Genomic DNA, 144179 nt, shown 5'->3' with positions numbered 1-144179 from the left:
ACAAAAGACTGCTTTCTGGTCGGGCGGTGGTGGTGCACACCTTTGATCCCAGCATTCGGGAAGCAGAGCCAGGTGGATCTCTGTGAGTTCGAGGCCAGCCTGGTCTACCAAGTGAGTTCCAGGAAAGACGCAAAGCTACACAGAGAAACCCTGTCTCGAAAAACCAAAAAAAAAAAAAAAAAAAAAAAGAACTGCTTTCTGTCAACCAGCAAGTGGGTCCTCACCAGACACCACATTTTCTAGAGCCTCAATATCAGACTTTGACTCCAGAACTGAGGAAAATGTATATCTGCTGCTTCTCAGTCGTCTGAGTCCCTTTGTTAAACAGCCGGAATGGAGGAAGATGCCTGCCTGCCCTGCCCTTTGCCACAGCCGGTCTCCCCATCAGAGTCATCGGGTTGCCACTATTCTGTTTCAGTGTGAATGAGAATTACTGTTACCTAGACTGTCTTAAACCAGTTTATCCCTCTTTTCTTCGCAATACTGACTGTATCTAAGTCCAGAACCTGTCTAGGGTTCTATAAATCCAGGTGTCAATTTTTTGCTTGGGTGTTTATGTCTTGGTGTACATCTGTTAATTTAATGTCATTTCAAGAGCAGTATATTATGTATCTAATGCTATATAACAAATACCCCCAAAATTGGGGGTTAAAGCAACAATACAAACATGAAGGTCACAGGGCGGCGGCGGCGGCGGCGGCGGCGGCGGCGGCGGCGGCGGCACACGCCTTTAATCCCAGGACTTGGAAAGCAGAGGCAGATGGATCTCTGTGAGTTCGAGGCCAGCCTGGTCTAGAGAGAGAGAGAGTTCCAGGACAGCCAGGGATACACAGAGAAACCCTGTCTCAAAAAGAAAGCAAAAAGATGAAGGTCCTTGGGGACTGTTTAACAAACACTTGGTTACATCACTATTCCCCAGCCAGCTTTTCACTTGTCACCTGTGGAAAAAACTACCAACGAAAATTAGTGTGATAGATACTATCATGAAATAACTGGAAAGCTTATGGCAACTTGAAATTACATTTGTGTCCACTTCACTTTTAATTAACAATTAAATTATATTCAGCGCTTTAATTTTGACAGAAAATTTAAGTAGGAAGAATATGTTCCTGCTTAACTTCTTCTCAATGCCCTTTCTCAAATCGGTATCTTGTATCAGTGTGTTAGGCTTGTTAAAACTAGTGAGGCAACAGTACCACATCATCATTAACCAAAGTCCATAATTTACATAAAGATTCAGTGCTTACTTACACTGTGCATTCTATGGGTTTTGACAGTGTCACACAGAACAATCCTGCATCCTTAAACAAACCCTTGCTCCACTTACTCTTCAGTCTCCCTTTCTCTCTGACCCCCAGCAACCTCAGATCTTTTCAATGTCACCACAGTTTTATATTGTCCAGAAAATTATGTATCTGGAATCATACAGTTTGAAATATTTTCAAATAGACTTATTTCACCTATCAATATGGATTTATGTTTCCTCCATGTCTTCTCTTAGCGTAACTCAATTCTTTTAATTCTGAATAATTATCCTTTGAATCTATGTGTCTTAGTTTAGGGTGACTATTGCTGTGAAGAGACACCATGACCATGGCAACTCTTATAAAGGAAACATTTCATTGTGGTGTCTTGCTTACAGTTCAGAGGTTCAGTCAATCATGGCAGGGAATGTGGCAGTATGCAGGTAGGCATGATGCTAGAGAAATAGCCAAGTGGCTTACATCCTTCAGTCCACAGGAAGTTGACTGTCACACTGAGTGAAGCTTGAGAAAAGACCGCCCTGCACAGTGACACACTTGCAACAGAAGGTGTGGCCCAAATTAAAGGTGTAATCTCCAGCCTCAAGGTCTGGATCAAAGACCTGTGTCATTCAGCCTCCTCCAACAAGACCATACTTCCTCCAACGAGGTCATATCTTCTAAAATGCCACTTTCTATGAACTTACGGGGGCCAAATACATTAAACTACCACAGTATGTATGGTAGGATGCATTACTCTTCATTTATTGAAACAATGGTTTCCAATTGAGGCACTTACAAATAAAATCATTTAAACATCCGTGTTTGGTTTTCATTTTGGTTTGCTCGTGTTTACTTTCCTTGGCTAGGGATCCAATCCAGAGCCTTGTTCACACTAGGAAAAACATCTCACCGCCAAGCTGGGCCCTCATCCCACCATGTGCAGTTTTTATGGGAATACATACTTTGTTATTCCAGCATCTGCAGGTTTACACTGTCGGAATTTTCTGTGTTTCTGTGGTTTTTCTCCCAATATGCTTCATTTTTTTTCCTTTTCCACCTCTTAAAGAAAAAACTTTGATCTTGATTTTTGCTAGCCTGGATTCTCATTACATCAACATTAAATATTAATTGCAGCAAAGTTCCCTCAAAACTGATAGATATTTTACAATTTGTTTGTGATTTTCAAAGTCTCTTAAATTTCTAAGAACAAGGTCATGTCCACAGAGAGGTAGAATATGTGTTATAAAGAAGTTTTCTAATAATAAAACTAAAGAAGTTTTCCATAATGCAATCAAAAAGTATCTTAAGTTTGTTTTGTTTGATGTCTTAAATGTGCATTTGTAATTTCTATTTTTACTCTTAACTGAACACTTCATTAAGTAAAACTTCTAGCATAAGCACGTCTCAATTTCTGCATATTCCTTTGAGAACAGAATGAAAATTATGATTCCTTAAGGGCAACTCTACAACTGTCACATTCAATTCGTGTCTTTTACGCCATTCTGGAGGCCCTAAATATACACACTGCAATAAAGCAAGCTGCTCTTTGTAGGAACACATATTTTTTGCTTTCGTTCAAGACAGCTGGAATGGACAGCTGTACTTTATTGGCTAGCAACTGTGTCTAACCCCTCTTTCTGTTTGAGGGACTTCCCCACTGTTTTGGTGAGAGGTACACCCTCCTTTTCTCCCTGGAGGAGCCAAGGGACAACTTCTGGGGCTTCACAGCTTGGACATTCTGGGTGTGAACATGTGATCTGAGGTCAGCCAGTAATCATTTTTCTAGAACTTTCTCTACCAGGTGACACAAAGATAAAGAATTGATTTTTAATTCACAGCTGTGGGAAATTGTTTTCCACAGCAGTGAGGAGCAAGCTTTAAAAGATGTGAGCTGTGTCCTACATCAAAGGTGGCTAGGTCCTTCTAGGCTGTTTCTGCTAAAGTCTTGACTGTCTGGAGCCAACTCAGTTTCTGTTATTCAAGTCTTATTTCACACTTCTTGTGCAGGCACCCAAAGAAGACAGTGCATTGGATTCCCTGGAACTGGAGTGAAGGGTAGTTCTGAGGCACCCCATGTGGGTGGTGGAAACTGAACTCAGGTCCTCTCCAAGAGCAGTACCAACTCTTAGCCACTGAATTGTATCTCTATCCCCAGTTTATTTATTTTTATTTTTATATGTCTTTTTGTATTGTGTATATGTATTGTGTGCACTCATGCCCATATAGACCAGAAAAGGGAATCAGATCCCCAGGGACCAGAATTATACATGGATGTGAAATGCCATGTGGCTGCTAGGAACTGAACCCAGGTCCTCTGAAAGAATAGCAAGTACTCTTAACCACTGAGCCATCTCTCCAGCCAGCCCCTGTTGAAGTTAATTTAAATAGGAATTCTAACAGAACATAATCAGGAATTTAAGATTTATCATAAATGTTTGGTTGCTAATCCATCATGACTTTTTAGATCTGATATAAACCACAAATACTAGTTACTGAGATGTCTTTATAAAATAATTTTTTTTCTGAAAGTAAACTTTTCCCTACCAATGACCCTTTCAGGTGTCTTGGCATTTCCTTTCCTTACTCCCACATAGGTGCTCATACATAAAAAGTTAAGAAGCTAGAGAGATGGCTCAGTTATTAAAAACACTTGCTGCTCTTCCTGAGTACACAAGTTCAGTTCTCAGCAGCTCTAAACTGTCCATAACTCTAGCTCCAGGTAACCTGATATCCTGTTCTTGCTTCTGAGGGCAGGGCACCAGCACATACATGGCATACACACAGAGGGAAATACATGCATACATGTAACATAAATAATGATCTTTGAAAATTTTAGACATTTAGCTCAGAATATGTGACCGAACATGTTTGTTTGTCTTCCTGAGCCTGAGTTACGTCATTTAATATATTTTCTAGTTCCATCCACTTCTCCTGAAATTTTGCATAATACTATGTTTCTTAATAAAATTCTATTGTAACATGAATCCTAAATGGTCATAAGACCATTTATAATAATATACAATCTTGGAGCCAGATATTGGGGTAAATGCTGAAAGATCAGAGAGACAAATGAACAAGGCAATAGAGAAACTTCTCACCACTACCAAATCCTCAGGCTGAATGGAAGGTGAGATCCTATCTCCAGGAATCCTCTGACTGCAAGCCTCTGAGTCCTCAGCTGAAAGAGTCTCTAGTTCCTGTCTCCTTGTGCCTTATATGCTTTTCTCCGCCCAGCCATTTCACTTCCTTCCTAGTGCTGAGATTAATGGTGTGTGTGCTTTCCCAAATACTGGTAGCAAAGGATTAAAGGTGTGTGACTCCCAAATACTGGGAATAAAGGTGTATGCCACTGCCTGGCTCTGTTTCTCTCCCAGACTGAATCAATCTCATGTAGTCCAGTGTGGCTTTGAAATCACAGAGATCTAGATGGGACTCTGCCTCCTGAGTGCTAGAATTAAAGCTATGTGGTACCATTGCCTGGCTTCTATGTTTAATCTTGCAGCTGGCTCTGTCCTCTGATTCTCAGGCAAGCTTTATTTGATACACAATATATCACCACAATCCATTGTACATATGTATGGCATTTTATCATCTATTCACACACTGATGAACATCTAAACTGATTTAATTTCCTTGCTATTATGAATAGAGCAGTAATAAATGTAGATACACAAGTATCCATGTGATAAGATATAGGTTCCTTTAGGTAAATGCCCAGAAGTGGGACAGCTGGTCATATGTTAGTTCTATTTTTAGCTTTTGGAGAAACCTCCACACTTAGTTCCATAATGGCTGCACTAGTTTAAACTCCCACAGACAGTGAATACGTGTTCTTCTTTCTCCAAACACTCATGAGCATTTGTTGAGATTAGTTTTTTTTTTTTTTTATGACAGCCATTTTGACTAGGGTGAGATGGAATATCAGAGAAATTTTAATTTGCATTCCTCTAACGGTCAAGGATGATGAGCACTTTAAAAATATTTATTGGATATTTGTACTCTCCCTTGATAATTTTCTGACCCAGGTCTTGAAGTGGTTTGGATGAGAATGGTCTCCAAAGGTTCATACACTTGAATGTTTAGTCCACAGTTGGTGGAACTGTTAGGGAAGGATTAGGAGGTGTGGCCCTATTGGAGGAGGTATGTCACTGGGGTGGACTTTGAGGTTTCAAAAGACTCCCACCCTTCCACCTTTTTCTGCTTCTTGCTTGTGGATCCAAATGTAAGCTCTCAATTGTTCTTTCTGTCACGCCTTTGCTCTGTAATCATGGACTCTAATTCTCTGAAACAATAAAACTAAAATTAGATATATTGTTTTATAAGTTTCCTTGGTCATGGTGTCTTATTCAGTAATATAAAAGTAACTAGGACAGTGCCTTAGTCCTTTTAAAATTGTATTTTACTTTATTTGAGATGTCTCACTGTTCAGCTCTGGCTAGCCTGAAATTCACTTTGTATACAGGCTGCCCTTGAACTCAGAGAGATCTGTCTTCCTCTGACTCCTGAATATTGTGATTAATGGTGAATGCCACCACACTCAATCCTCATACATTACTTATAATCCTTTATTAGATTATAGTTGGCAAAGATTCTCTCCCATTCTATAGTGCAGCAGTTCTCAACCTGAGGTTGTGACAACCGTTTCACAGAGGTAGCTTATCAGATATCGTGTATAACAGATATTTACATTATGATTCATAACAATAGTGAAATTACAGTTATGAAGTAGCAACAAAAATAATTTTATGGTTGGGGGTCACCACAACATGAGGAACTGCTTAAAGGTCACAGCATCAGCAAGGGTGAGAACCACTGCTATGGTGTGTATTCACTCAATTAAGAGTTTGATTTATTTCCAGGTATGATGGTACATTCTTGTCATCTCAGCACTTGGAGAAAGGAGACAGGAAGACTAGAAGTTGAAGGTGATCCTTAGCCACATAGTGAGTTGAAGACCAGCCTGGGTTACAAGAAATCCTGCTTCAAAATAAAAATTGAGGGGCTGGAGAGATATCTCAGCAGTTAATAGCACTGTTGCTCCTGTGGAAGATCTAAGTTAAGTTCCCAGCACCCGCTAGGTAGTTCACAGCCAACTGTAACTCCTTTGCCCAAGGATCCAATACCTTCTTCTGACCTCTGTGGGTACCAGGCACTAATGTGGTACAGATACAGACATACAGCAAAACACTTACATACATCACTTTTTAAATCTAAATTTATTCTCTTGATATAAATATTGACTTAAAATAAGTTTTTTTTATTTTAGCAAGACAATTATGTTTACTGCCATATCATGCTTTTAGCTACTTAGAAAATTGAAATTTATTTTGAAGGCTATTTTTTTCAAACTTTAAATGTTACACTGTTGTGGAATATCATTTTAAGATGTCTTACATTTGTTTATGCTGTGGAATATTTGTTTTCATGATGCAAAGATGTGCTGCATTCTTTTATGTTGCATTTGTTTAACTATATGAAGTTGTGTCACTTTGTATGTCTAAAACACCTGATTGGTCTAATAAATAGCTGAGTGGCCAATAGTAAGGCAGCAGAAAGGGTAGGTGAGGCTGGCAGGCAGAGAGAATAAATAGGAAGAGAAATCTGGGAAGAGATATGAAGGAGTGAGAAAAGAAGAGGCCAGCCACACAGCCAGACATGGAATAAGAAGGAAAGAAAAAAATATACAGAAATAGAGAAAGGTAAATGCCTAGAGCCAAAAGGTAGATGGGAAATTTTAAGTTAAGAAAAGCTGGCAAGACACAAGCTGGGCATTCATAAGAAAGAATAAGACATTGTATGTATTTATTTGGGAGCTGGGTGGTGGGCCCCCCAGCAGAGTAAAACAGCAAAAGACAACCAACAACATTACACATCTAAATTTGAAAAGACTATCCATTCTTCAAGACTGGTATAGCTAACTTTCTGGATGTTCAAAAGCCATACTTAGCAGTCAAGACCAATTAGAATAAAGGCACTTTTTAAAAGGATAGTCAATATTGTGACCCCTGGCCCAGATTGGTCAAATCCCATGAATGATGGGACACCTCTTAAAAGTCCCTATAACTCTGGTGAGTTCCATGTCCTTGATCAGAGGGGCCATGGAGATCCCAGAAATTGGACTTTAACCAATGTACATTCTACAAAGAGGAGAGTCATTGATGATGGTGATGTTATTGATGCTCCTAGAGGAAGTCACATGTTCAGCAAAACCTTGGTCCATGCCAGCAAATGGCACAACTGATGGAGGTAAACTAAAGGAGAAATATAATGTGATAAAGCCACAGGAGTCTGGTTAAGGAGTACTAGGGAAATTTATTAGGGCAAACTGAGGAAGTACGTTCACGGATGCAAAACAGAGTAGGCAGCTAAAGTTGTCTTCTGATCTGACTGGAGCAAATCCACCTGGCAGTTTGACCACACCAGGCAGCAGGCAGTGGGGAGAAGGGGCCCACAACCCTTCTCCCTTCACCCCCCCCCTTTTTTTTTTTTGATTTTTTGAGACAGGGTTTCTCTGTAGCTTTGAAGGCTGTCCTGGAACTCGCTTTGTAGACCAGGCTGGCCTCGAACTCACAGAGATCCGCCTGCCTCTGCCTCCCAAGTGCTGGGATTAAAGGCGTGCACCACCACCACTCGGCCTCTCTTTCCTTTTTTTTTTTTGTGTGGAGCTGAGGATTGAACCCAGGGCCTTGTGCTTGCTAGGCAAGTGCTCTAGCACTGAGCTAAATGCCCAACCTCTCTTTCCTTTTAAGAGGTCATGTACTGAGCCTGTATGATAATGAGTATTCAGAGATGGGTAATTCCTGGGGGACACTCACCAACCTAAGACAGAATGCCTGTGTGGCCTGGACAGAAAGGTGACCTGCTGACATCCCATGCAACCTAAGTCAGAAGCTCATTTTTTTAGTAAAAGGGGGGGACCTGTAGGTCCCTAGCCCCTGATTTGGGTAATTGTTGCCTTGCTTGCTGACCTTGACCTTGATATCCTCCCTATGCTAATTCCCTGTGAGATTCTACCCTCCTGAATGCTTAAAGGAAGCTCCTTGTCTGTGTATCCAGTATATTGGGTGTTAACAGCTTAGATGCAAGATTGTAAAGCATCAGGAGCTGGGGGGCAGGAGGGATTTAGCTCAATGGTAGAGTGCTTGCCTAGCAAGCGCAAGGCCCCAGGGTTTGATCCTCAGCTTAAAAAAAAAAAAATCAGAAGCGAACTTTTGCCCTCAAGGGTTCTCCCACTGTGCTGTAAGCCTGTATTTAAGACCTCCTCCCTCCTTCAATAAATGGCATTTGGCATTCAAAAGAAGAAGAAGAAGAAGAGGAGGAGGAGGAGGAGGAGGAGGAGGAGGAGGAGGAGGAGGAAGAGGAAGAAGAAGAAGAAGAAGAAGAAGAAGAAGAAGAAGAAGAAGAAGAAGAAGAAGAAGAAAAGATCAAGATCATGATAGGGAAACTCACAGAGACAGCTGACCGGTGCTAGTTGGACTGACAGCTTGGGAACCTGCATGGGACTGAACTAGGTCCCCTGAATATGAATGACAGTTGTGTGGCTTGATCTGTTTGTGGGGTCCCTGGTAGCAGGACCAGGACTTATCCCAGGTGCATGAAATAGCTTCTTGGAGCCCATTCCCTATGGTGGGATACCTTGCTCAGCCTTGATACAATGGGGAGGGGCTAGGCTCTCCTTCAACTTGGTATGCCAGACTTTGTTGACTACCATGGGAGGCCTTACTCACTCTGAAGAGTGGATGGGGGTAGAGTGGGAGGGAGGGGGGGAGGCGGGAGAAGGGGAGGGAGGGGGAACTGGGGTTGGTATGTAAAATGAAAAAAAATTTAATAAATAAAAATATTTTTTTTAAAAAAAGAGGTCATGTACAACCACAAGAAACACAGCCTCCTTCTGTCCCTATAGCCCAAGGCCATGGGTGAAGCAAATACCAATACATTTCCCCTTTTCGTCTAAATAAGGTTCTAAACTTAATGCAAACTATATACAATAAGAATGATTATGAAGTATTTTCCAGGGAAAACAAAGAACTACAACCAACAAGAACATCAAACAGAAAGACATGCTAAATGTCCAGAAATGTCCAGATCATAGGCAAATGGCAAATTACCAAGATTACTGCAATTAGCTGTCCTATTCTGAAGATTCTGACTGTAGTACTTAATATGTTGTAGCTAAGATATGAGAAGATTGTAACTGTAACTATCTAGTCTTCACCTCCATCAAAGACCTGAGAAGGAAAATAATAATACCTGAGAAAATGGAAAATGCAAGCAAGTAATTTCCGAAATTCTTGTGAGACTAGACAGAGATAGCTGGCATCCTGGACAGTCAACTGAAGTTTCTCAGCACCGTTGGGACATCCAATCTGGCTACAGGCCTAGAATATCTAACAGACCATTTTTCAGAAGCAGGAATTTTGAAACACCATCTTACCCTGTCTTGACAGAGTTCAATTGTTGCTTTTCCTTGTGTCCTGCTCATCTGGAAAGGACAGCATGCTTACTGTCAGCAGTCAAGGCAAGGACAGTTCTTTGCCCACCAGGCCATTTTGTGCAAAGAAGAAGACAAATTTCCAAAGGACATGTCTTAGAGGCCTAACATTCTCTCTGGAACAGATAGATCAGTGCTGCCAGGAGCAATCATGTCTCATGTCAACAGAATTCTAAGTTATCAAAACATTCAAATGGCATATTCTCTAGGTCTATGAAGTGTTTGAAGATTACCTATCCAAATGATGTATGTTTCTGTAAATCTGGAGAACCTAACTAACATAACTATAGAAATGACAAGCATGGGTCACTATAGTTCTGTAAGTCTTATCTACATAAATAACCTAAGGACTAAGGATATATATTAACAATATATAAAAAGACAATGACCTCAAAATTGTGACAATACACAAAATATCTTAAACAGAGGCAGAAATATATAGTGCAATATGCAATATGATAATAATATTCTTAATATATATCAATATACAAAATATCCTAAACAGAAGTAGAATATACAGTATGACAAATATAATTTTACATTTGTATCAATATATAAATTATTTCAAATAGGACTAGAAATATATGTACAATACAACAAATATAGTTTTGTATTTGTATCAATATACAAATGATCTTAAATAGGAATATGAGAATAATTTATATTTGTATCAAATATACAAGAATCCATATCAGTGCAAATTATCCAAGGCTAATAGTGTGCTAAATCAGTTTACTAGTAGATATAATAATCTACCTTAAGATACTATACCTAACCATGCCCCTTTTTCTTTTCTAAAGGAGAATATTCAGTCTAAATTTTATTGTTCCACCCCCAATGCTATAACCATCCATCCATAACACTGAGAAAAATGAAACCTTTGAGAGAGGGGTGTTGTTTTCTTAGAATTGATTCTTACTGTTTAGTGGGTGACAGTATCTCTGTGGGGTCCTATAAGAAAGCTTAGATAGTTAGGTCTCAATAGGGCTAGCCATAGAGTATACAGCCAGACTCAGAGTAATGAGTAAGATTGTCTGAGATTCTGGCTAGAAGTGTAGTATGATGGACATCTCATCTTGGAACTGTCCTGAAGAATTATCAGTCCAAAGACGATCATTGAGTAATGCTCATGAATACCATGGCATCATACCGGACTGGATAGAGTTGTTGTGGGGCCCCATCTTCCTTCTGGAGATTTCAGAGATTGCTATTGGAAAGAGGTTTTTTTTTTTTTTTTACTATAGAAAACTTGGGGAGATGTAGTGAGTGGTTGTTTTTGCCATGCCAAAGGTGCAGGTACCTAGCAGCTACTTGCTGCCTCACTAGGGGTGGTGCTTCAGGGCAAGGCACAACCAACCACCACTATAATAATATTCCACAACATTCCATTGAACTGGAAACTCAGAATTTCCCTTGGCTACTTTGGACTTCTGATGGAGTTTGTTGTCTCTTGGCAGGATTTCTCTTCCCTCTCGAACCAAAACCTATATTAGTCAGGGTTTTCTAGAGTAAGAGAACTTATAGAATACACACACACACACACACACACACACACACACACACACACACACAGGAGAGAGAGACAGAGACACAGAGACAGAGACAGAGACACAGAGACACAGAGGAGATTTATTAGAATGGCTTGCAGGCTGTGGTCTAGCTAGTCCAACAATGGCTTTCTACCAATGGTCCAAGAATCCAATAGTTCAGGCCATAGGCAGGATATCTCAGCTGGTCTTCAGTTTACACCAGAATTCAAAAGAAGTAGGCTCTAATGCCAGTGAAGGAAATTCATTCTTTTTTTGTTCGTTTTGTTTTTGTTTTTATTTTTGTTTTTGACACAGGGTTTCTCTGTGTAGCTTTGCACCTTTCCTGGAACTCACTCTGTAGTCCAGGCTAGCCTCGAACTCACAGAGATCCGCCTGGCTCTGCCTCCTGAGTGCTGGGATTAAAGGCGTGCACCACCACCACCCAGCAGGAAATTCATTCTTTAAGTATTGTTCCTCTATGGAACCCTAACTAATATAAATAACATGACTATTATAAGAGGGTAACTATTCTGTGGTGGGTATTGTGTTCCCTGAAATATTGTGTGTTCCCTGAAATAAACATATCTGGGGTCAGAGAACAGACAGTCACTAGAACAGAGCCAGAAATGGTGGCTAGAAAATGGGAAGAGTAAGCCATAACAGAAGTTGGGCGGTGGTGGTACACACCTTTAATCCCAGCACTTGGGAGACAGAGCTAGCCAGATCTCTGAGTTCAAGGCCACTTTAGAAACAGCTAAGCATGGTGACCACGCCTTTAATCCCAGGGAGTGGGGGCAGAAAGAAAAAGGTATATAAGGTGTGAGGACCAGGAACTAAAGAGGAAAAAGCATGTAGTTAGTTTAAGCTTTGGAGCAACACAGTTCAGCTGAGATTCATGTGGAGGAGGACTCAGAAGCTTCCAGCCTGAGGAAACAAGATCACCTGAGGAACTAGCAAGGTGAGATAGCTGTGGCTTGTTCTGCTTCTCTGATCTTCCAGCATTCACCCCAATAACTGGCCTCGGGTTTGAGTTTTATTAATAAGACTCTTTAAGATTCATGTTACACTATTCTAGTTTCCTTTCCATTGTGACAAATACCATAACCAGAAGCAACTCACGAGGAAGAAGGGGTTTATTCTAGCTTTCAAGTTATAGCCTATCACCAAGGAAAGTTAGGGCAGGAACCCAGCTGGGAGCCTGGAACAGAAACCTTATTGGAAGACTGTTTGCTGGCTTGCTCACAGGCTCATGTTTAGCTAGCTTCCTTATATAGCCCAGCACTACCTGCCTTGGGATAGTGCCACACATAGTTATCTTCCTCCTGCACTATTTACTAATCAAGATAACACACATCCCTACTCCAAGACATGCTCACAGGCCTATAGTGGATGTCTGTTCTATCTATGACCTTGGAGTAAAGCCCCTAGAGACATAGCAGGTAACTGTTCTACCTATAACCTTGGAGTACCAGCCCCTGGGGCATGGTGGCAGGGCTACCCTTACAACCAGAGAGGCATGCAGAGCCCTTGCTTCTCTCCCTCATGGGCTTGGATGGTGCAGACTACTCAAATGGCAGAACAGCGTGGGACAGACAGTACCTTAGCCTTCCAGGACCCTGCGATGATTCTCCTATTCTGTTTAGTGAGTTTTCTTTCCTAATAAATTCCTTTTACCCTTTAAGCAGACTTCTGTAGACTTCTTGTTATACCTGGCACCCACGTGTGGGTGGGCTGTCCCCATGGCCCTTATCCATACAGGCTAGCTTATACCCTCACCTGCTATTGGCATCTCACATCCTGTCCTTGGAGGCCAGCAATCACTGCTCTGCCAGATACACACCTTGGCCCCTTCCAACCTGTGCCTGTGTTCTGTGGTCCAGAGCTAGCTTTACATGACTGAGCCCTCCACTGGAGTGGCAACAGACCCCTACTGGGGCTGCAGCAGATTTGTGAAGGAGCAGAAAAAAACTCCATTTTAAGAAAGAACTCCATTTTAGACAATACTTGACTGGGAGCTGAACTTGATTACAGGAAAAAACCACAAAATTTCAAAAACAACCACAAATGGCCCAGGGCCCCAGAGGGGTCACCAATCAGAATACTTGGTAAACAACTCCCTGAGCCACAGATGTCCTTGTTTCTAGGCTCCAGATGTCTTTGTGGTATCTGCTAGCCACTGATGGACATTCCTTTAGGTCTGAGCCAATAAATTCAAAGATTGCATACTCTTACCCAATCCTGAAATGCTAAGGCTTGTAATTCACTGCTTGCAGTTTTTCCCTTTAAAAACCCCTTACCCCAATAGCTCAGGGCCATTCTCCTCCACCTGCTATGTTGGAGTGCTGGACAATCTGAGCTCAAGCTTGTAATCAATAAACCCCTGTGTGTTTACATCAGATATCAGCTCTAAGGTGGTCTCGTTCAGGGATATTGCCACACAGGCCCAACATCTGGGGGCTTGTCTGGGATCCCTCATGACTCCCAGACCCCAACCTGAGGGATTCCTGACTGGCTGGTAAGTCTTTGTATTTCTATTTGTCTCTGTCCGTGTAATTTTGTACTTTCATTTTCTGTGGCATGTCAAGCCTGTAGTGTGATCCAGTAATGGTCAGTTCTTGTGGTAGCCAGTGGACACACTGGAGGACTGAGATCACAGGGATCCAGAAGATGTTCTGGACCCTGGAGAAGGGGATGTGGAAACCCTTGAGGTCTGTCTAGTCAAGGACCAAGAGCCTCAAGTCTGGACATTTTTTAGCATAATTGAGCCTGGAGGTTCACTCCCTTCAGAGGACATCAAGCCATCACTGTTTTTGGATCTTTGTTGGTTGTCTTGTTGGTGCAGAGTTTTTTTGTTTATTTGTGTGTGTGTGTGTGTGTGTGTGTGTGTGTGTGTGTGTGTGTGTGTGGTGTGTGTGTGCATGGGTCTTGTGTGTAGTGTGTTAATTGTCCTTATTGTAGACTTGACTGTGACAGATGCTATGGGACCGTCCCCCTCTTCACCCATAGACCTTTGTCTAGCCCATTGGAAGGACATGAGATTCACTGCTCACAATCAAGGGGTTGAAATTTACAAAGGGAAGTTTGTCACTTTTGCAGTACAGAATGTCCCACTTTTGCTGTTAATTGCCCTCCACAGCAAACTTTTGATGCTGGCCCAATGGGGGCCATTTTCTGAGAACCCTCAGGACCTGATTAAACTTCTTGAAACTATTCTCTTTACATACCAGCCCACTTGGGGTGATTGCCAGTAGCTTTTACAGGTCCCATTCACTATGAAAGAGGGGAATTGAGCTCAATTAGAGGCCTGGAGATTGGTTCTGAATCCCACTGGGGAACCTACCACTAACCAGGCCATCAGAGATGGCAGATTCCCCCTACCCTGCCCTGAATGGGACCACAATTCAGCTGATGGTAAGAGGAGTCTTTCAGTCTATTGTCAATCTCTTTCCACAGGTCTCAAAGCAGCCACACACCAGCCTGCAAATTTGAGCAAGGTTTATGATGTTAGGGCCTCGATGAAAGCCCAGCTCCATTTCTGGAGCAACTACAGGAGGCTTTCAGATCACTGTATGATCCAGAGTCACCAGAAAACATGGCTGCCATGACTTTAGCCTTTATTAATCAGGTGGCCCCAGACATTAAAAGGAAACTGTAGAACTTGGAGTGCCTAGGAGAGAAAAGCATTAGAGATTTAGTTACAGTGGCTGAGAAAGTATATAATGGAAGAGAAAATGAAGAGGAAAAAGAGAAAACACATCAGAACCAGCATCTGGCTCGTGTTTTACTAGCCACAACTGCTGATCCAGATGAATGCAGAAAGAGATCACAGCTACTGGTGGCCAGAGAGGAAGAAAGACCAACAGGTAACAGAGGGCCCCAGCTGGGGAGAAGTCAGTGTGCTTATTGTAAGAAGGGCGGGCACTGGGCAAAGGAATGCCCCGAGAAGGTGATGAAGGGAGACACTAAAGTCCTTAACCAGAGGGATATGGATAGTGATTAGGGGAGATGAAATTCAGCCCCCCTCCCAAAACCTAGATTAACCCTAAAAGTAGAGGAAAAAATGATTGATTTCATGGTGGATATAGGAGCTCATAATTCAGTGTTACTGAAAGCTGATGGACCTATGACAGACAAGTAGACTTGGGTGCAAGGGGCCCTAGGGGCTAAGCCCTACTCATGAGCTACACAAAGAATGGTAGACTTAGAAATGGGCTGGATAACCCACTTATTTCCAGTAATCCCAGAATGTCCATATTTGATGTTGGGCTATGACCTACTGATTAAAATAAGAGCCCAGATACATTTTTCTAATGAAGGAGCTAAACTGCTCAATGAAGATGGGAGACCTATTCATGTATTAGTGACTAGTGACATGACTGAAGAATATAGACTATACCTAATGGTCACTGAGTCTGACTCTTAACTGAAGGCTTTAGGAGTTCCCATTGGCCTGGGCCACAAAAGGGTGGATGGGGCTGGTGGTGTATTGCCCCCTCATTGATGTGAAAATCAAGCTGGGGGGAAGATCCAGTCAAAGTCTACCAGTACTCCATGCCCCTGGAAGCCAAGAAGGGCATTACCCTACACATTAAGTGCCTACTAGACTTGGGAATGCTTTGGCTTGTGCAATTGGCCTGGAACACACCCTTGCTCTTCTTAAAAAGCCTCATATTAATGATTATAGGCCAGTCCAGGACTTGAGAGAGATCAATAAAAGGGTGGTTGATATTTATCAGATGATGTCAAACCCAAACACTCTACTCAGCTCCCTACCTGCTGATCAGCAGTGGTATACAGTTTTAGACCTACAGGATGCCATCTTCAGTCTGCATCTAGCCCCCCAAGAGTCAACAGTACTTCGCCTTTGAGTGGCACAACCCAGAAATCAGGATCAGTGGCTAGCTGACATAGACTAGGTTATCACAAGGATTTAAAAATTCCCCCACCATCTTCAATGAGGCCTTACATGAAGACCTGGGTGAATACCAAGTACAGATCTCCAAGGTTAGTCTCTTACAGCCTGTGGATGACAAACTAATTGCAGCCACTGACTGGGAAAGCTGCCTGAAAGGGACTAAATGGATGCTCCATGCCCTGGGAGTCTTGAGCTGTTGAGCCTCAGCCAACAAAGCCCAACTCTGTCAACAGCAGGTAACTTACTTGGGGTACATCCAGCAGTGGTTCTCAGATGTATAGAAGTAGATGGTGATTAAGATCCTGACTCCTACCACAGCCAAACAAGTGAGAGAGTTCCTAGGCACATGGGTTTTTGCCACTTGTGGATGCCAGGTTTTGCTGAATTGGCTAAACCCTTATGAGTCCACTAAGGAGGGACAAAGCTTTCAATGGACTCAACATCATCAATAGTTTTGATAAGCTCAAGCAAAGCCTACTTTCGGCTCCATCATTGGGCCTGTCAGATATGACTAAGCCTTTCCACTTATTTGTGGATAAGCACAAAGGAATAGTCAAAGGTGTCCTAACCCAAACCTTGGGTCCCTGGAAACAGTTTGTAGCCTATCTGTCCAAAAATCTGGACCCTGCTGCAGCTGGATGCCTCCCCCCCATGCCTCCACATAATAACAGCTGTGGCTCTACCAGTCAAAGATGCTGACAAATTGATTTTGGGACAAAACCTCACCATAACTACCCCTCACGTTTTAGAGGGAGTTCTCAAGCAACCCCTGATAGCTCGTTGAGTAATGCCAGAATGACTCACTATTAGGCCCTGTTGCTCAACCCTGCCAGAATAACATTCCAGGTGCCCACACCCCCAAACCTGGCCACTCTACTACCTGACCCAGACCTGAAAGCACCCCTACATGACTGTTCCAGAATCTTGGCTCAGGTACATTGTGTCCAACCCAATCTGAAGGACACCCACCTGCCTGATGTGGAAGTTACCTGGTCCACCAATGGAAGCAGCTTTGTGCAGAATGGACAGAGTTACACAGGGGTGGCAGTTACCCCCTCAGAGGAGGTATTCTGGGCTGAACCAATGCCAACAGGCACCTCAACTCAGATGGTAGATTTAGTGGCCCTGACAAAGGCCCTGGAATGGGACTGGGGCACAAAGTTAACATCTGCACTGACACCTGCTGTGCATTTGCCACCACCCATGTACACAGGGCAATATATAAAGAAAGGAGGCTGTTGACTGCAAAGGGAAAGACTATCAAAAATAGGAAAGAAATCCTGGCCCTTCTCAAGGCCCTGTGGAAGCCCCAAAAGGTGGCCTTTATACATTGCCCAGGGCACCAAAGGGGAAATGAGCCCATCCTCAAGGGCAATCATTTGGCAGATAAGACTGCCTGGGAGGTGGCACTGCAGATCAACCCAATCCTGACTCTGGTCCTAGTAGATCCAGGGGCCCCTGACCTACCTGAGGCTCCAAAATATACCAAAGAAGACCTTTCCTAGATAAAGTTCCATCCCATGGTGCAATGCCTAGAAGGATGATGATGATTGGTAGACAACAAGGTTATTTTGGGACAAAAGATGCTTCAAAAGATTCACCATGTCTCCCATATGGGGACCCGCAAAATTCAAGACCTACTGAGGCATTCTGGAGTTAAAGTCAGGGATGGACACCAAAAGGTCATAGACATTGTTTCTGAATGTAAAGCCTGTCAACTAACCAACACTGTTGCTAATTCAAAGAATCCTGGAACAAGTCTTTGAGGAAAGAAATCCAGATCCTACTGGGAGATAGACTTTACTGAAATAAAACCTGGCAAGTATGGATATAAATATATGTTAGTATTTATAGATACTTTATCAAGATAGATAGAAGCATTTCCCACCAAACATTAAACAACACAGGTGGTGGCCAAGAAGCTTCTGGAAGACTTCTTGTTCAGGTATGGATTTCCTGCTATGATAGGGTCAGACAATGGACTGCCTTTTGTGTACCAGGTGAGTCAGAATTTAGGCCATTGTGCTTAAAGACCTGAGTTCAGGACAGATGTAGCACATGAACAGAACTCTAAAGGAGACCCTCTCCAAATTAGCCCTAGAGACTAGCATGGACTGGGTGGCTATTCTCCTCTTCGCTTTATACAGGGTTAGAAACTCTATCAGATGGGACTTAAACCTTTTGAAATTATGTTTGGCACCTCATCCCCTATTATTATTCCCAGCCTGCAAACAGATCTCTTGGTGGAACTGGATGGTCAAGATCTCCTTGAAGCCATTAGGGAGTCCAGTGGTCACACAAGCATGTTTGGCTAAAGCTTAGGGCCCTTTATTAGTCTGGTTCCCTCCCAAACCCCACAGGGTCTGGCCAGGGGACTGGGTCTATGTCATAAGGCATTGCCAAGGGACAATAGAACCCAGGTGGAAGGGGCCCTTTGTTATTCTGCTGACTACACCCATTACCATTAAGGTGGATAGTATAGCAGCCTGTATCCACTTATAAATGCTGAGAGCCAGGAAGTCATAGTTCAGTTGTTTAAGATGGTTCCATTGGGTTCTCCAATATCACTGTAGACCTTTGTCAATTTTACCCTCCTCATGATCTAGATGCAGCTTGGGTCCCTCCCATGCATTTTTCCACTCTGGATTTGCAATGCAAGGAACTGCATTTCTATGTGTACCCAGAACATGCAGCCAGTAGTGTCTGGAAGACCAGCCTAAAACGTGTGTGTGTGTGTGTGTTGTGTGTGTGTGTGTATGTGTGTGTGTGTGGCGGGGGATAACTACTATTGTGCCAAGTGGACCTGCATGTCCACTAGGCATTATGATGGACATACCTCCCCTTAAAACAGATTACATTTCCCTAAAGTGCCTCCCCTACTAGTGTGTCAATATTTAGCATTTCCTGCATGGGGCTGCCAGGAATGCTGGTGCAACCCTGTACAACCTTCACTTCAGAGGGACAATAGAAAGAGGTGAGTTGGACCAGGGGAAAATGTGGGGAATTAGGGATTATGACAAAGCTTGGTTTTTTGGATGGGCACTGGACCCAGGGGCTTTATTCACCATGAGACTCCTCACCAGGAGGATTCAATCTATGGCAGTGGGTCCCAATTAAGTGATCAAACCTAAGCCCAAACCTGCTCTTGTTCCTGGGCCCAAGCCTACTTCTCTCTAAACCTCAACCTCTATGCTTCTTATTGCCTCTGGCACCACCACCTTGGAGGCGAGCCCACTTGAAGTAGACCAGCTCCTTGATTTGGTGCATTGATTGTTCCTCGTTTTGAACTCCACTAAGCCAGACTTAACTTCCTCCTGCTGGCTCTGTTATGATACTGCTTCCCTGTGCTATGATGGTATCATAGTTCTGGGTAATTACACTAAGGTTTCTGACCACAACCGGTACCATTGGCAGTCTAAAGCCTCATTGAGCCTCCAACGGGTTTCCGGCCAAGGCCTCCGTATTGAGGTAGTTCCTGAAGAACAGTAGGCCCTCTGCAATCAGACCCTTGCTCATACCAGCTTGTCATGGTCAAAATACTTAAACCTTCACAACAATACTTGGTGGGCATGCTTGTCTGGGCTGACACCATATACCCATGTCTAAGTTCTCAATCACACTAAGGGCTTTTGTGTCCTGGTAAGACTAGTCCCCAAGTTGATCTATCACATGGAAGATAAATTGTTCAACAAGTTAGAAGCCCCAACCTTGAGGTGAATAACCACTCTCACCTTAAGCATCTTATTGGGGACCAGCCTAGCAGGAGCTGGAACAAGAGCAGCTTTCCTAATTACCAAAACCAACATCTCAGCCTAGATGCCACCAGAGATATAAACATAGAGCAGTTAGAGAACTCTATCTCTCTCCTGTAGGAGTTCCTAACATCATTGGCAGAGGTTGTCCTACAAAAGAGAAGAGGTCTAGACCTGATCTTTCTTCAACAGGGAGGGCGCTATGCTACCTTAGGAGAAGAATGCTGTTCCTATATAGACCATTCAGGAGTAAGAAAGGACTCAATGGCCAAAGTGAGGGAAGGGCTAGCAAAGCATAAGAGGGAGTGAGAAGCAAACCCGGGATGGTTCGAGTCATGGTTTAATGCCTCTCCCGGGCTGACTACTCTAATTTCTACTTTATTGGGCCTTATCCTCATATTACTACTGCTCCTAACCTTTGGTCCTTGCAGCTTGACCAGGCTGGTACAAATTATGAAAGAGAGAATTGAGGCTATTCAGCTGATGGTCACCAGGTCCAGTTACTAGCTGGTAGCAACAAATATTCTTGGGGGAAAGCCTATTATCAGACCCTGTTTGAAAGAGCCATGAGAGTATGGATGGAATTAGAGCAGAATTGAGACCCATGATTGGGCTCTTGTAGGTCCTAGAAAGAGGAGAGAATGAAAGAGTAGAACAAACTCCATTTTAAGAAAGAACTCTATTTTAGACAGGACTTGACTGGGGGCTGGACTTGACTACAGGAAAAAAATCACAAAATTTCAAAAACAAACACAAATGGCCCAGGGCCCCATCCAATGCATTCAAAGGTTGCACATCCTTACCCAATCCTGAAACGCCAAGGCTTGTAACTCGCTGCTTGCAGTTTTTCCCTTTAAAAAACCCTTACCCCGATAGCTCAGGGTCATTCTCCTCTACCCCCTGCTGCATTAGAGTGCTGGACGAGGGTCTCCGCTCGAGCTTGTAATCAATAAACCTCTGTGTGTTTACATCAGATATTGGCTCTATAGTGGTCTTGTTGGGGGGTCTTGTGATGCAGGCACAGCGATTTGCACTCTCTACTTTGAGCTAAGGTGGTTAATCCTTTCTACATGGGTGCCAGGACCTGCAAGCCACCAGGTACCAGCACTAACCCCTGCATGGCGGCTCATGCTGCTATGTATCAGGTCAGGGTTTGAGGCTAATCGCCAGACTCCTCGCCTGCCCACCCACACCTCGAACTGCACATATAGCCTAACCCAGCTCTTTATTTACAAAAAAAGGGGAATCAGTGCTTTCCTGCTTCAGCCCAGGCAAATTTCGCAAGGCAAGATTGGAGAACCAAATTTACCAGCACTCTCCATAGGTGCACTGAGGCCAGTCTAGGTGCTTGACCCTACTCAGGTGACTGCTGTGTTCCTACATGGGCCGAGGCAGCCCACTAGTGACCATGTTGCACTTGGTTGTGCCAACAGGTGACTCTTTTGTTTTGTTTTTGTTTTTGTTTTTGAGACAGGGTTTCTCTGTGTAGCTTTGCGCCTTTCCTGGAACTCACTCTGTAGACCAGGCTGGCCTCGAACTCTCAGAGATCCGCCTGCCTCTGCCTCCCGAGTGCTGGGATTAAAGGCGGTCGCCAACAACTCCTTTCTTTTTAAACTAGTTCCGCATAACGGCTTAAGCCTTACAGGTCAAACACCTTTGGAGCAGTGCTGTAGGACCTGCTTTAGTGCTACACTTGTGACACTTGCTGGCCGAACGTTGGTACCACAGCCAAAAACCATCAAATGATCCAGCCATTCACCTTACCTGATTAATTAAGTGCTTAGGACATCTGGACACTTATGACAATCTCTCAAGGATCTTATCAGAGGCAAATTACTTGATAATTTTATACCTTAAACTGACTAATAAATAAACAAAATGAAAAAAATTTCTTTACAAAATTTAAGTAGTTCTTATGCCATACCAGATAATATAACCATTCAGGAATTTAAAAACTTCTTTGTTTATGCTATGAATGAAATTTTACAAGACATATACAACCTTCCTGAGATGTATACAATTTTTGCCATAATGGCAATTAGCATAGTAATTCATATCATATCATTAAAAAACTGGTTTAATAACAGCACCAAATATGAGACATTAATGGGACTGATACAGACTTTGCAAAGTGGTAATGAGAACTTAAACCAAAGTATTCATTCTTTGGAATCTGCTAATTTACCACATGAACTTCAGTCCACTAATAATTGCTGTGGATATCGCTCTGTGTAAATAAAGTTCTGATTGGCCAGTGGCCAGGCAGGAAGTATAGGCAGGACAAGAGAGAAGAGAATTCTGGGAAGTAGGAGGTTGGAGAGAGACACTGCCAGCCGCCGCCATGAGAAGCAACATGTAAAGACACTGGTAAGCCACAAGCCATGTGGCAAAGTATAGACTAACAGAAATGGGTTAATTTAAGATAGAAGAAGTAGATAACAAGAAGCCTGCCATGGCAATACAATTTGTAAGCAATATAAGTTTCTATGTGTTTACTTGTTTGGGTCTGAGCAACTGTGGGACTGGCGGGTAAGAGAGATTTGTCCTGACTGTGGGCCAGGCAGGAAAACTCTAACTACAAATAATGAATTGACAATCAGATTTAATTCTACTGAAAATAAATGTGAAAAATTATGGTACAGAACATTAAGCCTGCAAGGCAATCTTAATGCCATATAGATATATCTAAGGAGGAACACTCATCATTAATCAATAGAATGAAATCTTTGGAATCATATATTTATGATGAACATAAAAATGTTTTGATTCATGAAGTCACTGGAATCATTTATGGTACAGTTAGTACAGAATTTAGAAAAAGCTGTGGTTAATTGATTTCAAGCTTTACAGGACTCTGTTAGAACTGATAATAAAAGTGCTAACGTGCAGAAGGAAGAGGTTAGAGAGGTTATAATATCACCAGTGCTTTACACAGTTAGAGATGATTTACCAAAAGTCACAAGTTCCCATCCTATGGTATATCATATTATCATTTGTGAAAAGCCAGCAACTGATAAATATCCTGAAGGATATGTAGAATATAAATGGGATTCTATACATATGAGAGATTTAAAGAACATCAGGGAAGCTGTGGTTATCTATGGCATACATTCAACATATGTGAAACAGATGTTAAATACATGGTGTTCTAGAAATAGTATCACACCAAATAACTGGAATCAGTTAATGTCAGCCATGTTAGAATATAGCCAGCAGTTACATGAAAAAGCTGGTCAAGAGAGGATGCTTAGTGCCTTGAGCAGCAAGTAAGATTAGAGGTTTTAAGATCTCCCAAGATCAAATTCTTGGTGAGGGCTGTTTAGCTGATATAGATGCAGAATCTACTTTTGATGGGCATACATTATCCATTTGCCATACAGCAGCCTTAAATACTTGGGAAAATATTCCAGAATGAGGGAAACCAACTGAGCTATATATGAAGGAATTCTTGGGTCAAAAGAACCATTTACTGATTTTTCACAAAGATTGACCAAAGTTGTAAACAAGATAATATCAGATCCAGAAGATAGATGAATACTAATTCAATCTTTGGTTTTTGATAATGCTAATAGAGAATGCAAACATATACTTGCACTTTTTTTCTTTCTTTTTTTTTATTATTGTATTTGTGTTTTAATTTTACACACCAGCCATGGGTTCTCCTGTCCTCCCCCCTCCCGCTCCCACCTCCACCTTCCCCCCATCCACTCCCCTCTATTCCCATCTCCTCCAGGGCCAAAACTCCCCTGGGGATTCATTTAAACCTGGTGGATTCAGTACAGGCAGGTCCAGTCCCCTCCTTCCAGGCTGAGCAAAGTGTCCCTGTATAAGCCCAAGGTTCCAAACAGCCAGCTCATGCACTAAGGACAGGTCCGGGTCCCACTGCCTGGGTGCCTCCCAAACAGTTCAAGCTATTCAATTGGCTCACTTATCCAGAGGGTCTGATCCAGCTGGGGGCTCCACAGCTTTTGGTTCATAATTCATGTGCTTCCATTTTTTGGCTATTTGTCCCTGTGCTTTTTCCAATCTTGGGCTCAACCATTCATGTTCTTACAGTCCCTCCTCTTTCTCAATAATTGGACACCTGGAGCTCCACCTAGGGCCTGGCTGATGATCTCTGCATCCACTTCCATCAGTTATTGGATGAGAGTTCCAGCTCAACTGGTAGGGTGTTTGGCCATCTGATCACCAGACTAGGTCAGATCAGGCTTTCTCTCCACCATTGCCAGCAGTCTACAGAGGATGTATCATTGTGGATTTAAAGGGACCTCTCCAGCACTCTGCCTATTCCTGTTCTCATGTGGTCTTCATTTATCATGGTTTGTTATTCCTTGTTCTCCCTTTCTGTTCTTGATACAGCTGGGATCTCATGCTCCCCTAAGCTTTCTTTGCCTCAAATCTTGCCCTTCATTACTCCCACTGTCATCCAGGTTGTTCATGTAGATCTCATCCATTTCTCTGTCATTGGGTGATCCCTGGGTCTTTCCTAGGGTCCCGTTTTCTAGGTAGCCTCCTTGGAGTTGTGTAGCAGTCTAGGCATCTTTGTATTACATCTAGTATCCTCTTATGAGTGAGTACATACCATGTTTGTCCTTCTGAGTCTGGGTTAACTCACTCAGGATGATTTTTTCTAGATCCATCCATTTGCCTACAATGACCTCATGATGTCATTGTTTTTTCTCAGGGTTGGGGATTTAGCTCAGTGGTAGAGTACTTGCCTAGCAAGCACAAGGCCCTGGGTTCAATCCTCAGCTCCAAAAAAAAAAAAAAAAAGAATTAACATTGTTTTTTCTCAGCTGAGTAGTACTCAATTGTGTATATGTACCATATTTTCTTAATCCATTCTTCAGTTGAAGGGCATCTAGGTTGTTTCCAGTTCTGGCTATTAAAAACAATGCTGATATGAACATAGCTGAGCCCTTGTGGTATGATTGAGCATTCCTTGGGTATATGCCCAAGAGTGCTACAGCTGGGTCTTGGGGGAGATGGATTCCCAATTTTCTAAGGAAGCGCCATATTGATTTCCAAAGTGACTGTACAAGTTTGCATTCCCACCAGCAGTGGAGGAGAGTTCCCCTTGCTCCACATCCTCTCCAGCATAAGCTGTCTTCTGTGTTTTTGATCTTAGCCACTCTGACAGGTGTAAGGTGGTATCTCAGAGTCATTTTGATTTGCATTTCCCCGATAATTAGGGATGTTGAGCAATTCCTTAAATGTGTTCCAGCCATTTGAACTTCCTCTTTGAGAATTCTGTTTAGTTCTATAGCCCATTTCTTAATTGGACTGTTGGGCATTTTGATGTCTAATTTCTTGAGTTTTTTATATATTCTGGATATCAGCCCTCTGTCAGATGTGGGGTTGGTGAAGACCTTTTCCCATTCTGTAGGCTGTCGCTTTGTCTTGTTGACTGTGTCCTTTGCTCTACAAAAGCTTCTCAGTTTCAACAGGTCCCAGTGATTGATTGTTTCTATCAGTGTCTGTGCTACTGGTGTTATATTCAGAAAGTGATCTCCGGTGCCAAGAGTACTTCCTACTTTCTCTTCTATCAGGTTCAGAGTAACTGGATTTATGTTGAGGTCTTCGATCTACTTGGACTTAAGTTTTGTGCACAGTGACAGATATGGATCTATTTGCAGCCTTCTACACATTGACATCCAGTTATGCCAGCACCATTTGTTGAAGATGCTTTCTTTTTTCCATTGTACATTTTTGGCTTCTTTGTCAAAAATTATATGTTCATAGGTGTGCAGGTTAATGTCAGGGTCTTCAATTCGATTCCATTGGTCTACATGTCGGTTTTTATGCCAGTACCAAGCTGTTTTTATTACTGTAGCTCTATAGTAGAGCTTGAGGTCGGGGATTGTGATGCCTCCATAGGTTGTTTTATTGTACAGAATTTTTTTGGCTATCCTGGGTTTTTTGTTTTTCCATATGAAGTTGAGTATTATTCTTTCCAGATCTGTGAAGAATTGTGTTGGTAATTTGATGGGGATTGCATTGAATCTGTAGATTGCTTTTGGTAAGATTGCCATTTTTACTATGTTAATCCTGCCTATCCATGAGCATGGGAGATCTTTCCATTTTCTGACATCTTCTTCAATTTCTTTTTTCAGGGACTTAAAGTTCTTGTCATATAGGTCCTTCACATGCTTAGTTAGAGTAAGCCCAGGGTATTTTATATCATTTGTGTCTATTGTAAAGGCTGATGTATCTCTGATTTCCTTCTCAGCCTGTTTGTCTATTGTATATAGGAGGGCTACTGATTTTTTTGAGTTCATCTTGTATCCTGCTATGTTGCTGAAGGTGTTTATAAGCTGTGTCAGCTCCTTGGTTGAGTTTTTGGGGTCACTCGTGTATACTACCATGTCATCTGCAAATAGGGAAAGCTTGACTTCTTATTTTCCAATTTGTATCCCCTTAATCTCCTTATGTTGTCTTATAGCTCTGGCTAGAACTTCAAGTACTATATTGAATAAGTATGGGGAGAGGGGACTGCTGTGGATATTGCTCTGTGTAAATAAAGTTCTGATTGGCCAGTGGCCAGGCAGGAAGTATAGGTGGGACAAGAGAGAAGAGAATTCTGGGAAGTAGAAGACTGGAGAGAGACACTGCCAGCCGCCGCCATGAGAAGCAACATGTAAAGACACTGGTAAGCCACAAGCCATGTGGCAAAGTATAGATAAGCAGAAATGGGTTAATTTAAGATAGAAAAAGTAGATAACAAGAAGCCTGCCATGGCCATACAGTTTCTAAACAATGTAAATTTCTATGTGCTTTCTTGGTTGGGTCTGAGCGACTGTGGGACTGGCGGGTGAGAGAGATTTGTCCTGACTGTGGGCCAGGCAGGAAAACTCTAACTACAAATGGTGCCCAACGTGTTTGCAAGAATTTCCACCTAAAACCTGATAAAAAAAAAAGATTCTAAAACAGAGCTAAAAACAGCTTCCTAGTTGTCTCTCTCAAGTTAGCGGCAGCCTGCTGGTTTAAGCTACTATGGCGGGTTCCTGGTGTGTGCGTCTGACCTGCAGTGTGGCGGGAATGAGGAGTCTACAAGCGACATTTTACTCTGCTACATGGTGGATTTAGCCTTTGCTAGTTTTTTAAAAAAAAAAGGTTTCTGGGCTATGCACTGCTTTGATAAAACTGCTTCTGATAGTTGATGGTACACATGGCTCCAGACAGAGCTGGCGGTAAACTGTACCACTGCCATGTTGGAAAGCTGAGGTGGGCGGAGCCAGCAGCCACAGCAGCGTTTCAGTCTTACAAAGATGGATATTACACAGAGAATCTGGTTTGTCTTGTCTTTGGGATTTTTAACTGCAGAAAAAGATTTGATCGTAAAAGCTGTTGAGTTAAATAAATATGTAAATTTTAAAGGTACCTTGACTTCAAAATTTGGATATAAGGATATGTTGCTTTGGAAAAGAGTCTCTGCTTTTGTTTCCACAGAAATCCAGAGGCTGTGGATTTGTTCCAGATTAAGATACATCAGGTTTGATCAGCCAAGACCACCTGAAAGGTCTCTGATGACACCATGGCCCAGATGATCCAACATCCAAAATGGTTTCAAGGCAACTGGCTCAGAGGTTCACCCTCATGGACTACTCCATAATCCTAAAATTTTCTTTGTGTCCCCAAAAGATACAGCGCTCCCCTCCAGCAGGAAGTAGTAAGAGAAACTACGCCCAATTTCCCAGCTGGCTTTGGAGATGGAATTGGCTCACTCCTTCTCTAAACCCAAGCACATTGTTAAAAGAAAAGGTTAAGAGATTGTTGTGTCCCAAATCAGAAGAGCCCTCTGATGTGGAACAGAGCAAAACCAATATTTTATTTAAAACAGGTTAATTATAAATGCAATCTCTTTCTAAAGATAAAAAGGGGATATGATATAAATATGATAGGATGAAAGGGTAGATTAAGGAACTTACTTCTAAAGAGCAACAACTTGTTTAAAATGTTTTACATTGGTATAGATTTTAGTCTATTGATACAAACTTAAAGTTAATTTTGTTATACTTTGTGTATATTTCTACTCTTGTTTAAGGTATTATGTTTGTACAGCTCATTTAAAATTGTAATGGATAATTAAAGATAGATTAATAACTAGTCACCTATGATAAATCATACTCGTAGCCATGTTTGTTAAGTCTTCTAGGTATACATAGAGATATTTCAGATAGATAGGTAATCTTCAAATACTTCAAAGACCTACAGAATATGGCATTTAAAATATTTTTAAAATTTAGACTTTCTGGACAGTGAGACATGTCTGCTCCTGGCAGTACCGTTTTACTTCAGAGAGGAGGATGGGCATTGAAGACACTTCATATGGAGTTTATCTTCACCTTGGCAAAAATAGCCATTTGGACAAGAAACTGTTCTTGCCTGGACTGCTTGATCGACTGGACATGCAGGACCCATAGAAAGGTGACCACTAAACTTTGCTTGACAAAATGGTCCTTCAGGTTCCTGCTTCCCAGAGGAAATTGCCAGACATTCTACAGGACACTGAGAGAAGTGACCAAGAGACTCTAGCCCTGTGGGCTGAAGACAAATGCCCCAACTTTACAAAGGAACATTAGGTGACTGTCCAGGCTGCCAGCTGTCTCTGTCTACACTTGGAAAACTCCCGAAAAATGCTTGCATCCTTCTGCTGGTTCTCAGGTAATATTATATTCTTCTGAGGTCTTTGATGTGGTTGAAGACTAGATAGTTATAATTTTCTCAGTTATGATAAAAGATAAGTTAGATATAAAACCTTAGACTCACAAATATAAGCTAGATAGGATATCTTCTTTAATATCGTAACTGTAATTCTTGCTTGATAATTGTTTTGTTATATGTAATTGTACTATGTAAAAGTTAAAACCTTCCTTAAAAAAAAAAAGAAAAGGGGAAGTGCTGTGGATATTGCTCTGTGTAAATAAAGTTCTGATTGGCCAGTGGCCAGGCAGGAAGTATAGGTGGGACAAGAGAGAAGAGAATTCTGGGAAGTAGAAGACTGGAGAGAGACACTGCCAGCCGCCGCCATGAGAAGCAACATGTAAAGACACTGGTAAGCCACAAGCCATGTGGCAAAGTATAGATAAGCAGAAATGGGTTAATTTAAGATAGAAAAAGTAGATAACAAGAAGCCTGCCACGGCCATACAGTTTCTAAACAATGTAAATTTCTATGTGCTTTCTTGGTTGGGTCTGAGCGACTGTGGGCCTGGCGGGTAAGAGAGATTTGTCCTGATTGAGCCAGGCAGGAAAACTCTAACTACAGGGGACAGCCTTGCCTTGTTCCTGATTTTAGTGGTATTGCTTTGAGTTTCTCTCCATTTAATTTGATGTTGGTTGTCGGCTTGCTGTAGATTGCCTTTATTATGTTTAGGTATGTTCCCTGTATTCCTGATCGCTCCAAGACCTTTATCATGAACGGGTGTTGGGTTTTGTCAAATGTCTTTTCTCCATCTAGTGAGATGATCATGTGGTTTTTTTTCTTTGAGTGTGTTTATATGGAGTATTACATTGACGGACTTTTGTATGTTGAATCACCCTTGCATCCCTGGGATGAAGCCTACTTGATCATGGTGGATAATTGTTTTGATGTGTTCTTGGAGTCTGTTCACCAGTATTTTATTGAGTATTTTTGCATCAATGTTCATGAAGGAGATCGGTCTGTAGTTCTCTTTCTTTGTTGCATCTTTGTTTGGTTTAGGAATCAGGGTAATTGTAGCCTCATAGAAGGAGTTTGGTAATATTCCTTCTGCTTCTATTGTGTGGAACAATTTAAAGAGTATTGATATTAAGTCTTCTTTGAAGATCTGGTAGAATTCTGCAGTGAAACCATCTGGTCCTGGGTTTTTTTTTTTTTTTTTTTTTTTTTTGGTTTGGAGACTTTTAATGACTGATTCTATTTCCTTAGGGGTTATTGGACTATTTAAATGGTTTATCTGGTCTTGATTTAACTTAGGTATGTGGTACCTATCCAGAAAAGTATCCATTTCTTTTAGATTTTCCAGTTTGTGGAGTAGAGGTTTTTGAAGTATGACCTGATGATTCTCTGGATTTCCTCATTGTCTGTTGTTATGTCCCCCTTTTCATTTCTGATTTTGTTAATTTGGATGCTCTTTCTCTGTCTTTTGGTTAGTTTGGATAAGGGTTTGTCTATCTTGTTGATCTTCTCAAGGAACCAACTCTTTGTTTCATTAATCCTTTGTATTGTTCTCTTTATTTCTATTTTATTGATTTCAGCTCTCAATTTGATAATTTCCTGGCATCTGTTCCTCCTGGGAGACTTTGCTTCTTCCTGTTCAAGGGCTTTCAGGTGTGCTGTCAAGTCACTAGTGTGAGATTTCTCCAACTTCTTTATGTGGGCATTTAGTACTGTGAATTTCCCTTTTAGCACTGCTTTCATAGTGTCCCATAAGTTTGGGTATGTGGTGTATTCATTTTCATTGATCTCTAGGAAGTCTTTAATTTCTTTCTTTGTTTCTTCCTTAACCCATTGGTGATTCAGTTGAGCATTATTCAGTTTCCATGAGATTGTAGGTTTTCTGTAGTTTTTTCTGTTGTTGAAATCTAACTTTAAACCATGATGGTCTGATAGAACACTGGAGGTTTTTCCAATTGTTTTGTATCTGTTGAAATTTGCCTTGTGGCCAAGTATGTGGTCGATTTTAGAGAAGGTTCCATGGGGTGCTGAGAAGAAGGTATATTCTTTTTTGTTCGGGTGGAATGTTCTGTAGATATTAAGTCCATTTGAGCCATAACATCAGTTAAGATCATTATGTCTCTGTTAAGTTTCACTTTGGCCGATCTGTCCAGAGGTGAAAGTGGGGTGTTGAAATCTCCCACTACTAATGTGTGGGGTTTTATATGTGATTTAAGCTTTAGTAATGTTTCTTTTACATATGTGAGTGCCCTTGTGTTTGGGGCATAAATGTTCAGAATTGAGACTTCATCTTGGTGGATCTTTCCTGCGATGAGTATGTAATGTCCTTCATCATCTCTTTTGATTGATTTTAGTTTGAAGTCTATTTTGCTGGATATTAAGATGGCTACACCAGCTTGATTCTTAAGACTATTTGATTGGAAAGTCTTTTCCCAGCCTTTTATTCTTAGGAGGTGTGTGTCTTTGAATTTGAGGTGTTTTTCTTGTACACAGCAGAAAGATGGGTCCTGTTTTCGTATCCATTCTGTTAGTCTGTGTCTTTTTATAGGTGAATTAAGTCCATTGCTATTAAGGGATATTAATGACCAATGATTGTTCATTCCTGTTATTTTTATTTTTTGGTGGTAGTGTGTGTGTACTTCTCTTCTTTGGTGTTACTGCTGTGGTGTTATCTCTTACCTGTGTTTTCATGGGTGTATCTGCCTTCCTTAGGTTGGAATTTTCCTTCTAGTGCTTTCTGTAGGGCTGGGTTTGTAGATAAGTATTGTTTAAATCTGGTTTTGTCTTGGAAGGTCTTGTTTACTCCATCTATGATGATTGAAAGTTTTGCTGGGTATATTAGTCTAGGCTGGCATCCATCAGTGTGTCTGCATTATATCTGTCCAGGTCCTTCTGGCTTTCAAAGTCTCCATTGAGAAATCAGGTGTTATTCTGATGGGTTTGCCTTTATAAGTTACTTGGCCTTTTTCCTTTGCTGCCCTTAATATTCTTTCTTTATTCTGTACGTTTAGTTGTTTAATTATTATGTGGTGAGGGGACTTTTTTGGGGGGGTCTAGTCTGTTTGGTGTTCTATAGGCTTCTTGTATCTTCATAGGTATTTCCTTCTTTAAGTTGGTAAAGTTTTCTTCTATGATCTTGTTAAATATATTTTCTGTGCCTTTGAGTTGGTATTCTTCTCCTTTCTCTATCCCTATTATTCATAGGTTTGGTCTTTTCATGGTGTCCCAAATTTCTTGGACATTTTGGGTCATGACTTTGTTGGTTTTAGTGGTTTTTTTGACTGCTGAATCTACTTCTTCTAACGTATCTTCAACACCAGAGATCCTCTCTTCCATCTCTTGCATTCTGTTGCTTATACTTGCATCTGAAGTTCCTGTTTGTTTACTCAGATTTTCTATTTCCAGCATTCCCTCTGCTAGTGTCTTCTTCATTTTTTCTATTTCCCTCTTCAGGTCTTGGACTGTTTCCCTTGCTTTTTCATGATTTTCTTTCAGGGACTTATTGTTTTCTTCTGCTTTAATTGTCCTTTCCTCTAGTTTTTTCTATAGCGTTCTTCCCATTTTTTGTTTGTTTGTTCCTCCACTTTATTTTTGATTTCTTCTGTGTAAGGCTCTAGTCTCTTCATGATGTTACTTATAAGGTTGTTTTCTTCTTCTTCCATTCCATGATGTTCAGGTCTAGCTGTTGGAGAAGAGCTAGGTTCTGGTGATGCTGTATTGCTCTTTATTTTGTTGTATGTACTTCTGCCTTGGCGTCTGTCCATCTCCTTGTGGGTTTGTTCTTGGTCTTATCAGTGTACTTGGTCCAGACAGAGCTGACAGATTTAGGGAGCCTCTCTCTGGTCCAGATGGAAGCTCTGGGCTGGATGGGAGCTCTGGTTCAGATGAGAGTGCTGGCCAGATAGGAGCTGGGGGGCTGGACTCTGAGTCTCAGGAAGTCCCTGGGGTCTTCTTATCTTGTCCAGATGGGAGCTCCTCTTGTCCAGATGGGAGTTCCAGGACAGGATGGAAGCTCTGGTCCAGATGGGAGTTCTGGGGCAGATGGGAGCTGGGGGCTCTGTGGTCCAGATGGGAGTTCTGGGGCAGGATGGAATGCTGGGTGTGGGGGCAAGACTTTGAGGTTGTAGTGTCCACCGGAGGGTCTCTCTGGTCCAGATGGGAGTTCCGGGGTGGATGGGAGCTTGGGGCTGGTCTCTGAGTCTCAGGAAGAGGCTGGGGTCTTGGGCAAATGGGTGTGGGGGCAGGGTGTGGAGACTGCAGGGTCTGCCTGCAGTCTTGGAAAAGGGGAGCCTTCCCACAGGGCCTGCCCATTGGCCGGAAACTGGGGCCAAGTGTATACTTGCACTTTTAAAGGCCACTAATGCATAATGCTCAGATTTTCAAATATAGTTCATTTTATCTTGTTTCTATAGGTATTTTACACTTTGTTTTTCATAATGTAAGCACTGTAACTTGAGAAATCATTGCACTATTTAAGTAGTTTAGTAATACTATGAATTTAATTTGCTTAAGATTTAGTATAGTTCATAATTCTTAAACTCTTTTTTTAAAGATTTATTTATTTATTACGTATACAGCATGTATGACTGCAGGCCAGAAGAAGGCATCTCATAACAGATGGTTGTGAGCCATCATGTGATTGCTGGGAATTGAACTCAGGACCTCTGGAAGAGTAGTCAGTGCTCTTGACCTCTGAGCCATCTCTCCAGCCCCCTAAAGATTTGTTTATTTATTATGCTTACAGTGTTCTGCCTGCATGTATCTGCAAGCCAGAAGAGGGCACCAGATCTCATTATAGATGGTTGTGAGCCACCATGTGGTTGCTGGGAATTGAACTCAGAACCTCTGGAAGAACAACAGTCAGTGCTCTTAACCTCTGAGCCATCTCTCCAGCCCTTGAACTCTTAATTAAGAAGCTGTTAGGAGCCTAACTTTCCTTTAGAGACTCTCACAGGTGTACTATAGGTCTATCTTCTAGGTGGCTCTAGGCTTTCTTCCATATTAAGAAATATTTCCAAAAGTTAATTCCACAACTTTCACTTACATTTCATTCTCAGAAACCAATAGCTACTTCCTTTATCTGCAGGGAATGTTGAATGATATAGTTTTTATCTAAGCACATTTAAATTATAATAAAATCAACATATTGTTTGGGGGCTTCTGTTTGTTTGGTTTCCTTTTTTTGGAGGGGGGTAGAGTCTCATAGAACCTGCTTTGGCCTCAAACATGCATCCACATCTCCAGCGCTCTGATTATAGGCATATATGGGCTACTATGCCTGGCCTAAATCAGGATATTATTTATAATCAAACTATTATTCATATAAGAAGTTGTGGTGATTAATCTCAATTGTTACCTTGATGAGATGTAAAGTCACCTAGAAAAGGGGCCTCTGGGCATTCCTATGTGTGATTATTCTGTTAGGTCAATTGAGATGGAAAGACCCACCAGCTATGTGAAGCGGGTGTCACCATTTCACCATTCACTAGTCTAGGTTGTTGGGGAGCTAGGCAGTGATGGTTCATGCCTTTAATTCCAGTACTTGGGAGACAGAGGCAGGAGGATCGATATGAGTTAAAGGCCAGCCTGGTCTACAAAGCAAGTTCTAGGACATCCAGGACTGTTAAACAGAGAATTCCTGTCTTGAAAAACCAAACCAAACCAACCAACCAACCAACCAACCAAACAAACAAACAAACAAACAAAAAAGGAGGACGTAGGTGAGAAAGAGAATGGGAACTGAGCACAAGTTTTCATCCCTCTATGTTTCTTGACTGTGGATGCAATGTGACCAGCTTCCTCAAGCTCCTAAATGCTGTAGAATAATCCTCTGGTACACTATGTGAGTATATGTCACTATGATTGGTTTAATAAACAAATTGACTGGCTAATAGCTGAAAAGGTTAAAGTTAGGCAGGAAAGCCAAACTGAGAATGATGGGATAAGAAGGGCAGATCAGTGGAGTCACCAGCCAGATGGAGAACAAGTCAAATACACAAAATGGGATAGAGGTAAAAGCCACAAGCCTAGGGGCAGCACATAGATTAATAGAAATGGGCTAAGTTGTAAGAGCTAGTTAGTAACAAGTCTGAGCTATCGGCTGAGCATTTATAATTTATATTAAGTCTCTGAGTCAGTTATTTGGGAAGTGGCTGCCAGTAATTTGGGAGCAGGTGGTCGGGACAGGAAAACTCTGCCTATACCTATACTGTCATTTCTTTGTCACATTAGACTGTATCCTAGAACTGAGAGCCAAAATAAACCTTATCTACCAGAAGTTGCTTCTGCCAGTGCATTATTTCCTTTTTTATTTTGAGGCAGGGTCTCCTTATGTAGACTTGGCTAGTGCACACACATAAACACATACATACACACAAACAAACAATAAAAATTCAACAAAAACTTAAACTAAACAAAAAATGAAATAAAGCTACTAATTTCATCATGAGAGTCAGCTATTGTGACCTTGTCTAATTCTAATTACCTCCCAAAGGCCCAGTCTTTAGTTACCATTAACATATAACTTGGTAACTGAGTTTCTAGCACACAGATTTTTGAAGGAAACATTAAAGCTATAACAGCATTATACTTTTCTATTGTAATTCTGGAATATATTACTACCATTGGGCTCAATCTAAAGTTCAGGAGCAGTGATGTCATCGTAAAACAGCTTGCATTCTTGAAAGTATGGTCGTCAAATATGGACAGATCAATGAGTTCTAGTCACTAGAAGTATACTGTGGGCGAGTTTCTGTATGCCTTACTGTCACTTGTAACCACTGATAATTTTTACAGGAAGGTTGACATGACAATTTATAATCAGGAGGGAAAACTCATGATTGAAAGGGAGTTCTATTAACTTGAACAAGCAGTGTAAACCAGGACCAGCCCCTGGAAAAACCTAGACTATGACTGTCTTACTTGTAAATGCTGTTGTATTAAATGAGAAAATACTTGGCATAGAATGTGGTGCATAGTAAGTGTTCAGTAAATACCAGCAGTGTGTGTGTGTGCATGTGTGTGTGTGTGTGTGTGTGTGTGTGTGTGTGTGTGTGATGGAGAATAAAAAGGCTAAAAGTTTAAAGCTTTTCAAGACTAAGAAAAACTCTAAACCAACCAACCTCTAAAGGTTGACACATACTGTTAAATTCCTATTTATAGGATCATGGGGTGACAGCGTGTGGCCTTCTTGTCAACTGTCTATCATGTACAAGCTTGAAGGCAACAATTAAGTTTTGATGTTTGTGATTCAGTGTAGCATTTGGCCTGAAGTCCTTCATACTCTTAAAAATCCGTGGAAACCACAAAGTACTTTATAAAAATGTATCTACTGCTATTTTTACTATATTAGAAATGAAATTTGAGGAAATTAAACAAACCAACTGGTGTCTGCCTGTTTCCCAGGACTTGTAAGACAGAAGCTGGAGGACTGTGAGTCTGAGGCCAGCCTGGCCTTCAAATAGACACATGAAATGAGGAAAGAAAAAGAAAAAACAAACCAAAACCTTATCTATTTAAAGTAACTCTTTTACTGGGCATATACCTTTAATCCCTGCACCTCAGAGACAGAAGCTGGTGGATCTCTGTGAGGCCAGCCTGGTCTACAAGGAACAGCCAAGACTACACAGAGAAGCCCTGTCAAGAAAAAAAGAAAAAAGAAAAGAAAAAGTAACTGTTACAAAATAAAAACATTTAGAGGTTTATTGTTTTACTTTCTGTCATATCACACCCTTCCGCCTCCAGACAAGGCCTAATGTGTCTTAGGCTGGTCTTGAACTTTGTTATGTAGCCAGAGCTCACCTTGAACTCCTGGTCCTCGTGCTTTACTTTTTAAGTCCTGGGGTTGGGTTTACAAACCTCTTTATTGCCCAGCTTAAAGCAATTGAAATTTGATTTTTGTATTTTTTAGTGTGTGTGTGTGTGTGTGTGTGTGTGTGTGTGTGTGTGTGTGTTTTGGCATGTGTGTGCCCTCAGAGACTGAAAGACAGCACTGGACTCCCTTGAACTACAGATGAGTGTGAGCCTCCCTGTGGGTTCTGGGATCCGAACCCAGGACCTCTGAAAGAGAAGCAAGTGCTCTTTAATTACTGAATCATCTCTCCAGTGTCAAATTGCATTCTTCTGACTTTTTATGCAATCTGTTTGAATAGTTTGTTTAGGTAAAATATGTAAATCAGGTATATTACTGGAAGGGAGGCAAATTTTTAATAGCCCTTCTAGATTAAGTGTGGATATTCCTCAACACTACACCAAAGTTGCATGGTAGTTTCTTACCTACCCACTATGCAGGTGTCAACTACCATGTTCTAGTTTGTGTGACTGGGCTTCGAGCACACCATGCAAGTTCTCTAACAACAGAGATACCGCCTCCCTCCTAATCAGGCCCAAACTTTAAAGAATAGCTTGTGTGGTATGATGATTTTTCAGATAGACAAAGAAAAAACATTTTTTTAAATCATAGGGGCAATAAAGACACATAACTACATGAAAAGCACATTAATAGCAAATTGCAAAAACAAAGTTCCAAGCGACAATTTAAAATCTTTCTACGCAAGTAGCAGATATTCTTATAGAAACATCTAATTTAAAGATCATTTCTATTGTTTTGGAGCTTGAATTCTATTAAAAGCTTTTCCAAGCAAGTTGGGCAAGTGCCTCTGGGGAACTTAAAATGCTCCATTTACCCATTTTCCAAAATTAGGATGTTGAGGAAACGTGGATGGCAGAAACCCACTAAAATATTTTCATAAGTTTTCTGCTTGAATCCTGGACTAGGTACTATCTATTTACTACAAGTTTCCTTTGTAGGGACAAGATAGATGGCATTCTTAAGTGGGGTAGCTTCTGCTGGAGGAACTACTGTACAAACCTCATTTTGCCTTCTCTGTTCTGGTCCAGGCTTATTTATCTTTTATGAGGGTGGGTCATTATGTAGAGCTCAGATAGGCCAGACACTCACCATCTTCCTTGACCTGTTTCAGATTATCTAAAATCTGAATAGACATGTATCTTTGCACCAGGCTTTAAAAAGCAGCATGATGGGGCAGACTGATCTTATTTTAAAAAGGCACTCTCTAAGTTAAGAAGCTATGTGATGATAATTTGTACTCTAAGAAATAAAATTCGCCTGAGGATTAGAGGCCAGACACTAGATTAAACATAGAGGCCAGGCAGTGTGGCACACACCTTTAATTCTAGCACTTGGGAGTCAGAGATCTGTCTGGATCTCTGTGAGTTCAAGGCCACCCTAGACTACATGAGATTAATCTAGACAAGAGAAAAAGAGCCAGGCGATGATGGCTCACACCTTTAATCCCAGTATTTGGGAGTCACACGCCTTTAATCCCAGCATTAGGAAGGTTGAGACAGGAAGTGATATGGCTAGGCAGAGAAAAGAAGATAAGGCAGGAGAGGAGTTCCACCCTTTCGGCTGAGAATTCAGAGGCACTTAGTCTAAGGATTTGTGGAGACAAGATCTCGCACCCCTTTTGGCTGAGGAGTTGGTGAGGTGAGAAGTGGCTGTGGTTTATTTCCTCTGATCTTTCAGCAATGATTAGGATTCTTACAACAAAGCTACAGAAGTGCCAGTTAACAATACTGTAAAGAAAAAAAAAAATCTGCTTTAGGCAACATACTTTAAAAATTCAGTTTCTTGGTACCTTTGCCCTCCCCGCCAACCCGGCTATGTAATAAGGTCCCCTTGATGATCCATTCAGGCCTGTCATTATCTGAAATAGCTCAATTTCAAACCTATTCCTTTATCTTGTAGCAAATATCTTTTTTATACCGTGAAGTATGATCTTCTACCAGTTTGTGATACGCTGAACTCGATTAAATTACTAAGTGTTTAAGAACTACGAACCAGCTGATGATCTGGAGTAACTATATGTAACCACTGAGCAGACAGTTTAGCCTCTTTCCAACCATACTAAAAGCCAATAAGCCATTTAGATTTTAATCTAATTATCCTGGATGCCTAGCCTCTAGCTGAAGGGCAATCTTAAAGAGATGCGATGTGAGGGCATTATGTAGCGGACAGCCTTATTGGTTTAGATATAAAGGTGAAAGTACAAAGAGAGCAGCAGTCCCTGGGATTTTCAGTAGTCCTTTGACATTCGACTTAATTCTCCAGATTGACTTTAGGCTTTTAAAAAGGGAACTTCAGTGTTGCGGAAGCTCGAAGCTACGATCACCTAGTATATTTTTAGGTTACGATGGGTCCTTGAACTTGGGCGTACGTGTCTGGCCAGGCTAACGTCATCTCCGCCCTCTGCGGGGAGTCTCGTCTCCTCTCACAGCTGTTCCAATCCCGAGGCTGGGATAAGGGTAGTCGTGAAGGCTCGCCCGGGTCCTGCCATGACCTTTCACTGGAGGCGAGCAACGAGCACCATGGCTGGCGCAGCCTAGACACCACGGCGCAGCCCACGCCTCCTCTCCTTTCTTTAACCCCGCTTCCCTGCCCCACCCCTTCCGGCAGCGGAGCGGCTCCTGACGTCACTTCCGGCGATGCCAGGGACCCGGCGGGAGCGAGCACGCCGCCGCGCAGCGCCTACGTTCCCACCTCCCTGGACGGCGCCACCACTCCCTGTCTGCGTTCCTGAACGTGACGAGCGTGCGCGCCGCCGGCCCAGCGTCGGGCTTAGGGGAAAAGGCCGGAGGAGCGCGGCGAGGGGGTGGTGCGGGTGAGGGCCCCGCCAGCCAGTCGCGTCGCCCTCCCGCAGGGAGAACGCGGAGTGAAGGGAGGGGCGAGCGGCGCGCGCGGGGCCCGCGTGGAGGGGCGGAGGACAGCGGGCCGCGCCCCCGCTCCGGAAACTGCGCGCAGTGCCCTCGGGGCGCGAGGCCCAGGCCCGTCCGAGCGCCGCGGGGTGTCGCCGCCGCCGCCACAGGACGACGTGGACGCGCAGCGGCGGGCGACGGAGGCGTGCTGCGGTCGCGCCCACTGCCCTCCCGCGAGCTCGCCCCCGACGTCAGGACGATGGAGTGAAGCGCGGCCCGCGGTGGCACTTCCGCGTTGCGCCGCCGGAGCCCGAGGCCGCCGCCGCCGCCGCCCGGCGCGGCCGGCGTTCTGCTGCCGAGGACAGGATCCTCCCGCGCCAGGCCCGGAGGCCGCTGCGCACACACCGCGACTGGAACCGGGGACGCGCGTCCCGACCCGGATTATCGTGGCGCGGCTCCCGGCCGGCCCTACTGCTCGCTACCCCTCCGCCGCTGCCGCCGTCCCCCTTCCCGGCGGGGGACATGGCCAGGGTCTGACCCCGGAGGAGGCCGCACCCGCGCCGCACTCTGCGGCGGGCTCTAGGCGATGCCGAGCAGCTCGGACACGGCGCTGGGGGGAGGCGGGGGCCTGAGCTGGGCCGAGAAGAAGTTGGAGGAGCGCCGCAAGCGCAGGCGATTCCTGTCCCCTCAGCAGCCGCCGCTGCTGTTGCCGCTCCTGCAGCCGCAGCTCCTGCAACCGCCGCCGCCGCCGCCGCCTCTGCTCTTCCTGGCTGCCCCCGGCGCGGCCGCCGCCGCAGCCGCCGCCGCCGCGGCCTCCTCCTCCTGCTTCAGCCCGGGCCCCCCTCTGGAGGTCAAGCGGCTGGCGAGAGGCAAGAGGCGCCCCGGAGGGCGGCAGAAGCGGCGCCGCGGGCCCCGCGCCGGGCAGGAGGCGGAGAAGCGCCGGGTCTTCTCGCTGCCCCAGCCGCAGCAGGACGGCGGTGGCGGTGCCAGTAGCGGCGGGGGTGTGACCCCGCTGGTGGAGTACGAGGATGTGAGCTCCCAGTCCGAGCAGGGGCTGCTGCTGGGGGGCGCCAGCGCGGCAACGGCGGCGACGGCTGCCGGGGGAACGGGGGGCAACGGCGGGAGTCCGGCCTCCTCCTCCGGCACGCAGCGGCGCGCGGAGGGGTCGGAGCGCAGGCCGCGCCGGGACCGCCGCAGCAGCAGTGGCCGCAGCAAGGAGCGTCACCGCGAGCACCGGCGGCGGGACGGGACGCGCAGCAGCAGCGAGGCCTCCAAGGCCCGCGGCCGCCACGGACACAGCGGCGAGGAGCGGGCCGAGGCCGTCAAGAGCGGCAGCAGCAGCAGCAGCGGCGGCCGCCGCAAGAGTGCGTCGGCTACGTCTAGCAGCAGCAGCAGCCGCAAGGACCGGGACCTCAAGGCCCACCGCAGCCGGACTAAGTCGTCCAAGGAGCCACCCTCGGCCTATAAGGAGCCGCCCAAGGCCTACCGGGAGGACAAGAGCGAGCCCAAGGCCTACAGGCGGCGGCAGCGGTCCCTGAGCCCGCTAGGAGGCCGGGACGAAAGCCCGGTGTCCCACAGGGCCTCGCAGAGCCTCCGGAGTCGCAAGTCTCCCAGCCCGGTGGGAGGTGGCAGCAGTCCCTATTCCCGGAGGCTGCCGCGCTCTCCGAGTCCCTACAGCCGGCGCCGTTCGCCCAGCTACAGCCGCCACAGCTCCTACGAGCGGGGCGGCGACGTGTCCCCCAGCCCGTACAGCAGCAGCAGCTGGCGGCGCTCGCGCAGCCCCTACAGCCCAGTGCTCAGGTGAGTCCTGCCCCCCACCCCTAGGAGGCCTAGAGTGGGGTTGGGTGCCTCAGGTCCACTTCCCGGACCAGAGGAGGGGGTTCTAGTGGGGAGGGGCGCTATGCGCACCTTTGGGGGTTGGAGGGACCAAACGACCAGCTTCAGCAGGGACGGTTTCTAAGAGTTCAAAGTTTTAAACTTGTTGCTGTAACTGTTACCAGGTTTCTGCAAACTGCTCTGCTCTCTCAGCATCGCTAGTTAGGATAACTAGGATGTATCTTAATTTGTCTTAATACTTTTGAAACCTGTTTATGGAGAAAAGGTTGGTTCTTTATTAATAGATTGCAGTACAGGGACTTATATTGTAAAGAGCAATCAGAATCGGGGGGTGATATCAGAGTTAGGTAAGGATGGCAGATATTTCATGTGGTTAATACGGGGATGGGAAAAGCAGCTTTTGTAAAGTTTATTTTAATACTCGAAATATGTGTAAGTAGACGTTGGTAGTAGTAGAGTTTGAAGAGAAGGAAGGGAATTACAGCTGAGATATTTTTGTGCCGGGTGGCTTTTTACCTGTTCTTCCAAACTCATGGTTTTCAAAAGGAGGAAAAAATGCCTTAAGTTCAACACTCAGTTGTCAATAATATACATGGATATAGTGGTACAGTGTAACCGAGTGAATGGATTAGTAAATTCTCAGACCACTATAAATCTGAAACTGCTCACTGTATGGTTTAGGCCTTTTAATTAATAATAATCCTAATGAGTGTGTGTTCAGAAAATTTTGCAGAGATAATTTAATCTGGTGAAATTGGAGTAAACTTTTTATATGTCTGTTAAGCTTTGTTTGTTATACAATAATGGTCTCAAATGTGTATATTGGTTCCTGTCTATTATGTAGAGGGAAGTAAAAGTGGCTTTTGAGTACTTGTAGGTTTTGTAGATTCTTATATTAACATGTCTGGGTCTTTCGGCTTTATGGTTTGTGGTGTTACAAGCTAGTTTTAGGATTGGGGTTATTTTTCTGTTTGTCTTAGTTTGTGGTAATGCCAAATGGATAGCCATCTGTAGGGACTGGTTATGCTGGTGCTCAGTGTAGAGCATGCATCCGTGAAATTTGCAGATCTCTTACTGTAAGTTGTGAGCAGAGCACCCAAGTGTCTTTAAACCATAGGATCTGTATACATTTCTTCATAGTGTTCAAGTACGCACAGAATGCCAGTTTTAAGAATTTTGCAACTGAAAACTCTAGCAATTTGACTTGTGCTTTTTATATGACGTTACTTTTTACTTGTAATATTTTTACCTTTGCCAAAGTTTTCATTTTCTGCAATTCAGTTTGTTTTGCAAACTGACTAGATTGATTCATAACTTTAGATAGCAATTTAAGTGTGTAATGGCAATTTTAACAATGGGTTTGTGTTGCTAGATATCTTAGTGAGTTTTTTGTGTGATAAGTGTGTACTATAGAGTAGAGTTGGTGTGATTAGCACTGTGCATACTTAGTAAATCTCTTAAGAGCACATACTACATGCCAGCACTAGTTTAGACACTGTAATGGAGCAGTGAACACAGAGTTACTCTCCTCATGGAGCTAGCATGTAGAAAGTCCACTCACTGGGGAGTCTTTTCATTGACCAGCTTGATTTCCAAAGGGCTCATTTGGGAAGGAGCTTTTCGATAATATTGCCCATCATTTCTGACAGCTGGCCATGTGGTTCATGCCTGGATACACCAGTAGGTAGGAACACGTTATGGTTGGGCAGTCTAGATTGGACTTGAGTTCAGGCACTGTTTGCCCAGTTTCTTTTCTTGTATGATTTGTTCAGTTTCTTAGCAAAACCATTGAAGACTTTTTGCTAAACTATAATACCTAATCCTTGTCTTTTTTAAAAAAAATCATTTAAAGGGATCAATGAAATTTTGCCTTTTATAAAGTATACAACTCTACAGAAATCTAAAGTGGTTGAATTCTGAATAGTTTGAATTGTTAAAAATCTTACTGAAACAGAAATCCATATCCATGCATTTTCCAAATATAATGCTTTGGAATGGTACAAAACAAATTTGTGTACTGTACTAGTTCTTTAAAACATGGAAGATAGTTGTCATGTTTCCAAGTCTTCTCTTGATCAAAAGCTTGTCTTCTCTTTTTCTTTTTTATTTTTTTAAATGAAGTCTGATCTTAAGGATTTTGTTTTTGTTGTTATTGCTGTTTGTTTTGTTTGTTTTGCATTGTGTTGCTTGTCAAATGTTCTGCTTAAAATTTGGGGCCCATAATTAATGGCTAGTTTTATTTGAAAAAACAAGAATTAGAAAGATAGCAACTGTACATAGTGCTGAGGAACATGAATTCATTTGTCTAGTTTAGTGCAGAAAGTTTTATTTTCTGCTAGGTTTAGTAGTAGAGCCAGATGATTGGCTCTTCAGTGAGTAGACAAGATTGTAAGCTTCACAGTGGCATCTAGCCTCTCTTGCCCACCATTGGGTCCTAGTGCTCAGCACTGTATTTGGGTGGGATAATCGTTGAATAGCTAAGTGAAGGGAAGATAGAGTTGAGTGAACATAGGGACTGTTGCTGTTTCTGGATTACTTGCTTCATTTGAATAAATAATGTAGACCATGTGCTATGCTGTAAGAAACATCAATATGACATTTTCCAAGCCCACATACTAATGAATTACCAATGTAGTTTTTTAAAGGAAATGTATACTATACCCAAAATAGTATTGAAATCATTCTAGAGGCTTCTGCATGTTCTTTGTCTGCATTTGTCTCCAGATCTCAACTCATGCATTTCCTCTCATCAGCTTTCTTAGATGAATTTCTCCTCATAAGCTGTTGAATGAAGTTTTCGTTACTATTTGATTGTTGAGGTGTGTGAATCCTTAGCATCTTCCTGATAAGCCATGTAATAAATGTAAATGTGGTGTTCCTATGGTAGGCACAGATACATGGCCTAGCTGACATACAGGCTCACAGGCAAGTCCTTCTAATAGTTCCTGCTGATGGATTAGGAAACAAATACCCCCCAAAACTTGAGTAATTTGCTGATGGAATAGGAAGCAAATGCTACAAAAACTTCAGTGTTTTGCATCAAAGTTAGTTTGGATTCATACCCTGAACTGATTTGAAAGTCTTTAATACTGTGGTGTGTTCAACTTCAGTTAATATTCGTGGTACCTCTCAAACAGACATGTTTTGTTTAAAAAAAAAAATGTAACCTTTTAAGGGTACTTAAGGGGTACTTAAGTGTCAGTTTCGTTTCCTTGGCTATTTCTCCCCTCTATTTAAAAAGATTTTAAAAAAAATTCAAATATTTTATTTTATGAGAGTTTTGCTGGCCTGGTGCCTGCTGAGGTCAGATGATCAGAAGAGGGTGTCATGCTCTGGGATTGGAGTTACAGACAGTTGTGAACTGCCATGTGGGTGCTCTGCAAAGAGCAAAAAGTGCTTTTAACCACTGAGCCAACTTCCCAGCCCCTAAAGATTTTTTTTTTTTTAAAGAAATTTTCTAGGTAGACTGTGGTCTTTAAAAAAACCTAACATTTATCCATCCATCCATCCATCCATCCATCCATCCATCCATCCTGTATACAGACAGTGTTCTGCCTGCATCCCTGCAGGCCAGAAGAGGGCACCAGATTTCATTATAGATGGTTGTGAACCATCATGTGGTTGCTGGGAATTGAACTCAGAACCTCTGGAAGAACACCCAGTGCTCTTAACTCTGAGCCATCTCTCCAGCCCTATACTGTGGTTTGACCTCATTATAGTCAGCACTCAGGTTGTTGGTCAAGGTTAGCACAAACTACATTGAGATTGTCTGAAAGTACAAGAAACAAAATCAATGTTTCTGGTGATACATTCAGCTTGATTGTAGTTTTTGTTTGTTACTTAATTTTTTTTTTCTTTTTTTTTGGTAGGGCTTGGAATGAACCTAGGTTCTCTGGCTTGTTAAGCAAGCATTCCACCACTGGTTCCTTCCAGTCTCAATTTGGTTTAAAAGAACAATGAGGAGGCTTAAATCTTTGAATGGGTTTTTCTATTTTGTCTTTACAAGATAGACCAAAAATATTTCTTGGAGATCTAATTATTAGTTATGGATGGCTGATTTGCTGCGTGAGCTGTTGACTTGCAGTTAATGAAGTCAGGTTAATTAGTAGTAGTAGGAGGAAGTGTGTATAGCTGGTTTTGACTCCATCCATGTAGGCTCTGTTGTATCAGGGTACAGCAGAAGGCTTTGCTGTTGAAGAATACTCAGACCCTGAGAATCCAGTGACTGGACCTCAGATAGAAATAGAGGTTAAGTCACTGCTGTTTACTAGCCTAGTCTATGGGGCACCTGGTTAAAGTTATTTTGTTCTCACAACTGCTGTTCAGAATGTTGTGAAATTAGGATATTTTTAAGCTCCTGTTACAAAATGCTTCTGGTTTGATATGTATGTCATAGAAAAAGTATCAGAAATGTAAGATAGAGAATAAGTGCAGAAACAGAAGAGAATGGAACTTTGGGTGAACTGTTTAAAGGTTTCCAAAAGTGGCAGTTCTACCTTTCATTCTAAGAAGATGGACCTTGCTCTTTTCTCTGGTCAGTCTTTACCTCACATTTTCATCTGTTCCATCCTCATTAAATTTCTTTCCTCTTAACACTAATATTTATATCTGCCTTTCCATTCTTTTAAAAATTTAAGTATTATTTTGATTATTATTATTTTTTTTTCCTAGACAGAGTTTCTCTGTGTAACACCCCTGGCTATTCTGGAACTTGCTTTTTAGACCAGGCTGGCCTCAAATCACTCAGCTCTGCCTGCCTCTGCCTCCTGAGTGCTGGGATTTAAAGGCGTGCGCGCGCTGCTATGCCTGGCACCTTTTTTGTTCTTACAGCCTCATTTAGGCTGTCATTATTGTGTTAGACTTTCTATTACTACCCTCTTTCTATCCCTCTTCATTCATTTCCTTGAAAACAGGATCTCACTCTAGCCTAGTTTGGCCTTGTACTGGGGCAGTCATGCCTCAGCGTCTATCTAGCACACTAGGATTCAAGGAGTTAATTACTGTAACTGTCTCCTCCAAACCCTTTCTGGTCCATGCTTTATTATTTCTTACTATATGGTTAAATAGTGTATGTATCTCTTTTGTAGGATTGGGTATAAACATTGTGATACATTGTGACTTAATGCCTTTAATATTACGACCCCATTCTGTCAGACTCTTATTTTTCAGACACATTTATTTTTCTGTATTTCCTTATTAACTGTTCTCTGAGCTTGAAATGGTAGAAGAGACACTGACAACTTTTTTCCATCTTTGCCGTTTATCTTGCACGGAGAACTCTATTTCAACATCTTGATTGCTTACTCATCTGGATGTTCATTTCTTTCTCTGTGCTCCTTATGGCACTTTGTTTTGTTTTTGCTGTAGAGTTGTTAAAAGTTCTGATATTGACTGACGACTATATTTGTTTGTTTATACTAGATTGTAAGCTAAAAGGACAAATTTCCAAAATGTATTTGGTAGTAGTGGTTTATTTGATTCTTTAACATCTCCTTTCCCCTTCAGAGTAAAGCAAACCAATTTGTACAGATCCCACCTTGAAACTTGCTAGCCATTTTGGTTCACATATCTTCTCGGATGGAGGAAGTAATTGTGATTTATAGGGAGAGACTTTAGTGGGTAAAAATATTTACTGTACAGGTCTTGAATGTGGTTCAGAAGAGAATTGATTCTGGAAAATTGCCCTCTGACCTTTACATGCCCATGGCCTGAGTGCTCACACTTAAACAAACAATAGCAACAATATATATATTTGAAAGATGAGACTTTAAAAATGTCTCTCTGCCAGGTGTGGGTGGTAGCACACACTTTTAATTCCTGTACTTGGGAGATAGAGGCAGGTGGATCTCTGCATTTGAAGCCAGCTAGGGCTGCATAGCAAGATCTCTATCTCAAAAGAAAAAGGAAAACATCTTAATTTCTGGAAAATGAAGATAATGCTTGGTCACTTTAATGTAATCAAAATAAACTCAGACCTACTGTTTATATTTGCTGTATCTTCTATTGACCAAGATAAATCATTTGTTTTTCTTGATGAACTTAAATCACTTGTTATGGTAGAAAGTTTCTGAGCAGACTATCATATTTTATTTGATTAAAACCCTAGAATATAGTTATTTCTGAAAAATCAGTTGAAAGTGAATGCTGCTTAATATAAGGTATTCCCAACCTCTTTCCCTATTTGGTCCCCATCCCCCCACCCCCACCACCTTGTGGATATCACTTTGTTTTCTGTTTTGGTGGTGGTAGTTACTTTGCGGGGGGGGGGGTTGCCTTTATCTCACATGGAAATTTATAAGCTTGAAGTGGATGTTGGAAGCAAAAGTACCAAGCTGTAATCAGAAATATTACTTTTTTTTTTTTTTTTGGTTTTTCGAGACAGGGTTTCTCTGTGTAGCTTTGCGCCTTTCCTGGAACTCACTTGGTAGACCAGACTGGCCTCGAACTCATAGAGATCCACCTGCCTTCGCCTCCCGAGTGCTGGGATTAAAGGCGTGCGTGCACCACCACCACCCGGCAATATTACTTCTTTACAGAGATAAAAACCTTGAAGTTATGGGAGACTCAGTACTGTAGATGTGTATTACAGGATAAAATGTTAGTGAAGCAGGGAATTTATATGAAAAGGGTATTGAAAGGAACTGAAAGTTGTAATTGGGTTAGTTTCTTCCCTACTCTCTGTTGCTCTGTTTTCAGTTACAGGGCACTTTCACTGGGTTACAGTGACAGTTTACATTGCATCTAGGAGTAAATGACTTCACCTCTTTTGGAGTATTCTCTCTCTCTCTCTCTCTCTCTCTCTCTCTGGTTTTTCAAGATGGTTTTTCTGTATAGTGTAATTTTCTCTTTCTTTTGATACTGCTCTTTATTTTTTACCCGTTTACAAAGACAACAGAAGCTCATAGTAGATTTTTTTTTCATTTACTACAGAAAAGTATATGAAATTGAAGTGTTCTTTGCAGATTTGTGTGTGTGTGTGTGTGTTTATGTGTTTATGTGTCGTGACTGCATGTGTATATGTGTACCCATGAAGGCCTGTTACTTGAGGAGCCAGAAAAGGGCATTGGATCCCCTGGAACTGAAGTTACAGGTAGTTATGAGCTGCTCTGTGAGTGCTGGAAACCTAACTTGATTCTTTTGTAAGAACAGCTAGTGCTCTTAACCACTGAGCCATCTCTTTCAGCCCTTGTAAGTATTAAATCTGATTACCTCAGGGATAGGCATGTGACTCAGTGGTACAGACAGCCCTTGCCTAAATCTAGATACATGAATATTCTTTTTTGTTGTTGTTAAATTTATTTTTACTTATTTTCATTGTGTGTGTGTGTGTGTGTGTGTGTGTGTGTGTGTTTCTATATACCACTGCATTCTTGTGGAGGACGGAGAACAACTTGGATGAGTTGGTTTTTCTTTTTTCACTCTGTGGGTCCAGAGAATTGAACTTAGGTAGTCAGGCTTGATGGCAAGCACCCTAGTGGGTACTTTTAAAAAATGTTTGAAATGGCATTTCTGGTCTCGTACTAGCTGTGTAGCCTAGGCTGGCTTCACTCCATGGCAGTTGTCTGCCCTAGCCTCCCGAGGATGTACCATTCATTATATTTGGCTATGTTTTGTTTTTAATCGAGAAGTAGTGATTGTATGTTTTTGTGGGACACAATGTGAGTGAGCTTCAAGATAATTTAATAGTCTATTGCTTCATGTCTTTGTATGAAAGTGTGTGTGTGTGTGTGTGTGTGTGTGTGTGTGTGTGTGTACACCCAGTCCTCCATCTTCCCCAGTGCTTTCTCACTTTCTGACTCCTGGGATTCCTTCCTAGTGTGCATCACCATTCCTATGTGAAGTCTCCTCTTAGAAATTTTGGGATATCTACTGCACTACTGTATAGTCATTTTGTGTAATCACTAACTCTTGCTTTTCTTAACTAAAATGTTGTACACTTTTGATCAACATTTTACCTTTCTTCTATCTATCCTTTTCCCCAAACCTCTGTCAGATACTATCCTCTTGTCCAATCTATAGTACAAGTTCTTAAAAGTTTAGTAGAGTAATAGATTCAGACTCGATGCTTTGATTTTACATAACAGTAAAGTCATAGGGCATTTGGTTTTCTGTGCATAACTTACTTCACTTTAATCTTCCTTTCCAAGGTTAATCCACATTATTGTAGATGACAGCATTTCCTTATTTTTTCCTAAGACTTTTGCCCCCCCCTGTGTGTGTGTGTGTGTGTGTGTGTGTGTGTGTGTGTGTGTGTAAATGCGAGAGTGTGTGCTTGTGAAAGTCCAGAAGAGGATGCCATATTCCCTGGAGCTGGGGTTGTAAGCAGGAGCTGGTTGGGTCCTTTCCCATCCCATTTCAGTTTTGTTCTCAGTTTTCTTAGATAATACTGAACATCTTCCCAAATGCTTATTTGCCCTTCACTTCTTTTTTAATTGTTTCAGTTTTTTAAAATATATTTTGGAATTGAATTGCTTTAAACTTCTGTACATATTCTGGATACAAATAAATTCTGCAAATGTCTTTGGCACTTTCATAATTTATAAAATTGGGTTAAAAGTACTTTCTGTAAAATACTTTGTGAAAAAGATTTTCTCCTTGGTTCTAGTGTTCATTTTATCAGGTATTTGCATTAGCATACTTACATTTCCTTCCTCCTTGCATATTCCTGTATAGATTTATTTTTAGACACATGACATGTCTATTATATATAGATACAGGATTTTAAAATGTGGAATCACATTTACTTATCTACCTTTTCAATCCTTTGTATAGGTCCAACTTTGTATATTGGATTTCCTCTGGCCAGTGTGATAGATTTCTTATAATGCAGTCTGCTAATCTGGAATTAGAAGTCTATTTTGAAAGATATTTCTCCTAACTATGGCCTAAGTCAGTATTTTTTCTTTGTCAGTATTTATCCACATCTGGCTTCCATAGTTTGATGAAAAACTTTTTTTTTTTTTTTTCAGTCACTTGATTTTACATCTAGTGAAGTTTTTTTTTTTTAAAGTTAATATCTCTCAACATCTAGCACACTGTGTGACAGTTAAGTACCCAGCAAGTGATAGCTATTAACCTCATTTAGATGAGAACACATTCAACACCAACCAACATTTCTTTAAATGTGTTAATATTAACAAGGTATAAAATGACCAGAGAATCTTAATTCGGTGTATGTCTTTATGCAAATTAGGCACAGAGTCCCCTGCTACTCTGTCTTTCCTTTTTAGCTTTAAAAACACATCTTAGGTCATGGTTCAATGAAATATGAAGATCGTTTAAGCTAAGTAGAGAAGTTGTTAGAGCAAATATGTAAACGGTGAGTTATTGTGGGCTGTTTACCCACCAACTCCACAGCTCCCCAGCTCCCCAGAGTTTTCTTGAGTGCGAGCAGCAGGAAATATTAGATAGAAGGATTTATAGTGTGGAGGAGATAAACAGATAAACAGATAGAAAATAAAGGATAGCCCCTAGAGGGCCCTGACTGTCTCTGCCCCAGGTTATTTATAGAGCCACCAAGAGGGTGGAGCAAAAGACCTTCTCCCCCAGTACGGACAAGTGCAGACCGTTTCAGACACCTGCACTCAGGCCCATGGCCTTAATCATCTTCTGTGCGGACCTGCTGGGTGCATAAAGATTCTTTTGCTAGATTCTCCTCCACATTTGCTGTCCTTTGTTAATGGTAACCATTTCATTGGGGTGGGATGGAATCTCAAAGTAATTTTAATTTGCTTGTATTTCTTTTATTTCACTAGTTAAGGATGTTGATTGAGTACTTTAAATATTTGTTGAAGTTAGGCTTGGTGGTGCATGCCTTTTATCTCAATGATCAGGAAACAGAGGCAGGTGGAATCCTGTCTCCAAAAAAAAAAACCAACAAACCAAAACCTCCTCTCAAATATTTGTTGGATAGTTGTAATTTTTTTGCTTTTTTCTTTTCTTTGTTGGTAAAGACTTCTTTTTAAAAATTTTAATGTGCATGTGTGTATGCTTATCCTCTGGAAGAGCAGCAAACACTATTTTTCTTTTTTACTTTTTTTTTGGTTTTAAATTTGGTTTTGGGACAAAACAACATGCTCTGTGTAGGATCTGGCTGTCCTGGAACTGGCTGTGTAGGCCTCACATTCACAGAGGTATGCTTGCCTCTGCCTGCCACCCAAGGGCTAGCAAGTACTCTGTACTTCGAGCCATCTCTCCAGCTTTATATTTCATGTGAGGACTGTTCTTTTCATTTGCTCACTCACTGGATTGAATTATTTGTGTGTAAGTTGTGATTTTTTTAATTTATGAATTCTCAGTAGCAGTTCCTTGTCAGATGTGTATTTGGCAAAGATATTCTTACATTCTGCTGGCTATTTCTCACTGTATTAACTGGCTCTTTTCTTGTGTGGAACCCTTTTTTATTTCAAGAGGTTGTCACATTTGTCTTCCCTCAATTTCTTTAATGTCTTTAAAGTTACTTGTTATAAATTTTTTTTTTCTTGTTCATTAATTCCCAGGCATTTTATTATTTTCTTTGTGAAATTACTGAGGATATTTTTCCTGACTTATCACGAAAGGATGTCGAACTATGTATGTCAAAGGCCTTTTTACTTTGTGTATTGAGATGATCAAGTGATTTCTGCCTTTGAAAATATTTATGTGACATATTTATTGAATTATATGTGCTGAACCATCCTAGGAGTGAAACCAACTTAGTTATTGTTTGTTTTTGTTTTTTGGTTTTTTTCATTTTTTTTGAGACAGAGTTTCTCTGTGTAGCCTTGGCTTTCCTGGAACTCCTCTGTAGACCAATGAGGCTGGCCTCAAGCTCAGAGATCCCCGCCTCTGCCTCCAGTGCTGGGATTAAACCTCCACTGGCAAGTTTATGATCTTTTAAATGTGGTGTTGAATTCATATGCAAGTAATTGTACTGAATATTTTTATGTTTGTTTGTCAGCAAGATTAGTTGGTAATTTTCTTTTGTGCTATAGTCCTGTTATTTATTTATTTATCTATCTATTTATTTATCTATCTATCTATCTATCTATTTATTTATTTATTTACTGTGATGAGTGAATTTGGTGGTGTCTCTCCCTCTGCTGCTCTGATGCCTATGGAAGGTTGAAGAATGATGGTGTGGGTTCTTTTAAAGATGTTAACAGTAAATTTGTTGATCTAGGCTTTTCTTTGGATATTCCTCACTACTACTTCAATCTTGTTATTTGTTGTAGATCTGTTCATCCTGCTTATGTCTATTTTATGAAAAATATTTACTATTGGGGGAATGACTTCATGTACTTGCAGGAATCAGTTGTCTCCTTCCTCCCACCATGTGGGTCCTGGGGTTTGAACTGAAATCCACCTGACTCTTCCTCCAGGGTTAAAGGCATGAACCACCACCTGGCAGACTGGAAGACTTTCAGTGACTGCTTCTATTTCCTTAAGGGGTTATAGGTCTAGTTGTTTATCTGATCTCAGTTTATTTAATTTTGGTAAATACTATCAAGAAAATTGCCCATTTCTTTTAGATTTTCCAGTTGTGTAAAGTGCAGGTTTTTGAAGTATGACCTAATGATTCTTTGGATTACCTCAGTGTCTGTTATGTCCCCCCTCTTTGTATTTGATACTTTTTTTGTTTTGTTTTGTTTTTCGAGACAGGGTTTCTCTGTAGCTTTGGAGGCTGTCTTGGAACTCACTTTGTAGACCAGGCTGGCCTCGAACTCAGCGATCCACCTGCCTCTGCCTCCCAAGAGTGCTGGGATTACAGCGTGCGCCACCACTTCCCGGCTTGTATTTGATACTTTTAATTTGGACATTCTCTCTCTGCCTTTTACTTAGTTGTTCTCTGGAGAACTCTGCTCGGTCTACCTCCAGCATCTAGCGTTCAGGGGCCTCTCTCAGCCCCACCCTGTAGGTGTCACAGTTACTGAAGCCTCAGTGGGGGTTGGAACTTCCAGATCAAAGCTGGAATGGCACTAACTACAACCAACTCTTTATTTCATTGATTCTTCGTATTCTCTTTGTTTCTATTTTATTGATTTCATCCCTCAGTTTGAGTATTTCCTGCTGTCGTTTACTCCTCTTAGGTGTGTCTGCTGCTTTTTGTTCTAGAGTTTTCAGGTGTGCTAAGTTGCTAGTGTGAGATCTCCCAAGTTCTTCATGAAGGCACTAAGTGCTATGAATTTTGTTTTTAGCACTGCTTTCATTGTGTCCCGTAAGTTTGGGTATGTTGTGCATTCATTTTTATTTAATGGTAGGAAGTTTTTTTTTTTTTTTTTAAATGTGGAGCTGAGGATCGAACCCAGGGCCTTGAGCTTGCTAGGCAAGCACTCTACCACTGAGCTAAATCCCCAACCCTGGTAGGAAGTTTTTAACTTTTCTTTATTTCTTCCCTTGACCCAGTGGTAACTAGTAGAGAGTTTTTCAGCTTTCATGAGTTTGTAGGCTTTCTATTTTATCTGTTGTTAAAATCCAGCTTTAATCTATGGTGGTCTGATAAGATACAGGGGTTGAGACTTGCTTGTGATGGAGTATATGGTTAATTTTGGAGAAGGTTACATGTGGTGTTGAGAAGGAGGTAGATTCTTTTGTGTTTGGGTGAACTATTCTGTAGGTATCCGTTAGGTTTATTTGAGTCATAACGTCTGTTAGTTCCATTATTTTTCTGTTTAGTTTTAGTCTGGACGAGCTGTCCATTGGTGAGAGTGGGGTATTAAAGTCTCCCAGTATTAATGTGTGGGGTTTGATGTGTGATTTAAGCTTTGGTAATGTTTCTTTTACAAATGTGGGTGCCCTATATTTGAGGCATAGGAGTTCAGAATTGAGACCTCATCTTGGTGGATTTTTCCTTTGATGAATATGAAATGAATGCCCTTCTCTTTTGATTAATTTTGGTTGAAAGTCTTATTTTGTTAGTAGGATAACAACACAAGCTTGCTTCTTAGGTCCATTTGATTGGAAAATCTTTTTCCAGCTCTTACCTCTTTGATGTTGAGGTGTTTTGTTTTGTTTGTTTGTTTTTTCTTTTTTTGGTTTTTCGAGACAGGGTTTCTCTGTGTAGCTTTGCACCTTTCCTGGAACTCCCTTTGGAGACCAGGCTGGCCTCGAACTCACAGAGATCCACCTGGCTCTGCCTCCCGAGTGCTGGGATGAAAGGCATGCGTCACCACCGCCCAGTGAGGTGTTTCTTGTATGCAACAAAATGATGGATCCCGTTTTTGTATCCATTCCATTAACCTGTGACTTTTTATTGGTGAACTGAATCCATTGATATTGGGGGATATTAATGACCAATGATTGCTAATTCCTGTTATTTTCTTGTTGTTGGTAGTAATAGTGTGTCTCTCTCTGTATGTGTCTCTGTGTGTGTGTCTGTGTCTGTCTGCATTTCCCTTCTTTGGGTTCTGCCAGTATGGAATTATCTATTGCCTGTGTTTTTATGGGTATAACTTCCCAGGGTTGGAATTTTCCTTCTAGTAACTTCTGTAGGGCTGAATTTGTGGATAGATACTGTTTAAATTCGACTCTGTCATGAAATATTTTATTTTCGATAAGAGAAAACTAAGAGACTAAGAAAAAAACTGTCTGTGATGATTGACAGTTTTTCTCTTAGAGTCTGCAAGACATCATTCCAGGCCCTTTTCACTCGTAGAGTCTCCATTGAGAAGTCAGGTGTAATTCTAATAGGTCTGCATGTTACTTGGTCTTTTCCCCTTGCAGGTTTTAATATTCTTTCTTTGTTCTGTATGTTTTATGTTTTGGTCATTATGTAGCAAGGGGACTTTCTTTTCTTCGTTTTATTGGTGTTCTGTGTGCTTCCTGTACCTTTCTTCTTTAGGTTAGGAAATGTTCTATTGTTTTGTTGGAAATAGTTCTGGGGCTTTGAGCAGGGGTTCTTCCTCCTCCTCCTGTACTCCTATTATTATTCTTAGGTTGGTCTTTTCATGGTGTCTCTGGTTTCTTGGATGTTTTATGTTAGGAATTTTTTTAGATTTAACTTTTTTTTTTTTTTTTTGGCTGATATATCCATTTCTGCTATCTTATCTTTAGTGTCTGAGATTCTTTCTTCCATCTCTTGTATTCTGTTTGTAAAGTGTAGCATGAATCTTAAAAAGTCTTATTAATAAAAACAAACCTAGGAGCTAGGTATTAGAGTGAATGGCTGGACCATCAGAGAAGCAGAACAAGCCACAGCCACCTCACCTTGCCAGTTCCTCAGCTGATCTGTCTCCTCAGACTGGAAGCCTCTGAGTCCTCATTCAAGTGAATTTCAGCTGAACTGCTCAAAAGCTTAACCAGGCTCTAGTTCCTGGTCCTCACACCTTATATACTTTTCTGCTTCCTGCCATCACTTCCTGGGATTAAAGATTGTGTCACCATGCCTGGCTCTTTCCAATGTGGCTTTAAACTCATAGTGATCCTGATGGATCTCTGCTTCCCAAGTGATAGGATTAAAGGTGTGTGTGCCACCATTTTCTGGCTTCTATGTCTATCTAGTGGCTGTTCTCTGTTCTCTGACCCCAAATAAGTTTATTAGGGTGCATAATAATTTGGGGAACACAATATCACCACATTTTCCCTTTTTTGTCTAAAATTTAAAAAAGCTTATAACTAATACAAGAAAAACTATATCCAATAAGTATATACAATATATACAGTCAGGAAATATATTAACAATGTCTAGTTCATTGTCATTAGACAGATTCAGACAAAAAATTCCATTTTATATATATGTTAACAATGTCCAGTCCATTAACATTTGACAAATTCAGACAAAAAAAATTCCTTTCCAATTTAAAACAAGGAATTCCTTTTTAAAAGTAGATGCAATAATTGACCTTTTTATCTTATATCCATATTCTCTTTCATAATAGATTTCAATAATCTACCTTTTGTCATTTTTATATCTTCCCCTTTTTCTTTTTAGAGTAGATTTAATGATATACCTCATATCTATATTCTCCTTTTTCTTTTTCTTTTTTTTCCCAAACAAAAACTCTGAATCTAATCTCCTTCTTCAGCTTTTTTCCTGACCATTAACAATTAACAACTTGTAACCAACCGTCATAAACAGTGACAATAGCCATAACTTATTAAACAACCAAAAACCATCCACCCCACCTCTTGGGAATGTGGGTATCATTTTCTTAAAATTACTTCCTGCTTTCTGGGGGGTGAAGACATCTTTAGGGAATCCTGAAAAGAAAATTTTTGGGTTGTCAATTCCTGTATCATTTGTCCATTCGCTGCATAATAAAGTGCAGGGCTTGTTTCAAGTCCTTGTTCAAGTAGGCTGTCAGGCTGGATCATCTTAGCTAGCCATCTCAAAATTGTCCTGAGTAGTTTGTAGTCCAAAGTCGATCTTTTGGTGGTGTTAATAAGCTTAATGGCTTTATTATAGTCCATGTAGAATCATCATTGTGGGCTCCTGTCATCTTTTGAAGATTTCAAAGTCGCTGTTAGGTGAGGTCATGGTTCCCTGCAGACTTTTTTTTTTTTTTTTTTTTAAGTGACTCCTCTGTGGTTTCGAGCAATCACAGTCTGATAAATGTCTGTCTCTCGGGAACCATGAATGTTCTTCCCTAGAAGAGAAAATCTTCACAGCAATTTCTCCCCACCATTTGTCTTGCCAAACTTTTCCAAACGGACCTTTGCCGATGCTTTCTTGTAACACTTAACATGCTGGTCCTGGCAATTCTTCTCTGAACCAGCAGCAGTAAACCCTTTGTCCCAGGTAGCAGCATCACCTCAGTCACCAGCATGATGAGAAGAAGCCTTCAACTTGGAGCAGCAGCCACAGCCTTTATGGTCCCACCACCGTTTGTGGCTTGGCCCAGGCCACAGCTTCTCCTTAGCAAGCCTCCTAGCCGGCCTCAAACTCAGGATCGTCCTGCCTCCGCCCCCTTCACTAAATCCTACCTACCGGTGTGGCCACCACAACCTGCTGAGGGTAGGTCAGGGCTGAGCTGGGGCCTGCAAGAAGGCCACAGGTAAGTGACTTTTTTGTGAATTCGTATCACAAACATTGGGTGCCAGATGTAGCACGAATCTTAAAGGTCTTATTAACAAAATCAAACCCAGAAGCCAGATATTGGGGTGAATGCTGGAAGATCAGAGAAGCAGAACAAGCCACAGCTACCTCACCTCGCCAGTTCCTCAGCTGATCCTCACCACAGTAAAGCTTGCCTTCACAGTTCCTGTTCTCATCCCTAAGTTATCCATTTCTAGAACCCGATTTGTGTTGTTGTCATTGTTCCTGTTTGCGTTTTCAGGTCTTGAAAGGCAGGCCATGTTTCCTTTTTTCTTGGCTTTCTTTGAGGGGATTTATTTTATTTCTTCTTTTAAGACCTCTCCATCCTCTTCACAAAGTTGCTTTTAAGGTGGTTTTCTTGTGTTTTAGTTATGTTGGAATATCCAGGGGTTGGTGTAGTAGGATAGCTGGACTGTGGTGATGACATTGTGTTCTTACATTGCCATCTAGGCATCTGGATTTGGGGCGATTATAATTCTAGGTGCCAACTTCTGAGTTTGTCTTTGTTCAATGTGTATTCTGTTCCTTGGTTTCCGTTTCCTTTTTGGTCTTTGTGGTCTTTGTTTCTGGCAGTTCCCCTGACCTGTGTCCCAGCAGGCTCTGTCAGGGGTTTTTGTTTTTTTTCCCTGTGTGCATTCTCCTGTGTGTGTGTGTGTGTGTGTGTGTGTGTGTGTGTGTGTGTGTTTCCATATGAAAATTTAAGATTATTTTCAGTTTCTGAGAAGGATAGCATTGGGGTTTGATGGGAATTGCATTGCATCTGTGAGCTGCTTTTTAGAGGAGGGCCATTTTTACAGTATTAATCCTACCAATCCATGAGAATGGGAGATCTTTAAATCTGGTATTTCCCTCAGTTTCTTTCTTTAATGTCTTCAATCTTTTATTATACAAGTTTTATTAAACTTTCTTAGTTCTATTTATTTTTATAGTCTTTTTTTTTTTTTGAGTCTGGAACTCGCCATGTAGGCTAGATCAGACTGGCCTCAAAGAGACCCACCTGCCTTTGCCTCCTGAGGGCTGGAATTCTGGAATTAAAGGCATGTACCCACTATGCCCAGCTAGACTTTTTAATTCTTTGTTTTGCTTGTTTTAAAGTCTATTGTGAATAAGATTGTTTTCTTACTTGCTATATTTTTTAAATATATATTGGTTTTTCGAGACAGGGTTTCTCGGTGTAGCTTTGCGCCTTTCCTGGAACTCACCTGGTAGCCCAGGCTGGCCTCGAACTCACAGAGATCCGCCTGACTCTGTCTCCCAAGTGTTGGGATTAAAGGTGTGTGCCACCACCACCGGGCTATATTTTTTTATTTATATATAGGAAGGCTACTCTTTCTGTTTTTTCTTTTTGTTTTTTTCTTTTTTGTTTGGTGGAGTCTTTAATGTATAGAATCATGTCATCTGCAAATAAAGATACTTTGATTTCTTTCCTTCCCTATTTTATCCACTTTATCTCCTTCACTTTTTTTTACTGTCCAGCTAAGACTTTGAACAGTGTATTATTAAACAGGAATTAAAAAGGATATCCTTGTCTAACATCTGATTTCGGTGGAAGTGCTTTGAGTTTTCTTTGTTTAGTGTGTGGCTGCTGGGATTGATATATACTGCCTTTATTATGTTGATGTTTCCTGTGTTCCTACTTTCTCTAGTATTTCTGTCATGAAAAGATGTTGGATTTTTGCCTTTTCTGCATCTAATGAGATAATCACGTGGTTTCTGACTTAGTCTATGTAGTGGATTATGTTTATTGATTTTTATGTGTTGACTCATCATTTTTTTCTCCAGGATGAAGCTGACTTGACTATGATGTCTTATCTTTTTTGTGCATTCTTGAACTTAATTTGCAAGTATTTTAAGAAAAATTTTTTGTTGGGCAGTGGTGGCGCATGCCTTTAATCCTGGCACTCGGGAGGCAGAGCCAGGTGGATCTTTGTGAGTTCGAGGCCAGCCTGGTCTCCAAAGCGAGTTCCAGGAAAGGTGCAAAGCTACACAGAAAAACCCTGTCTCGAAAAACCAAAAACAAAAACAAAAAACCCAAGGAATAATTTTTATATTTGTGTTCATCAGAGAGATTAGTTTATCATTTTATTTTTTGGTTGGGTCTTTGTCTGGTTTTGGTGTGGGGGTAATGCTGGCTTCATAAAAAGGATTTAGAAGTATCCATTCCTTCATTTTCTGTTTTGTGGAATAAATTGAGAGTGTTGATGTTGGCATTGAAGGTCTGGTAGAATTCTGTACTGTATCCATCTGGTTCGAGGTTGTCTTAGTGTTTTTATTGCTGTGAAGAGATACCATGACCACAGCACCTCTTACAAAGAAAACCTCTAATTGGGGTGGCTCACTTATAGTTGTAGAGGTTCAGTCTATTATCATCCTATCATCATGACAGGGAGCATGGCATCGTGCAGGCGGACTGTGATGCCGGAGCTGAGGGCTACATACTGCATGCAACAGGAAGTTGATTGGCTGTCATACTGAGAGAAACTTGAGCAGAAGAGTCTTCCAAGCCCGCCCACAGTGGCATGCTTCTTCCAACAAGGCCATGTTCATTCTAACAAAGCCACGCTCCTACTAGTGCCACACCCTATCAGATTATGGGAGCCAGTTACATTCAGACAACCACAGAGGTGTGTTTTGTTTGTTGTGTTCTTAGTTGTGAGACTGACTTACTGCTTCTGTCTCATTGGTTGTGGGGTATCCATTGCTTACTTCATCAGTTTCATTTAGCTTTCTCAGTTTAGTGGAGTATAAGTTTTTCTCAATCTTAATATTTTCAAAGAACCAAGTCTTCAATCTTGTATATTTTCACTTCTGTTTTATTAATTTTAGTCCTGACTTTTAATTCTCTCTTACCAGCTAGCTACTCTTTGTTTTTCCAAGGCCTTCAAGAGCAACATTAGGTTTTGTGATGTAGGCACTTAGTGGTTGGTATAAGAACTCCTCTTAAGACTGTCTTCATTGTGTCCCATAGGTTTGGGTATTCATTTTTGTTCAGTGGTGTGTTTAGATTTTGTTAGTTTGTGTACTGTCTTTTCTGTTGCTGTTACCTTTATTACTTTGTGATCAGATGGAATGTATAGCATGCTATTTCAATTTTCCTAAATTTGTTGTGACTTATTTTGTGTCCTAATATGTGGTCTGTTTTGGAGAAAATTCTACTGTGGGATGTTCTGTATGTTAAATGTATTGCTCTGATTGGTTAATAAATAAAACACCGATTGGCCAGTAGCCAGGCAGGAAGTATAGGCAGGACTAACAGAGAGGAGAGAGAACTGGGGGATCAGGAAAGAGGAGGAGAGGAGATGCCGCCATGAGTACCAACATGTAAGGTACTTGTAAGTCACAAGCCATGTGATAAGGTATAGACTTATAAAAAAGGGGTAGTTTAAGATGTAAGAACTAGACAGCTAAAAGTCTGAGCCATTAGGCCAAACAGTTTAAATAATGTAAGAGTCTATGTGTTTATTTTATAAGTGGGCTACGGGACTGCTGGGGCTTGGCAGGAGCTGTAGAAAAAAACTCCAGCCACAAAATTCTGTGAGCTGCTAAGAAAAAAGTGTATCTGTAGTGTTCTGGTAGAATGTTCTATAAATGTTCACTAGCTCTGTTTTGGTTTATGATGTCATCTAGCTGTAGAATTTTTGTCTGGATAGCCTGTCTGTTGGTGAAAGTGGGGCATTGAAGTTACGCACCGTCACTGGGTTGGGTCAATCTGATTCTTGATCTTATAGTGTTTTATGAAATTGGATGCCCCTGTGGTTGGTGCATAAATGTTTAGAATGAAGTGGCTTTTTCCCATCTCTTCTAACTAGTTTTGTTTTGAAATTATTTTGTTAAATATTAAAATAGCTATGCCTGCTTGTTTGTTAGTCCCATTTGCTTGGAGTACCTTTTCCCATGCTCTACCCTAAGTCCATCTCTGATGGTGAGGTGTTTATCTTAGAAGCAGTAAAAGATGGATCCTGTTTTCTAATCCAATCTATTTGTGTCCTTTTATTGGGAGATTGAGACCATTAATATTGAGAGTTATTATTGAACAGTACTTACTCCTGCAATCTAGTTATGGTGTTTTCTTAGACTTCATTTGGTTCACTATTACAGGGTTATATATTGTGTTCTCTTGAGTATATTTCACTTTTTCTTTAGACCAACATATCTACTGTACAACTAACTTGGTTTACATAAATTCCTTCAGTTTGTTTTTATTATGAAAAGTTTTTCTTTTTCCTTTGATTATGAATGGTAATTTAAAAAAGATCTGTCTGCCCTTGCCTCCTGAGTGTTAGGATTAAAGACGTGCACCACCACCTTGAGTCTTTTAAAGGTTGCAGAGTATTAGGTCATGCCCTTTTGGCTTTCAAACTTCTTAAAGTAATTTTGGTATTCCTGCCTTGATAGGTGGCTTGGTTTTCCTCTCTTGCAACTTTCAATATGTTCTGTGCATTTAATGTGTTATTATGTGACATGGGGAGCTTTTTTTTCTAGTCTATTTGGTGTTCTTTATGCTTCTTGCACCTTGATGGGCATCTCTTTCCTTTTTTGGGAAGGAAATTTTCTTCTGTTTTGTTGAAAATATTTTTCTGTGGGTTTCTTTTCCTATACATGTAATTATGCAGGTGTAGGGTAAAAGGGACCAAGGAAAAACACCCTGACTTTGACTTGATCCCAGGACCAGGGCTTGAAATCCCACCAATCCCTGAACACAGAATCCCACCAATCCTTGAGGTCAATCCCTGAGCTTGCCCCAGAATCAGACCACAAAAATCCACCAGTCCCAAGCCACCCTGGAAAGCTTCCCCCTCACCCCAAGAAAGCCTATATAAGCTCTACACCTGTTCAGCTTGTTGCTGTTTCTCACCTGAGGCAGCCCCCCTCCTGTATTCTTCCTTTCCAATAAATCTCAAATGAGGTTTGTTGTGTGGTATGATGTTTGCAGAGCTCAGCTGTAACAGTATTTGCTGGAGCCAAAGCAGAGTGGAGGACTAGAGCAGACCTTGTAACATTTTGAAGGGGAAGGTTTCCCCTAGCCCAGCAGAGTTGTTAGACTCCAGAAGGTCTAAACAGAGCTGTAACAACTGCACTGGGAAACCCTCCCCTGCTGGAGCAGAGTAGTTTGGGGGAACCTTTCCCTTGAGCAGGGCTGCTACACTTACAGTGACTTTGTGGTATTCTTTGGCTCCCGACTGCCAGAAGGATACCTTTCTGTCTGAGCTGCAATGCTTACAGTAAGTTTATTCATTTGGTAGTGTACCAGATTTCCTTTCACTTTTATTTCAATTGAGCTTTTCTTTAGAGAGTCTGTCTCCTTATTAGTTTTGGAAATCAGTTGCAGGCAGTAGTCTACTCATAGACTGTCTTGTCATAGAGCCTGGTACCCTGAACACCACTCTAACAAAGGAAAAGGACATCACAGCCCTGCAAAAACCTTGTGCCTCCTGAACATTACAAATACTTCCAACTGAAAGATGACAAGAAAGGAAAATTAGATTACAATTTGTGTTTTCAAATCTTGAACTCTTTTTATTTCCTTCAACTGTTGCAGTTTTGCAATCTCATTCAGTGAGGCATTTGGACATATACTCTGAGTTCGTTTTTTATGTATTAGTAATTGTTATTTTGAAGTCATTGTACATTAGGTTTTCTTGGGGAATATTATGATGGGGGGGTAATTTTGGGAGTAATGTTTCTTGGTATGGGTATCTGGTCTCACATTTATTTGTTCAATGGGTGTTTGGATCTTTTTTTGGTTAGCCCAACTTGTCAGATTTAGACCAACTGAATGGTGCTTGGTTTTCATTCTTACAGCCACTTTGTTGATGTTTGAATAGCATGTCAGGAGTGGTCTCAGGTCAGCTAGGGATAGGTGCCAACTTCTGAGCCTGTGAGTAAATCTTTAGTCTTAGGGGATTCTCACTGTTACAGTATGCCACAGTTTAGAGGAGGCCAGTCTGGGAATCTGTATGTGGGGTTAGGAGCATAGGGTGCTATGTTTCCAGGGCTTCTTGATAAATGGGTTTGGCTGGTTTGGGGGAGTCCTTTCCTGGAATTCTGGAACATACTCCATGTGGTTTCCAGTGGAGTGGTGGGCAGAATGCATATGGGGGATTTGTCTGGAGTTCTAAGTTGGATGCCAAGTGTTATTGTGGTGTGATGGGTGGGGTGATTGTTAGGCTTTGGACAAGCAGAATGGGACTGGGAAACCTGCCTCTCTGCTGTGGCTCTGCCTGCTTGCTTCCCTGCTTTCTCTTTTCCCCTCTCCATCTCCCTCCCTCCCTCCCTCCCTCCCTCCCCAGCTTTCCTCCCTGTAGAGGTCAGAAGAGGGCATTGGATGCCTTAGGACTGAAGTTACACAGTTGAGAGCTGCCATGTGGGTCCTGGGGGTCAGACTCAGGTCCTCAACACCTGAGCCATCTCTCCAGCCCTTCCACTGTGCTTTTTATTTGACATTGAATTTTCATTTCTAACATTACTTCATTTGGTATTTGTTTAGCAATCCTGTCTCTTTAATGAGTTCCATTGTCTTATTCTTCATTGACTTCACCTGTTACTGTGTTCTTTTTAATGCATTCAGAAAATTGTGCAGCCCCTCTTTTATTTCTTTGAACATATTTTCTTTCAACATGTTTTGAGTTCCTGGTTTGGAATTTGTCTGGATCTTTCATTCTGGGCCTTTACTCTGAGATTGATAACTTTTGGATGAGATGTTGTGTAAGTTTTTCTTGTTACTTGTGTAGCCAGAACGTTTCTCTGGTCCCACCTGGCTCTGTGGTCCCTTAGCCACTTATAAAATAATCATTCAGAGGCTTAATATTAATTACCAGTTGCATGGCCTGTGCAGTCTTCTTGCTAGCTAGCTCTTATAACTTAACCCATTTCTATTAATCTATAGGCTGCCATGTGGCCGTGATGTTACTAGTCTGCTGGCATCTTGCTGCTCCTTTGGTGGTGGCTGGCGTCTGACCCTCCTTTCTTCTTCTCTCCTTATCTCTGCTTGGATTTCCTGCCTGCTTCCAAGGTGCCTTGCCATAGGCCAGTGCAGCTTTATTTATCAACCAATCAGAGTAACACATATTCACAGCATACAGAAAAACATCCCACAGCACCCTTGTCTTTTTTGCTTGGGCTTTATGATCAGGAGTTAGATAACTGGTTTCCTCCCTTCCTTCTTTCTCACCTTCCAGTTGGAAGTATTTGTAATGTTCAGTTGAATACTCTCTGCAATAATTGTCACTCTCCAGAGTACATCCTCCATGAAAACAGCATAATAGTTACGTATATAACAGTCACTCCTTAATTGCTAGTTATTCTATGGAGCAAAGTGATATCGACAGTACTCAGTGGACTGATGTATTAGTTACAGTGTGTATTAGTAGAAAGAAATAGAAATAGGAGACCAGTTTTGGGATGATAGTGATCAATTAAAAGAGGAGCGTGCTCATAATAAGGGGAGCTATAGTAGTAGGAAGTGATAGAAATGAGACAGTTTTGTCTAAAGAAATACTGGGAAGAGAGGTAATATGTAATTGGTATATAGAGCAGTCCAGTTCTTTGAACATAGAGATCCTGCAAATCAGGGCAGATTATCTCCCTGACCCTGGAGCTTAGGTTTGTTCTGATGGGATGGCAGCCAGCATGCCCTACCTGTCCCCTGTCTATCCTGACTACACTTTGCTAATGTGTAGAACTAAACTGCTTTTCTTTCTTGGGGTGTTTCAAGACAGGGTTTCTCTTTGTATCCCTGGATGTCCTAGAACTCGCTCTGTAGATCAGGTTGGGCTCAAACTCAGAGATCTGCCTGCCTCTGACTCTTGGGTGCTGGGATTAAAGGTATGCTCCACCACTTCCTAGCAGAGAGCACCTTTATAAGGAAGGCTTGGGGAAGGATGCCACCATCATTGACATGGGGCCCTCATTGGCTGGGATTAAAGGTTTGCAACACCACTGCCCTACCGAGAGCCAAAACTTTTTTTTTCATATTGAGTATATATGTGGAAATTAGTTTCTATATTTTTAATGGATTCTAGGGTTTTTCTATAAATAAGACTATGTTTTCTGAAAGTAACATAGCTGGCTTGCTTTCTTTTGGGTTTCTTTTACTTTTTTCTTGCCTAATTACAGTGACTAGAATCTCAAATATAATAGGGTAGGAGGAAGAGACTTCCTCCTCTTATACCTAATGATGGAAGGAAAACATTTAGTTCTTCAACAGAGTATTTAGTTATAAATTCTGGGTTTTGGTAATTTTTTTAAAGTTGATTGTGGAGTGCCTTGTAGTAGTGACAAATGTTCTGATTTCAGCAGATGGACAGATGTCAGAGAACAAAGTTAGTCTGGTTTCTAAAGCTAGTTAAGAACTAAGTCACTATGAAGATGAAAGAGTTCAGTGTGGTGACAAAAAGTGGCATCGGGCTTTGAATTGGGTGACATGGCTTGACTATTGATTCTACCTCAGAGTAACAAGTTTCTTAGCATTCTGTCTTCGTTTCCCTATCTTCTTTCTCTGTATTTTCATTGTTGTGAAGGCAGAGCAAGTCAAATGAAATGTGTTTTGTGGACTGATATTCATCGTGTTCTATTCATTTGACAAAGAACTGCTGTCCAGATGGCATTAAACTATAGAGTGTAGTGTGATAAAATAAAATTGACTTGGATTATATTATGCTCCTCAAAGAAGGTATAGTCTGATTAAGGTAGTGTGATAAATGTCTAAAATGAAAAGTTAAGAATGATGGATTTGGTCACATGGATGGTACCGAAAAGTCTCTATTGGGACTTTCTTGGAGTTGGTAAGGCTGTATGAAGGAAGGCTCTTAGACTATTCCTTGAAAATTGGGAAGAATTCGGTGTAAGAGATGGAGAATGTTCTCCGTAGGCATTGAAAACACAGTATAGCATTGGTCACATCTAGTAGTTGTTAGGTATTTTAGTTTTGTTTCTGGTACTGTGATAAAATACCTTGGGAAAAACACCTTTAGGGGGAAAAGGGTTTATTTTGGCTTACAGTTCAGAGGGTATACAATATTGTCATGTTTGGACACATTTTGTTCATATACAGGAAGCAGAGAAAACAAGAAGTGGGGCCAGGCTATAAAACCTGAGAGCCTGCCCCTAGTGATGGGCTTACTTGAGCAAGGTTACACCTCCTGAAGTTTTTATAGCCTTCCCAAACAGTGTTAGCAGACATGCCATACACCTGTGGGGAACATTTAGGTACAAACCATAGTAGTAGGGAAAGCTAGATTAGGACTAGACTCATCTGCAGCACCTTGATAATTGGGTTAACAAGGCAAAATTCCATTCATTAGGAATATCATCAGTAATGTTCTTACTATATAAATATTTATTGAGCATCTGGAATTGGCCAGATTTGTATTCAGAGTTAGAGCTTTGAAGATATTGTCTATCAATTTAAATTATTCTATTATAATGAGATATGACAATATGGGAAGATCATGGGACAAAGATTATTTCTAGCTCAGTCATATTAAAAGGAGGTGAATTTTTGTTGTTTTCGTGTGTGTGTGTGTGTGTGTTAGACAGTATCTCATGTACCCTAGACTGGTCTGGAGTTTGCTGTGTAGCCTTTAACTTTGACCTGATCTTCCTGCCTCCATCTTCTGAGTGTAGGGATTATAGTTGTGCCCTCACCATACCTGGTTTATGTTGTATAGGTGATTGGACTCAGGGCTTCAAACATGCTAATCAGTAAAGGGAAATTTTAGATAGGTTGTGAGGATTATGCTGAGATGTTGCATTCCTTTGTCAGGAAGATACAGGAGGTGATTAGAGGAATGTGAGAGAAACATTCTAGGCCTGGCATTTTGATTTTTTTTTTTTTTTTTTTTTGAGTGGTTGGACAAGGGCTTTGTATTCATGCTGTGAGTAAGGACTTTTGGTAGAGGAGTACTTGGAAGAGTGTTCAGGTGGCTGCATGGAGAGTAATCAGGAAGGATGGAGACTTGACCTAGGAGTCTGGTAAAGAGACTAATCCAAGTAAGTGATGATGCACAATCCAATGTAGAAAAGAGTAGCTGGAGACAGAGACAGACACTGAGACTGACTGGCCATGGCATGGGCTTTTGAAACCTCAAAGCCCTCTCCTCCCAGTGACCTACTTCCTCCCAATCCTCCTAATCCTTTCAAATAGTGCCACTCCCTAATGACTAAACATTCCAATATATGTGTCTATGGGGGCCGTTCTTACTCAGATCACCACATTTTGTAAGTATAAATTAAATTCTGCGTGAGAATAAATATGGTACAGAAGAACCTTAAGAGGCAGACGCTGCCAGCACATATAGGCAGGAAAACAGAAGGGGAGCTGAACTAGTAGTAGTGGTTTAAGAGTGTACCTAACATTGTCATCACAGACGTTGAGTTCAGTGAGTATATGAGTTTATGGGCAGGAGTTTGATTTGCAGGAAAGATAAAATAGCAAGATACCTGTCTACTATTTTTTTAAAAAAATACCTGTCTAGTATTTAAAAAAATATTCCCAGGGGTTGGGGAGTTAGCTCAGTGGTAGAGCGCTTGCCTAGCAAGTGCAAGGGCCTGGGTTCAGTCCTCAGCTCGGGGGGGGGGGGGGAGATTAAGAAAAATATTCCCATAGGTATGAGAAAGGATATGAGAAACAGCATTTTTTTTTTTAAAACAAGCTTACAGGTTGTGCCATTTGGGGTCAACACTGTGTAAAATAAGGTTCCAGAGAATGGGGCATCAGTAATTTACCAGAGGGGTTAATTTTAGATAGCAGTGACGTAGAATGTAGGTGGAAGGTAATATAATTTGTGTGAGAGAAGATGTGCCTGGTAAATATTGGAACTGGGGTTGTGAGCTTAAAAAAAGCTGTGAAGGTTTGTAGAAGAAAAGGAAAATGAAGGATTTGGAACATGTAAAACAGTCATTGAACAGTGAGGATCGGTTTGGTTATGCTGTTTACAGAAATAAGTGGAGCAGAGAGAATATATTAATTGGACAGGGTAGATTAGGAGAGAAGGTGGTGGGGTGAAAGAGAAAAGTGATTTTGAGGATAAAAGAGGACAATATGGTAGGCTGTGTAATAGTCCCCTGAGATATCCATGTTACACCCCCTGGAATGTGTATATAAAGGATGTTGTGGCCAAAAGATGATTAAGAAGCACTACCTAGGTAGTTCCTGTATGATTGCAAAGAGCTCTATAGAAAAGTGACTGTAGGATTGAGTCAGAAATGCCATGTGATGATACAAACAGGGAAGAAAGGATGGAAGCAGAGGCCTGCATGATGGACGCCTTGACTAAGTGAAACTGGGAAAGGTGAGAGAACAGATTGTCTCAAGAGATTTGAGCAGAGGTAGATGGTTTACTTTTTCAAAGCTCACTGGATTGCTGTCTCCAGAACTGTGAGATAATTTGTGGTGTTCTGAGTCACCATGTTGGAAGTAGTTCGTTACAGCAACAGTAGGAAATATTCAGAGGACATGGCTATAAGGGAATGCAGAGTTAGAATCAATAAGATGAGGCAGTTGCTGAGATAACATGTGTCTACCAGGAAATGAAATTTATAGCTTGGTTAAGCAAATAGAGAATAGTAAAATTAGAAAGAGAATATTAAAAGGAGCAAATATTAGAGGATGATGTATGTACTTCCTAAGTCATAATTTTAGATGGTGCTGGATCTTATATATTCAGTAGTTCGAGTCTAGTACTATAGATTAGATAAGGTAGAAGATTTAAATGAGATACATTTAAGAGTCTCTGTTGTAGAGCATACAACAGAACATCATTTATAATTGTCTGGGTTTTTGTGGCTTTTTTTTTCTTTCTTTTTTATTTGAAACAGTGTATGTATGATTATGTAGCCCTGGCTAGTCTGGAACTTAATATGTAGACCAGTCTGGCCTCAAACACATGAAGATTTTTGCCTGTTTCTGCCTCAGAAGTGCTGGTATTAAAGTTGTGTCTCATGTCTAGCCATTTAAAGTTTTAACTTAGGAAGGTAGCTAAGAAATGCTTGAGAGAGACCTTTTAAAAAGCATACATAGGTAATTAAAAAATCTAAATAGTACATTTAAGAGAAAAATGCAGGTTTTTTTTTTAATGAATCTTGCTTAATCTGCTTTTAGCATAACATTTTCCACTTTTATTCATTTTCCTGCAAATGCCATGATTTTATTTTTGTTTATGGCTCAATAAAATTCTATTGTGTGTATGTACCATGCTGGTTTTTTTAGCCCATTCATGTGTTGGTAGACATCTGAGTTGGTTCTATTTCCTAACTATTGTGATTAGTGCAGCACTAAACATGTATGTGGAAAGGCATGTTTTGAAAAAGAAATAGCACTTAACATGGTAATTTTCATTTTGGTAATCATTTTCATACCTTGTTTGAGGACTTTTAACCACTTTTTAAAGTAAATGTATGTGACTGAAAATTTTTTGAGCACGTAAGATAAGCAAGGCAAAAAAAGTAGGCTAAGAAATGTTGGGGATAGTAGCCACTGTATGTATTTTGTTATCCCAGGAAGTTATATTGGCAAATGATTCTCCATGGTGGATTGGATATTCTTTTAGCAAAAATAATTTAAGAAGCTAAAAAGTTGTTAAAGTATTTTGGCTTAAGACTTGACATACCTCTAAGCTAGTAAAAGTTCTAGAAAGAATGAAATCCAACTTAGATAGTTCAGAAGACTTTAAAGAGACCACAGAGGTGATGCATATTAAGGGAGCTCACAAAGAATGCTTAGTGAGAAGTGATAGGGACCCTGGAGTGACAAGAAGAGTGCAGTACTGTGGGCTTGATGAAAGTTGCCCAGAAGAGGATGTGTCGTAGGAGCTGGGATGGTGGGGAGGACAGCTGCCTCAGTTTGTGTGTGTTCACCAAGTGCAGTGCTCAGAACTGGATTCTTGCAGAGTCTCTGTGATATAGTTGGAATGACCAGGGAGGGTATCATGCTCTTCCCCTTTAAAGCAGTGGTTCTTAACTCATGGGTTGTGCCCCTTTGCCAAACTTCTATCTCCTATTACAATTCATAACAGTAGCAAAATTACAGTTATGAAGTAGCAATAAAAAGATTTTACAGTTGGAGGTCTCCACAACACAAGGAAATGTACTAAAAGGTTGCAGCATTAGGAAGGTTGGTTGAAAACCACTGCTTTAAGGGACACTTAAATAAGCCTAATTAATAGTGAGCACTAGCCTGTTTGAGTTGCAATTCTGGTTTTACTTGAATTGTATAAATTTGGGGAAAATTCTTAAAAGCATAGGATAATGTCTTAGTTTTTTAAAAGATATCTTTAAAAACTTTTGTTTGTAATTGTGTGTGTATTTGTAGGGTATGTGCAAATGAGTGCAATGCCCATTGAGATCTGAAGGTAGCTTTGATTCTCCTGAAGGAAGGTGCCTGACCTTGGTGCTGAACCTTTGAGAGCACTATCTGCTCTTAAATCACTACCACCCCTAGCCATCTTGTCAGCTTCTAAAGAGATCTTTAACTTACTTAAAACAAGCAATGTGGTGGCACATGCCTTTAATTCCCAGCACTCAGAGGCAGAGGTAGGCCGATCTTTGTGATTTGAGGCCAGCCTGGTCTACAGAGTGAGTTCCAGGATAGCCAATGCTACACAGAGAAACCCTGTCTTGAAAAAAACCACAAAACAAACAAGCAGTGAATAGTTAATATGTGTTCATTGTAGATTCAACATATAGAACTATTATTAGAAGAACCCATTTTAATTATATTTACTTGAGTGAGTGAGTGAGTGAGTGAGTGAGTGTGAGAGAGAGAGAGAGAGAGAGAGAGAGAGAGAACATTGAGATTAGAAGACATTGCAGAAATTGATTTTTCTCCTTCTACCTTGTGGGTCCTTGGGGCTTGAACTCTTGGTATTCAGATTTGGTGGCAAGTACTTTAACATTGAACTGTCTTGTCAGTGCAAGAAAAGAATTTTTAAAATTTATTTATTTATTTTATGCTCATTGGTGTTTTGCCTGCATGTATGCTGCATGAGAGTGTTGGGTCCCCTGGAACTGGAGTTACAGACCGTTGTGAGCTGCCATGTGGGTGCTGGGAATTGAACCTGGGTCCTCTGGAAGAGCAACCAGTGCTCTTAACTCCTGAGCCATCTCTCCAGCTCCCAGGGGGAAAAAACAGACAAATTTTGTTTGTAAGAAAGTATTTTAGTAAGATGGTTATGTGTGTTTGACGATGCATTTCTTTTTTGCCCTTACAGCTATATGCCTGAAGCATTAGTAAAGTGGTAATGCTTTTGGTAACGTATAACAAAACTATTAGTAAAATTTACTTGAATTTTGTTTTTATATTAAATTTTAGCTTATCAAACTATGTTAGTTGTAAATAGGAATTTTATCATTGTAATTTACTAGCAACTTAGCAGAGGCTGGGAGTGTTGCATATAATTTTTTATCTATATTAAATAAGTAAATAGAATCATCGTCCTAGAAAATAGAAAATTGGTAGAGAAATTGCTTTTTATAAAAGCCTCTGCTATTACCTGTGATGAGATGCCGTCTCTATGCTTTCTCTTACTGTTCATTGGTATCTGTCTGTCTGGTCAGGGGATAACAAATGTGACTTACATCTGATTTGTTTGGAGCTCAGTGATCTGAAGGGAAAAGAAACAATTAAAATGTAGCCAAGTTTCCTAGTACAGCATTTGCTTCCTATATAAAATTATGCAGGTTATGTTACAATCATCTTTCTTTGCATTTAGTTAACTGTTTTCATTCATTTCAGTGAATATTTTAGGCTTATCTTTATTTTAATAATTAGTATGTACAACTACTTAATGTGTTAGAATATTTTTGAAACTAATGTTCTTACTGTTCTGAAATGATTGTATATATTTTTATGTAAGGCATGGGACTTATATACAATGATAGCTCAGTGCTGAAACAAGTTAGGTCTTATTTTCACATTTGTTTTGAAGGAATGAGGGAAAAGCTGGATTTGTATATCAGTTTATCCTGAGCCTAGAAATTTTTGTTCATATTCTAGAGTTATAGAATGTTTATAAAAATATCTCTCCACATTGTAATAACACTAGCCATAAATAGAAATGTTCTACTTTTTTGTTTCTGGTAATTTTCACTATGGGTTCCTGGGATTTCTTGCTTCCTGTAATTTCCCCCAAGTTTTTTTCAGTGTAGTCTCTGTCTTCTTGGTAGTTTACTGTGTTAACCTGTCCTACTTTAGAATCATCATTTCTACTCAAATCTAGAAAGAGCGCTCTTATCCTCTATTTAATATGTTAAATTGTGCTAACCTGTCTCCTGTAGAGTTAAAAATTGTGAATTTAATAACCTAGCATATGACTATAACTTGTTAGTTAAGGCTCTAGAAAGGATTCCAATTTAGATGGTCAAGAGACTTTTTTAAAGACTACATTTCTAGTACAGACACATTTTTTTTCCCCCAAAATATTTAGGGTGTGTACACATCTGAGCCTGTATGTATGTGCCACCACCATGTGTGTGCAGGAGCCTGTGGAGGACAGAAGGAGGAGGGTGTTGCATCTCCTGGATCTAGAGTTGGGGATGTTTGTGAGGCTCCTTGTGGATGCTAGACTTGTAGTTGAAGGGATTGCAGAGGTGAGATAGAAGAGGAGAAGCAGGGAACTCTGAAGTATCAAAAGCAGGACTCATGGTGGTAAAGAGACACAGTTTGTCCCAGGAAATGTGACCAAAGGAGGGGAATGGGAGACTATCTTGCTCCTGTTTTTGATCCTTACTGTCTGCTTCTCCTTCCTGAATTAGCAGTGATGGCCTGTTGCTGCCCTAATTGTTATATTTTTTATGGAGTTTTCTATTTTTTGTTTGTTTGTTTGTTTTGTTTTGTTTTAAATCCAGCCTTATCTTTGGGCATTCATAGGCCAGAGAAAAGGAAGAATATTTTAAAGAAAATTGCCATCTGGTATTTTACTTAAAAACAACAAAACCCTTCAGAGATGCTATATTATTTTGAAATTAAGTAAATTTGTCTCACTTCAGAGATTCAAATTAGCACTCTATAAAGTTTAATTTGGTTAATGACTAAAAATGTTAATTATTTTTCACCAGACGCTCTGCCAAATCTCGAAGCAGAAGCCCGTATTCATCTAGGCACTCAAGGTCTCGTAGCAGGCACAGATTGTCTAGATCGAGAAGTCGTCACTCAAGCATTTCTCCTAGCACACTAACTCTCAAGAGTAGCCTGGCAGCTGAATTGAACAAGAATAAAAAGGCACGCGCTGCAGAGGCAGCAAGGGCTGCAGAGGCAGCAAGGGCTGCAGAGGCAGCAAAAGCTGCAGAGGCAGCTGCCAAAGCTGCGAAAGCCCAAACTGCATCTACCCCTACCAAGGGGAACACAGAAACTGGTGCCAGTGCCTCACAAACCAACCATGTAAAGGATGTGAAGAAACTTAAAACTGAGCATGCACCTTCTCCTTCAAGTGGTGGGACTTTCAAAAGTGACAAAGCAAAAACAAAGCCACCCCTTCAAGTAACAAAGGTAGACAACAACTTGATTGTAGACAAAGCCACCAAGAAAACAGTTGTTGGGAAGGAAGGTAAAGCTGCTGCTACAAAGGAAGAGCCAGTGTCTACTAAAGAGAAAACCAGGCCGCCACTCACACCAGTCGTAGGAGCCAAGGAGAAGGAGCAACATGTGGCTTTAGTGACCTCCACATTACCACCATTACCCTTGCCTCCTATGCTGCCTGAAGATAAAGATGCTGATAGGTAAGTGCAAACACATTTGAAATTTGTCAGTAACTGTTCAAAGAAAAAAATGAAACTTTAAACTGAGAAATGATTTAATTCTCTGGCTTATCCTTCCCCAAAGTTAGTATAAAAGCCTTTTTATTTTGTTGGTTTTTTTGGGAATGGGTGAGTAGGGAGATTGAGTTGGCTTTGTACTATGTAGCCCTTGGCCATCCTGGAACTTACTGTATAGGACAGGCTAACCTCTTAGCTCTAGAGATCTGTCTGCTTCTGGCTCCTGAGTACTTGGATTAAGGGCATGCACTACCACACCCAGCTACAGCTTTCTCTACACTGTCTTGTAGATGAATTCTGTAACCCCTGGCCTGGAAGGCCACCAATGTTTTTTTAAAGAATTCTTGCCATGTGGGCACCAATTGTAGACGAATTTCTAGACAGTCTTAAGTAAGAAACACAGAGCCAAGTACAGAGGTATAAGCCGTAGCGATCAAAGCAATAGCCGCCAACTAACCTTAGCTTACCACCTCACCGTAGCTTCCCAAGAGAGCTTGAGCTAAAATGGCCAAGCAGTTTTAATTAATATAAGCTTCTGAGTGATTATTTTGTAAGTGGCTGTGGGGTCTGTGGGATCTGTGGGGCTGGGCAGGGCCAGAGAAAACTTCAGCGACATGACACTGTCTCTTGATTTTCCTCTTTCAGTGTTTCTTTGCTCCTTGAATGGGTTTGTATGTTTTGTGGATATGAAATTTTCTTACTATTACTGCTACTACAGACATGACTATGCTAATAATTTCTTTCTTTCAGCGATTGATTTAAGGACAAAAGTATATAAAGAGGAGGAGACATTCTTTTCAGGGAAGTGTTAAGTGATTAAATAAAAATGTACTGTGAAAAAGAAAAATAGTTAAAAGTATATTTTTATAGCCTTACTGTTTTTGTTAGAAATAATACATTTTGTTAGTGGGCTGCATGTAGAAGATCATAGCTGTTGATAGTCTTAGGTTTTCAGTTTTTCTGTGCTCTATTCCATGTAGTTATGTCCAAAGATGAGGATATTTATCCTGAAAAATCACAGATTAGTTATTTGAATTAAGTGACCTGATAGAATTTTGTAAGCTAAAGTTCCATGCATCTCAGATACTATGATTATTAGCTTTAGTATAAATCAAGATTGTGGGAAATATTAGCTACCTTAGGTTAATGATATTTCATTTTTAAAAAGTAAAATGTCTAATCATTATTGTGCAGAGTTACTAAGTAGAGTAGACCTTATGCTTTGTTTGAAAAGGACTGGTGTTTAGGTTTTTGTAAGCAAAGAACTGTTGCTCACAACAGTTCCTCCTTTTATAAGGGAGGAACCACTCCTCACCTCTACACCCCCTTTCACCAGTTTTAATGAGCATGGTATTTTTATGTTTAAAAGTTTCTTTTTAGCAACCTGGTATGGACTTTTGTTGTTTGTTTAATTTTGTGCTAAACAGGTATTAGTTGAAATTGTCTTGTTGATGTAGGGATAGGGAGATCATTTTTTCTGTGCTGTTAATGGCTTCTAGGAACCTAAATATGGAAGGCATCTTTATGTACTTGTTATTCACTGGAAATTTACAGATCACTTTAAAGAACAGTAATGATCTGTATAATCTCAGTAGTCATGTTTTAAGGAGTGCTTTCCACCTTTGCTTTCTTTAAGCACTCCTTTCTACTCACTCCTAGTTAACTGTCACATTTATATCCTTAAATAAGTATGAAAGTTTGTACATGTTTTTTTGTGACTATAATTTCATAAATCTGTATTCTATTGGTACTTTTATGTATTCAGGCATTTTAAAAAGCTAAATAATAAAACTGGTATGTATACAACCTTCTAGAGCAGTGGTTCTCAACCTTCCTAATGCTGTGACACTTTTATACAGTTCTTCATGTTGTGGTGACTCCGACCATAAAAATATTTTCATTGCTACTTCATAACTATAAAATTCCTACTGTTATGAATCATAATGTAATATCTGTTTTCTGATGGTCTTGGATGACCCCCTGGAAAGGGTCATTTGACCTCCAAAATCTTTCTATGCTCTTAATTTCTCTGTATAAGGAAAGTGTATGTATATAAACATTTTTAAAAACAAGTGGTTGCAATAGTTTTTGATTTACCCACAAGTACTGCTAATGTAACTTAAACAATTACAAGTATTACTTACCCACATAAATTGAAGAATCTGATCTATGTCTTACCTCTGAATGTGTGTGATTATTTCTTCTTGATGACAGTTAAGTTGCTGCTCCTCTTTAACACTTCCATTTCCTATACATTTAGAAATCCGTTGGATCTTGATTAGGTTGAGAACAAATACTGGTTTTGGTCAGAATATTTAGGAGATGATTTTGTGTATTTCCTACAATATGAGGAGCAAAATCTTAAACTGTGATAACTTGGTTAAGTGATGACCAATCTTAAAACATCTGTGTAGGGGGTACTTATTTCTACTTTAGGATATATTCCTGTAGGAATACATTGGTTAGTTTGAAGACCTGTTTTCCCTGCACCCACTAATAAGATTACTGATTGTTACTATAATAGGAACTGCAAATGATGATTTTTGAATTTGATCATTCCTCTTAATAGCTGTTAATAAAGCTAACATATAAAAGACAGTTCTTCCTACTCTACCTAGTCCTCTTAATCAAATGGAACTTTTTCCTCCTACATTATAATCAGTTATAGTCATCTGATCTGAGTTTGGCTGATAGGTGCTTCTTTAGATTTATTTACTTATTTATTATGTATACAGTGTTTTGTCTGCACATATCCCCACAGGCCAGAAGAGGACACCAGATCTCATTACACATGGTTGTGAGCTACCATGTGGTTGCTGGGAATTGAACTCAGGACCTTTGGAAGGGCAAACAGCACTCTTAACCTCTGAGCCATCTCTCCAGCCCCCTGATAGGTGCTTCTTTAAGCTAGATCCTTTCACCTTTTTGCTGGACTGGTGCCTCCTTAAGTCTTAGTCAGATAATGTATGTCAGGCTCACTTTGAATCCTCCCAGAATTGTAGTAAACTGTTTGTTCTGAAAGATACATCATTACCATTGTGTTTTTATAAGATCTCTCTCTCTCTCTCTCTCTCTCTCTCTCTCTCCCTCCCTCCCTTCCCCCCCTCTTCCTCCCTCCCTCTTTCTTTTCATTTCCTTTTTTTCTTTTCATTCCCTCCCTCCCTCCATCATGATACTCCTTCACTCCTTTTTTTAATTTACTGTGTTAAAGATCTTTACATGTTAATCTGATAGGTCCGGCATGCTTAAAATAGATACAGCATATATTTCTGCTATTAATAAGACACTTAGGTTTATAACACAAATGTCAAATTTTGTAAGACAGAATATGACAAATTATATCCATTTAAAACATTAGAGATGAGACCAACAAATTGTATCCTAACAATACTATGCCAACTTTATATCTTCAACAGTATGGAACCATTATATACTACATTCCCTACTTACCTTGCATTTATTACAGTTAATTAGTATCAGTACATTACCATTATTAAAGTCTACACTTTATAGATTTCCATGTTTTTTACTTAATTCTGTGTCATTTTTTCCTTCTTAAAGTACTTAGTGGTTCAAGAATAGTGTTGTTGTTGTTTTTTAACCTGGACTTAAAGGGTGATATAGGAAATACAGCCTTTGCATGCTTAAAGCATGACCATATTTTTAATCATATAGTCATCAAATATTTATGGTTTATGTGGCCCCTCCTGTCTTTTCTTCAGCTTAAGAGGCAGTATTTCTGTAAAAGCAGTTAAAACAGAAGTAGAAAAGAAACTTCGATGTCTGCTTGCTGATTTACCGCTGCCCCCTGAGTTACCAGGAGGAGATGACCTTTCCAAGAGTCCGGAGGAAAAGAGAACAGCAGCTCAGTTACACAGCAGAAGAAGGCCCAAGTATGTGCTTGCTTTCTCCCTGCACTTAACTTGACTGGAAACATTCTATCCTGGATCATTATAAACGTAGAAAACAGTAAGATTGAAAATGAAAAGTGTGTTTTATTTGAACATGAATGTACAGAGTTGTGAAACAAATGTCCACGAGTGGTGTCTATTTGCCATGGCTAATAAAACCAGATGGAGATTTCCTACAGTCTGTAGTTATTGATTGGGGGGTTGTATGTGTCAAAGATAGTTATAGTTCAGATACCTAACTAATATAAAAACACTGAAATTGAGCAACGTGGAAGACAGCATGTGCTCAAACAAAATCAGTAATGGACAGTGTTTCCTTTGCTTTGAACTACTCGCTTCCCCACATAACTGCATACATTCTTAATTTTCCAAGACACAGAATTTTTCAAAATGGAGCTGATGTAGCTTCATGTTAAATACCTGATAGAGTTCTTTTCCTTGAAGCTAAGGGATAAAAAAACTGGTGCTCTTAAAACATATCTGCTTAACAAAGGGAAAGTTTAACACTTTGGGGATAGATTTGATTTAGTATTGCTCTTCAGGTAACATGTAATTTAAGAATATGAGATCATTTTCTATTATGAGGAAAGAATGCTAGTCTGTCCTTGCATTCTTTTGCTACAATTCTTGAATTTCTTTGGTGGGTTAAGACACTACAAAATAACATCTTTTTAAAGAATTTGATCTATTAATCTCTGCCCAACTATGGAATTCTGACTCTTGATTTTATGTGAATTAACACTTTCTGTACTTGTTTGAGTGAAAAATTTTCAGTGTTTTTTGTGGTGATTTTATGCTACTATGAGTCTCAATTTGTAAGTAATTTTTAGTCATTTTGTTAGTGTTTATTATCTTGTACTATAACAGGCCCTTCTCTCTATATACACGTATACACAACACATTTATGGGAGGAGAGAGAATCATTGCATTGAATGGAAAAACAAAAATTCATGGAGACTGGGTAGAGAATCCTGACACTTTCCTAGTAATGTTGATTTTATCCACTACTGAAAAGCTGCGTTTCTAAAAGCCTTTTAAAGAAGCGCCGTTGCTGCTTTTCCCTTTTTTAAGTTTTAATCTACAAAACAGTATGTAGGAATTGTAGGTTTTTTATGAAAATTTATAATATCAACTAGTAATAACTTGTCTTACATGAATGTTCACAAATCTACAAGAATAGGGTGAAGTAACAGGTTTAAGATTGGGTGGGATTGATTTTTAATTATTAAACAGTTCATTCAGTTTGCTTGATTGTCTATAAAAACTTCAGAACTATATTTAATAGAATATGTGGGCCTCGCTATGGTGAAATCAAAGAAAAAGATATTGACTGGGGAAAACGCTGCGTGGATAAATTTGATATCATCGGAATTATTGGAGAAGGTACTTACGGACAAGTTTACAAAGCCAGGGACAAAGACACTGGTAAGAATGTTAAGTTTGGAGTAGAATGTGTTTGCTTTCTGTCTGTCTTCTAATATATATCTTCAAGGATTTCGAAAGAAGTGAAGATTCTTAGTGCTGTTGTGCGGTCTTCATTTTATTCTGTATATGCATTTTCTGTACACATGGGCACACAGTAAACTGAGAAAACTGCCCCTTTGGTATTTGGGCTGTGCTGTAAAGTGGGGTTTAGCAATGTGTTCCTTTTGTGGTGAATAGTCATTAAACTCTTAGTAGCGAGACAGAAGTATTAGTAGTGTGTTTTTCTTTTTCTTTTTGAGGCAGGGTCTTAAGTATGTAGTCTAGGCTGCTTCAACTTGTGACCCCTGCTTTAGCTTTTTGAAAGCTGGTGTTATAGGCATGCCCCACCATGCTTCTATTTAGAAGTAAGTTATTTTATATTAAGAATTACGTAATACTTTTCTTTTGGCCAGCTTTCTCTCTTCTATAGAAATTACCCTTTGGACCAGATTCAGAAGCGTGAATTTTTCAGAACATTATTTTTTCAGAGCATAATCAAGAATCTTACGGGAAGTTTTGAAAGACTCCTTCAAAGAAGAAAAGTAATTGTATTAGAAGTCACATTACAGAAGTTAGACATTTCACTAAATAATGCATAGAGCTTGGTTTTTTTGTTTTTTTGTTTTTTTTTAAATTGGACAGGCTTTCTCTGTGTAGCCCAGGCTGACCTCGACCTTGGAGGTCTGCGTGCCTCCCAAGTGCTGGGATTAAAGATGCTCGTCACCATTGCCCAACAGAACTAGCATTTTTAACTAACATGAACTAATATTAAAGTTGACAGCTGTTTGAGGTCATTTAGTATATGGGAGAACACCTTGTGGTTAGAAACTAATGAAGGTAGTTAGAATGTAGAATAACCATTGGTATTTGATAATATTGTATTATCAATAAGATTACAACTTTCAGAAGCTTTAGTGGTTAAAACACTATATTATAGGGAAAAGTCATAAAAATGAAAAATAAATTTTAATAATTAAGAGCATGATTTTTTTCCTTAGAAAATTTGTGAAATTGGTCCATTTTTTTAATCTGTCCAAAGAAGAGGAATATGCCTTCATTATAGTGAATTTTTTTCTTACGTTGACTGATGCCCAGCCTACTAAGTTTGTGCACATTCCCATAAAACAAAACATAATAAAACACCCTAAACATCCAAAATCTAAAGCATTTCTTGACCTAAGCTTAACTAGTAATAACTTTGTGTTTGTATGTGTATGTATGTGTCTGATTAATTACATGATGTCTGATACAAAACTCACACATACCTAAATTTTGTAGCAATGTAGTATAATGGGGGGGGTGTATTTTTGAGGCAGTCTGAACCCCATTTTCATGACTAGATAATTGGTGAGTATGGACAAGAAATGTTGGAATATATTTTCTTTTCAGAGAGGTGAGAGATCTAGAGAGTGTGAGTACATATTAATATGAATGAGGATCCTGGATGTATTGACCCTTCCCTCCTTCACACAGAAAGAATGGTAACAAACCCACTCTTCACCATCTCTTTCTGTATCAATAGAGAGTATAAAAAAATACAAACCTACCTCATCCTAACCAATTAGTGTTAAATGTAGTGTAATGATCCATAGTTTACTTGAGAGGTTAAGTTCTTGAACTATAAATAATATTTGTTACGTTGGAAACTAAAATACAATTTCTGCATTATAATTTTAAAATGTAGGAATGGAAATTATAAGTATTAATTAATTAAGAGAAATGTCATTTTTTTTTTGCTAGCTAGTAACCTAATTTTATTTAATTGTCTAATAGGAGAAATGGTAGCCTTAAAAAAAGTACGTCTGGATAATGAAAAGGAGGGCTTCCCAATTACAGCAATTAGAGAAATTAAAATTCTTCGGCAACTCACCCACCAGAGTATCATCAATATGAAGGAAATAGTGACTGATAAAGAAGATGCTTTGGACTTTAAGAAGGACAAAGGTATGTATTCAGATTGCAAGTTTTTGAGTTCATGGTATTTCCACCTTGAAGATTTTATTACTAGATGATGATCATTTGAGTATTGGGTAAATGAAAATGTTCTCTAATGTCAAATTATTGTAAAATTTAGTAGAGTTAAAGAATTACATTATTTACTTCAGTGGTTCTTGAGGTTCTTGAGTCAGCCAAGTCAAATGTATTTACCAGTGGTATAACGAAATACTGAATAAGTAACACTTTTTTTCAGCTTGGATATATTTTTAATCTTAGTACTTTTCACTGATTAAGAAAAGATATTAGAATATATTTCTATCACATTTTTACATTATGAATTCTGTGTATTCACAGAAAAAAATGTGAAGATGTAGGGGGGGATGTGTGCTCATGCATGTGTGTGATAGTCATGCCTGTGCCTATGTGCTGATGCCAGAGGAGATATCATGTGTCCTACTCCATACTGTCTGCTTTATTCCCCTAAGAACAGAGTTTATCACTGAACCTGGGGTTCTCTTGGTGGCCAGCAAGCCCCACTGATCTTCCTGTCTCTGCGTTTACTTAGACTTGGGGTTATAGATGCATGTGACCATTCCCATGTGCCACATTTTGATGTGTTCTATGGTTTTGAACATTAAATTCTAATGCTCACCCTCTGAACCATCATCATCTTAGCCTCCCTCTGTCACCTTTTGGCAGATGTGTTCCATATTGCGAAGTATGAGAACAGCATTCTTGAAATTGCTTTCAATAAGTTGATATATGGTTGCTTTTAATTTAAAAAAAAAAAAAAAAACTAAGAAAAGTTTGACTTTCATTAAAAGTAGTTGCCATAGGGCATACATTAAATCTAATATAAAGCAGAGTTAAATTAGTTGGACTTCGTCTTAGTTTCCTTTTGGTGATGTAGTAAAATACTCTGTCCAAAAGAAACTTGGGAAGTTGAGGGGTTTCTTTGATTTACATTTCCACATGCATTCCCATGGGCCATTCTGGTCTAGACAGTTCCTTAATTGAAGGTTTTTCTCTTCCTGTGCGACTCTGCTCTATCAGCTTGACAATAAAAACCAATCATCACAATTACTTTACAGTTGTAAATTGTACATAGTTCTTTACTGGCTGCACATACACAGTCTTACTACTGTTCTGGGATGTACAGTTTTAAATATTTGATAGACCATATGGTAATTATTTTGTATAAATTACCCTCTTTTAAAAAGTAGTCTGTATGTAGTGTAGAGATCAGAATCATCTTAACTGTTACATCTTACGATTTTTGTTTGTAAAGCCTGTATTTCTTATTAACTTGACATTTGACATGCTTTGCCATCTTAACCTTATTTTATTGCTTCTGAATATACAGTAGAAAAGAAGGTACTTACTGGCTTGACTTTAGTTATAAAATGTCTCTGATTTAGTGTTGTGACCTTAATGGTAAGGTGTTTTATCTCTTCTCGCCTGTTTCTTTCCATTCTTAAAAGAGGGCCATTATATCTCTTAACATTTAGTAAATATTGGACTAAGAATCTTAACTATGAAGTTGAGGAGAAATATGATTTATTTTGCCTTTATATACCACATTGCAGACAGTGAGTGTATCTGTTCTTCCTCTAACATGCCCTGAGTCTCCTATTTTCATCTATCACCTCCCTGCCTACTTCTCTAATCCTAATTTTGCTAGTTTTGATTATGTACTAAGTTTCAGTTACATTGGTCTTTGGAGTCCACGAACATGCCAGTAAACTTTGATGCCTTCAACTCATTACATGTGATACTTCTGTGTTGGTAATTCTAAACACACACACACAAACACACCTTCACACCATATCCTGCAGAGTATGGTGTTATAGAATTGAAGTTTAAAAGGTGAATTTCTTGCTCCTGAATATTACTTTATTCATTGGTAATGTCTTACTTGTTCAGTATTTCCAACTTCCACTAGATAGAAACACAATTTAAAGTAACTTCCCCATTTAAAAAAGACTTTATAAAAAAAAAAACTTCTCAATAACTAAACATAATTACTTAGTTTGTTATTTTTTTATTTATTTATTTGTTTTTTACAAAAATCAGTCCTGCCCCTGTTTTGGTGTGACTCTATACCAAACACAGCCAATAGAAAATTTGTTAAAATGATTAATTGTTGAGTAAACAAATGAGCTTTACTTTATAATATTGCCCAGACTTGCAAAGGCTGCTAGTGCCTTTGAAAGAAGAGTTAATCGTCTCTTTGTATTCTGCTTTTGGTCATAACTCATTTGCCTCATTAAATTATAAAGTTCTGAAGCCTTTGGATTTTTTTTATTTGTTTTGGTTCTTATAATGTACCCCATTTCACAAAACATAAATTTTTGTAGATTTTGATGCCCACTTCAAGATATCTTTTATTACTCAGATTAAAAAACACAAGTGGTTTGGTTCTTAGTTATTGACATGCATCAAAAGACAGCCAGATTCTACTGTTCTAGCTATTGTGTGTTCATTACACTATAATGCTTCCACTGTTAGTGTTTAACTATTGAGGAAATATGAGTACTCTTAATTTGTAATTTCTCTTAAAGATCAAGAAAAGAAACTAGAATCCAGTTGTGGTGGTAGTGCACACCTTTAATCCCACCCAGAGGCAGAGCCAGGTGAATCTCTGAGTATGAGGCCAGCCTGCTCTTTAGAGTGAATTCCAGGACAGCCAAGGCTACACAGAGAAACCCTATTTCAAACAAAAACACAAAAATAAATGAAAGAAAAGGAAGGAAAGAAAGAAAAGAAAAGAAAGGAAGGAAGAGAGAAAGAAAGAAACTGGGTGTAGTAGGGCATTCCTTTAATCCTAGGACTTGGGTAGCAGGGTCAGGTAGATCTTTCTGAGGCCATTCTGGTCTACATAATCAGTTCTAGGCCATCCAGGGTTAGACCTTGCCTTGGGGGGGGGGGGGGGAGAAGGCTGGGCGGTGGTGGTGTACACCTTTAATCCCAGCACTCAGGAGGCAGAGCCAGGTGGATCTTTTTGAGTTCAAGGCCAGCCTGATCTACAGAACAAGATCCAGGACAGGCACCAAAGCTACACAGAGAAACTCTGTCTCGGGGGAGAAAACAAGTATATACCAAGGAGTCACTGGATTAAGATGATTTATATCCTGATAGAATGGACAGTGTAAGGTTTCATTACACTACTCAGAAGGAAGTACAACTTAAAAATATAAATTGTTTATTTCTTGAAATTTTCAACTAACAAGTTTTAGATCATGACTGATAAAGAGTTAACTGATATGGAGGATAAGGAGGGGCTACTGCTATTCTCAAATATAGATCAGTATACCCAATATCTAGGAATATAAGGAAATTATTTCAACTTACATATGTCATCTTGAACAGAAAGGATATGTGTTGTTGAGGCTCCTATTTAGTAGCATACTAGAAGCATTAGTCACAGCAATTGCAATAGAAAATGAGATAAGATAGATTAGAAAGGAAGAAGCTAAACTAGTGTGTGTGGGTGTGTGCACGCGCATGCATGCAAGATATAGGGCAATAGACACAGTTATGCTCACAGGATAAAACAGCTAAGGTAAACTGATAGAAAATGTAATTTACAATATTGCAACCTGAAAACTTGGAAACATATTGAAAGAATATTAAAAAGACTAAATAGAAAATACTCCATTTTTAAAGCTTAAAAGAATTAATCATATTAAGATAACACTTCCCAATTTATCTTCATAGTTATTGTAGCCCTTCTCAAAAGGTGATAGTCATTTATCTCCTCATGCCCTGTGGGTTCTGGAGAATCAAACTCAGGCTTGGTTGCCGGTTGTTAGGCTTTGCAGCAAGTGCCTTTACCTGCTGAGCTATCTTGTTGTGCCACTTGGCTTTTCAAATACTGACAAGTAGATTCTGGTATTTATATAAATACAAGATCTGGGACAGTGAGTAGAGTCTGAGAAGGAAGAGTAAAGTAGAATTCATTGAATTTAAATCTTGCTGCAATTTTAATCTTACTGTAAAGCTAAAGTGACCATAACTGTCTGGCACTACCGTGAGAGTAAATTATTGATCAACAAAAGAATTTAGAAGCTAGAAATAAGTCTTTAACACTGAAATCAGTTGATCCTGGTATGTGGGTTAGACTAGAGTGCTATGTTATCAGATGACATCCAAAGCTCAAGCAGTAAGGGAAATAGTAATTACACCTCACCAGAATGAAATTGGACCATGTGAAAAGAGGCTGGGTGTGATGGTGAAAGAGGCTGAGGTTAATGGTTCATGCCTTTAATCCCGACAGTCAGGAAATAGAGGCAGGTGGATCTATGTAATGTGTTCCTGACCAGCCAGAGGAACATAATGAGACTCTGTCTCCAAATAAAAAAGAAAAAGAAATGAAAAGACAACACAGAATAGGAGAAAATATTTGTAAGTCCTATGTCTGATAATTGGGACTTGTAACAAGAATATAAAAACCAATTTTAAACTGAATAATTAAAAGGCAAGGTGATTAAGAGAACTTAAGTAGATTTTTCTTCCCAAGAAGATGTGTAAATGGCTAAGAATCACATTTTTAAAAAGTTGAACATAATAGGCATTTGCGAAATGTAAGTCAAAGCTTCAGTAATATACTAGTACACACCCATTAGGATGCTTTGTGAAATAGAGCACATCAGAGTAACTGTTGGTGAGGGGGTGTGGGTAACTGTGAATGTAATTGTCTCTCAACTGCATACCTAAAAATGGTTTAAAATGGTGAGTTTTGTTATTAGCATTTTTTAGATTTATTGTGGTCATTTAATGTAATAATACAGTGAAGCACTTTGCAAGATGGCACACAGTATATAGGTATAGCTAAGTAGTAGGTTGATGGTAAGAAAAGAATGAGATCACTAATAAAAGCAATTTTAATTAGGAAGAAAGGATGGATATTTGAAGAAGTGAGTAGTTTTAAAGCTGGAGATCAGATGTTTAGTTAGTGAATTTCAAGTTAATTTTTAACAATGTACCTTTTAGGGGTTGGGGAAATGGCTCAGTGAGTCAGAATCTTTCTGTGCGTGCAACCTTGAGTAACAAGTTGAGTCCCTAGCACCCGTGTAAATCCATGCATGCCTGTAGCCCCCGAATAATGCTTTTCACCTAAGTGTATTTAGACTTGAGTTCTTTGCTAAACATTCACACAGATTTGTGAGCTTGTTGGCCAGCTGGCCAAGCTGTCTGAAATAAGGAGCTTCAGATTAATGAAAGCTGTGTCTCAAGGTCAGAAGATGGAGAGTAGTGGAGGAAGATACCAGGATCCTCTGGTCTCCTCGTGCACATGCAGGCACATGGGCCCCCACATACATGCACATACATACTTAGCATGTACACACAAAATACATCCTTTCCTTAATGCTTAGAAGTCTCTAATTATTAGCACTTAAAAATGTCAAGAAAAATAAAAATTAGGCTGGCAGATATCCCAGCAGATAGAGGTTGCTGGGAAGGTGTGAAGAGGTACGAAGACCTGAGTTCAATCTCTGGGAGCTATGTGGGGGAAGGAGAGAACGTACTCCACACAAGTGCTACAAAATGAATGTAAAAAAAAAATAAACTTCAACATCTAACTAGCTGATAATAATTAACCCAGTAGAAGGAAAAGAGAATCAATGTTTGGGGGGTGGGAGAACCAACAGGAAACAAACATCCATCAGGAAATGCTTAATTAAAACATTGGAATACAGCCAGATGTGGTGGCACACACCTTTAATCCCAGTACTTGGGAGGCAGAGGCAGGTGGATCTCTGAATTCCAGAACAGCCAGTACTACTCAGAGAAACCTTATCTCAGAAAGCAAAGCAAAAACAACAAAACAAAACACTTTGGAATACTGAAACGAAGGGCATAAATTATTATTAGGGGGATGTATGCACATGTAGTCAATGCAAATAATATGCTTTCTAGGGAAGAGACAAGAGGCTTCCACTTTTTAGCTTTTTTTCTAGACAGTGTTTATAACAAGTTTGTATGTTACTTATTTACTTTTATGTAATTAAAATGAAGTATATTATCTTCTACAAATAGATAAATGTTAATATACCTTATACATCCATTTATAAAGAGACAGTATTCTATAGTACTATAATTTTGATGTTTTCTGTTAGGGGTTTTTCACTTAGGTGTAGTTAGACTGTTGAGTACTTTACTGAAAAAACATTTAGTATAAATATCTAATTGGGACTTTCATGGGATACAGAAATAGAATTACTTGGTTAAGTGATATATCTAGCTCATTTCATATTAGTGATTAAAGCCAGATCACCATACAAGAAAACTGATTCCCATTTTCTCATCAAAAATTTTTGATATTCAGTTTACTGAAATGCAGTTTACTGTAAATTTTTCATCTTTTGTCTATCTACTAAGAAACTTTTCCCTATTTTGAGATTATACATATTTTCATGCTTTTGTCGTATTTAACAACATTTTTGTTATTTATGTGTTATGTGTGTGATATGCATGCATGTGTTGTGTATGTGTGTTGTGGGTGCATATCTAACATGTTTGCTCATATAGGTAGTGTCCAGAGGTTGCCATTGATGTTTCTTCTTTGATGGCTGTTCACCTTACATGTTGAGATGTGGTCTCTGACCGGAGCACAGATTTGCCCATTTGGCTTGTCTGGTTTGCCAGCTTGCTCTGGGGGACCCTCATTTTCAATCTCCCAAGTGCTACTGGCATTTCTTCAGGTTGTGGGTCACTTTACTTTTTCTTGGTGATTGTCCTGGTTAGTTTTTAATCAGCTTGACACATTCTAAATTCACTTGTAAAGAGGGAATCTCAAGAGAGAAAATGCCTTTATCAAACTGCCTGTAGGCATGTCTGTGGGGCATTTTCTTGATTAATAATTGATATGGGAGGGCCCAGTCCACTGGGCAGTACTATCCCTGGGCAGGTGGTCCTGAGTTGTATAAGAAAGCTGACTGAGGCAGGAGATTTAGCCTGGTCTGTAAATTGAGTTCTAGGACAGCCAAGGCTGCATAGAGAAACCCTGTCTGGAAAAACAAAGCAAAGCAAAACAAAACAAAACAAAAAGAACAAAACAAAAAAAGAAAAAGAATGCAGACTGAGCAGAGCAAGCTAGTAAGTATTACTTTTCTGTAGTTTCTGCTCAGTTCCTGCCTCTAGGTTCTTACTTTGAGTTTCTGCCTTGGCTACCCCTGGTGATGGACTGTAACTTGTAATCAAATGAACTCCTTCCTCCCCAGTATCTTTTGGTCATGGTCTTCATCATAGCAATAGGAAGCAAACTAAGAAAAGATTAGAGAAATTGTTTGTGTGTGTGTGTGTGTGTGTGTGTGTGTGTGTGTGTGTGTTTTAACTTTAATTTCCTATGTCTTGAGGTCTTTTTTTTTTTTTTTCTTTTTGGCGGGGGTTTGGTGTCAGAGGCCCCATTTTTGGAACTTTGACAATATCTCTGCCTTTCCCCAACTTACTGCATTGCTTAGAATGGCAGCCTTGAGATTCTAATAGTCCTGCTCCTACCATCTGACTGGTAGCGAAGACTGCAGCTGGGCATCAGTCACCACACTCTGTTCTATGCTGTGCAAGAGGTCAGGGCAGCTTGCTAGACAAGCAGTCTACCACTCAGCTACATCTGTTGCCTGACAAGTATGTGGGGGGGTTTGTTTTTGTTTCTTTGTTTTTGTTGTTGTTTGTTTTTTAAATTTTCTCTAATTAGAGTTATAAAGAAACATTTTGGTACTTAAATTGTTTTTATTTCCCATAGTTCTGATCTCATAATTCCCCTGTATAAAGTCTCGAATTTTCTGGGTTTTCCTTTTTCACTGTCCCTTTTCTGTTGCATTTCCTGCAACTGTCCTTCTTATATAGTATAGTATTTTTATTTCTGGTATGTAGAGGTCTTCTTTCCTTTTTCTTTAAAAACATTATAGTTGTTTTTATATGCACATTGATAGGAGTTTTTAAACTTAACCAGTGGAGATTAGAATGGAATTACAATGCTGGGAGGGACAAGGATTTATGAAAAAATGATCATGGAGGGCTCACAAGGCTCCCTCAAATGAGGAGCTGCTAATGGCTGCTGTGGGAGGAGGAGTCAGGTTTCTTCAGTGGGGCGGGGTTAGTGGTGGGTGGTCCATGCTCTGTGGATGTCTGTGTACCCTTATGCATATGGGTAATACTGGTTGGACCCAGTTATTTCAAAACAAATAAAGGAGAAGGCCTGAATTTAAGAGAAAAGTAGGAATAGGATCTGGGAGGATGAGTTGGAACTTTTTTTTTAGCTGAGGATCGAACCCAGGGCCTTGTGCTTGCTAGGCAAGCGCTCTACCACTGAGCTAAATCCCCAACCTTTGTCTTTTTAACATTATAATCACAACATTTCTCCTTTTCCTTTTCTCCCTTCAAATTCTTTGCTCTTTCAAAGTCTTGGCTTTTTATTAATAATTGTTATATACATATATGTATACACACACATATATATTCCTAAATACATTTAAGTATATAACCTGCTTAGTCTGTGTGTTTATTTGCGTGTCTTCAGACCTGAAAACATTTGGTATTGGATAACCAGTTGGTGTGTTTTTTTTTGTGGTGAAGAGTATTTCTCCGGCTCTTGGCATTCTTGGTTGCCTCCTGGGCTTTCCCCATCCATGTCATCATGTCTGGTGTTCATGTTCAGTTCGTGTGTAGGCAGTCACGTTAGAGAAGCTTTGGGGATACAGTTGCTGATATTCCTACAAGAGGTAGTCTCACAGCGAACTCGCTGTTCCTCTGCTCTTACAGTCTTTTTGCCCCCTCTTTCATAATGATCCTTAGCATTAGGTGGTTGGTTGTGTTGTAAATGTATCCTAGGGACTGGACACAACTCTGTGTTTTGATTGGTTGTGGTTTTTCTGTAATGGTCTCCATCTGTTGTGAAAAGAAGTTTCCTTGATCTGGGGGAGGACTACACTTACCTCTGGGTATAAGAACACATCTTTAGAATGTAGCTAGGGATTGTGCTGGTTTAGGAAAATGTTCTTCTCCAAGATCCTTGACTTCACTAGCCCCAGGTGGTTGGCTATGTTTCCAGTACCAGACATTAATTTTCTGAAAGTTAGTCCTCAGGGAGGAGTCTAGGTCATGTACAGTTCAGGGGCCTCTGGGCCCTGTTTCTGAAGAGTTGAGTCTTCAGCAATGTAGACTGACCTTCCAACTCTAGGGACGACCAAGGGCAGTAACTATAGCCTACAGTGTTTTGCAAATGTCTTGGATTGCTTGGACCAACAACTCAGAAGAGGGCTTCTCATGCTTAGTGTTGGGTTTTGTTAAGGGATCTGTGACTCTTGATAACCTAGGTGGGAAAATTTTATTTAAACTGTATATGTGTATTTATATGACAACTTACATGTATTATATAGGTAGGTAGATAATAGTATGATTCCTTATGACTTTTCCAGATATCTGTACTGTTATTTTACCATCTAGAACCAGAGTTGTCTTTCCCCCTCTTTAACACCCCCCTCCCTTTTTTGGATTTTTGAGACAGGGTCTCATGTAGCTATGGATATCCTGGAACACACAGAGATCAAGCTGCTTCTGCCTCTTAAGTGCTGGGTTAAAGGCCTGTACCACCATTTTCCCATCTTTAATCTTTTCTCTTAACTAACTTGATGAAGGCCCAAGCACACTGTGGAGATAGCCTCTTCTCAGTGTCTCCTATTAATAGATAAGTAGAGAAGTTAAATATCCCTTATGTGAAATGCTTGGGATGTGACTTACTTTTTAGGTTTTCTAATTTTTGGAACATTTGATAGGAACCATGGCTCAAGGTAGAATTTTCTGTGATGTGAGATACTTTTAAATATATACCTGTATATACTATCCTAAAGGCAATTTTTTTCTGTGTTTCTGTTTTGATTTGAGACATCTTAGAGGTGAAGTAAAATTTTGTACTTATGGTGTCATGTTTGTGACCAAAGCTTTAGATTTGGTATGGCAGAATTTTAGATTTGAAGTCTTCAGTTTGTGTCTTTTAAAATGCCTTAATTAAGACTTGGACTAGATTCAAAGGAGTAACTGGTTATTACAGTTAATAAATTTAACTATCACACTGTAAAGGATGATTTGGGCAGAGTGTCAGAAAACCAACTAAAATAACTTGAAATTATATGGAAATCTGTTAACTTATATAAAACATCCAAAAAGAGGGCAGAGTTTAAGCTTGGTTGATTAATGACAGAAAGGCTGTTTTCAGAGGCCGGTGGCTAGGGCTGCAGCTTGCATGACCTCCTAGGTTCAGTCCTTGATTGTGCTAAAATTAAACCAAGTTCTGCTACGACATCTGCTTCATTCCCGCTGACTTTGAAGACCAGATACTCATGTTTATTGAGAAAATCTAGCTTTCAGTGGTTCTCTGAAGTACAGGATTTTCTCTTAAGGGCCTTCCTTAGTGCATTATAGCTCAAAGTCTGCTGATGGCTTTTTTCTCATTGGAGTTGGTTAGTCTGTTTCTAGGACAGGTAGAAATTGGATGCCATTTTAATAGTTATGTAAAATTTAAGTGGAAAATTGTGTTTTATTTCATTATTGTTTTGTGTCTATGGTAGTTACTTCCCGTGTGATCTTCAGCCCTTGAGCTTGTATAGCATGTAAATTCATTGTACTCTTGAGAGTTTAAGCACCAAACTTTGAATTAGGGTTCAGGTTTGATGTTAGTATTTGTGGGGAACTTCAGAGCCTTCTTTCTCATCTTTACCGAGTAGTTGCGATTACAGACATCACCACCATGCTGAGTTTTAATGTAAAGTTTTAAGAATTCCTCAAATATTTTGGAAACCAGACTTTTTAAATGTGATATATATTTCATAAAGATTTCCCCTCAAATTATGTTTTCATTCTCCAAGGATGTTTTTTAAAAAGGGACATTTCGAATTTTATCATATAATTTATTAGGTTCAATTTTTCAAACATTGTGATTGTCAGCCTTTTACATATAAAACTCATCAGGAATTGAACTATGGTTTAGTTAAGAACACTGGCTGCTCTTGCAGAGGACCTGAGTTTTGTTCCTGGTCCCCACATTGGTCAGCTCTCAACAATCTGTAATTCCAGCTCCAGTAGATCATACATCCTTTTTTGTCCTCTTTGGACATAAGCACCTACCTACACACACCCTCTCCAAACACATAATTTAAAATGAATATTTTTAAAGAATCATCATAAATTCTAAGATAAGCCTAGATTTTGTAATATGTCTTCTAGTAGTTGAGTTTTCCATTAATATACTTTGTTCTGTGATCCATTAAGAGATTTTTGAGCCAAGCGTGATGGCACATGCCTTCAAGTCCCAGCACTGGAGGCCAACCTGGTCTACAAACTGAGTTCCAGGACAGCTACGGCTGTTAAACAGAGAAACTCTGTCTTGAAAAGTCCCTCCTAAAGTAATTTTGTGAATGGTACACAGCTGTTTGTAGAATTGTTTTGTTTATATATTGTTTACTTGTTCAGCAACATTTGCTTGAAAACTCTGTTTTCCACTGCACTGCCTTCCCATATTTGTTGATGATGAGTTCTCTGCTTTTTGAGTCCATTTCCATGTTTTTCTTGTGTACCACTTATCTGCTTTCATGTTTCTCCACTAGCTTCACCATGTATTGAAGATGGGTAGCTTATAGAATAAGTCTTAGATTAAGGAGTGTTTGTTTTTTTAACTTTGGTATTTCCCTTCTTTGTCTGATGTTAGCCAGTTAAACTTTAGAGTCATTCATTGGTATCTACAAAATAACTTGGTGGGGATTTTGTCAAGATTGTGTTAAATCTATACATTAAGCAAGGAAGAACTCATATCTGATATGTTGGGCCTACTATCTACATACATGGATCATGTTTGGATTTATAATTGATTCCATTGGAATTTTGTAGCTTTTCCGCAGATGTTTTGTGTGTGCCTATGTTTCTTTGAGATGAATTTCTCTGTCTTTACTGTCCTGGAGCTGGGTCGAACAGATTAGCCTCGAACTCATAGATCTGCCTGCCTCTGCCTTCTGGGTGGTAGGATTAAAGGTTTTTAGTTTCAAATTATGGTTGTTTCCTATGTTGGCATATAGGAAAACATCTCTGGTTTTCAGTAATTCAAGGAATGCTTTCTTACTCATTGCTTTTGATGTTTCTTCTGGTTCCTTCTCTCTTTTCCTCTGATTGATATAGCCTTAAAAAAATTAGTGTTAACATCTTGTGATTGTTTTATGGTCCTTGGATGTTCTGCGCCCCCCCCCCACCCCTTTGGTATCACCACAACCAGTACTCTATACATCACTTTTTTTCCATCTTTTTTTTTTTTTTTTTTTTTGTTCTTTTTGGTTTTGGCTATCCTGGAACTAGCTCTGTAGACCAGGCTGGACTTGAACTCACAGAGATCCACCTGCCTCTGCCTCCTGAGTGCTGGGATTAAAGGTGAGTGCCACCACTGCCCAGCTTATACATCACTTTTGAACATTCCTATTGACATATCTTTGTACTCAGTGAGTCTTTCCTTGGATACATTTGGTATATTGATGAACCTGTGAAAGATAATTTCTTTCTTTTTCTCTTTTTCTTCTTTCTTTTCTCCCTCCCTCCCTCCCTCCCTTCCTTCCTTCCTTTCTATAGAAACATTTTGTTTTCCTTTATTTTACAGGTGCCTTTTTAGAACAAAGTCTTCAGCATAGACAATGAAGAAGAGTACTAGGGCTTGTTTTTACTTCCATTGATTTCCTAAATTAATATATTCACATATATTAATAATTTTAAGATTCAGACTGTAGCACCCTTTTCCATGTGGAATAATGCAATAATAGTACATTGGTAAGATCTCCCTCCTTTGTCAAGCATTTTAATGGCTTACAAGTTATTCTGATGTGCTGACTTGATCTTATACAAAAGTTGAGCAGGACAGTCATTATTGTTTATATTCACACAAGCAAGCAGAGAGTGTAAGCTGACATGGTTTTAGATCAGTACAGGATACTGAAAAGACAGCCTTTATTTCTCTTACAGTGTTTAAGTTCCAACATTACCTTCACTTCTCAGAACTTCTATTCTGGTTACACTGCCCATCTGTTCTGGCATGTTATGTACTCGTTTCAACTAGTGTTCCTAGCATATTCATCATAGCTTGTGAAAGTTCCTGATTCAAATAATTCTATTTACTTTTCACGCTGATGCTTATTGTGTTTCTTGAGACTGTTTTAATATGCCCTATAAATTTTCTTTGAAGTCCTAAATAATACGTGATTGCTGAGGTGTATAGGTCTTTAGTGTAAGCTTTTATGCTTACCTGGCTATCTGTTTGGACTCTTTTTAGTATTTGTTATACTACTAGTTAGGGTTTGAGGCTAGAATTTCCTCTCATTTAGGCTTGTCTTTCTAGTTAGTTGTTTTTTCAGTTTCTCTGAAGTTGTTTGTTTAAATAGGGCCTGAAACATGCTCTTTTGACACACTCTCTGGTTTTTTGTCTATGAGCACTATTAACGGTATGGAATGGGTGTAGAGAAACTATTACTGCATGATTTTTTAGCAAGCTTGTGCTTCAAGGCTGTGCTGTTCATAAGTACTTCTTAATTGTGGCTGGTTGTTCTTGCCCTTAAATGAGATAGAAGCAGCTAGTGTGCTAGAGTTGAGCCTTGTTTGGGTTAGTTGAAGGCTAGAAGGGCTCCAGAGGTGGAAGATTCCAGTAGAGCCTATTGGCTAAGCTCTGGGAAAAACTTACTCTGAAGGACAATCCTTGCTCTGAACAAGATGCTCTGGGCCAGTGGTTCTCAACCTTCTTAGTCCTGTGACCCTTCAATGCAGTTCATTTTGTGATGACCCCCAGCCGTAAAATTATTTTTTGTTGCTACTGCATAATATTTTGAATTGTAATGTAAGTATCTGATATACAACTCGTGTGAAAATTTTTTGACCTTTAAAGGGGTCGTGACCCACAGGTTGAGAACCACTGCTCTGGAACTATCAAATAACTTTATATTACTGGGAACACTGAATTTCTTTTATGATCATTTTGATGTAGGACTTCTAAGTGATAAAAATTTGGGAAAAGCACTGGAGTCCAAGACTGAATCCTTCACTGCATGTTATTGTCATTAATTATTTATTTAATTTGAATTCAGTACCTTCTGTTAACTGAGTCATCTTGCCAGCCCAAATATTCTGTTTCCTAATTGGTGGTGTGTTTATGTGTGTTTAGGGGCGTACATGCTAATGTGTGCATTTCAGAGTGGAGGTCAGAGGGCAGCTATTGAGAGTTGGTTCTTTCCTGCACCTTGTTGCATCTGAGTGTTCAACTTAGATTGTCAAGCCTGTTTAGATACCTCTCTTGGCTAAGTCTGTCCCCTTTCCACTTATTCAAACTTCATTCACACTGGGTTTCCAGCTCATTGGTTAAAATTTTGGTCTTCCTACTTTGGTAATGGCTCCCATGGGGATTTCTTTGTCTTTGTTTATAATTTATTATCATTATTTTTTTAAAGATTTATTTATTTATTATGTATACAGTGATTTGTTCAGCATGCAGGCCAGAAGAGGGCACCAGATCTCTCATTGTAGATGGTTGTGAGCCACCACATGGTTGCTGGGAATTGAACTCAGGTCCTCTGGAAGAACAGCCAGTGCTCTTAACCTCTGAGCCATCTCTCCAGCCCCTATTATCATTGTTTTTGTACGTGTATCATTGTGTATGGGGGGATACATAGCTATGGTGCACATGTGGTCAGAGGACAACGTGGTGGAATTGATTTTACCCTTCTACCTTTTTGTGGGTTCTAGGGATGTTCCTCTGGTGTGTGGGCTTGCTTGGCAAGTGTCTTTACCTACTGGGCCATCTTCCCAGCCCCCATGGAGATTTCTCATTGGTTAGTTGTGTGGTTCTATCAGCCTGTTTTTCTGATTTAGAGATAGTATGTAGTTAGATTTTTCCTGCCTGGCCCAGTCAGGACAAATCTCTCTCACCCGCCAGTCCCACAGTCGCTCAGACCCAACCAAGAAAGTACACAGAAACTTATATTGCTTACAAACTGTGTGGCCGTGGCAGGCTGCTTGTTATCTACTTTTTCTATCTTAAATTAACCCATTTCTGCTTATCTATACTTTGCCACATGGCTTGTGGTTTACCAGTGTCTTTACATGTTGCTTCTCATGGCGGCGGCTGGCGGTGTCTCTCCCCAGCCTTCTCCATCCCAGAATTCTCTTTCTTCTCTCTTGTCCCGCCTATACTTCCTGCCTGGCCACTGGCCAATCAGAACTTTATTTACACAGAGCGATATCCACAGCAATAGTAGTCAGAGTTATTTGTCTTACTGGGTTGTTTTTTTCACTGGTTAGGGGTGTTTGTTTTTCCCTACTCTCAGAATGAGGAATTGTTTTCAACAAATGCTTCTGTTTTATTTGTTAGTTCTATAATTGATTTATTTGCTTTTTATGTTGGTGAATGTTATTAGGACAGGCTATTTTTAATATAGTTATATCTGGGTATGCAGTTAGTTATCCTACCACTATTTACTAAGAAGATCATCCTACTTAATGTGAAGAAGTTTCTTTTTGCGTTCTGTGTCTCCCTCTCTTCTCTGTCTCTCTGTGGGAGTGTAGGTACCTGTTTGTGTGGGTGTGTTAAGTGCATGTAGAAACCTGAGGTCAATATCAGCTGTTCTCTTTCTTTCTTTAAATTGGGTGTTTTCTTAATTGCTCTCTATTTTAGTTTTTGAGACAGGACATGTCATCATAGTCAGCTTTTCTGGTGGCCAGTGAACTATAGGGATCTACCTTCCCAGGACCGATGTTACAGTCATGTGCCACTGTGCCTTGGTTTTACATGGAATTAGGTTTTCATGCTTGCATGTCACCTGAGCTGTCTGTCAACCCCACAGTCTATTCTACAGTAAAAGTTCAGTGTGCACTTGGAATCTATTTTTGGATTTCCTGAATCACACTTTTTAATTACAGGAACAATTTACATTATAATTTTAAAAATTAAAAAATAGGATGTAGAGCCATTGTTTATATATCTCTTTTTTCTTTCAGAGGCTTTTGTTTTTCTCGGGGTTTTTTTTTTTTTTTAAACTGATTGTATTTATTTTGGCTTATGGTTTATGAGGGGATTTTGTCCAGCATGGCAGGAAAGACATGGCATGGCAGTGAGGAAGCAAAGTGATCACATTTCACTCATACACTGAAGTAGTAAAGAAGGAATCAGCTAAGGCCAGGCTATAAACCTCAAAGTCTGTCTCTGTTGTTCTTACTCTAGCAAGAGTCAACCTCTTACAGATTCCATAACCTCCGAAACAGTGCTGTTATCTTGGCACCAGGTGTCCAAGTACATGAGCTTATGGGCCATTTCATCATTTCATGTACAACACGAATAATTTTAGGAATTGGGCTTTTGTGTAATTTACAAATTAATTTGGGACATTTTTTATTCCTTTGTACACTCTTTGTGTGCTTTTTGTCTTATAAAGGAATTTTAAAATTTTTACACATTTAGGAGTTTTTCCTTTCAATTTAGTTAGCTGTTATTAATGGGTTCTATTTTGTCTTTTAAATGATAACTAATATTAATGACTATTGTATGTTACACCATTTTTCTGAATTTTTACTGTTTCTAGTAATTTTCCACTGAATATGGTTTCTGAGAGCAAAATATATCATTTTGTCTTATTCTAGTTCTTATTACTCTCATTTATTGCTACTTGACTGAAATAGAACCGGAAGTGGTTTGTTTGTTTTTTTTTTTTTCCCCAAAAATAAAATGTTATCTAGTGATTTTGTTGCAGAATGAAATTAAATCAATTTTAAGAATTTGGGTTTTTTTGAGACAGGGTTTCTCTGTGTAGTAATGGATATGTCTTTATATTTAAGTGTGTACACATGCACACGAGTACACTCTTGTGCATGTGGATGTTCATGGAAGCCAGAAGAGGATGTATCCCCTGGAGCTATAATTACAGACAGTTGGGAGCCACATGATAATGGGGGCTAGGAATTGAACTCAGGTCTTCTGCAAGAGCAACAAGGACTTTTAACCATTGAGGCATCTCTCTAGCCCATTAGCCATTATTATCATTAATTATTATTAGTATTTTATTTTTCTGAGACAAAGTCTTGCTATATAAACCAGTTTCACCTTGCATTTGAGCTTCTTCTGTGTGTGTTGCAGGCCTGTATACCATACTTACTTGTGTAGCATATTACTGAGATGTTTCATATTAAGTAATAGAAATCTGGTGCGCATTTTATACTTAAAAATGATTTTGGACTAGCCTCAAGTTCTCAGTAGATACCTGTGTGCTAGTGGCTTATTCTGTGAGCTGTGCAGTAGAAATGAAGCATATCTTCTATATTTATACTCCCCACCTTTGTTAATATTGTATACTCTTTTGAAATCTTTTCGTTAAAATGGTATATATTGTTTTGATTAGTCATTTGGAGTCGTAGTGAGATTTAGTATATTTAATGTTGCTTTGGACACAGACATTCTTTTGAATATTGGAGGCTCTTCTTTAACCTAATATAGAGCTGGGGATGACTTTGACCTTCGGATCTTTCTCCTACTTCCAAAGTGCTAGGGTTATAGACATACACCATTTGTCCATCTGATGACGCGTTTTATTTCTCTTCATGTCCTGTGGGATGAGTTTCTTTTGACTGGTTTCTAAGGCCTTTGATATTCATGATATTTATTTATATCACAGACAATTTTTTCCCAGTTGTCGTTTTCCTCATTGGCTCTATATTATCTTCCAGTGGCATTCCCAAGTCATTATTTAGTGGAATCTGTTAGTTACATTTTCATTAGTTTGTTTTTGATGTAACTGCTTATCTCACTGTGGGTTATAATTTTACCTAAATGAATTTTTTGTCATCTTTTACTTTCTTAAAATTGAAATTGTTGTTCTCATAATTATTGGGTAAACATTTAACTTGTCTTCTGGTGTGTATTTTATTACACTGTTCTGTCATTTCTCTAAGCATGGACAGGGCATATTTCTTGTATGGCAAAATGTGTATTTTCACCAGTGTTTGGATAGTGATGTGATAGAGTTTCTTCATGGTGAATTTTATAATTATTTTGTCAAGTTAAGTTCCCACCCCTTCGCTCTCAGGCAAAAGAATAAAGCCTAACCATCAGTCCTTTTATTGAAATTACTTTATAAATGTTTCTATTTTGATGTTTAATTCTTGTTATAATTAAGTTCTAGTCATTTGTATTTTTCTGTTATTGTATCATTAAAAACTTTTTGTATGTGTATGTATGTATGTATGTATATATAAAATCTCCATGTAATTATTCCCCTGAGATAGGTCCTCTTATTGAACCTGAAGCTTGCTTGCCATTTCAGGTAGGCTGGCTAGCTAGTGAATGTTCAGAACTGCCTGTTTTCATCCCCCAACACAGAGTATAAACCCTCGTAGCCACGCCCAGCTATTGCTATGTGGGTGCTGGAGATTTGAATCCTGGTTTTCAGGTTTGGGCAGCAAACACTTAGCTATTGGGCCAGCTAGCTCCTCAACCCTTAAAACCTCCTTTTATTGAATTGTGGTTGTGTCTGATCTTGCTTTTTGTGCATATTGGCTTTTCTCTAATCCAGTGACTTCCTCTATATTCTTTTAAATTTTCAGGAAGATAGTCATCTTACCTACCAATAACTCTAATCATATTTTCTTTCTAAGTATAACTTTATCTTGAATGTTAATGTCTACACAGAATTAGTACATGAAGATTTTTTTTCTCAAAGTGCTTATTGCATCATTTTTGAAAGTTCTTTGCTCTGTTTAAAGTTAGGAGCTGACTGTGAACTGTGTTTGAGTATCTTCTTTGGCATTCTGCTGATCTTCCTCTTTTCACAGAGGATAGCATAGCTTTTGTTAGTTGTTTTGTTAGTTGTTTTGTTAGTTGTTTTGTTAGTTGTTTTCACAGAGGACAGCATAGCTTTTGTTAGTTGTTGGGGTTTTTTGGGTTTTCAAGACAGGGTTTCTCTGTGTGGCTGTGACTTTCCTGGAACTCACTCTGTAAAGCATTACTTGATTGTATATTTCTTTATATAGCTTTGGATTCAGTTTGTATAAGTTTTATTTAAGATTGTTAAACACTAAACACTGGTTGTATAAAGTTGTAATTTTATGCTTTCACACATGGTCTTATATAAACAAATTATGTGTCCGTTAAAAGTTTAATAGAAGCCATCTAAAGATGACTTTGGTAAACTTTTTAATTTTCTTTGAACCTTTTATTCACTTTCTACTGAAAAACAATTTATCTGATATTGATAAGGATTTAATCAGATCAAAAACTGTAAAATGTGGAAATTAGTAGAGTTGATCTATATCATAATGGTTTTCTTTAGAAAAAAACTGCTTTTGCTACCTTTTGATACTAAGTATTGAGAGAATAAGCAAGTCTTTCCAAATATGTGACAAAGTAGCTATTACTTTCAAGGACAATCCCCCCATCCCAGTATTTTACTTAAAAAATTTTGATCCTCTAGATAGATTGTAGGAATAAAAAGCCTTTAATATGTTAATTGTTCTCATTCTCAGGTGCATTTTACCTGGTGTTTGAATATATGGACCATGATCTGATGGGACTACTGGAATCAGGCTTGGTTCATTTTAATGAAAACCATATAAAATCTTTTATGAGACAGCTCATGGAAGGCCTGGATTATTGTCATAAGAAGAACTTTTTGCATAGAGATATTAAATGTTCAAATATCCTTCTAAATAATAGGTATGAATATGAGCTTTATGTGTGTAAGTGTTAATATAGTATATAACTTCCTGTAAAATTCAGTTTATTGCTTCAGATTTCTTGGATAATGAACAACAGTCAGCCTAAACATAAATTTCAGACACCATGACTTAGTTCAAGAGTAAGTACTGTCTAGATGTCACTGAGGTACTTTCCGAAGTGGGTACTGAAACAGCACCTGAAATACTGTCACACTAGCACCACTGAAATAATAAGTGTGTTGAGCCCCTTGGGGGATTGTTTCTAAGACTATACACTGTATCCTCTTAGAATCTTTAGACTCTTCATAAATTAAGGTAGTATTTGTCTAGATTAAAAATGTAAATGTTTTATAAAGAGTTGGTACACAGTCATGTAGGAAATATTAACACATGACTGTACATCTTCAGTACAATATAGTTCCTCCAATAGTTCTGATCTACAGCTGGTTGAATCTGAAAATTAAGAAATTATAGATATGGATGATTGAATGGGCACATAACAACAAAGACTCTACCCAAAGCAAGATTCTAGTTGTTACTTTGTAAATTTGCTTTGTACATTTTCCTCTAGTTAATCTTGCCATAGTACAGCAGTTCAGTGAAAGTATTTGTATGTATGTTTTTTTTAACTGTATCTTAATTGAGCACAAGGAATAGAATGTAAATACATATTATCAGATTCATGATAGACTAATGCTTTTTTATTTTGTCTTATTTCTACCAGAGGACAGATAAAACTTGCAGATTTTGGACTTGCTCGTTTATATAGCTCAGAAGAAAGGTAAGAGTACTTTGAGATGAATTATTTATTGTAAGCACAAAGTTCAGTTTTAGAAACTAAATTTAGAATGCTAATTTTTAAAATTTTATGTGTATAAGTCTTTGGCCTCATGTATGTATGTGTACCACATGTATGTCTTCTACCCGTGGAGATCAGAAGAGGTCCTTTGAGTCCCCTGAAACTGGAGTTACAGAGTTGTGAACTGCCCTGTGAGTGCTGGGAACTGCACCTAGGCAGTCTGAACACGCAGCAGGCGCTCTGTGAGCCGTTTCTCCAGCCCTGTTTTGTAGTTTTGTTTTTTTTTAAATATCAACATTTATGTTTCCTGAATAATAAAGAAAAACTTGTTTGACTGATTTAATTTTATAATTTGTATATTTAATTTTTAAATTTGATTTTTAAATGGTGGATAAATAAAATTTCTATTAAAATGTAGAACTTTAAATATGACTGCAATGAATGAACTTAAACTTTTTAAAAACTAATACTTAAAATTTTAGTGCAGATCTAGATATTAAGGTTCTTAATGTGTACTTAATAATAAAGTTTGGTGTATGCTTTATAAATAGTACATTTAAAATTCAAGACTTTTATTATTTTAGACTTTACCTTTTTTGTTTTTGTTTTACTTATATCTACAGTAGTCTTTTTTCCCAACTCCCTGGAACTATTTAAACTAGCACTTGTGAGGAAGTTCAGGTGTAAGATAGAGAACGATGGCGCTTCTCTGGCTAAAGTTGGGGTGTGTATCTGGCTGGCTCCCTTTGTGTCTGCTGGTAAAGAAATAGGACTCCTATTAGAATTCATACAGAATTTTAAAATAAAACATTTTGTTGAAATAATGATTTTCTGTAAGAATTTGTGAATTAAGTGATGTTATCTTTTTTAAAATTTATTTTTAATGGTGTATAAAATTATGTACAATAAATTATTTTGAACTATGTACAACATTGTAGAACGGTTAAAGACGGCTAATTAGCTAATGTCTTATGTCAGTTTTTTCTTTTTTGTGGTAGGAACAATTAAAAAAAATCTCTTAGTAACTTTCAAGACAATATTGAGTTGCTAGTGTGTTCATCAAGTTGTTTGATAAATCTCTTGAACTTACTCCTCCCATCTAGTTGCAAATTTTATATTTTTTGACCAGTTCTCAATCTTGAACACACAATTTTTGATGACTTCCACTCTTGCTTTGTATGATTTTGAGTTTGAACTTTTTTAGCTTCTATATACAAATGAGATCATGTGATCTTTTATCTTCTGTGCCTGAATTATTAACCTAATGTCCTTCAGGTTCATCATGTTGTCACAACATTGAATAACATAGTATTTATTATTTTTATAGCTTATTTTTATTAGATTTTTTTCATATACTATATTTTGGTCATATTCCTTTGAGTACCCCAACTCCCAGATCCTCCCACCTCCCTTTCTCCTCACCTTCACCAGTTCTCCTGTTGTGTCTTTGCTGATGTAGAGGACTGAATGACTTTAAGGGTCAAGGAGCTATATCTATGTAGTTGAGGTTTTCAACTCTTATTTCTGTATTTATGTAATTCAGACTGGCCTTAAACTTAGTGACCCAGCTATTTCTACTTCCCAAGTGTTGAGATTAAAGATGTACGTCTCTATGCCTGGCTCTAAATTTTTTTAAATATTTCTACAATATAGTAATGTTTCTTTTGGTAGAATTTGCAAAGAAAATGATCTTAATGTTACTTAATCTAAAACTTCACTTGAATAACCATTTTTAAATTTCTGACTAATCTGGCTCTTCTTTTGGGGGGGCGTTATTTGGTTAAGGATTCGGTTTTATTAATCCCTTGATATTTCACTGCAGTTGTATTATCCTTGATGTAATTTATCTGCCATACTTGAATGTAATTCCCTTGTTTTTTTCTTATTATGTTTCATCCATATTGGGATATACCTAAGTACCTTCTACAGCTAAAAAGTTCTTTTTATAGAAGATATCCCTGTGCATTTGGAATAGATGTTCCAGAAAAAATATTGTATAGCTACATTTATATATATGTATTATATATAATATATATTATAAATGTCTTTTTCCATAGGACAACAAGTGTTTCCACAAAAATTGAAATTAATTGCTTCTTTTAAAGGAAACATTGTAACAGTACATGTATTACTGGTTTAAAGTTTAAAGAAAATAAATTCTGTAGTCCTAAGTTAAGAAACTTTGTTTATAGTCTTTGCATTATCCTTATCTAGTTGTAAGGATTTCTTGAGACAGAGTCTTTGCTATATATTCCAGATCAGCCTCAGACATACTTTGTAGTTCAGTTAGGTCTTGAAATGGCCTCCTGGTGCTACTTCTGCCACTGAATTGGTGTTGCTGTAAAATCTTGGTTAAGCCAGTTAGTGACTCTAAATATTATGGTGATGGATTTAATACTTCCAAATTTAGGCCTGGATAACATGGCTCAGTAGTTGAGAGGACTTGTTGCTCTTGCAGAGGACCCAAGTTTGGTTTCTAGCAGCCCTGTGATACCACCTAACTACCATCTGGAACTCCAGTTCTAGGGTATCTAATGCCATCTTCTGGTTCTGGCCTCCATGGCACCAGGCACACACAAGGAGCACTTATTGATATACAGGCAAAACACTCATAAAAGAAAAAAGAAAAAATCTTTACATTTCCAAATGCTGGGCTCAGAGTGTTGCTCAGTGGTTGAGCACCTGTCTGGCGTGTTTGAGGCTACCCAAACGCAAAATGCTGCAAAGTTCCTACAAAATATTCAAACAAATGAACAAACATACATACCTGTTATGTTTCTAAATGTTGTCATTATCAAAACTTCCTTAAATGGTAGCGAAAGTCTGCTTCATTTCTGAGGATCCCATGAGAGAGAGGGGAAAGGAGGAAAAGGGTTTTAACACTTGCTAACCCATCCTTTTCAGGCAGAATGTCGCCATCTAGTGGCTATTTCTCTCTTGCCACTTGTTTAGAGACTTTCATTGTCCCTAAATCTAGAATTGTTGTCATTTTAGAGATGGAAACAATGCTTTATTTCATATGCTTTAAAACATCAAATGTGTTATGGGTGAAGGGGGCTCTGATCTGCAGAACTTTCCTACTGGGTTTCTGGGTAATGCTGCACATCTTTTGGGAGGCTGGAGACAAAACTATAACCATGACAGTAAGACAAGAGAAACACTACTACAGAGTGATATGGATAACAGTAAATAATGTACCTCAACAGCCTTCACAAGTGGAAATCTTATTCAGGTCAATGACTTCATTGTAAAATCAAAATAAATTTGCAGTTCTTTTTTTCCTCATGTACTCACCATTTTGATTATGTAAAATGGAAAAGGCAATTAAATTTTCTAGCATTGTCCTACTGTCGTCCCATTCCCACCACCTTCTTGGCAATCTCAAGCATGTTCTCACTATAAATCTAAATTTCCAATGTTAGCATTTTTTCAGGTAATCAAGCCTGTGTGTTGTTTGCTGCACATCTACCTAGGTGATTGGCGTATCTTAAATTGAGTCCTGTCTAACATGCCAGGAAAAAGAAAGATAGTACTTTTCTGTAGTTATCCATTTGTTTTCACAAGTGTGCATGCGTGTGTGTGTGTGTGTGTGTGTGTGTGTGTGTGTGTACATACATATTATCAACAAAACATATCCCTCTAAAGAATACTCCCTGCCTTTAGTTTCTTTGTTTCGTGTTGTTCTCTGCTCCCATTCCTAGACGCTGCCATTTCCAGCCATGCCCCCATAGTAGCATTGTTGAACTCATAATTCCCTAAACATAGTGTTCTGAAATACCTCTGCAAGTCTACATAAATTGTTTTTCTTTTATATGCAATTATAATCCCCATTGTTTCATTTTGAAAAATGTGTCACTGCATCTTCTTTCATGTGTTTGTGGCACATTATCATCATCATCATCATCTTCATTATTACTATTTTGTGTGTGTAGCGCTTTGGTACATTATTATAATTTATAGCTATATTACTGCTGGACACAAGGCTTTTGTTTGTTCACACTGCCAGCCAGTTCCCAAAGAGCTAGGAAGTAAATGTGGAGTTTTGGACAGAAACAATTGTTCTCTGTCGTAGTTTCTGTTTAATCCCCCTGAATCATACCTTGATCTTGTGCTTTTAAAGGGTACCATTAGGCTAACAACAATTTTTGTAGCGGTTTTATAGCAAAGAGTTTGCTGAATTTATTTGAATAAGTATTTTGTCTGCATGTATGTATATGCACCATGTATATACAGTATCAAAGTGGCTAGAAGGGTTTTGAGCTGCCATATGGGTGGTAGGAATTGGACCTGGATTCTCTGAAGAGTAGCCAGTGTTCTTAACCACTGACCCATCTCTAGTCCCAGATTTGCTGAATTTAACTGGCTTTATCCTAGCTCCCCTGTCATGTATGTTTTTGTTCTAGAAGTGGAATAACAAGTTACAGGGTTTTCATTTTTTCCTATAGTCATGTTCAACTCTGTTACTATACCAAACTAGGAAGCTAAAAAATGAAAACAAACAAAAAACCCCCAACTATTTTGATAATTACATTAAGGTAAAGTTTTTTTAAGGCATTTTTTTTTTTCTGCTGTTGTTACCCACCTCTCCAGATATCGCTTTCCTTATTGATAAAATGATAGGTGTCAGCTCTGCCTTTTCAAAACCAGGTAATGGAGGCCAGAGACTAGTTTGGTAGTAGAGTGCTTGCCCAGCATGCTCAAGGTGCTGGGATTAATCCACCTGACACTGTAAAGCAAACATAGAGGACGATACTTCCTAGAAAGTCACTGACGTTTAGATTCCTATTTTTGAAGTATTTATAAAGTTTAGCTTTGGCACCTGTAAATAACATCTTATTGAACTCACTTGCTGAACTCTAATTTACTGACAGATGGGGTTTGTATGTCTGTGTGTCTGTCCTTGATTAGATTATGGAACAAGTAGAGAAATAAATTGAAATGATTCATTTCATATTCTCAATCTGTCCCTTTTTCTAAGTGAATAAATGCATACAACCAAATAACTGCATTTTTCCAGTGCTGTATCTTCAATAAAGTATTGATCCAATTTTTGTAAAAAGACAGGATTAACTTTTCAGAAGTACAATTATTTTTTTATCCATGAAGAAAAAAATATATATTTGTTACTTTTAAATTCTTTCTATAGTGTAAACGAGGTCTGTTATCATTAGGATGTTGGCAGTGGGTAACCAGCCCAGGAAAGGCTAAAATGTGAGGATTCTGGATTTTAAGTTATTTTTACTTTTGGATTGTCTCTTCAGATTACAACAGTTCTCTGAGTTTCTTGGGATTTAAGTTATTTTTACTTTTAACCATAATTTCAATCTTATTTACTTTGATCTTTACCTTTGTAAATACAACAACTTACTCATAACATGGAGCATTTTCTTGATAATACTGTATAAACTGTGCTGAGTGATGTGAAATTGGCTTTAGTGCCCTCCTAGCTCTCCTTATGTGGAAATTGGCTTTTATGATTAAAGTCCTTCTGTCTGCATACTTTCTCAGTGTTTGCTTTTTTTTCTTACTTAAAGTAAAATAAAAAATGAGGTATGGCACCCTTTTTGGAGGAGCAGGGGTTGGGGATAGAACCAGAGCACCAACCTACTTTTTTTAAATTGCAGTTAGGTTGTTACTGTATAGCCCAGGTTGGCCTTAACCTCAGTATTAAACTGAAAAGCTCCTGTCTGTCAGCCTAGTGATTGCTGGGATTTCAGGGTTCCACCAGCTTACTTTGTTAAAGTTTGTTTAAAACATTAAAGCACCATTCACTTCTTCAAAGGTTTTTGTTTTTTGGGTTTGTTTTTTTTTTTGTTGTTGTTGTTTTTTTGTTTTTTTGTTTTTTTTTTTGCTGTCTTTTTTTCCCCCAACTTGGTTTCTGTCTCCTTGCTCTAGAAAATGTACATTTGCTCAGTCATTTCAGAGAACTGAAGATTCAGTGTGGTTGGAGCAGGAACCAGTAATAAAGGAATTTATTGTCCTTGTGTGACTAGTCACTAGAACCAATGGGTCTTAGTAATATGTTTTCAGCCTATCATTTTTATTGTGTTTTGGAAAGTGAATTAGCCTTGAAAATCTGGAAGCAAGAAAAATTTGATAAGAAAGCTGCTGCACTAAATTTTGATAAATTTATTGTGGCTAGAACTAGGCAATGGACATGTGTTAGAAAGAGGTGAATTATGTCATAAGGGTCGCCACTGGAGAATAGTTAGAGCCCAGTACCTGTTGTGGAAAATGTCTCTACTACCTAAGTGCTTAAGTAGCTGGATACATCTACAGTTAGGAGAGGCAAAACTATGGTAAACATTTAGTAATGGCTTAAAGTATTATAATTTCTCGCTTAATAATTGTTGTTTACCTCAGTCATTAATATTTAACCATAGCATCAGTTCAAATGGTGACTGTCACATACAGTCATCCAGAAAACCTGAGTAGATCTGCTATCTTTTCTAATTCCTTCCAAGGCTGTTGCAGAAATACAAAAAGAAGGGGGTGGTATTAAGAATCATGTCTAGAAAAGGCTCTTGGCATGTACATTCCTGTTGTTTCAGTGGCATGCGCTTGGTTGCCTGGCACACCTTATTGCAATGAGGATGAGAAGTGTAGTGTAGATAGCGGGGCAGCTGCTGTAGCAGAAAGGAGCAAGTCCAAGAGGACAGCTCTTGTTCCCTTCCACAAGTGCTGCTGCTCGTGCAACAGGAAGAGCAAAGCAGTTGCAGCAGAGGGTAACAAATTGACTTTTGAAAGCTTTGATGTAGGTTCTCTGAGATACTTACAAACTTGCACATTTCAGAGTAGACAAGTGGTCTTACTACAATGACAGCATCTATTTGGGAAATGAGTTTTATTTTTCAGTGTATGGCATTATGGTACAGGAATTGAAAAATTATTTCTTTACAAGATAAAAAGGAAATGTGAAAGTATTAAAAAGTATAAAGGCAAAAGAAAAGGGGCGTGAGGAAAAAGTTTGTACTTACTGTTAAGTATTACAGCATGCCAGTCAGTTAAAAGTACACTCAAGTTCTTACTTGGACAGAGTATGATGTAAGAAGTATCCAAAGGCTAGGCATTAGAACTGCAAAAGGCAGAGCAAATCCCTGTCTCGTTTGCGTGGTATTCAGAGAAGTTAACTACAACTCAAGTGAAATAATGACTAGGATTCTGGCTGTGGTGACGGTGGCTGGAAGAATTTTTGATGGGATAGTTAGGATAGCTGTCTTTGAAGAAGTAAATTGGAACTAAGATCTGAGGGTAAAGAAAGAAAATTTAATTAAAATTTTAATTATTTAATTAAAGAGTATTCCAGTAGGAGAAGCTCAGCTACTGGGAAGCACCCTGGTGTTTAAGAGTCTGAAGTTCTGTTTATTTGCAGTCGGATATGACCTGATTTTATGTTTTTAAAACAAAATGTTTTTAAAAAGATGGCAGGCAAGGACATTTTAGAGGTGAGATAACCAATGACTATACTGTTGAATTAGTAATAGTGGCTCAGACTTGGGTTGTAACTATTGAAATCCTTTTTTCAAAAAAGTATTTAAGATGAGCTTGTCGATGGTTCCTGGCTAGCTAGCTATGATTGCATACTATCTGCCATCTTAGCACCTAGGAAGCTACAACAGGAAGCCTTTTATGTTTGAGGCCTACCTGAGGGGGCTACATGGGGAAATCATGCCCATTCCCCACCCACAAAACCAAAGAAAGGTCCCTGGGTTGTCTTCCTGCAGCAGCTAGGTAGGTATTAGCAGAATGACCTGGTTTTCTCTTGAGTAGTTACCTGAAGGCTTTCCTTCTTGTCTCAAAAACACTACAAATTATAGAATGAAAGAAACCACTGAAGATTTTATCATGTATTGTTGGAGAAATTAAGCATTTAAATCTTTCTTAGGTGTATCCTTTTACATGAATCTTTTTGAATTTCATAGAATGATCTTATTACACTTATAAGAAATACCATAATCAATCAATCCCCCCTCTACACCCCTCCCCCAAGCACTGAAATTATTAGGATTGTATAGAAGCAGCATTGGAATGTGTACCAAACAAGCGGAGAGTATCTGACATTTTAGAAATACTTAGAAAACAATTAGCTGTACATTAAATACTTTGATACACTTAGAACTATACTTTGTGTTGTTTTGTGTTTAATCATTTTGAAAATTGACTATTCTAAATTTGATAAAGGCTTTTAGCCAAACTTGAAGCAAAAAGTGACTATGTAATAAATTACATAGCATTTGATATGTGACATGTAAACTAATCTTTTATTTTGAACACTTCCTTTAAATAAAATTTCAACACCTGAATATTTGTAGATTCTCTAAAACTTCCAGTATTTTTTAAATTTAAAAAATTAGATTTATATCAATTTAAATAATTCTTTGAGAGTAGTCAACCTAGTTTCAGTCTTACAGCATAAGCTTCAAGTAGACCCTTGAAACAATTTAGAAGCTAGTCCTCATAGGTTTCCACGCTTTCTTTCCCCAACAAGCTCATTCACATGTCACCTGAATGTTATATTTAAGTGCTCTATTGTAGCCCAGGTTTTCCTGGGCTTGGTGTCTGTGAATGAGCCTTTGTACTTTTGAGTCAAGATAGAAAATATAGGGAGTTTAAGACAGTGGAATCATGCCAAGATGAATTATCGAGAGTAGAGATTAGACCTGATACTGGCAGATCTTTTGCTGTGCATCATTGAATTAATGGGAAGTAAGTAAGAAAAATGGGAAGGAATTATGCTTAAATAAGAATGATTAAGTACATCTTTATTAGAGCAGCCAGGGTTTAAAATACTTTATATGAAGATAATTGATACCAGAAAATAAGCAAAGAGAAGTTACTAAGGAAAGTATACTCAATTTTCATTTGCTTCATAGGCATTCTAGCCAGACTTAGTGGTATGTATGTGCCTGACTCCTAGTTCTTGGGGGTCAGAGGTAGGAAAGTTACTGGAAACTCAAGGCCATCCTGGCTACAAAGCAAATCCTAGGCCAGCCAGGACTAAATAGACTTTGCCTGAAAATAAAACTGAACCAAACCAAAAAACCTTTGGCTCTTACTTCTTAATTCAGTTTGACCAAAGTCAACAGAAGTTTTTTTGGGGGTGAGGAGGTTTGGGAATATTGTGATGCCCAAATTGTTAATTTACAGTATTAGCGCTCAGATTATTTAGAGAAATTTGGCTGAGTTGTAGCAGAGCAGTTCAGATGAATCTTAGGCTTCCTGGGATTTTAGACCTATGTTTGCTAAAAGAAGTTGGATTAAATTGTGTGCACTTTTTTCTTTTCCCCAAATGAATCTGGTCCAACCCGTGTCAGGTGAACAAATGGCTTGGAATACAGCCTTCCTGGGGAATTCGATCTCTGTCCTTGAAGTTGTGGTCACTGTCATTTGGAAGACATCTAGAACAGTTGTAAGGTTTATAACTGCTCTAAAGAGGGAGTTACTCTGAAGTCTGTACGTTAGCCATAGGTCCTGAGTTTTTAGAGTCATTTTCATTCATGTAAATCATGGGGAATGTGACTATCGTCAGATGTTTAGAAATATTTGGTGCTGAGTTTGTGCTGGGATGATGGTAAGACTTAACATTATTATAACTTGGCTAGGTTTAAGTAATCTCAGTTCACATGTATATTTTTTTTGAGAGTTTTCTGATAAAGCACTATAGCTGTAGCTTGTTCTGTGTAGACGAGACCACTACTACTTTTGTAGTCAATATCTACTTTATTTTCACAAACCGGAGTGCATCCAAATGTGCTAAATATTTTCACAGATCTGCCTAGTTGCTAGGGGCCAACTGTGGTGGTACCCACATTGAATTCTAGCACACGGAAATCAAGTGCAAACTTTTGTTAATGACTTGGGTAGAGCACTTACCTAGCATATGAAGAGTCTTGGATTCAATCCTCAGACCCAAAACAAAAGCAGGCATTTTGTTAGGCGATCTCAATTTGAACTCCATTTTATTTTGTTAGTCCTTTGCCAGGTGTGTGAACCCATTCCTTTATGAATTCATCATTTAAAAAGCTTTTATGGTAAGGAAAATCCTTACTCAGCAATTGAGTTGGTGAGGGACTTCTCTTTGACCAAATTATAGCTAATAGCTAACTGCTTATTTTTATATTCTCATGTTGAGGGATTTTCTGCTTACTGTCCATGCATTTTATGACTGTGTATTAAATATCTTAGTGTTAAGAATGATTGTAGGATTGTTTTGATTATCCAAAATATATTATATTTCCTAATAGAATCTCTTACTACAAATGCTAACTTTAAAGAGGACTTTTTTGTTTGTTTGTTTGTTTGTTTGTTTGTTTGTTTGTTTTTTAGTCGACCATATACGAACAAGGTCATTACTTTGTGGTACCGTCCACCCGAACTACTCTTGGGAGAAGAACGATATACACCAGCTATTGATGTATGGAGTTGTGGGTAAGATAGACACATTGGCTTATGGTACTAAAAAGTTTTGATAGTGAATTAAAAAGAGAAAATTGAATACTGACAGCTGTACTTTCTCTATTAGATGTATCCTTGGTGAACTCTTCACTAAAAAGCCTATATTTCAGGCAAATCAGGAACTTGCACAGCTAGAGCTAATAAGGTAAGCTACTGGTAATAGTTTTGGGAATGGATGACATTATACTCCACAGAGTATTGAACTCATTTCAAGCTGTCTCTTCTGGGGAGCAACATGGTTCTCTTGAAGTCTAGCGGCTACTAAATCGAGGACAAACTAACGTGCGGGCCCTTTGATACTGGTTCCAGTAAAATTAAGGATCTTAAACGTGTTTTTGTTTGTTTCTTTGTTTATTCTTGCGTATTTGTGGCAAAGAGATGAATTAAATCACAGAACTTAGTCCCTCATAGGACTGAGTAATAAATACTGTGTACACATAGTAAGTTTACATATAACTGTCTCTATGTGTCCATACCAGCATATATGTGTGTGCTTATCAGCATGTCATTTTTTATAGGCTTTCAGGATATAGCTCACAAGCAGTTAGCTTATATACATTAGTCAACTTTCTGTTTATATTGCATTTTAAGAGTATTCTTGCCAGGCGGTGGTGACACACGCCTGTAATCCCAGCACTTGGGAGGCAGAGGCAGGTGGATCTCTGTGAGTTTGAGGCCAGTGTGATCTACAGAGCTAGTCCAGGACAGGCTCCAAAGCTACAGAGAAACCCTGTCTCGAAACACCACCACCCTCCAAAAAAAGTATTCTTTTTTTCTATTTTCCCTTTTTGTTTTTCTTTTCCTGACAAGACAGGATTTCACATTCTAGCATAGGCTGGCTTTGAGCTTACTATGTAACCCAGGCTGACTTTGAACTCTTAGAAGTTCTCTGGCCTTAGTCTCTCTAGTGCTGAGATTACAGGTATAAGTCATCACCACACTTTAAATTCTTTTCTTTTTTCAAGGAGTTTGGTTTTCTCTATAGCAATGTAAATGTATAACTTAGAAGATTTGCGTTTAAGTTTCAATGAGAATAAGGTGTTTTCATAGAGAATTTTAAAGGAAACACAAATTTACAACTTTTTTCCTTGCTAACTGAAAAAAATAAATAGAGAGCAACAGACAGTAACCAGAGAAGGATTCTCAACTTGTCTTAGAAATTTGAAAGATACAATCCAGAAAGAGAACACTCTAATTAAAGAAGAAAGTCCAGAGAATGGGCATTCTGCCTTTGGGGAAGTTCATTATAGTATTAGAGCTTGCCAACCCCTTAATTATCCCCTCGGGGGGGGGGGGGAAGGCAGGGAGGTCCCCAAACTTTAATGTTGTTCTTTCCAGTGGTTGAATCAGATTATTCTTTTCTTCTGCTATAGAGCACAGGAAAAACAAATAAACAAACAAACAAAAAAAACAAAAACAAAAACAAAAAAACAACACCAAAATGGTGTGTTGGAGTCTCTTTTCTCTGGGGAGTAGCACGCCTACAGTCAAGTACCCTGACCAGGACTATCACTGCTTCAACTTCAGGGCAGCCAGTTGCCTCATAAAATGGAAGCACATGTCCCACGGGTGCCCCAACATGACACTTTTAATGAAATTACAACTATAAAGGGCTATCTCAGTCTATTTCCTTTTGTTACTGACGGAATACCACAGGCTAGATAATACATACAGAATAAAAGTTGTTCAGCTCATGATTCTCAAAGCTGGCAGTTTGGGACTGAGAAGCAGTAGATGGTGAAGTCCTTTTTTATTAATAGTAATTTCTGCAAAGCCCTAAGATGACACAGAGAGAAACAGACAAAGCTAACCAGAGGCTAGCTTTTATAGTAGAGATGCCCTGTAATAACTCATTAATGAGTCTTTCTGACTTTCCCACCTCCTACCTCCCACACCCAGGATTTACACCTGGAGCTCCATTTAACATGGAGCTTTGAGGGTAATTTTTCAACACATGAAATTTAAGGGACATATTAAACCAAAGCAGGGACAGAATTTATCAGGAACACATCAAACTTTTATCTTTCCTTTTTGGTATGACAGACAAGTGAACTAAAGTCAAGAGGAATTGATACTCCCCCAAGTAATAAGTATATTTTTCAGTGCTAATTTGAACTTTGTAAGCGTTACATAGTAGAATACGCCAAAAATGAGAATTCCCAAATAATTAAATACTAGAATATAGTCTCTAAATAAAATAGAATAAAGTTAAAATGCATTTTAAGAAGAGCAGTAGGAATGGAGAGGTCATTCAGTGGGTAAAGATGCTTTCCACAAAGCCTAGTGACTTGAGTTTGAACCAGAGGACCAATGTGGTGAAAAGCAGAGAACTAATTGGTGAAAGCTGTCATCTCCACACATCTGCCACAACACGTGGATATGCCTGCTGAAACATGCATATATACACAAATCAGAAGTAGTATATCAAATGCAAAAATATCATGGGTTAAATATTTGCTTAGGAGAAAGTCACGGACTTCGATGCAGGCATGTGCTATATACTGACATTTTGTCAACCACAAATTGTATGGACAATTGTGATCTAGTGAAGCTGAAAATTGCTATCAGCTAATGCTATCATAGTTATTTTAACATGGTAGTATACAGATGGCTACAGTTTGGGGTGCCCACTCTACTATGTTAGTTACTTATAAGCATAGTACACACTGTCATTGTCTTAATTAGGATTTCTGTTGCTGTGAAGAGACACCATGACCACGGCAACTCTTATAAAGGAAAACATTAATTGGGTGGCTTACAGTTACATGTCTCATCATGGTGAGACATGGCAGTGTGAACGCAAACATCATTCTGGAGAAAGACCTGAGAATTCCACATCTGTTATTCATAGACAACAGGAAGTGAACTGAACTAGGCATAGCTTGAGCATAGGAGACCTCAAAGTCCACCCCCTCAGTGACATACTTCCACCAACAGGCCACATCCACTTTAACTAGGCCACACCTCCTAATAGTGACACCCCCTATGAGCATATGAGGACCAATTACATTCAAATTACCACAATCATTAAGTGCACAATACTCATTAATGGTAATAAACTGGCTTATTTATTTACTGTATTGTACTTTTTATTGTTATTCTCGTGTACTTGTCTTAAATAAGTTTATTGTAAAACAATATGCCACATTACTGGCTGCAGCCTTATATGACTTATGTTTACTGCCTCTTTTGATTGTACCAAGAAACCACATCAGGTGTACTTTACCCACTAGATTTATTTAAGTTTACCCTCTGATGTTCATATGATGACAGAATCACCTAACAATGCAGTTCTCAGAACATATCCTGGTTGTTGAGTGACTCAGCTATTGTATAAGTTAAGAAAATGAAAACCAATGAAGTGGGCATTCAGGTGACAAATGAGCACAGTAAAATAAAACCAGGGACTAAAAACTACTTATTGAGCTACAATACAGAAAACTGTAGAACTTTATGTATAAGCCCAGGATTTCATTTTGGGATATTAACACATGTACCATGTAATTTAATCTTGTAACTTAACAGTGTGAAAAGAAAAACAGAAATGAGCATTTGATAGAGAAAATAACCTAAGAAAATAAAAACTATAAGATTGTTTAATTCATAAAAAGTAATCCTAAAACATATTAGAAAGATCTAAATATATAAAATGGCACTATCAAAGTATTACTTTGAAGAACCAGGCCTGGGCATGTTAATGGTAAATTCTTGCAAGTATTTCTAAAACCATTAGTTATAATGTTCCTCAAACTATTACATAACAGTTTTCCAACCTTCTGTTTCATGCTCTTATTGTCTCTATTTCTCAGTAAATATTATCTTGAAGGTATGGCATATTAAAAAGAGTGGGGTTAGTAACTTGGAGCTTTCTAGTAAGGGGACGTATTTATCATATTCAGTTAAGAAATGTGAGTATTGCTGGGTGGTGGCGCACGCCTTTAATCCCAGCACTCGGGAGGCAGAGCCAGGCGGATCTCTATGAGTTCAAGGCCAGCTTGGGCTACCAAGTGAGTTCCAGGAAAGGCACAAAGCTACACAGAGAAACCCTGTCTTGAAAAACAAAAAAAACAAACAAACAATCAATTTAAAAAAAAAAATGAGTATCAAGAGTTGGCTGGATGTTGATTTTTTTTTTAAGTTGATTTATATTGTTTAGTTACACAAAGAATCAGTGCTTTTCAGAAACCTTAAAACATTACTCACTAGTTAAGGATGAGCAAAAATTTCATGAGTAAAAAGAAAAGGATTATGCTTAGTACATTGAAAATGCTTTTAATCTCTGTATTTAAAAGAAATGCAAAAAATAGTCCAAAACTAAATGTCAGTGATGTGTTATGGGTTTGGTGTGTACAAGTTAGTAATATGAGTTCTATTTCAGTGCACCCTCTTCACAGACGAAGCCTTGGCAGGTTAGAAAATAAATACTTAGATTATGTATTGTATATTTTCTTTCACTGTGATTCCGCTCAACCTTAACTGTTGGTCCCGATTCTGTTGGAGACTGGAGCTAGTTAGTGATTACAGCTAGACTTCAAAGTAAGCATTGCTCTTGTCATTTCACCTGAATTGTTTCCATCAAACTTCATACAATGCAGTGTCTTCTGTTTAGTATGAAAAGCCAGATCTTAGAAAGTGAATTTATCCAGGGTCTTTCAAGTAATAAGTGGAAAAGTTGAGCTTTGAATCAACCATTCTGTACATGTAAGAAATGGGACTTCTAGAACTTTTTTATATAGTATGCACAAACAGTAATATTTGATAAAGCAGAATGAATATTTTCTATATTTGAGATTTCTGTGGGAGATAAAGCAAACAGTGTTCTGGTTTTCATTATGACGTTTATCATGATAAAATATATTGTATACATGTAGGAACTTTTTAAAGAACTAATAGAAGTATGTTAAATTCCATAACATTAATTGACATGAATAAGGTTCATCCCAAGAATAAAAGGAAGCATTAGGAAAAATGTTTTTACTGTAATTTGTCATTTTAATAGTTATGAAGTAATCTGTTTGCTAGCTTTGAATAAGTATTTGCTGGGGGTATATATAAGCTCTTTAAGTATAAGGAGTATTAACTGCATTAAAAAATATACCACTAATAGCCCGAATAATGTTTAGTGATAAAATATTGGAGAAAAAAAAAAAGAAAAATTGCCTTATAGTAATCGTCTAAAATATCTGAGAACAAAAAAGTTGAATAAAATGACAAAAGACTCATGTTATCATATGTTTGTCATGTACTTAATGTATAAAGAAAACAGTAGCTTTTAAAAATGTGTACCAACTAGAAAATACAGTGGGGTATAAGGACATGCCTCTAATAAAATCGCCAATGTGTGTGTGTGTGTCTGGATTATTGAAAAACTGTAATGGTCTTAAAATTTAAAAACTGTTGGAGAAGGATCTGGAGAGATGACTTTGGTTAAGAGCATTTGCTGCTCTTGCCTAGCACCCACATCAGGTAGCTAACAATTTTGCCTGTAATTACAGCTCAGGGGATAGGATACCGTCTTCTGACTTCCACAGGGCATCATATTTGTGCACACAACACAGATTTATATACAGATCCATACAATATACATAATTAAAATAGTTTTTAAAAGGCTGCTGGAGTGGCATAGTTTATATTTTTATTAGTAGGCTTTAAAGGGCTTTTTAAAATGGCAGTTTATCCTTTCTTAAATGTTGTTTGCTTTTATGTTTTTATTATTTTTAAGTATGTGGGTTTGTGGACATGTGTAGGTGCTCCAAGTGGCCAAAGGTTTCAGGTACTTTGGCTCTAGAGTCAAGGTCATTGTGAGCCACCAGATGTGGGGTCCTCTGCAAGAGCAGCATATGATCTTAAACCCTTGAGCCATCTCTCCATCCCCATTTATATTCTCCCTCAGCTGGGTGTAATGGCATACAACTTTAATCCTAGCACTCAGGAGGTAGAAGTAAGCAGATCTCTGGGTTCAAGGCCAGTCTGATCTATGTAATGAGCTTCAGGGACAGCCAGAATTACATGGTGAAACTCTGGCTTGAAAAAAAACTAAAACATTTTTTAAAATTTTATATGGGTGAGTGTACATCACATGCATGCAGATCCTGAGGAGTCCAGAAGAGGGTTTTGGAACACCTGATCTTCTGCAGGAGCCATACATGCATTTAACTGCCAAGCCATCTCTCCTGTTCCATTTTGTCTTCCTTACAATAAATAACCAGAATTTCCAAACACAGGTTTTCGCACTGAACACTTGGTTGTTTTTGCTTTTGTTTTTTTCTATCTGTGGAAGGATAAATGTTTAGATAATTAGGAAAGAAGTTGGGGACAATAAAAAGAAAGGAATCAGAGGACTTTATTAAGAATAGGAGAACTTAATAAAGTCCTCCCATTCCTTGAGAACTTTGCCGGGCGGTGGTGGTGCACACCTTTAATCCCAGCACTTGGGAGGGAGAGACAGTCGGATCTCTGAGTTCCAGGCCAGCCTGGTCTCCAGAGTGAGTTCCAGTAAAGGCGCAAAGCTACACAGAGAAACCCTGTCTTGCAAAACAAAACAAAGCAAAACAAAGAATAGGAGAACTTAACATAGCTTTTAAAAACCAAATTACAGTAACGAAACTACTTGAGTATATATATGGATGAATCAATAGAATTACATGAGAACTCTAAAAAGTAAAGAAGTTAATGTATGTAGGCAATAGACCATGGTATAGAAGATAGCAAATCAGAGTAAAGTATAAGGGTGTAGGAAATGATGAGAGGTTCTATAAATACACACAGGTAAACACACACACACAAAACAAGGAAGGTAACATTTGGGTATACATCTGAATGAAGTTCAACAAAGTAATTAAAGACCCCAAGACATAAGTATACTGAGTGAGAGACTGATCAGGAGCAGAGAGCTCAGTCATCAACTCAGTGCTACTTAAGAGTTGAAAAGGGCATGGGCAAGGTGTAGACTAAGAGCAGTTTCACAGTTTGATCCCATTTAGATAAAACACATCGAAGGCGCCTGTAATTGTTACCTGAGTGTGGACTAGTGAGAATGCTAGGGAAGAAAGTTTTACTTTGTAGTTTATATATTTCAACATGTTTGATTCTGAGGTTAAGTATTTATAAAAGTTGCTCAAGACTTGATTCTATAACATTATTTTAAAAAGAAAACTCAACAAACTAAACTTTCTTAAAAAGAAAGAAGTGTGAGCGTATCAGAGAGTAAAAGTATTCTGAAAGGGTGTGGGCTTTTGAGTTTAGTAGACCTGAGTTCAGATAGCTGTCCTGTGACTGATGTGAGTGAGTTGTGGAATGCTGTACTTTGGGCTCTTCACAGTTAGAAACAGGACTGATAACACACCTAGGGGAATAGGGAATGATCTCCTTGTCTCACCTTATCTGCCATGATACGTGACTATTTCGTCAGAGGCTAAGTGTGTGCTAAAGTGTTGATGTCCAGATCAAATATGAAAAACCAATCAAGTGGACATACTAATCAAAATCTGCTTTAAAGATTTACATTGCAATGACTGATTTATTGATAATTTGCTTTGTTCAAGAAAGTCAAGCTGGGGATGTAGCTCAGTGGCAAAACACCTTGCCCAACGTAGTACACTCTAGTTTCAATCTGCAATAGTAATAAATTTAAAATAAATAAAACGTAATACATAGTTATTTTCACATTACATGTGGTTAGGCAGGTGGTTAGGTCTGCACTGGAGATAGAAGTGATAAAGAATGGAAATACTGGTGGCAGCAAAACCGGGTGAGGGCAACATTATTTCTGTGTGGACACAGACAGAGGTTCGCCCTTCTGTTGTTTGCTTATTTTGAGATGATCTCACTATGTAGCCCTGGCTGTCCTGGAACTCACTTGGTAGCTCAGGCTGGCCTTGAACTCAGAGATCCCCCTGCCTCTGCCTCCCAAGTGCTGGGATTAAAGGCATAGGCCACCACCGCCACTAAAGGTTTACACTTTTAAAGTGTCAGGTTTAGGTTGTTTGTATGAGTACACATGTTTAAGACTACATTGCTTGGAAATAAATCTCCCAATTCTGGGCACAGTGGTGCATGCCTTTAATTTTAACCAGCAGACCGTCTTTCCAGCCCCTGGACTTCACTTTTGAGAACTGCTGTTATACATAAATGCCATATACATACATACTTTTGCAAAACATTAAAAATAAGTGGAAAATAAACCATTATAAACTGGTGCAATGTAATAGTCCCTTTATTAAGCTTGAGTCATAATCTTGCTGTGAATGTAAGGATGAATGCATATTAGAAAATCTTAATGTAATTTGTGGCATTATAATTGTAGGAAAAGAAATACAGGTGGTGAGAACTATAGAGCTGCTAAAATTCAGACTGACAAACTAAAATGTTAAAAGCCACCAAAATTAAAACCTAAAGAGAAGTAAATGAACGCGCGCGCGCGCGCGCGCACACACACACACACACACACACACACACTCACACACACACACATACACACGCCTGAGCACGTGCACAGCGCACACAGAGTAGAGACTTACTCTTTAGCACTGGCTGGCTGGAGCTTAAGTAGACCAGGCTGTCAGGACTCATAGAACAAATCTACCTGCCTCTGCCTCTCAAGTGCTGGGATTAAAAAGTTTGTACCACCACAGCTAGCTCAAGGAATGCTGCCTTTATAGTAGATATGTGGGAATTTTTGTTTGTGAATATATTTTGATGTATATTCTGTGTTTCTTAAACCAGAATTCATCGGCTTCCCAAGAGGTTAAATTCAGAGCATTCCTATTAAAACTAGAGATCAAAATTGCCTTATAGTGTGCCATCATCAGTATTTTAGCACTGTCTGAAAATTGCTAAATAATGTAACACTGTGTGTGTGTGTGTTATAAATCTGTAAAGCTTCAATTTTGACCCTTTCCTATATATTTCCAGGTTAACTCCTTAGAAGATACAATGGGATAAAAACATTCAAAAAAGAAAAAAATTAAAACTGTCAATAGGAAACACAAGTTTTTGCAAAAAAATACATAAAACTGAGGGAAATAGATTATTCCCAGTATGGAAATGCAAAGCTTTTAAGTTTAAAACATCAAGATTCTAGTGTCTCGTGTGCTGCTGTTGACAACTTCTGTACTTACTTTCTAAGAGTGCATATCAGAAAACGATTGAAACTCTTTAGCTTATGTTTGTGTGAGTGTTAATAGGTAGGTGTTTTTTTTTCTCTGTCTATAACATATTTCTCATACTCCCACCTGGCTGTGGTTTATCCTTGGAACTGTGACCAAAAATACTCACTTTTTCTCACTTAAATTTTCTTTAATATCAGCTATTAAAAGTGCCCTTCATCTCTCTATTCCAGTATACTCCATGTTAGTAATGTGCATTAGAGTGCCTGGAACCAAGAGAAAGAGCTAGGTGTGTAAATCAGAACCCAAAGGATGAGACAAGTACTAAAGACAAAACAAATAACGTGTGAGAGGACCTCCACTCTGCACAGCCTTTGGGAAGAGAAGACCTTGTGCGGTAGACTGACTGTCAAGAGGGTACAGATGCTTAGACTCAAGGAAGAAAGACAGGTGCAGAAATGAAGGAACAGTCTGTGGGAAAAGATGCATTCTGAGATGGGATGAGCTTCACATGAGTGAGGCTGTGCCTTTTTGGGATCCTGTCAGAGACCATTCTCTGGGAGTCCAACATTTCCTAAGAGAAGTTTAAGGAGGTTTTGAAAACTGTTTTAAGCAGAAGAGACTAGAGTGCACAGGAAATAGGGCATTAATGGTGGCATTGATGGACCCACATTTTTTCTTAACGTGTTAAGCCTAATTGACAGTTTTCTAATGATATACATATATTCTTGTGATTTTTATATACTAAAGCCTATTTCCCCAATGGAATTACCTATATTTGTACACCAAACTGTTGAGGAATTTCAAGGCAGTCAATGAGTAGAGCAATCAGAGTATATAAATACTGGTGACCAGCAGCACTGCTGAAATGCAGAACTGTGTATCTCAAGATTCCTACCTTCAGGGTTTACATCTAGAGATAGGTGTTGGGGCTGGGTAGGAAGTCTTGTTCTGCTGTTAATACCAGGCTACCTTACCTTACCTCTATGAGAGGAGACCATGCCAACACCCCAAAACCATAGTGAGACATACACTAAATTCATTTCCTTAATTTGTAACACATAGGCAATATATTCTAAACATCACCTATGTTTTAAAGTTTTATTTCATAGGAATGCCCTTTTGCAGATTAAATGTTTTCATGGAAAATTCGGGGATTTTCAAATTAAATTGTAAAGACTAAAGTATTTAAACTTTTAATACACTGTATCAAGGTTTTTCTATCCTTAACAACTAGTTGATTTAACAGTTTATTTGTTTTTGTATATAGTTTGTAATGATAAAATCCCCCCCTTTTTTTTTGTATTGTTTAGCCGTATATGTGGGAGTCCTTGTCCTGCAGTGTGGCCTGATGTAATCAAGCTGCCATATTTCAACACCATGAAACCAAAGAAGCAATATCGGCGAAAGTTAAGAGAAGAATTTGTTTTGTAAGAAAGGGATGCTTAAATATCCATATTGTATTGATTGTTTATTTTGAAGTCACCTTGATGTTGAAGGTTTTTTTTGTTTTGTTTGGTTTTGTCTTTTGTTGATATTTGAGGCAGAATTTCACAAACTGGCCTTGAATTCTCTATGTAGCTGAGGATGACCTTGAACTCTTGATCTGGACTACCTCACAGGTGCTGAAATATGAGTGTACCTTAGCATACACAACTCGGAAAGTCATTTCTCATGAATTTGAAATGTCATTATGACCTGAGAACAGACATATTGCAGCTTTTTGTTTTGTTTTATTTTTCAAGACAGGGTTTATCCGTGTAGTTTTGGTACCTGTCCTGGGTCTTGCTCTGTAGACCAGGCTGGTCTCACAGGATCGGCCTGGCTCTGCCTCCCAAGTACTGGGGTTAAAGGCGTGCGCCCCCAGTGCCCAACTGCAGCTCTTCTAGGCCCTTGTGTGTAAAGGGCCTTTCACCTCATAGAGTCAGTAACTGGCCCATTAGGCTTTATTCGTTTACATTTTTTTTTTTAAAGTTAATAATGGTGTTGTAAATTTTTTTGAAACAGCCTTGAGCTTAGGTTTTTATTTTATTTAGCTATTCAGTTTTTAATTTATGACAGTGTATTGTTCATAGAGTAATAAAAGATGCTGTTTGCTAAACAGTCCAGAATTGTATAAAAATAACAATAGTTCTTGAAAAGAAAATTGGGTTACTTGTAAAAACTACTGTGAACACTATTCAATTAATATTTAATTAATACTTCCAAATGATTATTAAATTAGCTTTTGAATATTCATCACTTGCAGTTACCTATTTGTTTATAGTATTCCACAAATTATAACAAGAATTTATTAATAACAAAGTAAAGAGAATTTTAAAGATACAGGTAATTAGAATAAAGCAGTTGGTGTTTGAAATATAATTAAAAATTAGTTTTCAAATTTGATACCAAATGCGCTTCTTTAAAATAAGTGCTCACAGAAGCACAGAGCTTGTGTGCAGGCTGTGCTTGACTTTTGTGTCCTCTGGTACTAGTATCCCTGCAGCTGCGCTCGACTTATTTGATTACATGCTTGCCTTGGACCCCAGTAAGCGGTGCACTGCTGAGCAGGCTCTTCAGTGTGAGTTCCTCCGGGATGTGGAGCCCTCCAAAATGCCTCCACCAGAGTAAGTGACTTTCTTCTATTTTAGATTTTATTTTTGCAGAATCTGGCAGCTTTGAAAAAAAACATTGTTAATTAGTTGTCATGATCAGAAGATATTTCATGCCTAAATTGAGTTAAGTAAAACATCAGAATTTGCACATCAAGAATGCAGGTGCTTGTTTACTGTTGAGTTTACTATAGAACAGCAGAATAGCCCTTGACATTTTTTTTAGCTGGAATAGGATAGTGTTATCTTTCACCTCTAAGAATAAGAACCCCCACTGTGGTGGAGTACATACATCAGGACCCTAGCTTCTAGTCGTCCTGCTTCAGCCAAAGCTTTGAGTGCTGTGCTAAGTTTTTTTTTTTACAACCCTCTAAGGTAGGTATTATTATTATTACCACTGCTTAACAGAGGAGGAAGCAGGCTTAAAGAGGTTAAAAAACTTGCCCAAGAATACAAATATGGTAAAGGGTGGTGCCAGCTCTCAAACTGAAGTCAGTTTAATAAGAAAGTGAAGTTCTGAAAATACTCTGTGACATATCCTGTACAATAGAAAATCCTTATCATTACCTAAAAGAATGTTAGTATCTGAAGCATGTTTGCAATGAGTCAGATCATGGAGAGAAAATGCATAGTTTGAGAAATTGGAATAGCTAATTTTTTGAGTCTCCTTCTGTAATTTCTCTAGGATTGGTTGGGAAGAAGGCAGTCCATTTGCCTCTGTGATAGGGTCTAAATTTCTTTAGGTATTTTCCTTGGTAATTGTTAATGTGATCAGCAGCATTAAAAGCAAGCCTGTCTCCAATAAAATATTTTTATGTAATAAAATCCACATTTTAAATGAATAAGCATGGGCTTTAGAGTTCAAATCCTGGCTCTTCCACTTACCAGTTATATGGAGTTTATTTCCACAGGGCTTGTCATGATAAACTTCATTATAGTTTTATTGAACTATATATAAATGACCCGTGGTATAGTTTGAGAGTTAAAAAGTAACTATCATCTAACATTCAGAAAAACTGAGTCATTCACTAGATTTTCTGTTTTTATTTTTTGCTTTTTTTTTTCTTTGACTCAGAGTTTGGTTGTATAATACAGGCTGACATTGAACTCAAGATCCTCCTGTCTCTGTCTCTTGAGTGCTAGGATTATAGGGGTGCACCACCACACCTAGATCAGACACTGTTGAACTGAGTGTTTAGTATTTATTGTTCTTTTGCATATTTAGACTATATCAGCAGTATGCAAGTGGCTTTTCTTTTAACTTTTAATTTTGAGTTTTCACCTCTACAGTAAAGTAGAATAGGAAAGTGAGCATTTATATATCCTTCATATAGATTCACTAATTATTGATATGTGGACACATTTGCTTTGTTATTTTATAATTTTTTTCTGAAGTAGTTGAATATTGAGTTGTTGCATGAATCTATAAAAACCAGAAATTTACATACTACTATTATAAAGCATTAAAAAATTAATAATGCAGCCGGGCAGTGATAGCGCGCCTTGAATCCCAGCACTCGGGAGGCAGAGGCAGGCGGATCTCTGAGTTCGAGGCCAGCCTGGGCTACCAAGTGAGTTCCAGGAAAGGCGCAAAGCTACACAGAGAAACCCTGTCTCAAAAAAACAAACAAACAAAAAATGCATATTAAAGTTTCTCCAATAGCCCTATAACTTTTTCTTTTTCATACACACTTTCTGTGGAGTCGGGGTTGAATGATTTGTTCAAAACTCACACACTGTTCCTTAGCATATCTCTTCACTTTTTTGGCACTCCAGAGGGTTTTGATGACACTGACTTCTTCTTTTTTGGTGGACATAAATTCAGGGCCTCACATGCCAGGCAAGTGATGCCAGTAAACCACATCTCCGGTCCTCACAAGCCTAAGGTAGCTGTTTGGTAAAATAGCCCACAGTCTGGGTTTGGTTGCTTTTCTGTGCTCAAGATTAGATGAATATTTTCAGTGTGGAATGATACCTACAAGGTAATATGTGTTTCCTGATAGAGTACTTCAAAAGGACTATAGTGATTTTTGTCCCATTATTGGTAGTACAATTCTAATAAGTTAATACACATGAAAGGATTCTAGTGAAACTATATCAAGCTTATTTGGAGTTGATAAATTTCTAAAACCAAATTTTCAAGTTGCAATACATGTAATAGTGAATTTTTAATTAACATTTTTAAGTATTGCAGTTACATTAACCTTGGAAATGTATCCATTGTGGTCTATATATTGTGGCCTTCCATATTGTATGAATAATTAATTATGGCATTGTACTTCTTTAAAACAGGCTATTTATAAATGGACTTTAATTTTAAAACATTTCTGATGATAATGTACCATATATGACTATTAATATGATATTTGTGCTGCATTTGTAGTAAATACATCAGTGTTTTAAATTCATCAGTGAATTTTGTTAGAAATCCAGTCTACTAGAAGTGATCGAGCTGAGATCTTTCCTATACATAATTCACATAGCAAATTATATACCTCTGAATCATTGCTGTTAACTGTAGACTAAGACACAGTTTCACATTAATTATATTTTTATTTTCACAAGTGCTCTTGCAAAGCAAGGTGTTATGCACAGCTATATCACTGTCTTTAAACCCCTTCTACAATAAGCACTAAAAGCTTTTGTTAATTGCTGGTAATGGTAGTGCACACCTTTGATCTCAATACTCAGGAGGCAGGAGCATGTGGATCTCTGTGAGTTCAAGGCCAGCCTGGTCTACAGAGCAAGTTCTAGAGCAGCCAAGAGTGGTCACACAGAGAAAACCCTGTCTCAAAAAAAAACAACAAAACAGAACAAATCAAAAAAACTCAAACATACAAAAAATTTTATGAGGGACAAAAAGGAGATCAGGGGCTGGAACAATTGCCCAATGGTTAAGATCATTCATTGCAGAGAATCTGGGTTTGGTTCCCACATCCAAATGGTGGTTGGCTCACTACTATATAAAACTCCAATTTCCAGGGGAAACATTGCCCTCTTCTGACTTTTGTGGACTGCAAGTACATATATGTTGCACAGACTTAACTTGCAGGCAAACACACACACACTCGCTTAAAAAGACAAACAAACAAAAAGAAAAAGCAAGATCATCTGAAAAATGTCCCCCTGCAGATCTGAGATTAAGGAAATCATATGACCTGAAAGCTTGTTTAGACATTCATCATTAATTCTTTTTTTACTAGCTCTTCCAGTTTTTGTTCTGTGACTTCATATACTCGTGGATGTTTTGTTTTTATTACAAACTCTTAATTTTTGTCAAATGAGGCCCAGTAACTCAACCTTAATTTTTATCAGAATATACTTTAGTGTCCTTTTTTTATTAAAAAGTAAAGATAGCAGTACACTTGATGGGTATTCTATGAAACTATTATGATTTGTGCACTTAGATACATCACTGAAGCAATCAGGCCAAGGTTTAAATTGCATTGAATCTGTATTTAAATAAAAAGTTATGTATATAACACCTAACACCCTCTATTTTATAACATATAAGAAAAACTATGAAGTAGGGGTATATTCCTTTGAAAACTAAGTAAATAGCTAACATTTTTGATAACTTTTTAAAACAATAATAAAATTGTTGAAAAATATTTTATTTTTCAAATGAGTAAAACTATTGATTCAGAAATAATTCCACTAATTTGTAGTGGATGCTCTGTCAACTTTTCTGATGTTGGACTGTGGTGGCGTACACCTTTAATTCCAGCACTCAGGAGGCAGAGGCAGGTGGATCTCTGTGAATTCAAGGCCAGTCTGGTCTACAAAGCATGTTCCTCACAGCCACAGCTGTTACCGTGTTTGAAAACAAACAAACAAGCAAGCAAACTAACAAAAAAGGATATATAACTATGTAACGAAAAAGTGAATTAAATGACTGCTAGCCTATACCTTATTAACAATACAAAAGCATTATGCTTGCACAATAATATGATGATCTATAATTAAAATAATTTCATGGTATGTCTTGATAAACTACTTCAATACAGCTGAATGATGATCAGTGATATCAATTACAAATATAGTGTATACTGTGTGAGAGGCTCTGTCCAAGGATGCCTTTTGATAAACATTAACATATTCCTTCTGTCCCCAGGAAACAGGGAATACTGTTAATCTTATTTTTAAAGAAAAACTGAGATACAGAGGTCTAGAAACTTGCCTGACAAGATAGCAAATAAGTGGCTGAGCCAGCATTTGAACCTTCAAGGAAGCACATACTTTTAGTTATCTGGAGAACATGCCTCATTTGTTTAGAGAACCCGTGTCATTAATCTGTGCCATTATAGATTATTGTAAGGGTTATGTTTATATTTCATAGAGGTGAGTGTTAAGGTAATTTTTAATGAATCTCTAAGTTGTGGGAGGGAACAAATAAATCCTTTTCCTGGATTTCTTTGCTTTCCCACAGAGTATTATATTTCTTGGCTGTCAGAATGGAGGAGATGTAATGATTTTATTTACCCTAATCTATAGTACTGTAGTGTATTTGAAATCAGCATCCCAGCAGAGGCTAGAGCACACATCATTAAGACACAAACCCATTCCCAGAAAGGAAAGTCTTTTAGAGGGTTTTTGATGCCTTAAAGCTTCCCAGTGTCAACCTTTCCAATTGTCCCTTTGTTTGTTATCCAGGAGGTTTTTGCACGCTGAGGCAATGCACCATAGTAAGATGGCTGAGAGGTATGCCTTCGTTTTGTTTTCAGACCTCAGGTGCACAGACTTGGTTTAATCATGATCCTTGTGTCACTCATCATTGGTCCATGCATGGCTCTCTTTTATTTATTTTAGTTACTTTAATTAGTTATTTTAAATGTTAATAAGCAGCCATGAGCCTACCAAGCAAAAGCTAGAACCTTGAAAATAACCCACTTTAATCATATCATAACCCTCCTCCTACCCACGTGTTCCCTTGCCCTCTTCTTCCTGAGGTAACCATCATTCCTGTTTCCTTATTCTTGTATATACTTTCTGTTGCCATCTGTATGTATTCATAAAAAATTACATTTAAAAATGTAGTTGTTTTTCATTTTATACAAAGGTGTCATGCTGTTTTGTAATCCTGTGGAAATGACATTTTTTATTAATATTATATTGCTAAGATTCAACCATTCTGTTGCATATGCCTTTATTTTATAATATGAGAAAGTAATTGTGGAAAAATTTGCTTAAGCATTCAGGGCATTCTTCTAGCTCAGTCTGAAAAGAGTACATGTGGAAATGAAGTCCCTTTAGTAGCCTCAGGTACACTCCTGGAAAAACCTCGTGTACCTCTGGAGATACACATCAAGTTGAGAACAGCAGGTGTATACCACTAGATGGCATTGCTTAAAAGAATCTAGATATTCTGGGCAAGTTTATTAACCTTTCCAAGCCTTAGTTTTCTCACCTTTAAGCTAGAGAAAAGTAATAGTTAAGTTTCCATGGGCTTTATAACTGGGATAAAAAGAAAACTTTTGTACATGAAGTATTTGTTTTTCTAGTGTTCAGTGTTATAAAATTCTATGAAGATGAAAACTTATTCTAGAATTAGGGGTGATTTTGGCAGTTCCTAATCACATGGACCTCTGTTGATGAGTAATGAGCCTCTCTGTGTCTGGATTACCCATTCTTGAGACTCATCTGCAGAATCAGTTCAATTCCAAAGCAGTTGGTAATGGTAGGAACTACGTGACTAAAAAGGGAAGAGGTTTTACTACAAAGTTCTGTATGAATCTGATGCTCTAGCCTTTCCTTTTATTCATGTCTGGCTTCTACAGATAGTGTGTTTCTGCATCCTTTTTCAAATCCTGGTCAGTGTACAGTGTGCTGTAAGAACTGCTTATACAAAGTTGTGTGAAGGATAATAGCCAGATTTTATTAATATGTATTCTTCATAATTTTGATGGACAATTATTTGATTATTCAGAAGACAAAAGTAGTTCATCTCTACAATAGGGCACTTGTGTGTATGAATGCACATCAGCTGGGACCATGTGCATTAGGCCCACATGGGATCGAGCCAGACAGAATCCTAGTGTGGAGGGAGGGAGTGGGTCATGAAGGCCACTCTCAGCCGAGGAGATACTGGCAATTAATGGCTATTGTGAAAGGAAGAGTCACCTTTTTCTTCAGGGCTGTGGCCCCTTTAGAATTTACCCCTGTTCTAGCAGTTAGCTCTTAGTGCACATATTGGTAGCACTACGTGGACTTAGTGAGTTTTGAGAGAGAGAAAGAGAGAGAGGGAGGGAATAGAGGTTTAGGGGAGCTAGGGAAGGAACTTGAGGGGAGGGAATGTGGGATGTACATTATATGCATGAATAAAAATTTTAAATAGTAAAAATTAGGACAAATAAATTAAAAAAAAAAAGTAATTAGTCCATTACTAAAGTAAAAACCACAAAGTATGATGGAATTTTACTAAATGTATGTATGTATGTATGAAGTCTTCCAGAATGGTTTACGGGAGGGGAATGGCTTTAGTGGTACATTGTAACATTAGCATTTCTTGTTATGGCATTTGTGATTTAGTATTCATCTATCTTTTTCAGCCTTCCTTTGTGGCAAGATTGTCATGAATTATGGAGTAAAAAGCGAAGAAGACAGAAACAGATGGGCATGACTGATGATCTTTCCACAATCAAAGCCCCCAGAAAGGACCTGTCTCTGGGCTTAGATGACAGCAGAACTAACACCCCCCAGGGTGTGCTGCCACCTGCACAATTGAAATCTCAAAGCAACTCAAGTGTAGCACCTGGTCAGTAATGCTTTTGTGGCTTGTTTTGTTCACGTTGCTTCATGGCCTGTGTTGAATGTGTTTATTCTACTGCTAAAACATATTATGGCAAAAAGGTGAACGATGTGGTTTCTTTGGTAAGCTTGGCATTACTTTATTGTTTGTGCTAGCACAAAGGTTTCATTGCTACTCAATCTACAGAGTTAAGCAGTCTCAAGACATGTATATGTGATGTTTGGTCAGATTTCTTTTTCCTTGTCTCCTAGTTTAGGACTCAGTATACCATTCATTAATAGTCTGTGAGGTTCAGTATTTAATTTCTATGGATGCTTAAGGCATAGAAAACATAGGCAGGCAGCCAGAACTGCAATAGAAGTTCTTTATCCCATTGATCGATGTTTTTACATCATCCTTACTAAGAAGCTGTATTTTAAAAGTTTGGAACCTGTTGTTTAAAAGGATATTTTATACTCAGTTATTTCATTCATCCATTCATTCACATTTATCTACTTATTTATTGGTAGGGTTTCATTGTGTAGCCCTGGCTATTGTGGAACATTCTTTGTAACCAGGTTGGCCTTAGACTCACAAAGTTCCACCCATCTCTGCCTCCCACAGGCTGGGATTAAAGATGTATGCCACCATGCTTGGCTAGTTGACAGCTTTTATTAAATGAAATCTAGGTTTTCCTCAAGAACCCAGGAATCTGCCAGTTCTTGACTGAGTATTAGACAAAGAAAATTGACTAAATGTGTCTTGCTGGTAATGAATTAATATGCAACATGCATGTTTGTATAGGCCATTCTAACTCAAAATGGCCTAACTTTAAAAAAAGTAGTTTGAATAAAAATACAAAGATTTAGGGGCTAGAGAGATGGCTCAGAGGTTAAAAGTAATGGCTGTTCTTCCAGAGAACCCAGGTTTGTTTCCCAGCACGCACATGGCAGCTCAGAACTATCTGTATCTCTGGTTCCAGGGGATCTGACACCCACATTGACATACATGCAGGCAGAGCACCAATGCTCATAAAATAAAAATAAATTATTTTTAAAAATAGAGAGATTTTTCTCAAGATCTGTAAAATATTCTAGTTTCAATATCTACAGAGTTAACTTCACTTTAGAGAAGTGGTATAGCATAATAAAGAATTCAGAGACTATTCAGAATTACATTTCAGAATTCAGGACCTTTGGCAAATTACCCACTCTTTTAGGCTAATAATAGATCTTGCCTTATAAAGTAGTTGTGAGGGATAAAGACTACAAAATGCTTAGAAAGTACCTGATAATGTTAACAGTTGTCATTTCTAACCCACAAGGTGATAGTTCTTGGTTCATTCTGTGCATGTGCTCTGGTGGTAGTCTTAATTTCTCTTTTGAAAGATATACTCCTAAAGGGGATTACCCAAAATAGACTGCAGTTTTAGTTGATGTTATAGATTTTGAATGTCATGATGAATATACTCAAGTACCCTTCTTACATTGTTTCTGAATGCCCTGCCTCAGATGTCATTTTAATGCTGTGTAATGAAGACATTGTGGGGGTTGGGAAATCTATGAATTATGGCAGTTCTAATTAATACATTTTGTCTTTAGTAATAACAGGCCCTGGACAGCCGTTAAACCACAGTGAATTGGCAATTCTTCTAAACCTACTACAATCTAAATCAAGTGTTAATATGGCTGATTTTGTCCAAGTGTTGAACATTAAGGTAAACTCTGAGACTCAACAGCAGCTAAATAAAATAAACCTTCCTGCTGGAATTTTGGCAACAGGTGAAAAACAGACAGATCCATCAACACCACAACAGGAGTCTTCAAAATCATTGGGAGGAATTCAGCCTTCACAGACCATCCAGCCTAAAGTGGAAACTGATGCTGCCCAAGCTGCTGTGCAGAGTGCATTTGCAGTTCTCTTGACTCAGTTAATAAAGGCTCAGCAGTCAAAACAGAAAGATGTCCTGCTAGAAGAGAGGGACAATGGATCGGGACATGAAGCTCCTTTACAGCTCAGACCACCTCCAGAGCCCAGCACTCCAGGGTCTGGTGAGTGGTTTGCTAATAGTTGTTGATATCTGTGGCGTTCACGTGACATTTGTAAAGACACATAGCAAGTGACCTACTCTGTTTACTTCTTGGAGCATATTGTTTACCAGGTTGTCCATATTTATTTATTATGCATACTATAGATTTTTTTCCAAGGTAACTTTCCAATAACCCTTTGTTCTGAATACAAAAGGATGTTTGACCCAAAGGATAAATATTTGTATGTGTGGTACCTTACTCCTCAAGCATTAAGTATGAATATGTGGAGTACCTTTGAAAAACCGAATAGTGTATTTCTTTGGTGACCTTGTGTTTAAGTGGTGGTGAGAAACATGTACACTTGTGAGGTCTCCTTTTGCATTTGACATTTGTCAGAGATGGGATGTCTGATCATTCTCGGGACCATTTATTTTGAGTATTTCATTTTCCATAGTAGCTTTTGACTCTTCCTGGTTTTGTTTCACTTAGGGCAAGATGACCTCATGCAGCACCAGGACAGGAGAATATTGGAGCTGACACCAGAACCAGACCGGCCTCGGATTCTGCCTCCTGATCAACGACCTCCTGAACCTCCTGAACCACCACCAGTTACTGAGGAGGACCTGGATTATCGGACAGAAAACCAGCATGTACCCACCACTAGTTCTTCACTAACTGACCCTCATGCTGGAGTGAAGGCAGCCCTCTTACAGCTGCTTGCTCAGCACCAGCCCCAGGATGATCCCAAAAGAGAAGGTGGTATTGATTATCCCACAGGAGATACATATGTGCCCACTTCAGACTATAAGGACAACTTTGGATCTTCTTTCTCTGCCGCTCCTTACGTTAGTAGTGATGGTCTAGGAAGTAGCTCTGCTGCTGCACCATTGGAACCACGTAGTTTCATTGGAAACTCAGATATTCAGTCCTTGGAGAACTACAGTACTGCTTCATCTCACACTGGTGGTCCACCTCAAGCTTCTGCCTTTTCTGAGTCATTTCCCAGTTCAGTAGCTGGATATGGAGACATTTACCTCAATGCTGGTCCCATGTTGTTTAGTGGAGACAAGGACCATAGATTTGAATATAGCCATGGTCCTATTGCAGTCCTCACAAACAGCAATGACCCTTCCACAGGGCCAGAGAGTACTCATCCCTTGCCAGCAAAGATGCACAACTATAACTATGGTGGTAACTTGCAGGAAAATCCAGGTGGCCCTAGCCTTATGCATGGGCAAACCTGGACTTCTCCTGCCCAAGGACCTGGATACTCACAAGGATACAGAGGACACATTAGCACATCAGCTGGCAGAGGTCGAGGCAGAGGGTTACCATACTGAGTATCTGTTTTTCCTCAGGCACATCATTTTTATCTGGAAAGACTTTTCTAGCTGCAATTTCAGGCAGCAATCCAAGAGACTTGAATAATATTAATTCAACAACAGCTTTATTTTTATGTGGAAAAGGGTCTTGCATACAATAGTGAAAAAACAAAACAAACAAAAAAAACCTTTGCTTAAATTCATGCTGTTCTTAAAACTAGCTCTATTGATTGTACATCGTCACAGATTTTAGTTAACAGTTTTCTTTTGTATTCTTGCAGTTTTAAGTGGATGCTAACATTAGGGACGTAATGTTTTTATGGCCCTGTTGCAGATCTTCTGAACTATGCACACTTGTGCTTTTTTTTTTTTTTTTTGTAAGTTTGGACCAACTTTTATGTAACAGCCAACCTCTTCCCTCACCCTTCCAGTTTTACAACAATCAGAAAGGGCACTGATTTATTTGGTATTTTCTTTTTATGAAGCTACCTTTAGTCAAAGGTCACTGTCAGTCTTTGCACCTGCTTTCAGTGTTATTGTGAAAGGTGTACTTTGTGCTCATTTCAGAAAATAAAACACAACCTTTCTCTTGATGCAACAGTTTTATATAAAAAAAATGGTCAACATTATTTTTGTTTTGTTTTTCAGGTTACCATAACCCAGCAAAATTCATTCAAATGAAATAGTGGTTTTTATATGAAAACTATGGTGGGGTGGGAGGGGTTGAGCAAGTGCCTTAACTGGTAAGCGTAAGGACTGAGGATGAAGTTAGCCTGTACACCCACTTGTCTTTAAAGGGAGTCTGCACTGTGTTGAAGAGGCAGGAAGCTCTCAGTTTTTAGGAGTCGCCTGGCCAGTTCTGTTAGGTCCATTCCCTCTGCCTGTCACGTCTTTTTCTGCCTGTCTTTTGGCTGTGTTAACTTTCACTGTTACCTTCTCTTGGTAGGGGTGTAAGAGAGAAGAAGGGGAGAACTCAGTACCTTTTGTTACTTCTGGGAAGTACTTTTTTTTTTTTTTTTTTTTTTAATCACTTAAGTGGTTGCAAATAATAGCTGAATGAGAATTTTAGAGTACTCTTTTCTTTCTGGCTGCCATATTGACCTAGTTTCTGCGTAGAGGATAGGATTTTTGAAGTGAGTATGTAATAATGATTCACATAATAGATGTATTAAACTTCACAGGAGGAGGGTGGCAAACACGGTAGTTTAAGTTATGTAATTGTTTTTAAAGTCAACGTAAGTAGAAACATGTCCTAGATTTAATTTAGTATAGCAAAAAGAAAACTGAGAGAAGAAAAAGCCTTCCCTCTTCCTTCAATTTTGGGAAACTTACTGTAACTTCTGCCAGACTAGAGCAGTGCTACTAGGCCGTTTCATATTTTTTCTTCTTCTATTAAAATCAACCGAGAAAGAATGACTAATGTTGTCAAGGCTCACTTTTACATTCACACACAAACACAAAATTCTTTCTGGAAAGGAACCAAAGGTAAATAACCAGCATCTCCCTCATCACTAACAGACGTAGAAACGCTGAGAAACTGAGTGTGCCATTGGCAGTTTTCACTGTCCTACCACATTTTTAAATTGGAATCTTAACTAGGAAAATTTATTATGAAAAGCCAGTTTAACTTCATGCCCTTTATCTGCTTTGTGACCCTGCATTTAAAAACATGGTTCAGGAACCAGTGAGAATACTTTAAAGAAGATAATTTTTACTTTATGCCTATAAGATGAGTTTTCAGTTGACCATTTTATTTTTGGTGGTATTATTTTTGTTGGTGTAACATAATTAATGGAAGAAAAAATATTTTGCCTTTATTTGAATATTGAGTACTAACAAATTAATAAAACATTAGAGGAAGTGAAGAAATGTTTTGAAATTTAGCAAAATAGAGTATTCAAGTCTCTGAAATTTTAATATGGTGAGTCTTAGAGCCTCTGACTTTACTATAAGGGAGAGTATCTAAATTATTCTTATTCGTCACATGTGGTATTTCTGCTGGCCATAAGCAGCTAACCTAAAATTGGAACTATTTATGTGACATGAATAGCCTGTGTTTTAAAAATTAAATATTTTATATAAAATTGACCTGTGTTTGGATAGTTTTTCTAATTAAACATTTCAGATATATATATCCATGTTGGGAGAGTGGCTGGGAAGTCAGGGAAATTGTTGGCTTTGAAATAGAAAGTTGGAACTATCCCTTATTTTTTCTTAGACAGTGTGACAATACCTTATGTATACAGAAGCAAAGGGGATACCAGTTCAACCATAATGCAGTGCTGAGAGGCCAGTTATTGCAGGGTAATGTGACTTAGGGTGGTGATACATGAAAAAATGTATCTTAACAACATGGTGAAATACATCAGTAAAGTGTAAATGCAGTGCTGCAGACAATTACGATTTCAGTTCAGTGAGTTTGGATTAAGAACAGAGCTGGAAAATCACTGACTATTTAGGTTATAATCTGTATTTTTGAGTAAAATCTAAATAAATACTAAGTTGGAGGTAGAAACAAGTCAGACTGCAGGTAAGGAAATGAATATTAAAAACAATAACCTATGAAAAAACATTTTTCTGTGAAGTTTATATGTCTCGACATGAATTTTTCCTGCATGGAAATGTCAGTATGTCCAAGTTTTCAATCTTTATCTGTTGGAAAACTGAAAATGCAATTTTACAGAATTAATTGACTAAACTGGTTTACGGGCTGTGAAATAATGTGATGATAGCTGAACTGCTTCCACTTCTGCTGGCAAATTCATATTCAGTGACTACCACCTGCTAGTTGCTTGTCTAGTTCTTGGGGTATATTCATAATCATTGAGGTTTAATCATGCATCGATGAGGCTGATAGAGTTTGTTAATGTCTGGAGGAGCTAGGTGTTTGAATAAATTATGCTTGAGTGCATATAAAATGGAGTCAAGCTTTACATTGAAATTTGAATGGAGAAGTAAGGTTCTGTAAGGAAGCAAAGCCATAAGGTCAGTGAAGGAAACAAATTTCAACTTAAATCTGGCTAGTTCATAAATGCTGAGACATACGGTGTGGGTTATATGCTTCTGAAATGAAATGGCTGGCACTTGTGTGTGAAGGTTTTGGTGAATTTGCTATGACCTAACTCCAGGTTGTTTGAAGTGGAACTTAAATGAAGGTTTTGAATACATAAATGTTTGGGATACTGGCTTTGATATTTGAATTCTGAACTAGACCTAATAGCCCAAAATGAAATGCTCAATCTCCACAATACATCTGAACAAAAGGCTTAGAAAGAGAGTACCCTGGTTTATTTTTGATAGCTGATATTGCCAGTGTGGTTCCTCTACACCTACACCACATCTACTTCTGCAGTAAATGATTTTTATTTTATTATTTCTTGGCAGTCTTATGAAGGCTGGCCTTGATCTCACTATGTACTTAATTAAGGCTAGCTTTGAGCTCTTGATCCTCCTGCCTCTACCCACCGACTAATAGTATCACAAGTACCTGATACCATGCCTAAGCAACACCAACTTTTTACTAGGAAAACTAATAATCTGACAGTATTAGACTAGCCTCATAATTTAGCTAAATTATTAATAATAATTTAGTAACTTTTTAACAGCTAGGGCTATATAGCTCAGTGAATGCTTGCCTAGCAGGCACAATGACCAGGTTTAATCCACAGCACACACAAAACCCCCTAAAAACTTGGTAATGCCAGGAAGTAGCACGTATCTGTATCTGAACCTTAGGAGGCAGAGGCAAGAAGCTTGAGTCTAGCCTGGCCTACTTATTTAGTGGGAGGCCAGCCAGAGTTACAGTGATACCTGTCTCAAGAAAACAAAAGTGAGAAATGCCTGTTTTCTTTGACTATATCTTCTATAGGAAAAGTAATTTAAAAACTAGAATTTGGTAGCAGATGCATTTCATGTTTAGTTGCTAAAAGGTTCCTGTGCATTTTCTACAGGCTACATGCACTAATTCTGAGACCAAGTCATTAAAAAATGTATTTCCTGTTTCCACAGCAGGATTAGTATCAGGCTTACAAATAATTTGCATGTAAATCTTACAATGGTTCTATTAACTCAAATCATTTTATAAGCTTGCCATTTACCAAAGGGCGTCTCCAGATTTTCTTCAATTATTAGAAGTTACTAATAAGCTATCATGTGATTACCTGAAGATGGAAGAAATAAAAGCTTGATCACAGTGAAGGGACGGACTGTAGTTCTTGCCTCCTCAGAATTTTCTAGTTCTGATTTTAACATGAATCATCCTCACTCCAACCCATTAGTTTGTTGTACAGTTATATGCTTTTGCAAGAGTTTTGTAATGTCTCAGAGCTAGCTCTAATGTATAAGCCATTTGTTCCTAAAAGGGAAAAAGGTTGTATTTTGATAGTCTATTTTTAAAAGCCTTGTTTTCTTTATATATATATTTAAAACAGACTCTGAAAAAGACCCCTTGTGACTTAGTGTGCCATGTGTTTTGTGAGGTAGTGAGGGGTGGCAGTTGCTAGACAAAGCTTAGCACCTCAGACACTTGGCTTTCTGTTTTCATGAGGTTGTCTTTAGGAATGGAGCACAAGGAGGGTTCTGTTTGTCAGGTGATAATCTTTTTAAATTGTGTCTAATTACTAATGAGCTTTATTTGGTATTCTGGCTTGTCTACAAAGTTTTATTTTTGTGAAGCAAGGGTTCAGTTTTATGCCTTTTCTGAAGCTTGTACTTAGTTACACCAACAGCTTCTGCTGACCTGTTTGATCTACTCCTAGTCTTTGTGTTTTCTATGTCTGACTGATTTGGTTATACTCCTTAGGGCTCGGTGGTATCCATCCTGATCTTTGTGACCTGTTTATATGTGTGTTTGTTTTAGTGAGGCTTGAATTCAGAACCCTGCACATTAGGAAAGTGCTTTACCATGGAGCTGCATGGTGTTGTGGTTTTTATTACATTTATACTTTTTAGCAAAATGCACAGCCTGTGTGGATAATCTGTTATAGGACAGAGCTTCAGAACTTGACTAGAAATGGACATAGCTCATTTGCTGAGTGTTTATCTAGAATGCCCAAAGCCTCAGGTTGATCCCTAGTACTGGCATAAAATGCAAGTGTTGCTGAACAACTATAATCTTAGCATTTGTGAGGTTTATAAAGGCAGGAGGATCAGAAGTTCAGGGTCATCCAGCAACACAGTGAGTTCCTAAGGCCAGCCTGGGCTACATCAAGACTATGCATTGAAAACAAACAAACAAAAAACCAAGCAGAACTTTACATTTCTCTCCTTTTCTGTTCCCATCTCTTAGTGTCACTGTACCCATTACCCATTTTAGTTGAAAATACATTCAGTCAAACTTTGCTTAGATGAGCTTGCCACTTAGAATATAGTATTTTGTTAAGTTTCCCTTGTAAGATCCGAATTTTTCTTTGTTGTTGGATGTACTAGGTTTTGTTTCTTAGGGGTTTTTTGTTGTTGTTGTTTGTTTGTTTGTTTGCAGATTATAGTATTTTGTTGCTTCTACAAAGAAAGGCCTCTTAAGTATTGTAATAATTTTTAAAGATTTGGTTTTAATTTCTAGCTAGGCTTGTGGGTATTTGCATGAGTGCAGGTGCCCACAGAGGCTAGCCAACTAGATCTCTGAACTGGAGTTGCAGGCAGTTATGAGCTACCTGTTGTGAGTGTTGGGAATAGAATTGGGTACTCTGAAAGAGCAATACTTGTTTGTAACCACTGAGCCATCTCTCCAGCCCCAGTACTGTAATATTTTTAAGCTTGTATCTTTTTTTTTTTTTTTTTTTGGTTTTTCGAGACAGGGTTTCTCTGTGTAGCTCTGGGGCCTGTCCTGGAACTCACTTTGTAAACCAGGCTGACCTCAAACTCACAGAGATCCGCCTGCTTCTGCCTCCCTGGCCTGGTGCTGGGATTAAAGGTGTGAGCCACCGCCCGGCTGCTTTTAACTTTATATAGGAAAGTTAAATCATTTAAAACTAAAATCTGTTATTTTGTCTTTTTTTTCCCCCCAGAGCTGAGGGCTGAACCCAGGGCAGCGCTCTACCACTGAGCTAAATCCCCAACCCCAGAAGATAGAATCAAGGTTTTTTTGTTTTGTTTTTAAGATTAACTTATTTATTATGTATACAGCATGTATGACCAGAAGAGGGCACCAGACCTTATTACAGATGGTTGTGAGCCACCATGTGGTTGCTGGAAATTGAACTCAGGACCTCTGGAAGAGCAGTCAGTGCTCTTAACCTCTGAGCCATCTCTCCAGTCCCAAAAATCTGACCATATTGTTTAGCTATTATTTTTAATAAACTTTGAGTTGATTGATTTATCCTTTCTTTAATTTATGAATGTCTTTAACTTTTAGAGTTTTGGCCTTTATGCCTAAACTAAATTAGGGATGGGCTACTTCATAATGTGAGTTCTTTTTATTCCTAAAGCATATTTTTTAGGATCAGGTTCAATTTTTTAACAATGTTTATAAGGACTTTTCTCCATTAAGACACCACCCTGTCCAGGTGATGAATACCAGTTAATGGTATCTAATATTAAGCCATCCATTTAATAAAATTTGACAAAGTATTTAAGATTCTGTATCTTTGTTTACTCAGGCAGGTATTAATTAACGTGTAGTGGCACATAAGTAAAAACATGTTTTATTTCTAAGTTGAAAGTAATCTTTTAGTTTTCCTCTTTCTGTCTGTATTCTCCATCTGGTCAGGGTTCTGTTTGGAATACAAACCCTGGGAATTTTATTTTCTGAACATTTATACATTCTGCAATATGTTTGAACAGTTAGCATGCATATGCACATGTCTGTTTTTATCATACTGTTAATTTCCTCTTTTGGGTGGATAGGAGGTCTAGTCTTGCTCTTTTCACAAGGAGTTTTTAAGTTGTGTTACCCAGGATGGCTGGTCTTGAACCTGTGAGCTCCAGTGACCCTCACTTAGTCTCAGGTGAGCTGGGACTCATCATTTTACCCAGCATTTTGTTTTTCTTGGTTTCTATTCCTATTATTTTCTTCATTAATTTTCCCAATCTACTTCCATATTCATATATAGTTTATTTTCTAATTTATTCCACTATTTGATTTTGATATCCTTAATTTCATTTTTTTTTCCTGCTTTGTTGAGTAATAATTTTCTTCAACTTTTGGAAGGGGGCATTTTAATGTTAGGAATCTGATTACTTTTTTTTTTTTTAAGATTTATTTGCTTATTTATTTATTATGTATACAGTGTTCTGTTTGTATGTATGTCTGCACACCAGAAGAGGGCATCAGATCTCATTATAGATGGTTGTGAGCCACCATGTGGTTGCTGGGAATTGAACTCGGGACCTCTGGAAGAGCAGTCAGTGCTCTTAACCTCTGAGCCATCTCTCCAGCCTATCTGATTACTTCTTTAACTTGACCTTATTGTTTAAACTTACTGTATTTTCAAATACACTGGCAAGATGCCCTGTATTTTTTCACTTATATATTCATATATACTATATTATTCCCCACATAAATGTTCATGGTATTTACACTTTAACATGAATTCTACTGGATTCTATTTTAGTATGCTACAGTTACCGTCTTCTGTTTAGATTCCGTTGTTTGCCAAGTTGCTTTGAGACTACGTCTATATGGGCAGGCATGGTCTTAGATTCGGTGATCTTCCCGTCTCAGCCTCCCACGTGCTGGGATTGTGTGTGCCGTCATGTGTTGACACTCCACCTTTTGTTTGACTGTTACGATTGTTGTTTTAAAATATATTTTAGCCGGGCGGTGGTGGCGCACGCCTTTAATTCCAGCACTCGGGAGGCAGAGCCAGGTGGATCTTTGTGAGTTCAAGGCCAGCCTGGGCTACCAAGTGAGTTCCAGGAAAGGTGCAAAGCTACACAGAGAAACCCTGTCTCGAAAAACCAAAAATATATATAAATTGTTAATTGTGTGTCTGTGTAAGTGTGTGTGTGTGTGCATGTGAATGAAAGTGTCTAAGAGGGCATAGGCTCCCCTGGAGCTGGGACAGTAGGGTGTTGAGCTCTCTGAGAACTCAGAACTGCTGAGCTGTCCCCTACCCTCTTTGTTTTAATCTTTTCTGAGATTTTTTTAAAGTTGTGTTTTGGTACCTTTTGCTGATTTCTAATTTAAAATTTGAACAGATTTTTCTAACCACATATTTTCCTTTTTGAAATGTGTTTTTTGTTGGTGCTAGGAACTGAACTTGGCCTGGTGAATGCTAATGAAGTGCTGTTACTGAGATAAGTTCCAGAACTACATCTATCTCTTGAGCAAATGACATCAGGGATTTTAAAAAATTGCCTGAGATGATCCAGTATAAAAAATAAAATGTATCCACTTTCATATTACTTTAACCAACTATTTGTTCCCCCATTTATTTTGTAGTAAAATTAATGATTTTTAGAATCAATTTTCAAAAGATGTTTCTGTTCTTATATAGCTTTAGCCATTTCCAGAACAATTCTACAGCTATATTTGGGGTGGAATATTAGGTAACATTCTTTTTAGACCAGGAATGGTCATTGCTATTCTCATGACTAACATTTTGTAACAAGTCTGTTACACAAGGAAGAAAGGTGGGTGGCCAGGAGGAGGAAAGAAAGGTGTTTAATGCTAAACATGACTGTAAGACATACAGGTCAGAGAGTCTGAACTATTAGCCTTACAGGAGACTTTAACAAGTGTTAAGAAACATGCTTATGAACGTAGACCCATGAATGGCTGAGATCATTTGACTAGCAGGTTGTCAGGACCCTGATAACTTGAGTTCCATCCCTGGAACCACATAGACGATGGAGAGTACCAACTTCTATGTGTTGCCCTTTGACCTCCACACATGGACTGTGGCATGTGTGCCCACATACATGCAGACAAATTTATTTTAAATGGAGTTGCTCTACCAGGTTTTAAACTCAGTGTAATTTACTGTTCACAATGAGAAAACACTGAAATAATTACTTACTGTAGCAGGGCAAAACTACTAAGGAAGAAAAAAATGTATTTTGAGCATTCCTGTGTTGATACATGTATAAGATAATTTATAAAGTGTGAAATACAAATGTGTCTTAGTTACAATTCCTGTTGCTGTGATAAAGTAATCTTGATTTGGGCTTACAGTTTAAGGTGCAAGTCCATTATGACTGGGAAGTCAAGGCAGCAAGGCCTCAAAAGAGCTGGTCACATCCACAGGAATAAGAGAGTGATGAATGCTTGCATCTAGATCACTTTCTCTCTCTTATAGCATTGAGGATTACTGCACAGGAAATGGCAGCACCCAAGGGGGCAAGTCTCCCCACCTTAGTGAACTCAATCAAGATAATGCCCTATAGGCATGCCCAGAGGCCCTTTCCTCAAGTGACTCTAGATTTCATCAAATTGACAATTGATAATACCCATCACATGTCAAATACTCATCTGTGGGGGAAATACTGTGAATACAAAGTAGCATCAGCCCATTTAATTATACCTCAGGCAGAGCATTTACCTATCATACAGAATGCTTTTGACCTGCAGGGGACAAGGCGGTCTTACACAGTGCTTAAGGAAGAGGTTTGAAAACCCCAAACTAGTGTTATAATTAGTATAGATTAATGCCATAATTAAATATTGGCTTTACCATTTGTTCATCTGTATATAGCCTTAGGCAGTTAATTGAAACACCTTAAAATTCTAATTAGGAAAATGGATATAGTACCTTTATTTTATTCTGGAGATAAGTACATTATAGTTTCTGATGTGAAGTGATGTTTTTGTTGCCATTGAGAAAGGAAAGATATGAAAGTGGTGAAGGAATCTTGTTTCTTCCCAGTTGATAATAAAAGCATCATTGTTGACGCTTTCTTTAGAGTATAAATTTTTGAAATACTTCCCAAGTTCTATCTTATTCTGAAAAAGATTGATGGAGAACACTAAAGTGAATGTAGCCCCTGTATTCTTTGTGGTGTAAACACGACTTTTTACCTTCAACTTTCCATATTTTTTTTCCCTTACTTTCCATTAGGAGAGCTAGTTAGCTAGTTTTGTATTTGCTGGGAAGAAACTGTATTAATACTCCATCCAGTCTTAGAACCTTTTTGATAATTTGCTCTCACATGCAGCTTGCATTTAATTTCGACTGGGGACGAGCACCAATCACAAGTTGGTTTTAGTTTTATGTAATTTAGAACTTTATCATATTTACCAGCAGAAGGGCTGCTCCTTCCAGTCATTCCCCTGG

At 38.9% G+C, this 144179-nt stretch overlaps 1 protein-coding gene across 4 annotated transcripts; it reads left to right on the top strand.

Moving 5' to 3' along the window:
- Positions 1-39458: 39458 nt before the first annotated feature.
- Positions 39459-136056, top strand: Cdk13 (cyclin dependent kinase 13). 4 transcript variants are annotated; one of them, XM_036187893.1, is made up of 15 exons: positions 39821-41105; positions 73207-73866; positions 77625-77795; positions 79099-79238; positions 81051-81221; positions 100743-100932; positions 101659-101715; positions 112060-112161; positions 112256-112333; positions 122609-122725; positions 123773-123904; positions 128543-128590; positions 130438-130643; positions 132398-132667; positions 133136-134561. In XM_036187893.1, exons 1-15 carry the CDS (start codon positions 39892-39894, stop codon positions 133984-133986), a joined length of 4407 nt encoding a protein of 1468 aa, XP_036043786.1. In that variant the 5' UTR covers positions 39821-39891; the 3' UTR covers positions 133987-134561. The 4 variants fall into 4 exon arrangements, with proteins under 4 accessions (XP_036043787.1, XP_036043785.1, XP_036043786.1 ...); XM_036187891.1 differs by having other exon boundaries at positions 132218-132667; XM_036187894.1 differs by lacking the exon at positions 128543-128590 and having other exon boundaries at positions 39459-41105; positions 133136-136056.
- The last annotated feature ends 8123 nt before the right edge of the window (positions 136057-144179 follow it).

The sequence above is a fragment of the Onychomys torridus genome, chromosome 5 (genome assembly GCF_903995425.1).
Source record: "Onychomys torridus chromosome 5, mOncTor1.1, whole genome shotgun sequence".
Lineage (NCBI taxonomy): Eukaryota > Metazoa > Chordata > Mammalia > Rodentia > Cricetidae > Onychomys > Onychomys torridus.
The sequence above is the reverse complement of the archived record's forward strand: the minus strand, read 5'-3'. Positions and strand labels throughout refer to the sequence as shown.

What these genes read in the sequence shown, in the direction of transcription:
- Cdk13 (XM_036187891.1), top strand. Translation starts at nt 39,892, where the DNA reads ATGCCGAGCAGCTCGGACACGGCGCTGGGGGGAGGCGGGGGCCTGAGC. An exon ending in CACAGCAGAAGAAGGCCCAA is followed by an intron (nt 77,796 to 79,098) that starts GTATGTGCTTGC and finishes TATATTTAATAG; the next exon opens with AATATGTGGGCCTCGCTATG. An exon ending in ATTGATGTATGGAGTTGTGG is followed by an intron (nt 112,162 to 112,255) that starts GTAAGATAGACA and finishes TTTCTCTATTAG; the next exon opens with ATGTATCCTTGGTGAACTCT.